Source organism: Amblyomma mixtum, chromosome 2, assembly GCF_055824585.1.
Source record: "Amblyomma mixtum isolate Tamu chromosome 2, ASM5582458v1, whole genome shotgun sequence".
NCBI lineage: Eukaryota > Metazoa > Arthropoda > Arachnida > Ixodida > Ixodidae > Amblyomma > Amblyomma mixtum.
Genome location: NC_143013.1, coordinates 18,570,574 through 18,703,658, shown reverse-complemented (window position 1 = coordinate 18,703,658; position 133,085 = coordinate 18,570,574). Strand labels below are relative to the sequence as shown.

Genomic DNA, 133,085 nt, shown 5'->3' with positions numbered 1-133,085 from the left:
CATTTTATGCCAGGAAGAACAATTGCGCACCTAGAGGGGAAACAGAGTACCTCATCTATGGCGACCAGTGGATTAGAAAATAGCTCTCATCATAGCCACTATGAGCTCGGGCACCTACGTTTTCACGGAAATGACGAGTTCGGCACAGCAGTTGAACATGCGCGTTCTCCAAAGGCTTGACAGTTAGGTGAATAAATTTAATCCAAACGGACCGTGAACACAGTGACGGGGGGTTAGATACTGCTCAGATCTCTTATCAGTAATTCTGAAGCTAATGCAGCGGTCAGGATAGCAACACGTACATACGACAGAAAGCTTACAGAACGGCAGTGAATACCAATCATCTCCAACGTGGTGCGTCTCAACGTGTTAGTTGGCACAGATCAAGGTTCTTCTCATTACCTGGCTATACCGCAATGTATAAGCTCCAGCTGTGCGTCATTCCACGAGTGGCTTTGTACTACATTCGACACAAAGCAATTACGCATTAAAATATGGCCACGAGCCCTGAAAGAGCACATCTTTGTACTGTTCTGGACTTCTTTTGCTTTATATAGCCTCTCTGTTCACACAGTGACGTCATGAATTGCTGCTACTTCTCCCAGTTCCCTCGTTGAACTGCTATGAAGTAGTCATCCACGCAGTTTTCATTAGCGCACCAATAAAAAAAAAAGTCTTACACTGCTCCGGAGACTAACAAAGAGGCACCATCAAAGATTTCTCGGTATGAAGTGTTTTGGCGAGCTGTGCGTGCCCGTGACATGTGCGTATCAGGTAAGGATGCCTGTGTTATAGTGTCTGAGGATCTTTCGTTTCCTTTAAACCCATAAGGTAAAGCTATTTCCTTTAAGATAAAGATGGATATTTATCATGTTTTAGGAGCTGTCACTTTAGCAGAATAACACACACGCCGCTCGTTAAGAAAAGAAATGATGTGCAAAGGACGGCAGCCAGCTCCAGGCACCGGGTGCTGTATCAACACTCATAGTGCACAGATCTACGCCGTTGGCGTCAATCCTCTAAACCGGCGGTCATTTATATCAAGCCGGCAGAAGGTGGCGCGCTCATTCGCGGATTCGTGTTCCACAGTGTACTGCACTGAATTGACTACTGTCAGTTCAGGGAAGGAGCACTTCGTCAGAGACAGTTTCCGGATCTCCCTCTTCTATCATTTGAGCTCCACGCTTCAACACACCCGCTGACGATTCCGCCAGCGGTGAAACGCTTTCCTGCACCGGTCGCCTAGAACCTCTTCACGTCGTTTGCATAATTGTTGGAGGGCTCCCGAGCTGATTACTTGGACGAAGCTTCGGCGAGTGAGTGTACATTTCCACATTTCTCCCTCTCTCGTCCCGTCAGGCAGAACACAGGCGCAAGGCCTGCTATGCACTTATGTTTGTTTTTTCTATCAGAGTGAAATACAAGACATTTCTCTACTGTCAACAGAGCTGCCGCTGGAAAGCCATAGGGGGATTCTGGAAAACGAAACCGATGAAAGCAGTGACTACGCGGTGAGGAGATGTTTGAGATCAGGGCGGTAATCTTCAAGCTTCAATGCGTGTAGGATCCGAATGTTGATGATAAAGTCGAAAGCTGCTTTTAAAAACATACTTTACTTCGTCGATGCTCACCGTTCTATCGTATAAGGGAATGAGTGCGGGACAAGATTTCTTCGGTATTCCATCATAGACTAGGTATTCCTGAAAATCATCAGAGTAGTAATTTGGGCCTGTTGGTAGTTCATGATGAGGAAGTTAGAGCGCAAAAAAAAAAAAAAAAAAAGACAAAGTGGAGACGTGGACGGGACAAGCGCGGGAAAAGAACTTAGCGGGGCCGCCGCGCATGCGCTAAACCTCTTGTCTCCCAAACTTGCTGTTGTTAAATCCTGAGGCGAGTGTGCAGAAGGTGGTGAAGGCATACATGGTTCAAAATAGCTAAGATTATACACATTAATATAATAGTAATATAATAGTTAAGATTATACACATGCTGAATAAGATTTTTGGGACATTTCTTCTGTGTTGTCTTCTGTGACAACTTTTTCAAGAACTATATAAAAAGTGTCCACCGAAGTAGAAAGAATAAAAGGCGCGAACTTTATTCAAGCAAGACGCGGAACATGAATAAGACTCTTCGAGCTGAAGTGAAGAAGCAGCAAAATGTAATAAAACAGGAGAAGAAACAGAAATTATTTTCAAAGGCTGGCTTTGCTATCACTTGCAGGAATAAGCAAACACCGCCACATTGGTCATCTTCCTATTTTTCGATCTTGGAACGGATTTGAGGTGGATGGGCTCGGTGGTCACGATTGGAGCTTCTTCATGACATAGAAAAGCATCCGGAATCACAGAGCTCTACCTAAGTCACGTTCACAAGTTGCGTCTTTTAAACGAGCGCAGGGTTTCTAGACGCCGTTTTGTGCTTTATTCTGGGTCTCTGAGGAAACAGATTGCAGGCAGCGCAGAGCGTCAAAAATTGATGCGCTAGTCTCCACGAGCTTCTGGGCTGCAAACGGCTGAGGCAATGCACTTATTGAAAACAGCGCTTTTATCAGTCAGAAGCATGTGCGCTTTTCTTTAGAAAGTACCAGACATTTTTACTGGGTTGAGGAGAGCGTGGAAAATTTCATGTGGCGTACCAAAAATGGGAAGGCACAGCTCGTACATCAGTCCGTTTTTTATAAAGAAAACAAACACGGTTAACATAAAGCACTCTAGGTTTTATTTTTTTCCTGTATGAAGCTTCAAGCAGCAAAGATAGCCTCCTTCTGTAAATTAAATAAAAGGGGCTGTAAGTGAACAGCCTTAGCATGAAATAGGCGACAAAATTTTGGAAAATTTAGCTTGGCGCATTTGCCGCAATAACTCATAGGGGCGTGGCGAAAACGGAAAAAAGTCGTCGACCATTGTGCCGCTCGGATCGCAGCCGCATCTCGTAACCCCAAGCTATCGAACTCTCCGCAGCTGAGTTTCTGCATCGCTGGTGCGCAGACGACAGCAGTCCACGCGAGCTGTGTGCTTTTTGCTTGTGCAACCCAGTCGAATGATAGGGTGTACATTAGGACAGATAATGGATGAGGTCCGATTGCTGATCGTGGCCGAAGCATCTGGTGCCCCCTCCCCATCGATACGACCGTTGTTCCAGCTCGCGGTTGCCCAATAGCTTTGTGGTGGACTGGCGGCGCAATAGTAGTACTATTTCTGGTTGCTACGGTGCACGATCTTGGCTGGGGGCGTGACGATAACGCGTGCACTGCAGTGTCGGATGGCAGTCGGAACGCTGCGTTCCAGCTCTCCTCAGCCAGCCTTCACAGACTTTCGGGTTCGCAGTCGAGAGCCATAACCACTGATGCACCATGGCGGCAAAGCGCCATGTGTACGGAAGTTATATTATTGTTACTGCACATGACATTAGTTGCAACGCAATTCTATTTTCCCGCTCTCAGGGCAAGAATACGCTGTCTAAATGTGCATCATGTCGTCTGTTGTTCAGTGTCTTAGATCTGTAGTAATTTTTAAAGCACACAGAGACTAAGTCATAGGAGCACTGATTCGCTCATAATGCAGCCACATCCCTCATGTCAGCTTTGTCGTCCTTCTTCTCTTTTTCGGGGGTCATTCTCTGGCTCAAAACGCGCTCGTAGTGCAGTGGAAGCTACCAGCACGAACTAACGTATCCCAGGCCTGCGGGCGATCCAAAGAGCCCACTTGTGGAAGCCGCAGGGTTGGACGCGATAAAACGTATGTCTATACTTGAGGACAACTTTTTTAGCAACGCAGCAGAGGCTAGGCAGGAAAGGGGAAGAGACGGGTCTTTGTCCCCACACCGTAGGGTGCGTGAGTTTCATTGTTCGGGCTAGGCATTGCGGAGGGGCGAAAAGGGGCAAGTTGAAGAGACGGTGCAGGGCCGCCATGATGGGCGACCCTGCACAACAGCCCGCCTCCTTCCGTTTCCTGCCTAACCTCTGCTGCATTGCCGCAAAGAGTTGTCCCCAACAATAGATTGCCATCTAAATGCAGAACAGTAAACAAACGTGACCGACCCCCACCTGCACCAGGCTAGGAAAGACACGGTACCTGCCCTACCCTGGATTGAGACCTGGACAGCGCTGAAGGGAGAAGAAATCGAAGGCATGAAGCAAGAGAATGACAGAGGGCAGGCATACGCTAAATTGATTTGATAGCCGTTTAGGGACTTCAGTATAGGTAGTGGGCAAACCGCCGTATGATGAGCGCTACACGGCGCTCCTCTATGGACGTGAAAAATGCGCTCATAGTGAACAGAAAAATAACGGGGTGTATTTTGTGATGCTTCATTTCCCGATTGGTTATTTTGCCTCTTTACCTTTCACGTCACGTAAAGTAGGAAATAAGTAATGTACTTCACTGGAATTGAAGTTAGAGGAGGGACTGAAAAACGAGACAAAGGATTAGAACGGAAAAGGAAATTTTACTTGATATGGGCGCCCCGGAAAGTTTAGGTTTCTGCTTTAAGTCCACTTTTCTTCGAAGGTATTGCTGCATTGTACGTCGGCAGGTGCTTCTTGGATCATAAACAAAGCAAATGCTGCAAGTGTCGAGCGGCAAAGCTACAAATTCTGTCCTATTTTCGCGCTGGAATGTTCACTGTGTGTGTTGGGCGCGAACAGATTCAGGTATGTGCACTCGATGCGCAGTGTTCTTTTGAGTTTCATTTTGCGATGAGTTGAATTCGCTCTTTCGGACAGCTGCCTTTCGAAGATGCAGTGGTTCAGGGAAAGACGTTGAGGGTGAGCTTCTTAAATGTCAGCTCTTGGCACCTGGCAAGGAACGCTCATGGAAACCAATAAACAGAATAATGAATAAATGGATATAGAAGGAAGAAAGCGACTGCGCTGTGTTCAGCGGAGCTCCCGAATGCTTCACCTTCTGCCTAAAAAATCTTGACAGCTTTCCATTCTTCATTTTAAACTTGGGCAGTTTCCTCGAAGCAGCGGGGGAAATGAAAGGTTCGCTTACTGCTTTTAATAATGCACGACAGGGCCATACTCAGGAGTGCGGCCACTGGAGCTCCGTCTACCTATTAAATACTGAATGAATGGGCTTTATCTTGCTGTGTACTAGTAATTACCGTTTATTTCTCTTTTCTCCAAAGTAGCGTATATCGCATTTCATGGGTTGAAATACTCTAAAAAATTGTTGCACTCACCAACATTTAAAAAAAAATTATTTCATGACATGAAAAAGAAATCTTCGTTCTTGAAAGTGTTTTACACTGATTACTTCATGCTTCCCTCGTGATAACCTCAGTATTCAAGGAAACATTTCATGAAATGGGCAGAAGCGTCAGTAAACGATATCAAGTCGACTGCTCTGTAAAAGTTTTTAGTTACTGTAAGAGGGAAACAGTTTAGCCAGTGAAATTTCAAGTCCTCGTTATAGTCACTGTAGGCAACACAACAATTGATTGATTGATTGATTGATTCAATTTTATTTGTCAACATTCATACAAGGCATGCTTGTGAGAACATCTGGATCCCTAGCTAAAAGCTAGTTGGGATCCATGCAATTCAGTTTCAAAGAAAATTGCAGGCATAACAAAAATTAATTACATACATATGAAATTAGAAATACATAAATGGGCACATAGAGCAACAATATTCAGAGCACCAAGCCTCTTTTACAAATACATACAAACACACAAAAATACATGAAAAGAAAAAACGCTGGCTTCACTCATTGTTTATAATATTTTTTCAATGACTCAGGAAAAGTTTTACAATATTTGAGTTCACTTGGAAGCTTGTTCCACAGCTTAGTACCAACATGGGCCATCCTTCTTTCTCCATAGACATTTTTCGTTTTCGTAAGAAGAAAATTTCTATGAGTGGCGTTGCGAGTGCATAGTGGTGGGATACAGAATAGCGATGAGTGTAACGGGTAATTGTCTTTAAGGCATGTGTGTATTATCAAGACAGTCCTGTATTCAAGTAATGATTGTAGTGGCAGTATATCCATCTGTTTAAAAAGAGGAGCAGTGTGGGCGTTGTATCCTGAATGTGAAATGAATCGAATTGCCCTTTTTTGCAAGACCCTAAGTGGTTCCAAATAAGATCGGTAGGTGTGGCCCCATGATTCAATGCAATATGATAACTGGCTTTGAAAAATTGAGAAATAAATAATTCTGAGTATGTCATTACCAAAATAATCTCGGCATTTGTACAGTGCAAAGCATGCTGCAGCTAACTTTTTACAAAGCGCCTGAATGTATGGCTTCCAGTGTAGGTTCTCATCTAGAATTATTCCAAGATAAGTGATGTTATTGACAAGTGCAATAGGTGTTCCCAGCCATTGCATGGAAGGCAGGTTTTCATGTATCATTTTTCTGGAGCCCCTAAATATTATGCATTTTGTCTTATTAACATTTACAACAAGTTTATTTGAAATAAACCAGCTACACAAAGTTTCCAATTCTCGGTTTGCGGTGCTAATAAGTTCCGTTCCAATCATGTAAGCTATTCTTTCAGTCCACTTTCTGGTAATGGCAGAAACTATCAGTGCGTGACATAATGTACGCACTGAAAACAGATCCTCGGTACCCGTGCTCTCAACATGCAATTAAGCTAACTTGGGCTTCCCGAACTTAGTGGTTTTATGGCACATGCTGCTTGAAGTACAGAGGTAACAAAGAAGTCTAACGACGACAAAACGAAAACTTTATTCTATAAATACCTAAAGCGGTGTACTCAGATTATGAGAGGCAACTATTGGAACCTACTCTCACTAATATAGAGCAAATAAACCTTGTTTAATCAGAAAATTAACCCATTCATTCATCGTGGCAGTGACTATGTCAATATCTTGTACCCATGACAAAAACTTAGTTGTTTACTCATTTTTACATTGCTTTCTTTATTTTACCTGCGGGTTATACACGGGCGAGTTGTTTTCGTGGGGATCGTACGAGCTCGTTCGTGGGTGAGCCTTGAGCGCGAGTCCCGAAAACTCCTGATGCGTTTGCATGCTAATCCTACTCGTACCGCCGGACAGGAAGTGGTCCCTTCAAACTTAACGTGAAACTGCTTGCTCCAGTTCGCAATGACAAACAGCGCATGTTGAGATGGCTTTGCAGGTGTAGAACGAGTAGCTTTGTCACTACCATCCCAGGCACGTGTTTGCTGGCAACACAAACAATGAGAGTGCCCGAAGCTTTGGCGCCGGCAACACGGAGTCAGAGAGAAGCACTCAACACGAAAGGGAAATGAGCCGAAGCACGCAAATACTCTCTCTGCTTCCCCGAGGATTCCGTCCCTTTTTCCAGTCGACACTGAACGCTTTTCCCGTATTGAGCGCTATGTGCATCCATGTGTCGCCTGCCGATGCGCCCCCAGTGACTGCGGCACGCGAGCCGAGAATAGGGAAGCTCTTATGCACGGTGGCCTCTGCTGCCTTCTCTGTCGTCTCGGCCGGCTTGGCAGAGATGAGACAGTCCACTTCTTGGCATAGCATCCACAGCAGCTTTCGCGGAAAGGTTACTTGACGATGCGTGGGAGCTAGATGAAAGGTTGTCAGCACTCTTCAGCAGGCAGTCCGACTCTCGAGGATCGTCAGTACGTGGACATAAAGGAGAGGTACGCTTTTCTACATGTTATCCTTGTTTTTTTGCTTGTGCGACACACTGTAATCCAGGCAAATAGGAAGAATGCAGGAAACCCCGCCCTCCCCTTTCTCTCGGTCTTTTCTTTCTTGAGTACAGGATCAGCTCTCAGGCACTATGCAGTTATTACGCGAGGGATAAAATTTATTAATTATGTGACCATGCTGCAGGCCAATGGTTTGATCCCAGCAAAAGAGGCATTACGACAAAAATAGAGAAGTGAGAAATAAGGAGGGTACGCAACAAAAAGGAAGAAAATTCAGACTAGAAATGCAGCTCATGAAACCTTCGCTTGACAAAAATAAAAAAAAAATGTTCTTCTAGGAAGTCATTGGACTCAAAATGCTTGATAGGAAATCATTGCATTATTTTATTGTTTTCGTGAAAAAAAAAAACGTTTTATATGAGCTAGTTTTTGAAAAAATCGGGTGTGTATGGTGCAATATCCCTTCTACTTGTAGTAGCTACCTGAAAGGAATTCCAGGGCTTTGTGTGTTCTTTCCTAAGAAAGATTTGTAAACAAGTACAAGGTAGAGAGAGAAAGGAATTTTAATGAGAGGGAAAGGTGGAGAGGTTGAAAATCGACTTCTCTGCCTGTGTATCTGAAAAGTTGCAATTTAAGATAAGAAGGAGAGCCCAGCCTTTTATATTTCCCGTGTGTAAACCAACTTTACATTCCAGTTTTTCCGCGACTTTTTTTTTTTTTTCAGAGGTCCCGCAGTACTGGCGCGTATTCCCACTTGAATTTTGCGCTTGCATCATAGGCTAAATGTAGTGTGCTCTCAGAGCGTTTTCGAATTTTCTTTTGAGAAAATATGTTTGAAAAACAGAGCCACAAGTATATAAAAATTCTACGTGCAATGAATGATTAATCGTAAGGGTTACTCCTAGGTACTTTTATTTACCAACATCAACTTTTATTTTCCAACGTCATGCTGCCTGTCAGGGGTGAATTTTCTACTCCTTGTTTCAAATAGGGATGCCATCTGTGCTCCATGCTCCGAAAATCGTACTAACTGGGTATCCAGGATGTTTACAATGTCATACGCCTGTCTGCAACGTGTACAAAGACCGTTTGCCCCTTTCTGATTCGCATTTGTCATCTAAGCTTCATAATGGTTTTCAACAAGATTGACTGGTGGGCGAGTAGTTACATGTTTTTTTTTTTTTTAATAATGGATAGGAACAGAACGCAACACGAATTGACGAAGACAAGGACTCGGTGCCACCAAGAACAGAAAGTTTTATAGCAACAGTTTCTGCTAAAATACAAAAGTAAAGTACAATAAGATATTAAAGTAAAGAGGCTGAAAACCTAAATTAAAATTGAGATATTTTAAAGACAGGAAAAAAGTGATAATTCTTTAAGCGGCCCCTCCGTGTTTCTGACGGGAAAAGAGGTGATGATTATTGGTCCCGCGCGCACCATTGTTCCGATTACGCACTTCTTAACGTCGCCTTTCTTTTGGCCTTGCTCCTTTTGTTTTCTTGTAGCACTTTGGTACGTAGATGAGCTGATATGCCTGCAATAAAACATTTAGTTAGTAGCTCCGTACCCTATGCTCTGTGTGTGAGTCTCTTGTGTTATTCATGCGCTTTCGTTCATAAAAACTGCATAACGGTTCGGTAATGGCAGTTACGAAACCTTCGAAGAAAAGGTATCATAAAGAGGCGAAAAATAAAAAAATAAAAGAAGCGGAGACAGCCCCTTGACGCCTATACTGAAAGAATCAAGTACTTTCACCTTTACGATAACGGCCGGATGAAAACTAGGGGCGGCCACACGGGACCACTGAGAGGACGAGTGCAGGACAGGAGGATGATCAGCACTGATTAAGGAGTTAAGGATTAAGGTGATTAAGGATCAGCTCCTAAATACAAAAATAACATCTATCACTCTATCTAAAAAAAGTTCCAGCCCTAGGGGCCAAATTTCCTGCTGTATTGTACGGTACTTTGTTGTAGCCGCCGCGGTGGCTCATTGGTTATGGTACTCGGCTGCTGATGCGAAAGGTGCGGGTTCGATCCCTGCTGCGGCGGTCGCACTTGGATGGAGGCAAATTGCTTGAGGCCCGTGTACTGTGCGATGTCAATGCACGTTAAAGAACACCAGGTGCTTGAAATTATTTGGAACCCGGCACTACCTCATGGCCTGAGTTGCTTTTTGACGGGAACTCTTATAAGCTAAGCAAAGCTAAGCAAAGCTATGCAAGGCTAAGCAAGGCTAAGCAAAACTAAGCAAAGCTAAGCAAAGCTAAGCAAAGCTACGGAAAGCTAAGCAAAGCTAAGCAAAGCAAAACTAAGCTAGATTAAACTAAGCTAAGCTAAGCTAAGATAAACTAAGCTAGCCTAAGCTAAGATAAACTAAGTTAGGCTACGCTAAGCTAAAGAGTAAACTAAACTAAACCGTTGTCAAGAAAGAAAGCGCGCATTAATAAACACCAGGCAGAATGCAGTGGGAAAACTTGTTCCCAATCAAGCATAGCAACTTTAGGGCACATTGAGTCAAAGCCGTTTCCTGTGTTTCACTAGGGCAACCCATACGGCTGGAGACATCTGCCTCCAATCCCTGATGATTGATCACGGAGCAATACCAGCACCTTCCTCGTCGCTGCCGTCCTCCGAAGGCCTTTTCAAGGCCCGCATCTGAGGCACAGCGGGAAAGAAATTGGGCGCGTCCGATGTTGCCGCCGTTGCCACTTCCGTGGATGGGGGAGTCGGTTAACACCGATGCCGCCGCCGGGCGAACGGGAGGAGGCCGTTATTCGCAGTCGGTGGCGGCAGATGACGAGCTTTTTGTGCACTGCGGGAGTGGCGAACCGCGAAGGCGAGGCCTCTGTCCTTTAGTATACTGGTAGCTGGCGTTAAATCGAATCTTGCGCCCAGAGAACGCTGCATCCAGAGGCCAGTGCTTGATACTGTTTATTCCGGAAGTGAACGTTGGACCACAAAGATCTCTAGTTGTATAAGATTCCTCTGAATGCGCTTGTGCTTGATCACATCACGTGCTAAACAACATAAAGAAGAAAAAAAGAGAAACAAAAGTAATCGGGTGGAGTAAGAATGCTAAACGACGGATGTTAATGCCAGAGAAAGGAGATGGAAATACGTGCACGTTATACAAGGAAAGCAGTGGGTATTGTATTGCTCGTAGTGTTTGCACATGCGTATATGATATTGTTTTTTCTTAGGAATAATGCTCCGAAAGTGAGTGGTCTCCAGCTTTCAGCAAATGGTCATCATTACTTATCTGTTCCATGGAGCAGCTATCTTAACCACGGTCCCAGAAGGTGTTCGGCAGGCAGCTGCGTTTATTATTTTTGTCGCCTTCCTTTCCCCAAATAAGGCTCCGCATTTTTTTCTACTGACTACTGCGTGGCCCCAAAATCCTGAGTACAGAGTGTACCGGGCGAGTGTCTCCGCCTGATGCCGTGGCGTCGCCACGGTCGTAGAGTTTTTAAATATGGTGTAGAAGGAAAGTTGGCGCCACCGTCGATGCTAGTTTCTTAAAGAGCCCTTCATCCGTCTTGTGAATGCCGTGAAGATGAGGCTTCTTATATGTCTTGACTGGCGCTTTCCTGAAAACGTGGACTCTGCCTCTGAATCGACGGTTGCGCCACTATGCTCCCGTCTGTGCGCAGATTAAGTTATTCAAGTAGTGCGTTTTTCACTTCAGTAATTAAGTGAATGGAAACTTTTACAACATTTCTTTGAGGTTTGAGAGTCGTATTGTTATGGCTCAATCAACGTTTTATATCCAAAACAATAGCCAGTCCAAGTAGAAAACCTCATCTTCCCAGCAATCCCGCGCCTCTCCATGGTCGTCGTGTTTTCCTCTAGGTAAAAATTGCGAGGACACTTTGGTAACTAAAGTGTTGAGAGGCGAAAGCCGAGGACACTATGCCGTGACGACTTCCAGTGGATGTGTTAAGTGTTAATTACGCTTAATTGCACATTTTTTCATCTAATTTGACACGAATCCGACGTTTTTCCGACTGTTCGTTGACAATTTTCACTATGCCGTGACGACTTCCGGTGGATGTGACGTCACACCGTTCCCGTGGCTATATCGACGTCCGCGCTATTTCGACGCAATTTCGACATTTCTGACTAAGTTTAATTTTTCCTTCTCTATCTGAAGCAACCATTGGTTTTCTTCTATCTTTTTAGTTCCCGAGTTACACGCGTGTGACGCGCTTTGTTAACGGACGACAGTATGAGCAATTAAAGGCTTTCAACTTAATATTGAGTAAGTCTATGGCCATGATAGCGGCCGGCTTTGAAGAGTTTTCGATCGCAGCGCCACCAATACTCACACAACTTTCGAGCCCCTTTCAGCAAGCAGACATATTTTTTTTTTTTATTCACCATAGGCCCACTGGTGTAGCAACCAGAAAGAAATATTGCGTCTTTTTATGCATAGGCAGGCGGCGCAAAAGCAGCTACCAATTCCAGTCGCAGACGAAGCAGACGAATTCGGCAATGCGTACAAGAGTGGAGGACTTCAGCGCTGCTGCTTCGTTCGCCAGTGGATAGGGCAGACGCCAAAACATTAAGTAAATTTTTGCAGCGTGCTGCACTTCCCCAAAGTTCGCCCTTTCCATGTTTGCCAAGTTTGCAATCCCCGATGAATTACCGCCACTAAATGCCTTCACTGAGAGGCTGGTTTGTCCTGGGATCCGCTCCATGCAGATCGCTGCTTGCTGGACTTAAGTAGAAAGTATGAAGAAGGTCCTCCGTAAAGTCGACTGTGTGACTTTAGTGACACACTGCAGCTATCATAATCCTAATAGGTGTGTTTTGCAGTAATAATTTTCGAATAATGTTGGAGGATGTTTTCTGGATATGTGGCTGTGTACAATTTTTGTGCAGAAGATTTTTCTCAGCCCATCGGCTATAGTCGCTGTTCCTCTGTAGGCACCAGCCAGGAAATTTGTTTTTTTTTGTTTCTGCTCTTCAAGACACCGTGTTAGCACCAGTGTCTTGTCTTGTTACGTTCTCATGCGCGTTGAGTTTCCAGAATTATGGTTCTGATTTAGTGGATTTACGTTTGAACCTGCAAGAATACAGGCACGCATATCTGGCGTGAATCATTCCGCAACCGAAAGCGTTGTGCTCTGACGGAAAAATAATATCAGTACTTACAAAAAATACCAGTGCTTTCACAGCTAGTGAAAGGTTCGTGTGCGTTTGACTACGGCAAAAAGAAGGAAGACAAATTTCCTCCTACTGAGCAGCGCCCATTGGATCAGTTGCTAAAAGGTAGTGCTAAAGGCTCCTAGGGTGCACTGGAGCCTAATCACGAAATGCACTCAATGGGAAGACAGTCTGAAAACACTATCAAAGACTCGTTCCTGCTGGTCGGCCCTGACCTCGCCCTGACTATAGTCAGTGCCGACCAATGGGAGCGGGTCTTTGAGACTGCTTTGAGGGTGTCTTCAGAGCGTTCCGTAATTCGGCCCCTGATCTGAAGCATCAACTGGGTTCAACGAAGAAGTAGGCTGCACTTGTACTCTTAAGGGTAGGTTAAGCGTTACGTGATGATGAATGAAAGATAAGTGTCCATGTTTCCGTAGTGATACGCGAAGCGGACCCATTAACTCTGTCACGTCCAACCTTTAAGGCGGAGTTTAAGTGAACGCTTAAGTTTTTTTAAATTTATTTTTTGATCCTCTTATGATTGATAGTTGCTCTATGAGTCGTTGAGACAGAACTAGCAATCAAGGTCACTCGGCGCCATTGGTATAAAAGGCGCGTCTGGCTGTTGGTAGAAGGGCGGAAGAACGAATGAGAAAAAATTCACTTCGACGCGCAACGCTTTAGGTTTTAGTTATGTTACATGTAGTGCGAAACGACAACGCCGCTGAGTGCGGAGGAAATCTTCTGTTCAGCTAGGCGTATTTAAGTAGCCAGGCCCAACATTTTCTGTTATAGATGTACAGAAAAAAAAAAATAAATTATTGGCCATATTAGTAAAGCTGCTCCCCAGTAACAACTAATCTCGGTATACGAGTGGCAATGTTCTCCAGTCCCTCAACAAGAGTCAGTTATTCCTTGACCCCGCGGCTAGCAATAACCAATGGCCTCTTAGTGTAACGAATGGATCCAAGAGAAGGCAAACGTACCAGGGCCTGGCAGATAGTCAGGGGGCTGATGAGATTAGGAAGTTTCCGGGGTTAAGACGGCCGCAGCTGGCACAGGAAAGGGTTAACATAATTGGAGGCTTGTGGGGAAGACCTGCGTCTTGTAGTGAACGCTGTTAGGCCGATGATGAAGATTATGACTTAGGGAGAAGAAAAGCGCGTCGAAGGTACTCGCACCACAAGGAATTGCTCGATACGAGGCAGTAGCTCTGAAATATTATTCATACCAATTTAAGGTTATCATTCAGCTCACTTTGAAGTTACGCGCACGAGCCGGTCGCAGAGCAGCAGCTACGTGCTAGCAGTGCTAAAGACCTGGGCTCCTAATTGGTTGACTCCAGCTGCGGTTTCCATCGGGCTTCAGGGTTTCTCTGAGAGAGGGGGCCTCCCTGAGGAGAGGGAAGAAGAAGGCAAAGTGGTTTGACAGTATGTTTTACCAAAGACTAGTGCCAAAAGAGCTTCACAAATATATATTACTGTGGACGACTGCTGACTGTGTACACGGGCGGCAGGCCCCAGCAAAAAGTGACGGACACAACCGCGCAGATAAAGCGACGCGTTGAGACTTATGGTTGTTGTTTTCTTTCATCCTTGTGTTTATTCAGCTCTTTCCAAAATACGAATAAGAAGCGAATACGAATAAGAATTCGAACTGCCAGCGTTTACGCGGGTGATCATGCTTGCCTCATAACATCCTTTATGCTTTTGAGCTTACGTCTATAATTCGGACGGACCTATATAGCTCAGTCGTCCATTCTGCTTATACCGCGATTTGAAGCAACTCGGCTGCGTTGCATCTAGTTCCGTGCAACATAAACCAATACTTACACAAAGGCATGGCTTACGCTCCTGTCTGTCCCCTCTAGTCACGGATGGTAAGTCTTTTGGAAGACATGTTCCAAAATTTCAGATCTTTTTTTTTTCGGGAACATGACAAGATAGCATACAAAAAAACTATGGAGGCATTTTGGCAGCCTAAAGTGCGCTAGGCGAAAGCCTTTATTGTGCTACTTCGACTGCCAATGACTGACTGTGTTTGTTACGGCTGCACCGCTTGGCAGCCATCCTCCACCGCTAGGTGCCGCACACCGACTGGCGACGGAGCACCGCTCGACGCTGCTGCGCCGACAGCTCCATCTGTCGACGAAGATGACGTCACCTTTTGGCAGTCGGGCTCGTCGATGAGTCACCCCAGGCGCTGGATGTAACGCCGGACGGACGGACTGGATAATAGCCCAATAAAGGCTTTCGCCTTAAAAATTTTGGCCCTACCTGATAATAATCTGCCTTTTTCATACAGCCGCTCTGACTGTGACCGCTTCTCCTCCTCCAGACCACTGCCACTGGTTGACAACCACCAGCTCGTACTGTGCATGCGCAGTTCATTTTAGCGACAGGAGTAAGCGACATATGACGGCAGCTGTCAGCCGCACACTTTCAGCTTCGTAGGCGCAGTATGTACCTCATATAGCCGGATCACTCTCGCGTCTCCGGCGTGCGTTTGTTTTCAACCACTTTTCGCTCAATTCCCAGAGGGCGCCACATCTTGTGAAAAAGGCTGATTATGAAAATTCTGTCGAGTCCTGATATCTCCACGTCGTGACTCTGCACTGTTTTAACGAACGTAAACTGTACGTATTCTGACTCATTTCTGTAAGTGGAAGCCATTATGCAAACAATTTAGTTAAATTTAGGGCTTCTGAAAAGAATCAGTTGGAAAAAAGTAAACATGCACACCTTCCGTACACACCGGCGCTTGAGTGAAACGCGGGGGTGTAGATCTTGATAGCAGTTTTCTGCGTTGATTACACATGGCTGGCTTCAAAACATTCTGCGTGGCGTAGCGCAAATGGTTCAAAACATAAGTTCCAGCAATTTAGCGTGCCTTATATCCTGCCGTAACTGGACCCACGCAACACAAGTTGCGTACAAATTTCTGTTTGCCTGGCTAAAGGGGATATGCTACCTACTGTTAAGACTTACGAGACGATAGAGCATTTCGGTACTCCGATGTTACCCGAATTCTGTGTCGGTAGACAGTCACAATGCTATTCGGTGGGGTGTCTTGATCTGCGTCAGCAAACGGCGGCGATAATAGACGAACTTGCGGCCACAGCGATCGTTAGCTCTGAACGCTTGCTAGAAACTGTTCCACTTCTTGACAGCCACAAAGAAAAGCTGTATTTTTCGGGAGTGCTCATTACCTTTGAACGCTTGCTAGAAACTGTTCCACTTCCTGACAGACAGCCACACAGAAAAGCTTTATTTTTCGGGAGTTCATTCGTCTCCTTTCGCAAAGTTAGAAATTTCGCATCTTTTACGCTTCCCAATAAACATCCTCAAAGCCCATATTCCGTGTGTCTGAGTTTATTGATAACCACCGAGGCGAACTTGCTGCCTCTTCCATAATTATTCCACACAAACAAAAAAGACAAAAGCCACACTGCAGTTTATACGCTGAAAATTGAGCAGCCCGATTACACAGGCTTCATTGTTGTTGAGCGCAGCACGGCTGCTTAATAAAGGGTGATTGATAATGTAATGGTCACAGCTACAGCTCTGTGATTACATGACATTTTAGGGATAAATTACCCCAGCCGGAAAACAGAAGAAAAACTGAAATATTAGGCTTTTTCCTATTTTCTAAAGTATTCTCCATCCACACTAAAGGAAAAGAAAAAAAGGCGTAAGGAGGATAATTTTGATTACCAAAAAAGCCAGCTTCGAAAATATGCGCCGAATTATTATATGTGTGTAAGCCTACAGCATTTATTTTTTATTCTGTATGCCTCATATTCCAAACTAAGACTGTTTTTCTAAGTTTTGGTTCCTGGGGAACGTTTACTCCTTTACGCCCATTTTGCTTGCTTCATGGTTTCCTCTGTTTATGTTCGGGAGCTTCAAGACTTCTTGAAATTAAAGCGTTAGAGACAGGGCCGAAAGCATGTATGTCTCAGTCTGAAAAAAAAAAGGACTGGTTTTTATTCCTTTCAGGCATTGACCCGATAAGTTTCGCTACTTTCGGCATGTTTTTCCATAAAAGCAGGCCCATCAGAGCTAACTGAACGCTGTTAAATCATGCATGCTTATATAAAATGACAGTAAAAATTAGAACCGCCTCATAGAAGGGGCAATGTATTAGACCGAATAACCGAGCACTTTAATCAAATGTTAACGGCACAAATTCATTCGCGAAGTTTTCGTTATAAGAATACGTGATCGACACGTTAAATATCTAAGCACATCCATCTTTGTGGCAGCAATTCGTTCTTTTTTACTGCTTTTTTAAAAAAATTTTGTATCATTATTTTCTTACACCAACGCCCCGTGCAACGCTGGCTTCAACTTACTACTTTGATCGACAGCTCGATGGTTCTTAGAACTAAATAATTCTATTCTGCGTGACTTTACTTCAAGTCTTCAGTATTTATTAAGCTTGCAAGTTCGGAGCGTTGCATACGCGTCAAAGTATAAAATCTTTCTGTTTTGTGTTTTTTTTTAAATATCAGACATTACCCAGGATTACAGAAAATGCAGTGCTCTAGTAGCAACGTACAATCATGTTCATTAAAATGAGTAAACTTAAAACGGAGTGGGGATCCAATGCAGAGGAGACGCCATGTTCAGTTCCAAGAGCTGTAGGATATTCGATGGTGATGATGGGTTTTCATGACGCAAGGCCGGCTAGACCAACGTTTTTAGATCCCTTTCAGTTTGAAAGCTGCGGTGCGCGGATTGTCGCCTTTCCGTTTCCTGCCGCGCGGTGGCGCTCGCCACGCTGTTTGCCCGACCAGAGTGGCCCTTCGCGTCTACGCCATCGTCGCCGCCGCCTGATTTAGAGCAGCCAGCAGATATCAGCATGGAAGATATCAGCTCCCCTGTTCCAGTTGTTGGCAGTGACGCTTATCTTACAGTATACAAAAGCTTCAAGCAAGGGTGCTTAAAGCATCCCACCAAAAAGATACTAGAGTTTACCAACATTGTAAACAAAGCAATCTCGATTTCTTTGAAAGAAGGTCCCGTTTCTGGGGACGTTTTTTGAGAGGTGTAGACGAGCTGGAATTGCAAAACGTTGCTCGGCTTGGATGTGCAGAGCATATGGCCACTTTTACGTGCCAAGTGCTGCATTTTGTCATAGTGACACGCATGCACTTCTATGCGAGAGACGTGAACCGTCGGCTGGAGAACAGCGAAAAGGTTGTCATTGCAAATAAAAAAGCTCGCCTTCTGTAGCCATTCCCTCCGTGCTTCCGACTTAGTGTGTCTGCATTTAATGCTTGTCTGTGTACAACGAAATTAACATTCTAAAAATGAAAGTGCAGGACGCTGCTCCCGTCTGTGCGATCATTGCAAATAAAAAGCTCTTCTATAGGTTATTCCCTTCCTGCTACCAGCTAAGTGTGTCTGCGTTTATACTTGTGTTCACTGAAATTAGCATTCTAAAGAACGTGCCAAATGCTGCTCGTTTCTGTGGTGTTTCGTTGATAATATAGCGCGGAATTTCGTGACTGATCTAGAAGCGGAACATCGCTAGTTTTAACCTTTCATTAATGTTTCGTGCATTCTCCCGAAGAAATATTGATAGCTTTACTCCAACAGACGCATATCATCAGCGCTAAACATCGCAAACGCGATGCGATAAAGCGCAATGCAAACAATTGTTTTTTTTGCGAACTGGCATCAGCCTGCTCTTTATCTCAGCCTTACTAGCCAGGCGAAACATTTCTTTAACCATGAGACTGAAGTTTCAATGTGACAGCTCTAAAAGTACAGCAAATTTGAGTTCGACGTGTTCGTTCCCAATGTTATCGCGGATGAGAACGGGCTGTCACAGCAACTGCCAAGCGCGAGCGCTCCGGCGGCTCCGGGCCGACAGCGACAGCAGCGCCGCGTGGTGAGAGGAAGCGGACGGGGGCCGCTTTCTCGGGCGCGGCCCGGGGGTGCTTGCAAACTGAAAGGGATCCAAAGACGTTGGGCTAGACCACAAAGGACAACGGCACAACGGTTTGCTCTTTTGCACACGGTCGGGTCGAAGACCCGTTGCCCAAGCATTTTCCCCCAAATAAGCCGAGCACCAGAATATAGCTTCATTACTGCTTTTAAGTTTCTCGCTTTAAAATAGTAACCTTTCATGCTGAAAAGGGCACTTTTTCAGTACCCTTTTTGGGCTTAGTCTTTTTTTATTCTCAAAGATTTTCGGTGGCAGTGAGCCAATTTTTAATCTTAAAATTGACCTAATTTCACCCTCTGCATTCTTGCAGGCTACAGCAGTCTTAAACAAGATGCAGACGCTATACGTCACCGACAAGCTCATAAATGTGTACAGAGCTCGGAAAACATGAGTTAACCATTAAGCTCTAAAAAAAGTGATATCAAGATTATCGATAGTAGTTCAGCTTTTAAAATTAACACCAAAATGCGTAATTGAAGGAGTACAAAGCAATTAATTTTTCTGTGGTTTTTCATTGATAAATAGCGTCTCCGCTTTTGAACTCCAGCTCACATCGTTATGATAAGCGCAGTGAAAAAGCCTTTCCAGAGCTGAGTCTTAGCATTGAGTTCGGCCAAACATCCAGTAGTAATAAATGGATCATGAATAAGACAAATGAAATATCGGAGGCAGAACTACGTATCGAGTTTGGCTTCCATAGAGTGCTAATAAATCTCATTGCACCCGTAGCCGTTGCGCCTGGTTTCAGATCGATAGCGAAGCGTTGCCAGAAGAGCTTCTTTTCGGCGCCTGTGCTTAGTTGCTCTAAGAGCACTCCCCGGCTTTGGCTTCGAAACACAGGTAGCAAAAGCCAGATAATGGACCATCCTGAGCCCGAAAAGCAAGAGCTTTTGTTGTCCCGTGTGTCATTCTGCTGCGAGCCTAGGCGTTCGTCTTAGCGTGGAATTCCCGCGCTGGAAAGTAAGCGTGTTATGAGTCTCTATAAAGCGTGATAAATAAGCACACTCTCACACTCTTTAAAAAAAAAAAAAAGGCGCTAAGCTTTATTTCTTTTTCCGCCTTTGTTTCTTTTATCTGGCGTTCGTGACAGCCAGAACCCTTTCACACTCGTTTTCACTGTTAGATGTCTCAAATTCGATGAGTAATTTTTCTTTACATAATAAGGCGGAACGTTTTCTCCATCGCCGGTTGACGGTGATCCGCACGTGGCGAAGAATTTTGTTGTACCATTAGTCGAATGAGATGGTGACACGAGAATGACATTCTCGGATATCTGTGCTTCCATCTGCCTGGACTCCATGCGCAAACCTGAAACAAGAAGCAAGAAGCGCGCGCTCACACGCGCTCTAACACTTGTCGCCGAACTCGTGCCCGTATCCCAGCCGGTAAATCGGAAGCAAATGTTTGCGTAGCCTTCTCCTCTCGAGGGTTCCCTCAGCGATGTTTTCTAGTTAGCTGACCCTGTCTGTGTATCAACTGTACGCGCAATAAATAACATCGAAGTTTACACGTGCGGTCTTCCCACTTAATTCCCTCGAGTATGGGAACTATCGAAGTTTGCTAGAAGAAGAGTGGAATGGAAGACCAGCCCAGCATCTCGACAAGCTCCCATGTCTATCGGTAGCTCGAACTGAGTAGCCTCCGTAAACTCGTGGTCATTTTGATGTCGATGTCACAGTCACGATGCTTATTTGCGTTTTAGGAGAAAGTTCCAACGACTTAGCATAGCCTCACCAGATGAAAAGGTGATCACATAAAGATTGTTGTCTTCGCGAATAATTTTGGTGCAGCCTCTTTGAGCTTTACGTATTCATCTGCTGCGTCCCTGAAACCATCAGTCAAAAACTTGCGAAAGAAAAGCAACGCACATTGTCTGTCACTACTTTGAACACTTGAAGCAAAAACAATGAAGGTGGCTGTGACGCCGCAACAAACATGGTGGTGCATGAGATCTACAGTACTTGACAGGATGTCTTATAGAGAATCACTGGCACAAGCATTCAGACACTCCGCGCCTCGAAAATCGTGCAGGACTGTTTTGCGGAGAGTGAGCTCGAAAAGCCCTTCACAGGCAAGACGGTGTCGTACTCGACGATCCCGACCAATCATGGCCAATAGCCATTGTGTCGGCCATTTGTGAAAAAATGTTAAGCCTGATAAATGTTGTCGAAATTTATTTTTCCATGAGTGACGTCAGCTATGTTTTCCGAAACACTGCCCGTTTTTCAGCGGGAATGCATGAAATGAAATGCAAGAAAGGTACGGAGTACCGCGGCCACAGGCTGACGCAAGTCGCAGAACGAGACATTGTAGAACGGAGCCCGCCTCTTGGTTCGTAAAAGTGCATTTTCCTAAAGAAACCAGCACTTGCCAGTACGACCAGTTGCATTACGATCGACTGCCCTTTCAGAGAAGTTACGTCAGCACTGACCTGGCTCATCACGTTTTGAAGCGACAGCTTCAATCTGCTAGGTAAAGCCGGGTATCGCCGTGTGTGCAACTTGTCTCTGGCAGGTGGCGCCCAGCAGGTGGCGCAGGTGGCCCAGCAGGTGGCCCAGCAGGTGGCGCCCAGCAGGTGGTCTCTGGCAGGTGGCGCCACCTAGGAGGAAGGTGGGCCACCCAGGTCACGTGACCTTGCGGCGTCATCATAACCTGCCCACCGGAGAGTGAACGAACTACCCACCGTGACAGGTGTCAGTTAAATTAATTATTGATCGCTCGGGAACAGCAACCTGAGCCGCATAAGGCCCACCGCTGGGGGCACCTGCCATCGCAGTGCAGGGGCGCATCGCCTAACCGCTGCACCACTCCGCCAGGAGGGGTATGGGTACTCCGAGGGATCTGTGAACGTAAAGTATAAAATGACATTCTGCATATATGGGAATTAACCCACTACGCTATCGCGTCATATTCTTAAGGCGGGGCTTAAGAGTCCCTTGTAATTTTTTTTCGTCCTAAATGTTTCCTTGGGGCATAACTGTATTATACCACCTTTTATGTTACGAAACATCTTTTCTTACTACAGTACTTACTCTGCTGCGGCAGGTGCTCTCCGAGGAAATAAATGTATGCACCAAGGCCCGCAAGACATACACTGTTGAAGCGTACTAAGTGCTGTAACATTACAAACATTTTGTTTGTTACGCAGATTAACATCGGTTTTATCAGTTGGCGTCGATCGTCTGTTCTTTCCAATTGCCAGGAGACCTTATTAACACGACAGCGTAAAAGGTCCCTCTCGGCGGAAAAGCCGGCGGTGGCGCGACTGAAAAATCATGATTGGCCGAGAGGGAAGTGACGTAGAAAAGCAATTCTAAACTAAAGAAAAGGTGCACAAGAAGAACTGAACCGCTTTCTTCTTGGTCGGGGAGTTGGGCACGCTACTTTTACACCACTGAGAAACGTTAGTTAAGCAGCGTCAAAAGTTATTATGAATGATGGCAAGCAATAATGTAGCATGTGACACAACAAACGTGTCGATGTTTGCACAAGTGTGCGCCGGGGATCCCCAGCTACCGTGGGGACCTTTTAATGCTATTCGCGGTACTGCCAAGGTGAACTTTTAAGTGTCTCGAGAGTTTTTCTTTCTCTTAAAAGAGGGCACGAGCAAGGCCGAGGCGGGGTACGGGCAATGTTTGCTTACAGAGATTGCTTCCCCCCCACCCCCCCCCTCCCGCTTTCTAACGCATGGAGAGCCAGTAGGCTAACCTTCGTAATGAAAATTGAGCCAGCTTCAATGCGCAAGATCCTGCTGTCAGCCGATTGCCTCATCAGGCTTCTGGGAAACGTCGGCGACTAAGCGCTTCCAGGCTCACGATAAGAACGTTTCAGTAATGAAGATAGTTTCGCTGATCAAGCTATTCGTCAGCGGCACGGAAAGCAGGGTGCGCAAAAGAGCCGGCGTTCTAAGCAAATGATATAGTTTTTTAAAATACCGCGTTGGAACGCTTCTATTGCCATTTTATGGTATTCATGAGTAATCCCCTTCTGACAGTGAAGAAGGTTAATGTTCCAGTATCTTCCAGTGGGTTTATCATAAGGATTATGCTAATCCAACCAACTAATCCACCTTTACTGCTCACTAATCCAACTGAATCCATTTGTTGTCGCAGGTCTACTTCCAATGTCTTTGGGGTCCTTTAGAATTTTTGCACGTGGGCCAACTTGCGAATTTTGGAGGTTTTCACATTTTCAAAATTTGCCGGCGCCTTATGGTTGGTTCACTGGCAGTGACGTCGGGTTGATGACGTAACGACCCTCCAAATTGCATCCATAGATCGTGTGGGGTCCTCGTACCACTACTGGCGCAGTAGTGCAGCGGTTCAGCGATGCGCCACCGCCCGCCAGTTGGCGGTTTTAAACCCAGGTTGCTTTTACCACGCTCCGGTAAACTTCATGCGCAGCTCCACGGTTGGCAGGTGTGGACTGCATTGAATTGGGCAACTAGGACAGTTTGCTCACCATCCGGTAGGCAGGCTGACTCCTGCTACGGAGGGCAGGTTGTGATGACGTCACAAGGTCACATGGCCTCTCTCGACCAATGAGTGTAGTTCGTGAGATTGGAGAGAGAAAGTTTCTATGGTACGACTACCTACATATTGTAGCATTTAAAGAAATGCTGACCATGGTGGCACTCGTCACGACCTTGTTACAAAGGGGATGCTCCTAACATCGATCCATCTACTACTGATTCATTCGTACGAGCTATATATGGCAAGCAAGTGGACGCAACGTCTTTTTTACGCTGGTCGGGGCACACTACACCTTCCAGAGGAAGAACGTGACGCTTCATTCAAAAGGTCAGAACTTACGGTCAACCCTGCAAGAACATTTTCAGTGCGAGGGGTGCATGGAGGTTTCGATCTGATCATGACTACTTTCTAAACACTGGTCTTCGATTGCGCTATGTTGACATAAAATATGATTACTGATAGTGACCTAAGGCCGCTTTCGTAAGGACGATAGAAGCAAGCAAATGCCACTGCCCAATCGATCCCGGCAGCTGGTGGAGGCAGAGTTTCTTTATTCTCTGTCCTTGTTGCAGATGCAAACACGCGGAAATGTTTGCCCCGGTACTTTTCAATCTGGGGAGTACCGAGCTCAACGACACGTGTGCGCTGGAGACATCAAAGGATGTGCCGAACCATACAGTGTGGCCAATTACGGGTTCCCTTCGGCAGCGAAACCAATGAAATGGAGGGCTGTTTCCCGCGAGTTGTGTGGCGGTACAGTGAATAGTGAAAGGCAACATCACAAAGCACAGCCAGGTATCTAGCGCGTTGAGCCTGCAGTTCGAAGCACTGTACGGGACTGGCTTGGTGATCACAACACGACGCCCCAAGGCGCTCCCAGCACGATATTCAAAGGAACTGCCGTGCTCTGGCTGAAATTTTTATAATGATGTGATTACTCGAAATTAGACTTCAGAGAGGTGATAAGTATTTGTTAGTGAATGCGTATTTTCTCGTTAGGTAATGCCCAAGAGCGACCACTTACTGTTGTCACTTAATCGCTAGTGTGTCAACCAACTGGCACGATTTCTTCATCTTGTTGTCATTATTGTTATAATTAGTAGCAGCATTGGTAAATAACAAATAATAGAGGTTATTTAGCTGTAGTAGAAGTGCGCAGAGTATTACAACAACAACACGAAACAAGACTGAACGAAGCGCAACTATCATTTGAATTTTATTACATAAAACGGAACATATAAGGGAAACGGAAACCATCCAGGAGCATGCTTAAGATCTTTATCTTGTGTAAACGGCATGAGCTGTTTTCGAAGAAAACCCATCTCTCTGGCCGATGGCCGTATTGAAGGCGTGCTGACGCACCCTTCGCTACAATTAGCTATGAGGAAAGCCTCAGTGATCTTTCTGCTGATTCTGTCTGAGCGCTTGGCTAGCACACGTGTTTTTTCTAAACATAGCTTTCTGGAAAAAACCACGTCTGCATCGCTAACTGGCACATAGTTGAACTCTTAAATTTGAAAGGCTTTTTTTACACTATTTTGCGATTTAGTCAGTAATGCCACACTAGGGTACCCTAAATACTAACCTCTGCAAGTAATTGATTATGTCGTTCCTGCGTATGTCGAGGAAGTATGAATGCCGATTCGTGTAGGGATACTCTGTGGCACGGTAGTCATGTACGCTATAGCTTTTTACAGTAGAGTTAATGATGACGAGAAAAAAAAACACATTACATCTCAAGTTCCGTACAACTTTCCGCACACGTTATCATACACGAAGACATAGAGAATAGTCACCATCCTATACACTTGAGTCCGCCACTGTGCACAACGCGGGTGCGTTGTTCCCTCTGCGGGACCTCATACGTTTAGTTTGCATACGTCTAGTTGCATAACGTTCATCACTTGCGTTTTTCCTTGGTTTCGCTTATACTCTGTCGCTGAGTGCCAACTTAAGCAATCAAGATTCCCTATTTTCGCAACGGCCTCAGCACTTGCTCCGTCATTAAAAACTCTGTATACGTCTCTCACGCTACAAAGGATACAGCTCTCTTGCGAGAGCATTAGTTTCGCCAACACAAAGCGCAAGCAATCTCCAAATCCAACGGAGAGAATAGCCAAGCACATAGAGCTTGCTAGTAGTCTATGGAACGCGACGCCAGAAGACACACAATTCATTTCGCAATGCCCCTAATGCAGCGAACATAGAACGCGATGTGCGACCGCGGGAAAAGCAGGCTCCCCGTCATTCCATTCGTCGACTCGGGTCTCTCATCTCTTGTAACGAGAGCGAGAGGGCAACTGCACTGCTCGCGTCGGCGGGGACTGTGACTCCATAGTGACGATGCCGGAGATGCTTGCTCGGCCAGCACTGGCTCCGCCGCATCGTTTGCATAATTGTTGGAGTGCCCGAGAGCTGATTACCCCAGAAAAAGCTCCAAGGAGCGAAAAGCACGTTCCTCGCGTATATTTCTTTCTTTTTTTTCTTGCCAGACCAAGCGTGCAACAGCGTTCCGCTCTGAGGTCGACGTAGGATTAGGCCCGAGCACGGCTCGGCGACGACTCGTGTTGGTGGGAAGCGCACTATTGTCTGCGCCTCTGGGTCTTCAGTTCCGCAACGCTATTTCCCAGGATCTCAGACTCAGCTTATTTTTATGGCGGGCCTTTCGTGAAAGGGTGTTAATTTTTGATGATGCTCTCTGCACTCCCACTTTCTCTATTTCCCCAAAGAGGAGGTTGAGCCCGAAGAAACTATCTTCGCTGTCGACTGATACTCACTTTTCTCCAGCAACTTTTTTTTTCGATAATTTCATAATGTCGCCATTGCGTCTCTTTCTGTTCTATTTTTCCAAGGAGTAATATTCAGGCCATGTTTGAAACAAGAGAACTGTTCTGCGTCACAGCAGACGTTGTTCCAGCTTCTCCACGGAACTTAGATAAGTACTAAGACGACGTCCGCCATTACTCACTTCAGCAGAAAATGAGAAAAAAAACAAAGATAGAGAAACAACGCGTTGCTTAAATCACCCTGATCTCATTTGTCTTCCCTATCTTTGGATCCTAGAAAGCAATTCAAGTTTTCGTAATATTGAGAAGAACTTTGCACTTGTGATCTAAAACATCAAAAAGAAAAAAAAATACGGTGCAGTGCTCGTCAGGAAGATGAAAGGAGTCAACAAATAGTACGCGTGCTCAGCCACTTCGAAAGTTGCGACATACGCATTTAAACAAATGGCGCCTTCATACTGCACTCTCAGCAATTCATACGACACGGGATAATAACAAAATTTATTTTTGATGCCCTGCTGTTCTTCGGACATATAACCGAAGATGATGTCTTGCGAGCTGCATTGCTTTGGAGGCACTAAAAAGTGGATCTCTCTTGCTAGTTCCCTTCGTGACGTCATCAGAGTTGGTCGGAGCAATGGGGCGGAACGCGACGTTGCGCACGAAAGTGTCGGAAAGATTACAAGCATAACCGAATGAAGAAAACCAAAACATAGGAGTCAAAACTGGAAAAGTGCGGTGAAATACGCCCCACTATAAGGTGTCATTGCAATCGGAATTCTGTAGAGATATACGGTGCTGTTTATGTTTAAAGCTCTGGAGATATGGTGCACCGTATTAAATGTAGGGCCGTGAAAGCTTGCGAAAGCTTTGAGCTCAGAACTTTCTAACAGCTGCAGTGTTGCCTGCCCTGTCAAATTTCTCATGCATGCCCGGTCTAATGATTCTTAGTTGAACTCTTCCTTGTTGCAACATACCTGATTGAAGAACTTCCTAATAACCAAGACCCTGCGAATGTAAAGACAGGACCTATCGACATGCGTTTATTGCTGTTGTAGCGGTCGTTGTATATGCTTCAGGCTACGCTGGTTCTTCGAATATTTGAAGCGCGAACTTTATGAAAGGAACCTGATTCAAAATTTTATGCGAAGTTTTATTTTTTTAACTCGCGTCGCAATTGGAAATGTAGCGAATTGAAAAAAAACTTCAGAAATCCTAAACGTCACTTGGGAGAATTGTTTGCATTACAAAAACAAAAATATTCAGATATAGTTCCTTAGCATTTATTTTAATACAACGAATATGCATGTCCTGCTAGTACAACCTTGAGCAGCAACAAACATGCATGGGGCTGGACCGCAGTTCCACGCGCTATCCTAATATCTCATGTTTATCGCGTCTTTACATTCGATAGGAGCGAGTGGTCTATATACCTCTTGCAGGAGCCGACTACATCGTATGCTCCTGAAATAATTTCTACGCCCTAGTAGTATTAAGGCTCGTTATGCAAACGGATCTACTGTGGCAACGGAAAGAATGAAGAACAGGTTCTCTTACCCCCAGTACTCTTGTGTAAGTACGTTTCTGCAGCAAACTTCTCATTTCTTTCGCCGAGTTTGAACGCATTCGCGTGAGTGGCTCCGTGCAAGGTTTATTGAAATAGAAGCTTTTGTTCTGTAAAGGTCCGGCTAGGCTGGCGATACTGCCACAGATTTACTCGCTCAGTTCGTATTTTTGTTTCAGACAATACTGGGTTTTTCATGACGCTTCGAGAGCAGTTTCACTTATGATATTTTACTGATTCACGTCAGTGCACGTTAAAGAACCCCAGGTGGTCGAAATTTCCGGAGCCCTCCACTACGGCATCTCTCATGGCCTTATAGTCGATTTGGGACGTTAAACCGCATAAACCAAACCAAACCAAACCAAACCAAACTACCTTTCTCAAGGAAAACACGCATATGCTCGAGACTCAGAGGGGGAAAAAATAAAAACACTTAAGTGTTCTTAGAGCCCGTTCATATTTTAAAATAACGGGTGAAGTTTTAAATGCACGAGAAGCTCCAAAAGTACGCTCCACAGCAGAACGATGTGCCTAAAAAAAATTTCTCTTAAGAATTAGGTGTACCGAATTTTTCGCCATCATAACAATAAATCAGAGGAACACACCAGCAAGAAAACTGTACTTTAATAGGAATCAGAACAACAAGTACATTCCCGAAGAAGGAGAATGAATGAGAATGCCTGTAAGAAATATTATTCTCTTTTGCTGCAACCCAAGATTGCTTCCACTCCTCCACTGCTGTTTTAAATAGCTTCTTTTCATATTTATAAGAAAGGACTATGCTTCAGATAATGTCTTTTCATCTCTGAATCCATCGCCATTCTTGCAACAATTTTTCGCAAAAAGGTTAGTTACGTGAATTGTTCGTGTTAATCTTGGTGCGATAGGTTCGGGCAAAAGAGAAAGCCAACCAGAATTTCCACATTCCTCGGGCAAAAAGGAATGCGAGAAGGACTATACCTTTATGGAACTATTGTTGTAGACAATATTAGTACGCAACAACATGCATATTACAGCTCTGCTATTTCATCATCATCATCATCAACCTGACTATGCCCACTGCTGGGCAAACTCTCCCATGTCTCTCCGATTAACCCTGTCCTTTGCCAGTTGCGGCAACCGCGTATCCCTGCAAACTTCTTAATCTCATCCGCCCACCTAACTTCCTGGCGCCCCCTGCTAAACTTGCCTTCCCCTGGAATCCACTCCGTTACCCTTAAGGTCATCTAGCTTTCGCGTTACATGTCCTGCCCATGCCCATTCCTTCCTCTCGATTTCGACTAGGGTGTCATTAACCCGCGTTCGTTCCCTCACCCACTCCACCCGTTTCTGAACTTAACGTAGCACCTATCATTTTTCTTTCCATAGCTCGCTGCGCTGTCCTTAACTTAATCTGAACCCTCTTTGTTAGCTTCCAAGTTTCCACCCCATGGGTGAGTACCGGTAAGATACAACGAGAAATGACTACACCGGTTAATGGAGAAATTCTTGACTGGTATATTTTGGCCGTAAAAGATAACAAATGGAAACTTAATTTTCTGGGCACTCACGTGCAGCTTTCTTCTACTTTTCTTGCCAAATCGTTACATTTTACTGGAATAGGCTGAGTGCAGCCGGCTGACATAGTGAGAAAGTTGTGCCTAAGTTTACTTTGTGTCGTGAAAAGTGCGTGCTGAGTCAGTAAAGAGGAATGAGCCAACTTAAACATCGGTACACTTTGCATAAGCGTTAGAAGTCTCTAACTAAAATTGTTTTTGTTACTGCGCTGGGCTCGGATCAGTGTGATGAGCGGTAGTGCTGTCGGTTAAAAACATTGTTTCCCAGGGCAGTTCTTTGCACAACGCCACAAACGGTTCTTGTATTTGAGCGGTGACTGCTTGAATAGGAGTTTACGTAATAAAGCAAGACTGAGCAGTCTCGCTCATCTAACTATTTGCAGAAGTGCACGAACTGTAATGTATGTCTACGTTGGCAAGATTAATGCTGGGATATTTTTAATTTGGGGTATGGAATGTGGGGTGTCCTGTCTCGCAGCTGTTAGTATGGTTTTATAGAAGCCATAGTGGTGGACTCTCGATTAACCTAGATCCAAAAGATTGTTAACATGCATTGACATATCACAGCCCACTAACGGTTTAACCTTTTCGCGCCATCGAAATGTGGCCAACACATTCGGGGTTCTATCCAGCGACCTTCGGCTATTTTCCTTTTCCTTTTTGTTTTTCTTATTTGGGATCTGGGTTGCAAAATCATAAATTCTGATCTTCTTTTTACTCTCTTTCTCAGTCGACTACCAAAACAAAACGATCACAAAAAAAAAACTGATTGAACGTGTAAAACACATACTTAATATAAAGTGCACCTATGCCAGGTCTTTTCTACTCTTGTTTCTTTTAATTTCGGCTGCGTTATTGAGTTTTATTGCAAAAGGAGATAACGCCAGCCTATCGAATCGAGAATCATGTTGTTATAAGCACTCCGAACGATACCGAAAGTTGCAAAAGGAAGCGACTTTATTTCATGAATTCTTCAGGACCCCAAGTAGTTCCTCTTTATAATTTTTCTGCTCTATCATAATATCTGCTCTTCGCGACTATGAGATTACAAGTAGTATACCAAACAGCTTCCTCGTTATATTGAAAAAGCGTTCTTATATTTTCATAAACTGACTTATGTTTCTGACTTGTATTCTCAGGCTGAGTACAATGCGTTTTTTGTAACGATCGCTTCCATCAAGGGACATTTTTCCTAAGATGTAGTGCATAGTATAACTAGGAGACGAATACGATGCATACATGACAGGATAACATAATACAAATAAGGAAAGCTTTATTTCACAACTTACTGCAATGCGCGGCTCCCTGATGCGTTACCGTCCATGTTATTGAAAGTGGCGCTGAAAACACTTGAAGCTGGATTTGCCAGCAGTCTTGCGATGCAAATTTCCCCTTCAGACAGCGATGCGTACTGCAGGCTTCCAGCCGGCTGAATCGGCTGCGGGATTTAAAAACCTTTTCTGAGATTCAATCAGTAGCCTTTCCTTGATGGAAGTAAATAAAAATTCTCTACATTTAATCTTGAATGATAAAAAACAACAGAAGAAAGAACGTAAGCTAAAAGTACAAAACTCATTTTGTGAACCCGTCGACCACACTTTCAGTTGTGAAACGCGGACTAAACAGTGGGATCTGGAGCAGGAACACAATTCCCCCAGATTACGCCTATTTTGAGACAGCTATCTTCCTTTGAAGGCGCCATCCGGGGGAAGGACCTTTTGTTACGCCTTGTAGGCACAATTTTTGTAGACCTTACAGATGACATGGTGCTGTTTGGGAAATTAAGAAAAGTTTGTGTTTGTATATTTACAAAAAGTTGTTTTCTTCGGCTTACTTGAAAGCAAAACAGTGCATAAAAGAGATTTGGTTTCGTTGCTTTTTTTTTAACAACATGGGCATCAGCAGGTGCAAATGTGATACATTTTCGAAAGCGAAGAAACAAGCAAAAGAATGCGCCTTCTTCCCGTTTTAACAGCACCAAAGTCAACAAGGTGAAAATTCTAGACATACTCAGCAATGATAGACGATTGGTTTTATCCTGCGCCTTCTTCGCATGTTACCTGAGCTCGAACTCCCTTGCATTCCTCTGCGCCTTGTGCAGCGAAGACACTTTGATTGAACGCCGGTTCTGTACATGGAATCATTATGATACAATTACTGCTTACTAGGAAAAGAAAAATCTGCTAACATTTATGACCGAATAAATCTTTAAAACGTTTCGCTCACGCTAGACACCCGAATCGGGACCGCGTGAAATGCCATGAAACACGCATTGGGCGGCAGCAAATGCCAGCAGGAGCTGTTTGCGAGCAAGCTGCGCCGACGCCTGCACAGCTCTAGAACCGAAGGCTTTGTGAACAGGTGCTCTGGTAAACAGTAGACAACGCACTCTGCACTGCAGCGTCAGCATTGGCTCTGTGCTTTGTGCAGTAATAGCGTTTGGAGAGACACTTAGTTGCTCATCTTTTTGGATGCTGCTTTTCCTTTAACGACGTTTTATACTTTAATTTATCTTTTCTTAGCGTAAACGTTTCTTTCGGGGTGACTACTGGCTTTCTCTTGAAGGGAAAGACTAGATGCATGTTGCAAATATTGATCTTTTTGCAAAAATCGAGGTTCTTGTGGCATTCGAGGAAGTCCTAACTTTCGGACGCGTTATGAAGAAAGTTCTCACCTTCACAAGAAATGGAACGCTGGCGATCTACAGAAGCTGAACATGTGGTGCAAAATGAATCGCCTTGAGTTGTTTAGTGTTGACAAAGTGTGTACGTAAAGCCTGAATGATCATCATTGCCAAAAAGTATATACTTTAAAGAAATTTTTTTTAAATTCATTCCGACAGTATAAGTTAAGCAGTCAATTATAAAATCCAAAATCAGTCGAGATTTTTTTGTTTTGTTTTCGACTAAAAATCATATTTTGAACAAAAAAAACGCAGGTTTGTTTGAAATATATGTTGTACGAAAAGATTCACTCAGTAACAGCACTACAATGCCTAGAAAATTTAGGTATGTTTTAAAACGCCTTAATGAAGCAAACTTGTTCGAGACAATAAGAGATTTTTCTAGCAGCATATCATTTTGCATATAAAAGTATAAACTCAATCACAAAGAGCTGCGCTCAGTGGCGATATTACACGCGCTAAATATAACGATAGAAAAGTCAGTGCCTTTAAAACATTGTACAAAAGGTGAAATGGAACACTAAGAGACGCGGACCAGCACAATTATCGTGCTGCAGTTTTAATGAGGGAATACAATGCTTTTCTCCCCTAAGAAAAAAAACTGCCTAATATTTTTTTTTCCCCGGCAACGTAACACCCTTATATTTAAGAGAATGTTTGCCGGCTCCCTATTCTTGAGCAAGGTCCGTAACGCCGTGCATATTTATATTACCTTAAATCCGGTCAAGCATGAGGCGGCTACAATACACGAACAGTTCCACTGTTTGGTTATTATTTTAACAGACTTTCAAAGATTCCTATTGTTCTCTAAAAAAAATGTCGTACTAAGTTTGACCCGCTTCACGAAACGCGGCAAGAAAATTTCTTGACGCATATTTCTTTTTGTAATGCAGCAAGGCCCTATTCAACGTACCTGAGTTTTAATTCTGTCTTTAAATAAGTCGATACACACGTGAAAAGAAATAAAAAATTATATTATCTCGAGTGAAGTACCACGCATGACGCTGAAAACGGTAGGAGATTACGTCATGAACTCACTAACAATAATGTTTCTATGCATTGTACCACTCGCTGCTATCCTGAACTGTAGACACCCAGCACTGAGCAGCAATGGCAGAACAGTGAAATAGATGAAAAACTGAAAAGGTACATGCAATGTGATAAAATTACTTCAGTATGCACGTACTAAGCATTGTTCGCTCTGGCCAGCTTCGGTAGCCTACATGAGACATGCTATAATCATAAAATTCTCCTTCGGTTAGATTTGAATAAAAGGTTGATTAGTTGGTTGATAGGTTGATAGCGCTAAGCTGGGCGTCGATATGGTGACCCCTGGGGAACCCGGGGGTGGCCAGGTCGCCTAAGGAGGAGCGAACCGGCCCAGGTTGTTGTTGTTGTGACTGGGAGAAAGTTTTAGTGGGGACACGATATTCTCGTCAGAGTGGGTCCTTTTCAAGATGATGGATACTGATTCTGAATCCTCTCACATTTTTGCCGCATGTCTTCTTTAAAAAAAACCTGCTGGAAACTAGCATTTAATTCATTTTTGTTCTGCATTCAACAGCACGGAAACAATTTATTTACTTGAAATTTGAGCTCTCATAGCAAATAATACTAATATCAGTTGTTATTGCATTTAAAATTTTTTATTCACCCCTAAATCATTCCGATGACACGATCACTCACCGGGGGCCCAATAAGTAAATTAACGTAGGTAACATGCAACGCGTAAAGCCTCCACGAAGAGTTTCGAGCTTAGTTTTGCGCGAAAAAAAAGTGTAGTACAGGAGCGGCCACTGCCTTTGGTCGTCAGAAAAATTTGTCATCACAAGGCTGCCCTGCACAAGAAGTCCCAACCTCGTTAAGGATCTTTCAGTTGCCTGTAAAAAATATGCATATACGCCAATTAACTGGGACATTTTAACGTTTCTTCATCGAAACTCATAGAGGGCTAAGTGGGTTTGTTTGTGCCTTGATGTGCCTATAATCGAATTATTTTAGAATGCCTCCCCAAAAATATGTGAGAAATGTTTTCATCTGCTGTACTGCTGAGCTGAATAGGTGACCACGATTGGCAATGACCGGTGGCCGCTGATGAAAATATCACGGTTCGCTCTAAGCTGTTCTGGTTTTAATCTATCTTCCTAACTCTTGGGGAAAGGCGTACAAGAACAACAGGTTGTTCTTTCACGCTTCTATCAGCGAGAGCTAGCCGATCATAAAAATGTGACAACGATCAATGAGGATCATGCGGCAGAGTATGCGTTAGCATTAGTGTTCCTTCCAGACGATAGCGGGTGGCGTGATCCAGTCTGGGTTGCAGCCATCGGGCTACGGCCGCTTATCTGTTTTTTCAGCCATCGTCAGCTCCGGCGGACGCGGTTGTTGCGACGCGCGTCTTTACTCTCTCTTTTACTCCGTCCTCTTATCTTTCAACTCTCTTCTATCTGCACGTGGCAGCGGTGGTGGCTCGGCTTGAGGCAGTCGGCAGGCCCGTGCACTTTTCCTTTTCATCCTTCTCTCAGTCGCAACCAACCAACCAACCAACCCACCAATCGCCGTGTGACCCCCTCTCTGCTCGCCCGATGCAATCCACCAACCACAATGTGCCTCGCCATACTCCTTGTCCACTCTGCCCACTTTGGAAGAGTCGGAAAGCTTTTCCTTCTTTTAATGCAAAGAAAATACTTGTACTACACGAGCGCAATTAGCACTTTTTTTTAAATCTCCAGTGGTTCAGGTAACCCTCATCATCAGCGTCTGTAGCACATTACGGCAAACTAACAGTCAGTATTTGCGACTGCGAAAAAGCAGAAAGAAAACCAAACTAGGGCGAGCACATCGGAAACTAGAGGGCTAGCAAGCTACTCCACGACGGCGATGTCGTGAGAAGCGATACGTCCAAATCACCGGCGCACAAAACACAGACACACAAAACACACATCCTCATATATTGACAGCATATGAATGAGGACCCAGCGCTACGGCGTGGAGCTTTCATATGTTAACGTTAGACTGAGAATATCGCAATGCCATTTCAACGGCTTGATCTACTTGCTTTAGGTCCCGAAGTCACTGCGTGTGCAAATTATATATGGTCAAGGTCCTTTCGCATACTAGTTGGCGAGCCTGCAGCAGAATTCATCCACTTTTTGGTATCCAGTAAAAAAGAAGTAGCGTCAACTTATTAGGACATTGACAACCTTTTCTTGGGGCACACTGGATCGCCAAAATTATCACTTTCGTGTTTCGCATGCGTCAGTGAAAAATTTCTGTGCATTTCACAGCAATAAGTGTTACACCCTTCATTGCATGAAGCACAGCAAGAGCATCGACATTCCAGTTGGATAAAATTATTTTCTTGCAAACGTTTTTAGAAATCGAGTTTAAATATCTGAGGAAAGAAGCTTGCCGACCTTCGAATTCCCACTGTCGAGAAATCGAGTGTTTGTCGACCACGCACACGCTTGCCTACCGAGAGAAAGTAAAGTAGAAATAAACATGAAAAAATGAAGCAGCATGTATTATACAAGAGAGTTTCGCTTCACTGACCTGCAACAATGCCTGCCATGAGACTGATTCTACCCCATCGCTGACGCTATCGGAATCGCAAGAGGCTCGACGACCGCGAAGCCGACTGGTTTCCCCGGAAACGTCGCGAGATGCGCGGCGATGACTCTGCCTGATCCGATATTCTGTTTTGGTCCCCGAATCTATTATTCTTAGTTGGTATCGATTGTTTTTCTGTTTGCCTCCTTTCCATTCCATTCGCCCGATATCGTGAAAGCCGAGCGAGGCGGTGCTGAAGCGCAGCCGATTTTCTTTGCTGCAGTCGATAAACAAGGGTGAGATGGTGGCAGGCATCCAGAACTTTTGCTGACAGTGAAGAGGAAAGTGTGCTTTTCAGCTCTTTTCAACAACAAGAAAAACGAAAGGCAGTGGAAGAAATACCAGGCTATTGAATCAAGCAAAGTGATGTCCGGGACACAACTCTGCCATCGCCACCTGAGAATACAAATGGAGGGAGCGGAATACCAAACTACCAAAGACTCATAATGGAAAGCGAATTGAGCCACGAAAGGTGAGAAGCAAAACAATTCACCACTTTCGATACAACTACTTGCAAAGCGATCTCGTTTCTAAGCAAGAACTCATTCTGCTTCTTTTTCCGTGGAAGCTGGCTGGAGTCAGCCAACCAGCGTTGTTCAGAGAAGGAAAATGAAAATACTGCTGCCTGATGCAGTGCAATTAGAGTAGGGCTCGTAACAAAAAAGTCTGAACGAGTTCCACCTACCACCCTTCTGGCTGTAAGTGCTAAGCACCTACAAGTGATAGTGAAGACCATTGATTACGAAACGAAAAATAAAGATTCCGAATTCAGAATTGCTCACTAGAAACCACATTGGTAAGCTAATGCTATAACAACCGCCTCGGACGGAAAAGCTTCTGGTTTCCGATCCACGTGCCAGGAGAATTCTGCCCCTTCTAGCAGGTTGAGAGAAGGAGTCAGTCAACTGTGGCCTCCCATTAAATGACGTCACGGTTATTTTGCCCCTCACGTACCGGCACTTCGCACTCTCATCAGTGCTGGTAGACTGTGGTTTGGTGTACCGTGGGCTGGCTTCAAAGCACTGTTCAATATCCGTAGACCGAGCACAACTGTTGAGCACCGAGGACGACAGTGTCAATTTATTGTTCTCGGAAAAAATGGATCTCTGGCTCTCTCTGAGTACGTCAAAGTCTGTCCGGGAACAAAAGACACCTTTATTGCTGAGTAAACTGGATTAAAAAAATTCCCTCTGCACTCGAATCAAACTCGTGACATATTCGCAGGAAAGGACTGGTTGCCGCCGTTTTGAAAGTAGCGCTGTAGCACACTCAATGACAAAAAAGCTGTCGCGGAGTATAGGTCAGTTGAGCTTGATATATTTGTCGATGCTAGAAGCGTGTCCCACCAGGCATCGGATCCAGGATCACCGCCGCATTGCCGAAGGAGGAAGGAAACGTGGGCCGGAGACGGGGAGTAGGGGAAGTGAAGGAAAAACTGTATTTACATTATTTACATAGAGCGGGACTGAGAATGGCTCTCAGTGGAAGGGGAACGTCTTCGTCAACCGTAGTCGACTGGAGCTAGCAGGCTTCTCTCGGCCACACTCACGGCCGAGTTAAATATCGTTCGGTTTCCCCAGATCCCTGGCTGGGGAATAATGGTCGACGAGCACTGTCCAATCCGATGGACCGAAGGGGACGTTCTTGTCACCCCCCACGGCTGGGCAGGTGCGAGCTTTTCCACTCTCCCACAGCTGGGCCGATGAGAGGGGGAGAATGCTGACTCATCCAGCACTGCGGGAAAGGAATCTCCCGAAGTCCTCCAGCAGGGGAATGAACTTGCCTCCCCGCCGATTGCCCAGAACGCGAGTCGGGGACACAGAATTCTTCAATTATCCGCCAGCGTGACCGGCGCCGCCAGGTCGCCTCCGCATTCACGGTGGTTGCTCGGACAATAGCTCCTGGGCCTCGCCTGCCTTCGTCGCCGCTGCACTCTGCTCAAGGAATTTCGCTGGGATTACTGCTGACAATGGCCTTTGACATTCCTGCTACACTAATCCGCTGAGGCTCGGAGGGGCATTCCAAGCATCCAACTTCCCATGGTCGTCGCGAGGTTGTCGACCTCGATGAATGTTCACGGTAGCTGCATGATCGGGCCCACGTGGTCCGAGTGGACACAGGTGTGACGGGAACACACAAAGAGAGTTAAAGGGGGGGGGGGGGGGTAGAAACATAACAGCACGTCCGCCGCCCGAAGAGGTCTCGTAGTGGTTGCAGCCAACGCTGCTGCGCGCAGAGACCTGGAGTTGTGTCCGTTCGGCCTTTGGTCACAGCTGGGCCCAAAGGTTCTTCTTGCTTCGTTGACAGCTGTAACGAGCTCAACCAGCAAAGTCCAAAGCCCAACAAGCAGAAAGCGCCAAACTGACTTCAAGAACCGCCAAGCTGTTTTCGGTCAACAAAATCTCTTTAGAGAAAATGAGCTGTAGCGTGAAATTTACGTCCTCCTCCGAAAGTTGACATGTTTGACCAAACCAGAATACACAGAGCTTGTTTAGCCAAAAGGGAGGAAAATTTTCTAAAATTTTGGGGGGGTGCCGTAGCACGGTGTATGTCACAGAAAGCCACCGCCCGTGAGAGCACAAAGGGAAGGTGGAGCTGCTGAACATACATACAAAACAGACAAAAATGATTCCCGCTAAAGCAAAAAACAAAATACAAATTTGCATAGCGGAATAACGTCTGGGGAGTCAGGAAAGGGCATTACACGGGAGAGCTTCGGCTGAGGCCATCAGCGTTGTCATTACCTCGCAATTTTCTGAAACGCATGTAAACTGAGTCCCGCAATGCCAAGCTCCAAAATTTCGCTCTCATTTTTGTATCAGAGTTAAATGAACAAAAAAAAAACAAAAAACAAGCATTAAACTCAATATGAGATTATGCGTCATATCCGCCCCTTGCGCAGCCGCGGTCCGACAGCTGCTTTAGCAGATGAGACATTGCATAATGCTAGGAATTTCAGCTTGCATTTCTGTACAGGAGAGTTAAATGAACAAAAGAGACAAGCATTCAACTCAAGATCGGGTTATTCCTCGAACCCGCCCGCAAACAGCGGTGCGACTCAGGGAATTTACTGGTTCCTATTTTTCAGCCGCCCCCTGCGCGGCCGCGGTCCGATAGCTACTCTAGCAGGTGCAAAATTACACAAGGCTAGGAACTTCAGCTTGGGACCCTGCACTGTTCTTCGTCCAAGTCTCGCGGTTCTGAAGTTTAGCTGACGCTCAGAAAGCAGAATGCGAGAAGGGAACGAACGAGTGCGAATGCCGTGCCAGCGAATCCGCCTCTCCCGGATTGGGTTCGCGCGTTGCGTCCCCTTAGCCTGTGTTCCCTTCATGCGGTGCGTGCGATCTCTTGAGCGCTGAGGTGCCAAATTGGGGCGGTTACACGGCTGTTCGGTTTTTCGTGCAGTAGTCAACATGAGCCGCACTTTCCCCTTCATTAACATTCCCCGTTTGGCCACCTCTATACGCTGCCGCTCTGTGGAAAACCTGGCTGTTGGTTTGCGTGGCGCGTCACTAGGAATCGCGAAACCGTCACAGGCAAAGTCGCTGGCGTTCGCCTCATCGTCAGTTTGTAATCCAGCCTGCTCTGGCTCACTACCGTCAGAGTTTATAAGGCTTACAGGGCCACGTTTGCCCTCTTCACCCGCGTGCTCTGCTGGCTCTGCGAATTCTGGAGCCTTCGAACTGGTAAGGACCTGCGCAGCATTATCTCCAGCATTTTCTTTGGGCAGCATATCCAAGCGATTTGATAAAATCGAGGGATACTGCATAGGCAGGTTTTGGGAGACGGCTGCCTTGGTCAGACGCAGCTCGAGCGGGCTCTCGTTCGCGACGCGGGCAGTAAGTTGGTCGTATTGGATACCTTTCCTATCCTTATACTGGCGGTACAGCAGGCCAGAACGGAGCTGGAAAGGTATGTTCTTCCGTGACACACCTATGTCACTTTGGTGACTCAAGTTGCGTAGAGATTGGTCTTTCTCTTGCTCAGCGGTGAACGTTTCCCTGTCTACACGAAGGAGTTCGAGAAAGCCATCCGAGTGGGGTAACACCAGATTGGTATTCAATTCCTCACCTAGCTCCAGCTCATCACTTGCGCCTGATTCGGAAGACTCACTGTAGCTTGCACTACTATCGGTGCTCTTAACCCCTGTGCTAAAAGTGAGTAAGTCCTGGGCTGGCTCGTCATTGGGTAGCGCGGAGCCGTCACGGGTTAAGTCGCCTGCGTTCGTCTCGTAGACAGTTTGCAATAAAGCCTGCTCTAGCTCATCACTGTGAGAATTTACAGGCTTCGGGCTTACAGGTTGAGGTTTGCCCTCTTCAACCACGTGCTCTGCTGGCGCCGCGACCTCACGAGCCTTCGAAATGGTGAGGACCTGCGCAGCGTTATCTCCAAAACAAAGGCCTTTTTCTTGGGGCAGCTTATCCAAGCGATTCGAGAAAATCGAGGGATGCTGCTTAGGCAGGTTTTGGGAGACGGCTGCCCCGGTCAGACGCACCTCGAGCGGGCTCTCGATCGCGACGCGGGCAATGGGCAAAGACACGCTGGTTTCAGTAGAGCATAACTCATTTTCGGGTGTTTGGTCGCGAGCGGCTGTTGTTCCCTGATCGTTGAACTGATCATTGTTTCGAGGCAGCGCTGAGGCGCATTCCTCGCTTACAATAGAACTTGCAGTTGCCACTTTCAGCGCGCGACTGCTTTCTGGAGGACTACCTTTTTGCGCTGCGCCTACGCCTATCTGGGTTGCAAGGAAAATCTGCGCGGCATCGCGCTTTTCATCTAACGCCGCGCTCTGGCTTGGAGCGCCACAGTCGCTGTCAGGTGGCAGACAACGACGCTCTGTGCCGCAGATTATCACATCAATTTCCCGACTGTCACTGTTCTTCTGAGCAACTACAATGTGCGTAGCTGACCAAGCGGGGCTCTTTGGCTGGTCGCTGACGCACTGATGGGGGCGCTGCTCGCTGCTATCACTTCGGATTTTAGACTCGGTCTGTACACGAATTCTGAAGTGTCGGAAGAGGGCACTTTTCGCTTTGTCGTAGTTTCTGGCATCCTCATCGGACAGTCGCGCTAATACGGCGCTGACATCGCAAGGAAGGATGGCCAGCAACATCATTGACCATTCGCCCTGATCTAGTTCCTCTTCCGCACATATCTGTTCAAAACTCGCGAGGAACGTTCTGAAGCTCTCGCCTCTCTGAAAAGTCCGCAACCGATCTCGGGCCCTTTTCCGTCTGAGAAATTGAGTCGTACGTATGAGCTCCTGCTGCTCTCGTTTACGTAGTTCCTCGAGCTCAGCGCGTCTCTTACGGCATTGCTCCTGCCATTCTATTTCAACCCTGTCGGCCTTCTCCTTGCGCTCTTTTTCAATCCTGTCAGCCTCCTTCTTAGCGGCTTCCTTGCGGTAAAGGCGTTCTTTTTCAACCCTGTCGGACTCCTCCTTGCGTTCCTTTTTAACCCTGTCGGCCTCCTTCTTAGCGGCTTCCTTGCGGTAAAGGCGTTCTTTTTCAACCCTGTCGGACTCCTCCTTGCGCTCTTTTTCAACCCTGTCGGCCTCCTCCTTAGCGTTCCTGATTCCCTCCTGAATGACTTCCCAGGTCTCCAAAATTTTGTCTCCCTCCTTAGCACCACATTCCTTAATAGCCTCAATCAGCTGCGGCTTTCTGTGACTCTTCCTGGCCTCAATACCCAGCTTTTCACACAGCAACATCAACTCTGGCTTCTTTAGTTTGCTCAAATCCATGGCAACTTCCGAACGAGGACTTTCAATACAAGCTGCTACGTGAAATGCTTAAGCGAGCACGTGCAGAAAAACAATCTACAGGTTGATATATTTGTCGATGCTAGAAGCGTGTCCCACCAGGCATCGGATCCAGGAGTACCGCCGCAGTGCCGAAGGAGGAAGGAAACGTGGGCCGGAGACGGGGAGTAGGGGAAGTGAAGGAAAAAACTGTATTCACATATTTACATTATTTACAAGAGCGGGACTGAGAATGGCTCTCAGTGGAAGGGCAACGTCTTCGTCAACCGTAGTCGACTGGAGCTAGCAGGCTTCCCTCGGCCACACTCACGGCCGAGCTAAATATCGTCCGGTTTCCCCAGATCCCTGGCTGGGGAATAATGGTCGACGAGCACTGTCCAATCCGATGGACCGAAGGGGACGTTCTTGTCACCACCCACGGCTGGGCAGGTGCGAGCTTTTCCACTCTCCCACAGCTGGGCCGATGAGAGGGGGAGAATGCTGACTCATCCAGCACTGCGGGAAAGGAATCTCCCGAAGTCCTCCAGCAGGGGAATGAACTTGCCTCCCCGCCGATTGCCCAGAACGCGAGTCGGGGACACAGAATTCTTCAATTATCCGCCAGCGTGACCGGCGCCGCCAGGTCGCCTCCGCATTCACGGTGGTTGCTCGGACAATAGCTCCTGGGCCTCGCCTGCCTTCGTCGCCGCTGCACTCTGCTCAAGGAATTTCGCTGGGATTACTGCTGACAATGGCCTTTGACATTCCTGCTACACTAATCCGCTGAGGCTCGGAGGGGCATTCCAAGCATCCAACTTCCCATGGTCGTCGCGAGGTTGTCGACCTCGATGAATGTTCACGGTAGCTGCATGATCGGGCCCACGTGGTCCGAGTGGACACAGGTGTGACGGGAACACACAAAGAGAGTTAAAGGGGGGGGGGGGGGGGGGGGTAGAAACATAACACACGGTACAGGAAAAAGTGCCCTTCAGAAATTCCCGTTTTTTTTACCCCTTTCTCGTGCCGCAAGCCTCAAACTGGTGTTGGTTGTCTTTGTTTGAAAAAAAAAAGTTATCTTTAGCCTTGAACTTAGCTGCTGTTGATTACCGGCTGGGCGTGTCTGAAAAATTCAGATAATTTACCTTGTAGGTTTAAAAGTTAGGGAGCGCTGTGCCAGCGCTCTGCCCACATGGTTAGAGTGGCGCCTCAAGCGCCAAAAAAATAGGTTTATCCAAGCTCCTAGGCCCGTAGGGTGGCATGTACACTGAACAGAGAAATTTACCTGCCTTTAAGAATCTTTGTTTGAACCAGAAGTATTCGTGGTCGTAAGTGAGCGCGACCTGCTCTTTGCAATAAGGAAGATGCTCACTATGGACTAAGTTTGCAACGAAAATTCTGCATAACAAGTGTTTGTATTTTTGTTGCATTGTACCCTCCAGATAACCGAAGCGCAGCCATACGGCTACAAAGGAAAGCTCTACAGCTTTCTCAGAAACTTCGCAGTTAAAGAAAAGAAAGATTTGTCTTGGTCCAGGGTTCAAACCCAAGGCCACCACTTCACCAGATAAGTCCCTCCGGTGTCGGGAGCAGTCAAACATTTGACCAACACTGTTCCCACTTCGAGTTGCTGAACAATTTATTCTCGCTCTACCATGTGCTTGCCGTCTCGGTTAGCTCAGTTCGTAGAACGACTGTTCCTTTGAAACGGTGGTCCCGGGTTCGAACTCCGAAACGGGACGAATTTTCCTTTAACTGCGAAGCTTCTGAGAAAGCTCTATAGCTTTCCTCTGTAGCCGTATGGCTGCGCTTAGGTGGATGCCAATGAGTAATTACTCCCTTATTACAAGACATTTGACCATAAATACTGGAAACATTGAGTCTCGAGAGAGAGCTTTGTATAAATCATTCCTTGTGAGTTTCAGGGCGAGAAGGCGTTATTGAAAATCTAGTCCGAACAAGGTTTAAGCGTAGGACCTGGGCAAGCCACAGCTAGGACTCAGCACCTGCGGTCCTCACGCTCCCGTGCCCGCTTCGCCTTCTTAGCGGCTCAGAGCGGAAAGCGCGCGAGACATGCGTCTCCTTCGCCATAGGAGACACGGGACTGTCGGATCAGCCGCAGTCAGCAGCCGAGATTTGGCGTTCTCGTGAGCGGGAGGAACGTTGGCAACGCCAAGATCTAGACGTACATCAGCCGAAACGCGAAAGTACTATGCTTCGTTGTCAAACCGAACATCGTCGCCAGACGAACACAGCATACGTTCTGAAGTATCGCTAGCTTAAGAGAAAAGCTGCCTCCTTGGCTGCGCCTGGACTTTCGACGGAGCCGCTGCCTGCTAAACGTGTGCTAACGGATGAACAGCGTGCTTTCAACGCCAAACTGCAGCGGGAACACCGTCGAGGGGACAGTCTTTCGGTAAATTATTCTTTTTCAAGGAGTGCGTTAGGTATTTAGTTTTTATTTCGTCTTCTTTTGCTGACATCTATCTTTAGGTTATGAACCCTTTTCAATAAGTAGTGACTTTCTATACATTTTTGTGTTCACGCACGCACGCGCGCACGCACGCTCGCACGCACGCACGTCCCCACACACCACCGTCTCGTGCTTTGTGCATGTCAGTTGCGCTTCCTTCCGTCCCGGTGCAGTTTACACGACATCACGCTAAATTTGTCTAAGATAGAGCGAGAACATTATTTCCTTGAAAAGGTTTTCATAGTCAATCACCAAGAAACTTTGGTTTAATGCCGCTTGAAGAAACTCGCACATTCAAGTTATATACTGTGCCCGGGCAACTACAGGCTCTAAAACCAGGTACCAAACATTAGGTTTACACATGTCCGGTTTGTTGCGTCATTCCTTTGGATAATATCTTTTCCCTTCATCTAATAAGTGGCGGAAGTTTATCATATTTGTGTCATGAATCGTCAGGAGCGGAAAAAGAAAACGCGCAGTTAGGGCGGCCAAGTCGATTCGGCCCAAGCAGCGTTGCATATCTTCATTAGTACCTGCCGAATGGCGAGTAACACGATGCTGAAACCTTCGCTGAATTCTGCGGGTTGGCGGCACCGGATCCGTAGCATGTAAATGGACGGGAAAAAAGTTTATTCGCATTAGGCTCGGCGGACGAAATTTGCGGTAGTGAATTCCTCGTACGGCCTTCGGGGATTGAACAGTACGCGGAAAATTTTCGCCACGCACTTTTTACGGCGTTAATGTGTTCTGTCTTCGTAACTGAAGAAGCAGGTTTTTCATGCGGGGGACGAATTCCGCGAGGCGCATCGCGTTCCCGTCATCCCGAGCACGGTTTAGCCATCAAAACATTTCTGATTAATGCGTTTCAGCCTTAGTCTCCTATTTTTTATTTAGTTATGTTTGGTTACATTAATAGATAGGTCGACGAGCAAATAAAAAAAAATAATTGCTGGAGAACATTCGTGAACCGGCGTCCATTAACATCCCAGGTATACCGCAACATTAATAGAGCCCCTTTCAGAGTGCCTTTAACGCTTATTCTGTGTGCTCCGTAAGTAATTAAAACGCAGTTTAATAAAGAAATATTTAATGTATATAGGAAATAGATTATCAGGCTCTAATTAAACGAGCAGCCTGAAATACAGACGCCGCGCTTAAATGGCCAGGGCATCTCCTGCGCTGTAGATGCTACAATCGGAGGTTTATCAGAATAAGCACAGTTTAGGTAAACAGGGGCGACATTCTAGCACCCAGATCAGTCGCTGAACAGGTCACGAAAACCTACACCATGTTTTAAGTGGCGCCGATACTGCCGTCGGTGTAGAGCGCCTATACCTCCTTTGGTTAACCTTCAAAGTAGAATTATATGCTGACCATTACCTGTACACGTCCGGTGAACATCTGCCTTTACTAAAACACCATTCTTGATAGCAGACTCCTCCATTTTATATGATACGCTTAGACGGGCTCGGCTACACACTTTTCCTACAAAACTGAATTGTGTCCGGGCTAAGAAGTGATGAGAAAATGGCACGACGGTCCTTGTTGCACAAGTGTATAATAATTTATCGATAAAGCACACGGAAGAACCCTGTTCAAATATGGGGCTTCAAAAAATTAAGAGAGTTCCACAGCTGTGAGCCATGACGTTGCATACGTTCTTCATGTCGCACGCACTAAACAATTTCATGTTTTATCTACGCTTAATTTTTCTCCAGACAATAGCCGGTAGCTGTGAGGATACTTGTAGCCAAGTAAGGACTCTTTTGTCCTAGGAGCGGAAGGTTGGGACTCAGGGGGAATCGGAACTCTTTGTATCGCCTCTCTGGCGTTTATCTCTGCACTTCAGTACTTGAGTACTGGGTATTCACCATATGTCTCAAGACACAATGAAATAAATATGAGTGGATCCGACCGAAACAGTGAATGAAGGATTAGAATAATGCGCTTTATAATGATCTTGATCGTGGCTTTCTTGCACTCTTTTTTTGCGCGCTGAAATTTTTTCGGGCACATGCCTTAGGGCAAATCATCGTTGCCTGCTCTCTTGCGACTGTTCGCAATCGCTTCTAGAGTGTACGAATTTGCGGCAGCATGGAAAATGACAAAATGACAAACAGTGTAGGCGTCGCTGTGAGCTTGACATTTATTTATTTATTTATTTATTTATTATACCCTCAGGGTACAAGTGTACATTATAGAGGGGAGGGGCGGATGCAGAGGCATACACAATTCACACAAAAAAGTCATTAGTAAAAAATATACACAAACTCTGTAAAACCAGTACAAAAACGAAAGTAAGCATACAAAAAGAATGAAAAAGAACAAAGGTACAAAGAGTAAACTACGACATCAGTAACGGTGGTAATAAATACAGAAAAATATGGCAAGGAAAACAAATAATAAACAAGGAATGCAGTTCCTAATAAACAAACAGTCGTATTGGGAATATGAACACCATCTATGAACGCCATGATGATGATATGAGCACTAGCTATGAAAAGAAACTGTGTAATGCTGATTTAAAGTTCTCAATTTCAGATATACTTGTTAGTGATGCTGGTAGGTTATTCCAGTCATTGCTTGTCCGAGGAATAAACGAGTATGAATATGCAAGCGTATTTGAGTGTGGAATATGTACCTTTTTGCTGTGGTCACGGCGAGTTGAAATGTATGACGGTGGTTGAACCCAAAGATAGCGCAAGGTTGTGTTATGATGGTATATTTTATGAAAGAGAGACAGGCGAGATAGCTTTCTTCGTGTCGATAAAAGTGGTAGTTGTAAGTAGGTTTTCATATTAGTAACACTAGCGGTCCTTTGGTAGTTGTTTAAGATAAACCGGGCTGAGCGATTTTGTATTGCCTCAAGAGAATGTATGAGTGTTACGTGACCGGGATCCCAGACAGATGACGCGTATTCAAGTTGTGGACGAATGTAAGTTGTGTACAATAGTAATTTTAATGATGATGGTGCAAGGCGGAAATTACGGCGTATATATCCAAGGGTGCTACTGGCTTTAGAGGTGATATAACTGACATGCGATTTCCAAGAAAGATTATTGGTAATGAGAACTCCCAGATACCGGTATGATGTCACCGATTCTAATGAGACGTTATTAAGCATATAAGTGGGACTTATGTGGTTAGTGCGAGATACCCTCATTGATTTGCATTTGTTAATATTTAATTCCATGCACCATGTATTACACCATTCCACAATATTATTGAGGTCATTCTGAATTAATAAAGCATCTGAAGCATCAGTTAGTTTACGGTATAACACACAGTCGTCTGCAAAAAGACAAATTTTGGAAGAAACGTGAGAAGGTAAGTCATTTATATAAATCAGGAATAAGAGAGGACCTAGAACCGACCCTTGCGGAACGCCGGATTGAACTGGGACCGAGGGTGAGTTCACTTCATTAGTGGTTACAAACTGAACGCGGGATGCGAGGAAAGCATTAATCCAGTCAATTATTGCAGGGTCTATGTTTAGGAAGCTTAGTTTATGAAGAAGTAGTGTATGGTTAACTTTGTCAAACGCTTTGGAGAAATCGAGGAATATGCAATCAATTGAAAAACCACAATCTAGATAGGCATGCAAATCATTAGTGAAAGAGACTAGCTGAGTTTCACAGGAGAAATTTTTACGGAATCCATGCTGCACACTGGAAAAAAAGTTGTTATCTTCAAGAAAGTTAACTAGATGCGTGTATATAATGTGTTCCATAATTTTACATGGCACGGATGTAAGGGAAATGGGCCTGTAGTTGAGCGGATTATGTGTTGGACCTGACTTGTGGATGGGGATTACTTTTCCAGTTTTCCAATCATGAGGCATACTGCCAGAGTTATACGACTGAGAAAAAATGCACTGTAGTATGATTGAACAGTATTCCACGGTATGTTGCAAAAATTTAACATTGATCTCGTCGACTCCACAAGATAATTTGGGTTTTAATTTGTTTATTATGGCTTTGATGCCAGTTGCTTCAAATATTATGGGTTCCATGAGGTGATAATTGGTAGTATTTATAGCTGGCATCTGATTGGTAAGCACAGGGGATGAAAATGACTGAACGAATGTGTCGTTAAGTGCTTTGGAACAAAGGTGAGGCGGTACTGATTCCCCGGAACTTGTGAGTAGTGATAAGCCGTCCTTATTAGTACTTCCTCGTATAACATTCCAAAAACGTTTTGGATTAGTCTTTAATAATTGTGGAAGAGTAGTGTTCAAAAATGAAAATTTAGCTGACCTTAAGGAAGTATTATAAGACTTTGCCGCTTTTTTGTACGCTAGCCAAGCTGTCGGTTTTGAAGACTGTTTAGCTGAACGGAATAAGCGCTTTTTTTTGTTGGATAACCTGTTTAAGTATGTGTTATACCAAGGGGCTTTACTGTTGGTGTAGGCGGTTCGAAGGGGGACGTGTCGGCTGATTAATTCTGAAATTTTTTCTTTGAACATGCGCCAGTTAGTTTCTATGGGCCGATCCTGATAGAGCGGCAAAAAAACATCTAAAAATGAGCAGAGTTCACTGTTGATGGTGGTGTAATCAGCTTTGTTATAATCACGAAATTTTCTTTTCTGTCGGCTAATTTTTGTTTGAGTCACAGTTAGCGTGAAGTGTAATATATCATGATCGCTCAGCCCAGGCAGGTGTGAAACCGCGGATAAGTTATCCGTTGATGACGTAAGAATAAGGTCAAGCAGTGATGATGTGTTTTGCGTTACACGTGTGGGATGACTAACAATCTGTGATAGGCTGAAGTCTGAACAAATGGAAAGAAACAAGTTGCATTCAGCGGACGAAGGGGTAGAAAAGGGATTGTTATGTGACCAGACAATATTCGGAAAATTGAAGTCGCCTAAGAGCAAGATTTCAGCTGCAGGGAAACGGGTGATAATCTGATTTAAGGAATCGTGTAGGTTATCGTAAAATGATGTGTCCGTCGAGGGGGATCGGTAACATGCACCTAGGATTACTTTTTTAAAATTAAGATTTATGCAGCACCAGATTAGCTCTAAATTCGTAGCAATAGGTACTAGAAAGCAGTCAATACACTCATTAATAGCAATTAGGACACCGCCACCAACTCTGCCTGTTCGGTCACTCCGGAAGACAACATACCGCTTTTCACATTTAAACAATTCATTATTCGTTATTTTGCTATTTAGCCAAGTTTCTGTTAATACAATGATATCAGCGTTGGAGTCATCGATCATAGCGCATAGCTCATCCTTTTTGGGATAAAGACTACGAATGTTCGAGTACAGGAGAGAGTAGTCGAAGTTTTTCGAAGCGCCTCCCCTCTCGTGGTCCTATCTTTTCGATCGCGCGCGACCAGACCGGAGAGGTCGGTCATGAGCCTCGCTTGAGCTTTCAGTAGTGTTTTCAACTGTGTCTTCAGTTGTGCCTTCAGAGGAATTACCGATTTCGCGGATAGTACCCCGATTCTCGTCATATGTGTAGCATTTTCCACCCAGAAAAAGTTTTTTATACCCAAGTTTGAAAGATGTGCTGCCCTTGGATTTACCATACTCTATTAATTTTTTTCTGATATTGCGCGTGGCTTGGCAGAAGTCTCCACTCATTCCTATTCCTGTATTCTTCAACAGATCACGTTTTGAAAAGACTAGCTCTTTTGTTTTGTAGTTTTGAAAACTTGCTACAAGCGGACGGGTTTTCCCGGTTACGAAACGCCCAATTCTATGCGCGCGCGAAATGTCTGACTGACTGATATCAGTGTTCATGGTATTGTTTATTAAATCTAGAAGTTGTTCCTCCGACTCAGACCACGTTTCTTCTGCGCTGTCAGATATACCATAGAAAACCAGATTGTTTCGCCGAGATCGGTCTTCTCCGTCATCAAGACGGGATCGAAGTGCGATATTTTCATTCTCGAGGCGCTCTACTGTGGCACGCAAAGCGTTCATGTCCTGCTGCCAGTGCTCTAAAACTGATGTCTGATTTTCCACTTTTTGCAATCTTTCTTTTATATCTGACATCGCTTCTGAAACGGATTGCTGCTGTAGCTTGAGCTCCGACATACTTTCCAACATAGTGTTTTGCGCTACTTCCACTCTTTTGGAACGTTCGTTCATTTCCTTCATGATTCGTAAAATCTGCGCAAGATCATCAGGACCAGGATTACTCTCGACGTCCCCACTGAGAAGGAGTAACAATGAGCACAAGGGCAAGAACACTGCTTCTGGGCACGGAAGCACGATGACAAAGCGGTCGTCTGACTTCAAGCAGGGAAATGGTAATTTGGAAAGATAACTAACCTGCACGACGAAGAAAGGTGTCTTCCAATATACGCGTCAAAACACCTTGTGTCTTACCTTGTGTCTTCCAATATACGCGTCAAAACAAGTCAAAAGCGCTTCTCAAAAAAGAACAAAATTGCGGATAATGAACAGAGTAAAAGCTCTCGAATCTTTTGTCCCTGCCTTCCGACTCCGAATGGCAATAAAGCCTGCCCTTTTTTTTTATTGTTCTACACTGATTCGATCTCGCAAAGAAGAGATATTTCATTCTCTTTGCCCCAGTGAATGGGTACCTTTCAATATAGGACTTGCTTTTGATCTCAGGTAAAAGAGAAGCCGGTCAATTTGCATCCGGCCTGTGCAAATACATACAACGGAAAAGCCAATGTCAATGAAATGCCTTCATTGCTGATTCCACGAGCTCTGTTCGCTCCGCTGCATCGCCCAACGTCGGGTCCCTTTTTTTGACGAAGCCTCACGATGTCAGCCTATTTCTTCCTGTCTGCCGGGCAGCACAAGAAAGAAGGTGGATGAGCACTCGTTTTTTTTTTTACTTTATTTCCATCTATCACCGTTTTTTTGCGAGGCTAAACGAGGGTCCTGTATCGATGTCAAGTGTGCTTCAGAGCATTTCAGAGATGTGGGTTACACAACTGTTTTTCAGATACGTATCGCGGAAGCCATATACGCTGCCTGTCGTTATTACGACATGGTTCCAAAGCTGCCTTTGTTCTGCTTGGTTCGGCGCCCCTTATCCGCAAGGTAGCATGAACGCAGTGAGTCCTGTCTTGTGCAAGCACTAATGATAGTGTTCGTCGGCAGGGTAAAGACGGGCTATTAGTGTCAAAGAGACGAGCATGGAAGCCGCTCATGCGTAAGAGATCGGCGCCCAGATGGTTACCGAATCCAATCGAGAAGGAGCTTTGATGCTTAGAAAACGATGCCTAATCACACTCGGGCAGAGCAAATATGCTACATGAAAATATAACAAACAGGGTCAAGCTTTCGACTAATCATTGAAACATGTGGGAAGCACATAGAGAGCGAGCAACCATAATCACGTGCACTCATTACGACTCACTAATAAAAATGCAGTGTGTTGTAGAACAAGGCTGTTAGCTCTCTCTTTCACACAGTGAAAGTGCCCATGCGAACAGCTCAACACACCGAATAAGAAAGTTGTTTTTACACCAGCCCAGTGTTCTTTTGCATACAAACGGAAGGCAGCCAAGGGCTCTGGTAGTGCTAATCGCTTTGTGTTTTCGTTGAAAGTCCTAATGAGCAGCGCCTCACCTACGGAGTATTATAACCCGGTTACAATGGTCCCTGATGGAGAAGATGGCAGTCATTTAGTTGCATTGATGCCTAGGTTGTACTGTTGGTAGACAAGACGCGAACAGTCCTTGCCTAAAGGTTAGTTTCTTTTTTTTCGGCAACCGGTGGCGCAAATATTAGTACCTTCTTTTTTATGAAATTATTTCCGATGTCGCTGAACCACTTGATTGCTTTAGGTATAGATTAGAAAAAAAAATTGTACTATTAACGTTATGTCGTCCACGAGCATAACCTTCTCAAATTGTGCATGATATCCGCTGAGACAAAGCCCTTTTGAAGATATCTAGTAAAACCCCTTACTTCTTTGATACTTACGCAGTAAAAATCTGAATGTCTGAGCAAAACGATTCGCATGTATGCAAGCGACTGTTTCGAAACCAGGCGAAATAAGTCGGTGCCTTGTACGACTGCAATAACCACAGGTCCTGTGGGACAAGGAACGAATGTTACTGCACCGATGGGCTATATATTACACACGATGACGCTCCGGCCGTTTCAAGTATGGAATTGAACGATCGAATACGACTTGCTTGCAAGTTCATATTATATTTTGCTTCATTTATGGCCATACATCTAATAAAGACGGTGCAATGTCAGAAATGGCATTTCAAATCCAAAGCTGCAGTATATACGCGACTGTAGAGTTCTCGTTTTTCCCATCATTGACTATACGACAATGCACAAGCTGTAAAACGAAACGTTGGCATTATCTCTTTGCACGAAGTTCACAGAGAGCATATCAAAATATCTGTCACATGACACTGCAACGAGTGAAATAAGGCGAGTTTCCAGCGCGCTTCAAGCATTTTGCATAAGGAGACATCGACATGCTCCAGTAATAGCAAGCTCTTGGAGTCTATCTGGAGCTGACGAAAAATTTGCTCCAACTCCTGAAGAAAACGAGTGAAAAGACCTCATGTATTCGCAATAGCGCTGCTTAATTTTGCAGCTACAGTAGAAATTGAATTGCCTGACGTGGAATAGCGCTTCGTGTGCCTTCATGAAGATAATAAGTAGTTACTAAAATAACAGCTATAACAATTAGCCTATTGAACACACATAAAACGGTAATATTGATCGGCACAGAAATGTAAACGGCCCCCATACACTTGTCTACAGCGTGTAAACGGTACCCTGTGATGTAAATGTCATTTACGAGCACCCTGGAGCGCGCAGAAGCATTATATTGTCCATTCGTGGTTGTATGGACTGTGGCTTACTGTTAGTGCTTGAAAACGTACCCAGAAATTGTAGACAAGCGTGTATTTCAACATAGTATGTTTTATTAACACAATTTTCTCCCATATAGTGAGATTTCATTTTAACGGTCAATATATCCGCAAGTCGACCCTCGGCAGGCTTGCATTTTTCTGCTAATAGCGTCTGTTCTATCGTCATAAACGTTCCCGAGGGTTTTATGGCAGTCTTAACTACCCGATACGAGCGATGGACAAAGTGTAAAAGAAATGGCTTGCTGCGAATCGGGACAAGGGACTATCAGCTTCGATATTTCAATTACAGTACCTTGTAATATTCTACAAGTGCCACAAAATTAAAATTGTCCAGGATTCCTGGACGCTAAACTTTTTCCAACCTAACAGGTATCGGCAAATAGAAACTCCCACCTAAGTGAGCCGCTTGAAAGCTGTAGACAAGCGCGTTGAGCAGTGTGCAAGTAATTATAGGCATTTCACATTCGTGGGGACAGCAGAACGAGAAAATTATTTTATGTGTGGCAAATTGGTAAATTTCTGGCCCTTTGTAATTGATGATAATGATGGAGATGACGTCTTCAGCGGACTGGCATGATTAATAACCAATTTATTCTGGTCTAATAAAAACGTAAGATAAAAGTTATGAATTCCCAGGACTTCATCACTAATAGCGCCTTGACCGCAAATATGTAAAAAGCTTTGAGACTCGTTAGGAAAACATTAATTACACACTAGTTGATTTGAGATAATTTTCATAATATCTCAGTGCTTAAGGTCACAAAATTATGTGCTAACACCCAGGCGCAAGCAGGAATTCAAGGGAGAAAATTCAAAACTGCTCTATTGTCTGAGATTGCAACCTGTACGAGCACATAAATTTTAGGCTGTTTTGCGTTAGGGCTAGCTTCTGCAGGAATTTATCTTTTCGCGGGCTCCGTGTAACTCTGGCAGCTTTTACTTTGGCCTTGCGTTGAAAATTACGTTGGAGAAGAGGGTTACTTGAAATATGTTAGCAGTTCGAATATATACGCGGGCAGAAGTTAAAATTATTCCCTTTTTTGCGCTGTGCATTACATTTGCAACGTAGGACATTAATGGGTTAAACAATTCACAGAGAGAATGTATCGTGTTTTGGCTCTCTGATGCACGGTATTTTTCCCACTTCAAATGAAAACTCATAGCATGAAAAGTTCATGAGCTGTTTAATATATACAGGAGTAGAGCTACTTCCAAAAGCGCATTTCAATGCGCGTCCTTTTTCTAGCTAAAACCGGTCTACGTGCTTAGTCCTCCCTTGGCTACCCATATAACCACAGCTGCGCACAAATATCCTCAAATGCGCTGAAATCACTGGCTTCCGCTGAGCAGTGGAAACGAGAGAAAGGTGACTGTCATGTCGAAATGATGACGTACCACGCTTAGCTAGTGACGTCATCGCTCGTCGGTGCATGACGTGTGACGCCCCATCCACCGACTGCCAACTTATTTGTCGGAAGTGAATACTTCTGAATTCAAAGGCGGCGAAATTTCAAAACTTCTCCCCAGATCATTTTCCAGCTTGCAGTAAAGAATAACTTAAAAGCGTCAGCAATAAGCGCGAGAATAAACAGCAAAAATCCGCACAGTCACAGTTTTCCTAGACTCGGCTCCCAGCTCCTATCTATTGCAGTGTTGTAGTTTGCCCTAGAGAAGCTGTTTACGAGAGTCTCCAAGCGTTGGGTGTCGGCAGCTGTCAGTAGATGGGTTCGGAGATATATATTCCTCCTCCTCTTGAAGCACAACATGTCTTTACCAACGTCTCGTATTCAAGTACACCAAAATAAGTTATCACGGTCGCCAACCTTTCTTACTCAGCACGTGTAAGCACGATTAGCGTCAAGTTGATTTGATAGTCGCGCGAGAAAACAAAATAACAGAAAGTTTTCTTTGAAATCGTTCAACTTTGTTTCTTTGATTTCTGGGCATACTTTAGATTTTGCCTTTCCTTAAAAATGAAGTATAAGAGGCGACCGAATGAAACCTGGGTTTTGTTTGCGCCACCGAATTTTAGCATGGGCAAGACATCTGCAAATACGTACGATATTAAAAAAAAAATAAGCCTTATGCCTGCAGGCGCGGAACAAACGAGCAGAAGACAGCGCAAACAAGAATAATACTTAGGGACTTGATTACAATCAATGGAGTGGTCAATTTATTGTAATGTGAAATATCGGTTTATATTTCTGTTGATTTGTTCCCAACGAGGAATAAATCAAAGCTTTGTTAGCGCCTATGTGTTTTAAGGCACTACGTTCGATGCGGCCGCGAATCACCGCCTCCTCTTTCATGAGCATCGTAATGTGAAAAGTGCTCGCGTTTACCTGACGCTACATCCATCTTCTTCCGCACAGATGCTTAAAATTTATTGACTTGGAGCGTTGTTCCTCATATGCAGCTGCGATTTAAGGAATTTCCTCGCCGTACTCTCAGACAGCCGTGAATTCAGGATTAATAAAAAAAAATGGATTTCTTTCCTTACCAAAGCTTAGTCCGCAAGCTGTTCATGTTCGAATTACCAATACTTTTCCGTGCCATTTCTCTCTCTGGCTCTGTCGGTTCACCGCAGACAAAAACCACCGATATAACGCAGAACAAGGCAGTGTTCAGTTGTTCGCCAGAGAAGCTTTTTTCTGTTGTCCGCGCGTTTCACTCCTTCCGGCCTGCTTGACAGGCATTGGGGGAGAAGCCTTTTTTCTATTGTTTGCTCGTTTCGCTCTTTCCGGCTTGCTTGAGAGGCATTGCGCTGCATCGGACTTGTGCTGTTTATCACGCTGTCACGGAAAGTAGCTGTTTTTTGTTCGTTTCTGCTTTTATTTTCCCTCTCACTTCGGGATTATCTTCTTTTAAGGACGGCAAATAAAGCCCGGCGAGGCTTCTTCCAACAGAGAAAAAAAGTTTAGGTCCTATTATTGTCGCACTTCCTTTCCTCTATCTTAGAGCGTGAAACATTGCTTCATTGTATTTTGGTACTAGCGTTATTGGTATTCTGTGTTTCTTTCTTTTTCTGTGCCCCAATTTCGTTACTCTTGGGTCGAACTGTTCTAAAGTTCCTCAAACTGTTCTCGCCAGATACTTAAGAGCAGAAAGCGTAACAAGGACTTAATTTTCAATTCACGTCTGTCAACAGATTTGAAATTATTTCACAGTTGGCTTCTACAGCTGCGTTACGAGTGCAAGAGCTGGAACAAATAGAATAGGCTCCCTGTTCATCACAACACCAACCGAAATAAAGGAAACCGCAGGGTTCAAGTGACGTGTTCAGTTCTCAATGACACAATCGCCAAAAAACTCGCTTGGCCCGAATGAATGAATGCAGTCTGAAGCCGTATAAACAAAAATATAAGAGGAAGCGCTTCCTCGAAGAAAATACTCATTTACCAGAGCGTTGCTATTCTTCTTTCAAGCCTTTTGTTCTCCTCAAAGACTATCACTTTATGTTATCTTTTCTTTTTTTAGTTTCTTCTTGGGAATGGTGGTAATATATAATGTCTGCGTTATCCGTTCTAGCGCCGACATGAAGAGATTCGCGGAACCTGCAATCCCGCAGTGGAATTTCGGGTGTGCGAGAAGGGCTCATAACAATAGCTCAACGAATAAATACAAGACGGAAAATAGGAGACGGTGCTGGTCGCTACGGGCTCCGATATGGTGCAAGCCGGTTGTCGCATACGACCTCTTCAATTTTTTTCTCCACACCAAGACCGGAGAAAATCAAGAAAAAGAACTCTGTCTCGTACGTACTCTCGTGGTTTATCTGTCGCCGTTGGGTTGGGCGGGCCTTCCATTTCGGTCGGCGATTTAGTTTCGCGTCGTACGCAATGTACGTATCATATGGAAGCTTCACGTGCGTATATCACACGATGCCAGCACGCCTTCTCGCTAGCTGCGAGATTGGGGCCGCATGGGCTAGTCTGGACGCAATCTCATAAATACTGTGCATGCAGTGTGGTTGACACCACACCTGGCATGCGCCGCATCAACGAAGATGGTCGCAAATAAAACGCGGTTATGCTTGGTCAGCAAATTCAGCAGTCATAATGTTGGCTGACGTGAATGGCTAGCGTACGCGCCAGTCGGAAGTTATTAGTTCGTGCTAGCAATTGGGCCACTGATCGGCTAACGCCAGATGTAGCGTCCCCAGTACTGCACTGTTTTAGCGACGGCAGGGCATGTCGTCTATGTTTGATGCAAGTTTTTGATAACAGGGTACGCCTACTGCTCAAAAAGGACGTCCCATTTGAAACAGCAGCGACGCCCTTCTTTGAAACAGCAAAATGCCATGGTAAAGAGCGTAAAAGTTGTCTGAGGAGTTCGGGTATCTAAGAACTTTTGGGGTTTTTGGTGCGCAAAGGCTAAAGGTTGTAAAAAAAGCGAAACAGGAGAAACAAGACGCTTATACATTTATCGCCGAAAAGCACCCGAGACGCAGTATACTTATAGTCTTGATACTCTTGAGAGTGGTAACGTGATTGAAACCACGGCGAAACAAACGGGGCCTCTTTTTGCTGTGTCCCTCTCATGATCCGGATCACAGGTCACTACCTGCCCTAAGTAGACATCCACTCTTACTGCTTCCAGCATCTCGCTACCAATTGCGAACTGCTGTTCCCAGCTTCAGCCAAAAGGAGGAAGCTTGGGCAAGCTCGGAGCAGCATCGCGTCAGTTGCAGCAAATGGGAGGAGGGTGAATGATGCGATGAAGAAGGAGCCGAAGGACAAGAAGAATAAAAGGAGAAGAAGACGGAGTAGGAGAAGAAGAAGAAGAAGAAGAAGGAGAAGAAGAAGAAGAAGGAGGAGGAGGAGAAGAAGAAGAAGAAGAAGAAGAAGAAGAAGAAAAAGAAGAAAAAGAAGAAAAAGAAGAAAAAGAAGAAAAATAAGAAGAAGAAGAAGAAGAAGAAGAAGAAGAAGAAGAAGAAGAAGAAGAAGAAGAAGAAGAAGAAGAAGGACAAGAAGAAGAATAAAAGGAGAAGAAGAAGAAGGAGAAGAAGAAGAAGAAGAAGAAGAAGAAGAAGAAGAAGAAGAAGAAGAAGAAGAAGAAGAAGAAGAAGAAGAAGAAGAAGAAGAAGAAGAAGAAGAAGAAGAAGAAGAAGAAGAAGAAGAAGAAGAAGAAGAAGAAGAAGAAGGAGAAGAAGAAGAAGAAGAAGAAGGAGGAGGAGGAGGAGGAGGAGGAGGAGGAGAAGAAGAAGAAGAAGATGAAGAAGAAGAAGAAGAAGAAGAAGAAGAAGAAGAAGAAGAAGAAGAAGAAGAAGAAGAAGGATGAACTTTCAAAATTCACGTTTAATCCTATGAAAATTTTCTTATGTATACCATTACACCTTGGCCAATCCCCCCACGTGGGTATGTGCCATTATAAAGAGGTGAAGAAGAAGAAGAAGAACTCGCTAGAGGAACGCACAGTGCAGCAAACGGTAAATCATGGAAGACGCCAGTCCTACGTCAGATTCCGAAGCCGAACGACGCGCTCGATGAGTTGAGCAGCAATGCAAAAAAAAGGCCGCACCGTCTGGAAGACGTTGAAGTAACGAGCGTTAGCTGTTTGGTTTACTAGAAATGATATGGTTGTTTCTACAATGCTATTGTAGATGGAGCTGCAAGTCTCAATGCGAGACGTGCTGTTTTCTAGTGGCTGCCACAGATGACGCTGGGATCTCAGGGTGGTAGCAGACCCCACGAAATCTCGAAACATGAGGAGTAAGAGCTAACGCTCTTAAATAAGAGAGCGCCAACATGAGTCAACTGATCCAGAGTGTATAGCGAGGTGGTAAGAGGAATTTGAAAGACGAACATTGGTGTTTCTTAAAACTAAGTGTAATTTAGGAAGTTTGTGACAGGTACCTGGCCTCGCTAGTGTCTCGTTGTTAACGAATTAAATATTTTGCGAGCCCAGTCCTTCTTAAAATATTCACCAGGAGGCAGAAGACACCGCTTCCTGTAATAACCACGAAACACTTTTAGGTCGGCCAAACGCTGTCTCCATACGGGATTGGAAGCAAGCGGCTAAGCTAGGAAAAGCCCTGGACTTCCGTGTGGCCGGCTGTTAAATATGCAGTGCGCTGCAATACACGAGCGCCGGAGGCATTAAGAGCCCAGAGTGACCCAGAACGGCGGCGTTTTCACAGAGGCTTTGCCACGTGGAAGGTCTGCCGCTTCGGTCCCCACCGTCTGACGGAGAGAAACTCACGGACTGTTGTGCTCAACATACAAAGCCCTGTTAGTATTCCTGAGAGGGTAGAGCTGGTGCGAAAGGTAATGACTTGAAGTATGCACGTCCTCACCTGATGACCTTGGCCCTCACCCAATCCTTACCTTCCCTGTTTTCGTCTTAAATTTCCTCTTTCCTTTCCATCAGTGCAGTGCACACTAATCAGAACGGAGCAAAAGGGAGTTAGCTTTCCTCTAGCGCATTCTTTTTCATAAAAGGGAGTGCGCATAATGACAGCTTACTATCTTTATACTCCCGTATTGGCACATTTATGTTTAAACTTTATAACCAATCGAAACACCCAACATGTTAACCTCCTGCCATCCCTTTTCCTCTTTCTCTCTTTAGTATGGTCATAGAAGGCTTGGTTCTTGGCCGGATTGCCAAAACGGCCGCGTTTACCGGAAAACCTAGAAAGTCGAGAGCAGCGCATTTCTATTTTCATTGCGTGATTACTTTAATAGGATATCACAAATTGACAGAGGCGATTACTAAATAAGCTTTAAGCGCTAAGAAAGAACTTCATTGTGAAAAAGACACCTTTTTATACTGCTCTGATTTTTTGGTAAAGTATTAAGTCTGATCTCTGTGGACCGCAGGAAACCAGCCCACGGCGTGCTTTTGGGCTAATTTTCATACCACGATTTTACTATGGCGCCCATCCTTGACCATTGCCGCATGGTCTGATCGCAGAGGCACTACAAAATCCGTGACAAACATGTAAAAAAGTATTTGCTCACACTAGGGTCCACTTCTGTTATGTTGGTGAGCACCTCTGCAAACTTCATTTCGCGAGTCAGTAAAACACACCAGAAACTGAAGTACAGCCAAAATAAATATGCATCTTGGCCTTATTTTAGAACATTGTAACCGACGGAAGCGCGATCCATGCTCCGTTGCACAAAGTAAAGTTTGCATAACGGAGGAAGCAGCTGAGGTCGGTCAGATTCGTTTCCTGGGTCTTGGGCAACGAAGTGAAGCAATGAGCGCCGACAACGGTGGGTAAGGTGTTGGCACAATAGAAACGGAAAAAAACAGCGCGGGACCATCTATTTAGCACTAATAGCTGTGGCGCTGTTCTCGGCGCTTGCATAAGAAATTCGGCTCGAATTACGCGCGAGATTTACATAACGTCAGCAAGGTTGGTTGTCGTTTATTTTTGCGCATGCTTGCACGCCTGCAGCAACTGGACACGGACAACGCGGTCATAATTGATGCTTCCTGGGACAAAGAGAACAAAGGAAGCTCGAAACCGAAGGTGTGTGCGGGTATAGTGCTGACGCGCTCCCTTGATGCTTGCGACAGTCTCTTCTTCTGAGAGGGAATAAGCAAGTCTCCGCATGAAACAAAGTTGCTCGGCTTTCCCGTAGTTCATTGAGGGTTTATTGGTATGCTCATGAGACGGTGCTTGTTAATTTTGGTGCGTTCATTGAGGAGATGGTAGCCGTCAGTTACCAGACCTGGGTCGTTCACTCGTGGGCATGTGAGAACTAGTGTACTCGTAGAAGCCTTCGACTGCTTTCGAAGTTCATTCGGGAACTTCAGTTCCACAGTCGCCGGCGATCGAACATGCTTGTGCTGGGCTTCGCGAGGCACTTTTTATTTTTATTTTATTTACAAAATACTGCGGACACTGAGTCCAAGCAGGGTGGGCGAACAAGTCAATCAAACGGCAAAAGACGCAACAGTTCAAAAAAAAAAAAAGAACAACACAATACAGCAATAATTGGTTAAAACTCATGAGACAATGATTTAACTATCTGATTCCAATCTGTTATTGTGCGTGGAAAGAACGAAAACTTGTAAGTGTCTGTTCTAGCGAATATAGGGGTTAGAGAAGTGGGATGGTGTTGACGAGTTTGTCTGGTTGGTGCCGGCGTTAAGTATGATGAGGGATCCAAACCAAGTTTGTTATGTAATAAGAGAGAAATAAATTCTAACCTAAGCTTTCTTCTCCGATGTTAAAGTAGTTCAATTTTATTAATCTCCATTAAAGTGGTTGGGGAGTCAGTCCTTGCATATTTATTAAAAATAAACCTGACGGCTCTTCTCTGTATTCTTTCCAGATTTTTTACGGATGCACTACGTGATTACTGTGAATATTACTTCATTGAGAGGAAATTTTAAATCCTTGTCTCATATGATATCACATGCCGTGTCTAATCTTCTTTAGAACGACACCGGTAAGCAGGCTACTGTCACTGAAGCTGCTAGTTTCCGAGGAACCAATTTACGGTGGGCTTTCCATTCATTTACAAAAGTTTCCAAGCCACAGTGCTCTCATCAGGCCTTGCAATGCACCTCCTGCATAAGTCCCAGCGCTCGTAAACGCTGGAAAGTGAAGAGAAATCCGTTTTTCACCCCTACACAGGCCGCTAGAGCTCTTCTACACGGCCAAGAATTAAGCCAAGCGGCCCCAAAGCCTCCTAAGAACTCACTGTTGTTTACAAAAAATTGTGCTAAAACAGCCGGGGATGGATGAGGACACGTACTGGGGAATAATAAGCGCTTTAGGTGTGAACATCAGCCGCTTGCTGACCCTCTTCGTCATCTCCCTTCATTTTTGCTAGTGGAAAACTGTACCAAAACAAGGACGGACATGACAAGAAAGCAAGCAAGCGCATAAGTCGTGAAAATACAGTGGCTGCGACTTTGTTATGTTCATTAAGACTTTATAACAACCTGACACCTTCTTTGCCTCCACTCCTTCATCCGAAGCACTCAGCAGTGAAACATACCAAGCAGTGAGCAATGACTAAATTATGTTTTTAATGAACGGCTTACAGAAGGAACACTATTCGAAAATGTCACTAAGTAAACTGCGGTAATTCTGCGCACGTAAGAACATTCCGTCGGGAAAAAAAAGAATTTGCGTCTTAATCTATACGTGTAAACTGAAAGAAGAAAACCTAATTATCGTGCAATTTTTTATTACACAAAACAAAAAACCGCCAACGCGATAAAACTTAAGGATTTTACATAGACAAGCGCGTAATAAAACTATTAATAAACTATTAATAAAACTGCCTCTGATTGGTACCGCCACTACACGCCTATTCAATTTCGCGCGTATTTACTTTAAAAAAAATTCAGTCGTCAGAAAGCGCTTATCCATCTCGCTTTCTTGCGTTTGTTAGTGTTGGCGCTTCTACTTTCTATAACATGCACCAGCTAAAAGTGGCGGGCAGATAAACAAAGGGTATAAGACCTGCGCGCACTAAGAAGAGCAAAAGTAACGAGTCTGCTGTTGGGCATCCATAACTTAATCTAAAGGCATTAGCGTTGCAGTCTGTGTCCAAGAAGGCACCGCCGGGACTCCGAGTACGGAGTCCCGTACTCGGAGTCCCGTACTTATGCTCCGGACGGGAGCAAAAGCTGTTTGCGTGGATCCTGCGCGCACTTACTACTTCCACGCCAGTCGACATGAGACGATTGAGACGACAGTTAGTCTGCATTCATTAGGGACTGGGGAAACTGGATTGAGCATCAGTAAGTCAATGAGCAAGCCAAATAAGAAAGAATGTATGCCTCTGTATAGGCTGATGCCTGTATCGCTGTCTCGAAGACTATGACAAAAGCAGATCAACAAAAAGGCGGAGTAGCAAAAAGAAATCTTTGACTGACACAAGATAAGCACATACACCGCCAAGCATTCTCACCTTCTGCACTTCTTCAGAAAGTGGCGAAATTACAAATCTTGAATCGGATCGAACCATTTTCTTCCCGCTCTGGTGAAGAAAATCAGCGGTGCCACTTTGTGGCGTTCATTGCTGTGAAGCTCGCTTACGGCTCTCTCAATGCACATTTCCAATCGCACCGCCCGTAGAATGGACCAAATTGTTCAAGCACCGCTCCTCATCTAATCAGCGTCGGCCTCGAAGGAAAATCAATTTCTTCCTACCAGTGGTCTCTTAGGTACAGGTTGCGACCCCGCTCGGCTATCTTAGCGTATCACTTGTGATTTCAGGAAGCAATGCACTTTGTCAGTGGCGGATTTATAGTAGAGGAGGTGGCGGGGGCAGCGCCTCCTCCCTAAGGAAGAAATCTTATATGGAAAAACCATGGGAAGCGCCATTATTTTGGGCGTCGTATTTCCGGCCTTCGCAGACGCCATCCTTGCTGTGTTTTTTATGTGTGCGCGAGAGAACCCTCGTGAGTTAAGATAATGGCGTGGCCTACTTTTTATCCCGCCAGGTGGCTGCAACAGCGCAGAAACTACACACGGAACATTGACAAGCGTGACAAAAATGAAAAATATGTCAACGCATGGTAAGTGCGCCCTCTATGCGTGTTTATTTTAGTTAAAAATGAGAGGGGGGGGGGGGGGCAGAAGTGACAGGCGAAGTTATGAAAGAAAGATTTACTGGCAGCAGTTCAGACTCAGTTAGTACGTACTGTTAAATGGATATAGCCGTCCGCATATATTTACAACCAATTCAAGACTGGCCTGCGTGACAAGATAATACATTCTTATTTCGCCTTCCACATCCAAGGTGGCAAGGGTCGTTCCTGATATAGTTGCACTTGCTTCCTGCACACAATATAATTTATACCGAGGTATTGGTGCCGTAAATGGCTTCTTCAGGCTTAAATAACGCAGAGAAGGGACAGGAGTTGAACTGCGGTTGTGTGCCTGCTATCACGCTTAGCAACAAGCGCTAGATTGAAAGGCCGACTACAGATGTCAGTTACATTGTTAACATTGATATTTTGTTGCAACAAGTAAAATGTCAGACACAGGAGTTGAAAACAAGGTCAGATTTTGCTGTAAATTTTTACGAGCAAAAATTCTCACAGTTTAAATCTGCATCCTTCACCTTGTACCCTCTTCTCCACCGGCCTTCGCAAACGAAAACGGGTAACGTATCCTCCAGGCTCCCACGATATAAACTGATTCAACCGTGTGCTTATTTGGCCCATGAAAAAAGATTGCTACCTTCTGAGTTAAATCTCGCTGGAATAGGTGTATCATTGAAATCATTTGGGTTAAAAAAGAACAAAGGTTCTATGGAACAAGCTTTAACATTTATGAATAAAGATATATCACTGCTGTTCCACATTGAGACTTGAGAAAAAGAGATGAAGCTAGCTGCTGCCAACCAACTAAACATTTTTGTTTGCAACTTGGCTTTTTAGGTATAGTATATGTCATACTTAGGTGGACCACGAGAAATGGTTAAACCGGCACTCAAAGAGGAAAAACGTAGGTTTCGCCTCTAAGCAGGAACGTGACTTCAGGCTACTTCTCCCGTGCTCTCTGGGCCTGCGCCGGCTTCTTGGTGTTCTCCGCATTAAGAATCGGTTTAACCATTCCTCGTGTTCTCTCTAAATAAAGCACAAACTGTACACAGAGGCCCACTCTGCAGTTCCTGCCGCGTAAGTAACTGTATTAAGACTCACAATACTACTTTTTTTGTGCTGCGGTTTAAGATTCGTTGCACCTTTATTTGACCCTCAAGCCTGGACCAGTGTCCCTATGGCAGTTCTTATTCGTCGGCGCAGGTGAGCAGCCATTCAGGCTGCATACTTTAGTACTAGAAGAAAGTTAGTGGAACGTTTCGGTATGAAGAGACAGGTCTGATGGCAGCATTCCTGCCTGCGTCAAACTCCTTAGTTTTCTCCGTGTGGAAACCAGATACACTCAGATGGGACGCGGGCGCTGTCAGCCTCACTTAAGCAGTAGTTGCAGCTTCCGGTTAAAAATAAAAATAACAAACTGGAGACACAACGCTGATATCAAAGTTCCGAAAGTGTCGTGTAGACAACGCTAACCAGACAAGGCTTGTAAACCGGAATGGCTGACTAAATGAGAAGTGACACAACCGGTTGGTAATAGTGGCTCTCATAAGCCTGCGCTAAGTGAGGAATGATTAAACGTCATGCAAACTGGAACACGAGCCCCGACTTGAATGTAATACTTGCTTTCATGGTTTCGTTCGTAACAATAAGAAAGAAAGATTGCATTTGCCCACTTTAATAACCATAGTTTATTTCCGAACGTCAGACCCAAAACAGTTACGCCACTCTGTTTTTTTGAAATGGGAAATCTGTAACCTACAAGGAGCGACGTGCTAATGGCAGTTAGGCTCCCTGAAAAGCCCTTGTCTGGATATGCAGAACGTCTGCACGCAGCATAAACAAACATTAATCTAAATCCTTACGCCTCTGCATATTATAAGCATTGGTTGTAAGCAAGCAGTTAGGCCACCACCGTTTGGAAGTAACGCAGGCATTTTTGCAAACCGTAGTCATTTTTTTGCGACTTCCTTGACGTAGTTTTCACACATGTCACGAAGTTGCAGCGTCGGTACTTTACATTGGAACCCCTCGGCGAGCGTCATATTGCGTGCTTCTGCGTAGCTCTCATGGGCACTGCCCAACGATGCATGTATGTACGGGCAACTACCTTTTAGCGCCTAGTGTGCAGCCAATCAATCAATCAATCAATCAATCAATCAATCAATCAATCAATCAATCAATCAATCAATCAATCAATCAGTAAGTCAGTCAATTAACCAATCAACGATCAAAAATTTATTCAGCACAAGTGTTTAAACACAGTTGACTAAGGTATGTATTAAGCAACTTAGCGCCAAAAATAAAATTAAATAACGATTTGAATTAATTATTTCTTTTGATCGGGCAGTTTCAAGTAATATGCTCACCGTTTACAATATCAGTCCTCATCTGCCTGCCACTACCAGGCTTAGTTGCAACTTTCGGTGTGAATATCCCTAGTAAGTTGCTTGTAATCACATAACAGTGCACATCTCGGGCTACATACTACTGCGTGATATTTGTGCTTTGACAATGCACGGCGCGTACAATAGGGGTTCCACGTGAGAATGACTGTCTTCCTTACAGACGCTCTCCGCACGTACGATCACCACGATCTAGAGATCGCAGGCGAGCAGCCACCACTCGCTATGTGCGCGAGGTTTTCGACATCGGCAATAAAATTTACGATTACGCGGCACCCGACACCATGCAGTATAAGAGAAGATCCTGGTCGGGTAATACGTGCGCCATAAAAGGAAGCGAGCTCTAGCGCAACCTCCACGATCTGCCTCTTCCCGTAGTTAGCTGTCGCCATCGCTTGTTGTGTTCCTTGGTTCGTGCACCTTTTACATTTGCCTTGACATTCAATGCCTTGTAAAAGAAAAAAATCCCAGCACGAACCAGCATGAAAGCAAAACCTGCTGCTACTATGGCTTAAGTGAAGCCTCCCTTGCGGGATACTGCCTGTTGTGTTCTTCGCAACCCACGGATAGGGGGGTAACTTCACACGTGTGTCGTAGTCAGGCTACACCGAGAGGCCGCTTATCGGTTTTACCTACAGAGGAGCAGCACTGTTTTCACTGTGGAGTAAAAAACAAACGCTTCCCGAGGCGTAGTATAAAGAGGATAGAGAGCAGTGGCGGCATTCCTGTTTGAACCTGTTGGTTTAGTGCCGGGACTGCAAACCGGGTTTACAGCTCAGCAGGGACTGCCTTTTTTATTGAAAGAAGGCAGAACCTGCACGGGCTCACATACAAGGTGTGCCATTTTCTTTGCTTGTGTGCGTATGCCTATGCTGAAGGGATATAAAGGTTATCACGATCAGTTTGGTGGCTATCGATCCGCACAAGTTCTTCCTGTCTTTCTCCTCTATTTTCACCACCCTCGCTTTCTTCCCGAAACAAGCCAATGAACTGCATACAGTATAATCCCCCCTGCTACCGGTGGACCATTTTCTTTTTTGTGGATCGGGTGAAAAAAAAAAGTTTATGTTCTATATACGCACCTTTCCAGAGGGGTAACTATCAATCACTTCTTTGAGCGGTTGTAGAACAGTCCCGCGTTTCTTGTCGCATGACCGCGTATGTTATCTGTAGAAATTGCTTATATAAGAGCCGAAGTGCGAACTCTATAATGAACAAAAAATCGTACTTCACGTAGTCACCACAGTCTCGCGCACCTTGAAATGAACTGCATACAGACTAGAAGCAATGCGGCATCGGTCTTGCCCTCGGAGGCCTTCGATACAGTTTTACAAAATCATTCAATGAACAACAAAAAGTCAAGTAATAAACTCTAAAACTTTAAAGAAGGAGCAGTGAGATGCAAAACTGCCCTCCACTCTTTCCCTTCCCTTTTTTGTTTGCCTGCGAATTCTCTATGGATAAGGAACCAAGTACCAACCTGTAAGTCGGTGCACTGTAACCTACCTGTTAAGCTATTTGGCGTCTGGGTTTAAGACATATTCAGCTTCGATGAAAAATTGCATCAATTAGATCTGAAAGATATTCGCTCTCACACCTGAAGCCTCGTTCAAAGGTGTACAGGTCATGTGGTTTGCTTATATGCCTTGTGGCGAGGTACTTGTGGATACCCTTCGAACTCTAAACGTGCGTAAAACGAGAACAACCTTCGTCATAGCCTTTCAAATCTTTTTGGCCTTCAGGGGTGCCTCAGGAATGCACTGTACGTTTCAAAAGCAAATCACAGGGTTTGAAGGCTTTTGACCGAGGCTTTAACTGCATACAATGTGCATGCCCTGCGAATGTGCAGTCGTTGGTCTTTCTGCGGCTTCTTCACGTATCGTATAACATTTCTCCAGCCACACACCCTAAGGCTGTGGCACGTACAGATATAGAACTGAAAAAATGAAGAAACAATACGAAGCAGCCATGGTAGCTGCGCGAAACACACACACACACACACGACAGGGTACGGGACGAGCGCAATCCCGTACCCTGTGCGTGTGCGGGTGTGTGCGTGTGCGCGCGTGCGTGTGTGTGCGTGTGCGCGCGTGCGTGTGTGTGTATGTGTGCGTGCATGCGTGCGTGTGTGCGTGTGTGCGCGTGTGTGTGTGTTTCGCGCAACTACCATGTCTGAAGTATTGAACCAACAAGCCCGACAACATGTTCTACTTAGTAATACGAAGCAGTTATGCTTTATTGCTTTTTTTTGGTACCTTTCTTGCGTTTTGGATTCGTTTATTCAACTTGATGGTCTTCACTGCTTCTCGAACGCTTTACTCAACTGTGTTAGTCACCTGTAGTGTTGAACCAGTGCAGTTAGTTTTTTTCATTTTTTTTTATTTTATATCTTGCCTTTTTTTTCGCAGACTAATTTTGTTCTTCCTGCGAACAACCATGGGGCGCCACTGCGGACCTTATAGCAGTCATGCCCAGTTCGGCCGCAGACGATACTCTTACGCGAAAGTACGTAAGTAGAAGACAGCTTCGGAATTGTGACACGTGGTGCAGCGTATATTAATTTCGAAGTCATATTATATTTTTACGTTTAGTTTCCTTTCCGATACATAAGATGCACGGCGGATGGCGCAACTCGGTAGCTTACACAGCTACAGCGCGTCCGAGACAATGGATAGCATAAAAGGAATCAAGTATTACAAGGCATCAATATATCAGGTAGTTTCTCCCCGAAAGGGCTTTTGCGTTTTTAGTCCTTGTCGTGTATGGCTTTATATCAGCGCAAATCATAACCATCGGATCGCGAAGATTAAAAGTCTGTACATTCAACTGTACATTCAACTATACATTCAACAATAGTCAAAATTCTAATATGGAATGACAAACCCATCTAATCCTCTCTGCGCAGTAGAATTGCTGTAGCGTTTACTTCGTGCTTGACATCGTGAAGAAGGGACAACCTATCAGACTGACCGAGAAGTACCCACGGTACGTAAGGTAGGCCATTTCAAGAGGTCATACAGAACTGCGCAAAATATAGCGTGCGAAAAATAAAGAAACAAACACTTCTATTTCTACTTTTAGTTTAAGCAGGAAGTACATTTCTTACCCAAGAGGTCGCTGAACAGCTTACAAAGGTCCAGATTCCCAATGGCTTAGGAAGATGGAGCTTAGGCCTCCACAGCACTGGCGTGCCTCTTGCCAGAGAGAGCAGAATGAATGAGGGAAGTCGAAGCCCTGGGATGAAGACGGAGAGAACTGGCGATGAAGGCCTCGGAGAAAGAATAGCGACTACAAGGAAGCAAAACCCAGAAGTGGTTTCGATGATCGTCCGCTTTTGCTTGGCTCTGCCAGACAGGGCTCTGTTGTGTACGACCCTTTTAGCAGACGAAATCCCTCGCGACGTGGGCCGCGTTGATGAAACGGAACTAAACAAGAAAACGCTTCCTTGAACGCCGGCGGCCTGACTGTGTGCCTCTGTCCTCGGTTAGATGAGGAGAACGGAGGTTCCTATAGAAAACAAAAAAAAAGGTAAGAATCAAGGCACCGGCGGACGGAGCTGACGGGATCAGTTGTGTGGACACCATTATGAGCAGACAGCACAGCACTAATGGCGTTTACGTGATGAAAGACGTCTGGGCTGCGTTCGCGCCTGTATTTATTTATTTATTTATTTATTTATTTATTTATTTATTTATTTATTTATTTATTTATTTATTTATTTATTTATTTATTTATTTATTTATTTATTTATTTATTTATTTATTTATTTATTTATTTATTTATTTATTTATTTATTTATTTATTTATTTATTTATTTATTTATTTATTTATTTATTTATTTATTTATTTATTTATTTATTTATTTATTTATTTATTTATTTATTTATTTATTAAAACTGCCCAAGCATACGTTAAGGAGTAAGTACATTGAAACCAAATGCATGGCTCAGATTAAACTAAAACCTCCTAGCCTTTTAGTTACGAATGTTACGAAGAAGACGACGCTGGCAGTGGCGCGGGACGGAGCGCCCGCGCTAGGCCAGCGGCCATTAAATCATCTCTTATCCATCGTTCACCACGCCTCATTCTTCGGCTGGCCGCCACGTTACATTTGGTGTGAGGGGCTGGGGTCATTTCATCGCCATCCTGGTCCCGGAGCTTCGGTGTCCTGCGCCTGCCGTTGACGTCGGCCGTGAGTGCCTGGTCCGCGAAGCCCGGCCTTGCCCGAGCCCGCCCGAGGGCCACTCGAACTTAACGCAAAAAATCTGTGGCGTTGGGAGTATGCAAAAATATTTCGTGTATGCAATCTCAATAAAATTTATGTTCGAGCTTTGAACGTTATCACAAAATGAATAACATTCGTGCTCTTATTTAAAATAACCGTCAGCGACATTTCTTTTTCCCCACTGTCGCGTCAGGTTAAACGGGGAGTACGAACCCTCATATGACCGCGTAACAGAGAAGCGTCTGATACGAAAATGCTGATAACGTTCCGCATTGAGGCATCCTCTTTTTAAACAAATATTAATTCGGTCTTAATGCTTCTGGTAAATTTTTACAGGTTTTTAAAATAAGGGCAACTTTATTCACGTTTTGCGTAACAAAAGCGTCCCCCGATATCAAGTGCACAAACAACCGCTGAAGTAAAGATTGAGGTCCTTAACTGCTAGACGGAGATGCACGTTTTGCCAGCAAAGAAAATATTTAAACACAATTATTTTACCCTCTCTGCTTTTTTAGGACAGATGTGTCCTCCAAATAACTCTATTCCTTTCCCACGAGGAAGCAGAAGAAATTTAGTGGTTGTGAGATGCAGACAGTCGAGGAAAGATACATTATATCAGCCGATTACTGTCATGGCCTCTTGGCAAATACGCAGCCAGCAATCAGTTCCAGATTATTTTTGTTTAGTGACGTAAAAGTAGCTTGTTTACCGAACTCTACAGTCAGATATTATCATCTACAGTCAGATATTAACAAGATTAATGACTGGTGCATGCAATGGCAAATGAAAATTAACACATCAAAAACAAAAGCAATCACATTTACCACATCCTCTAGCCCTTTACCATGCCATTACACCCTCAACAATGTGCCCATAGAATCAGTACCCACCATCAAGTACTTAGGGGTTCACTTAGCATCCGACCTATCGTGGAACCGTCACATAGATGCAATTATTAACAAGGCATCGAAAACACTTGGCTTCCTCCGACGAAACCTTCGTCTAGCAAACTCAAACACAAAGCTCTTGGCGTACAATTCCTTAGTGCGCTCGAAAGTGGAATACGCCTCCTTGATATGGAATCCAAATCAAACATACTTGGTAGCGAAACTAGAGTCCTTACAAAATAAAGCCGCCCGGTTTATATCCCAGAACTATTGGCGAGCTACGAGTGTAAGAGAAATAAAAAATGACATGCACTTGCCTTTGCTCGAAAGACGGAGATTGTTTTCACTTCTATCCTTTTTTCACAAGATATATCATAGTCATTCTTCCTTTGCTACGTGCCATATCACACCAGCCCGTCACATTTTTCCACGATTTGATCACGAAATGAAAGTAGAACCAATCTTTGCCCGAACCAATCTCTTTTTTCACTCGCCTCTCCTCCTCGCCATCCGTCAGTGGAATCAGCTCCCTCGCACCGTTGCATCTCTCAAAGATCACGACACATTTGAAGTCATTCTGACACGCTACCTCGAGTTGTAGTGTTGACCCTTCCATATTCTGTATGTATTGTGAAAAACCGCACTAAGATGAACATGTATGTTTACAATGGATTATGTGTATTTCGTGATGGTGTACGCAGCTGCTACCTTTGTAGTCATTGCAGTTTTTATACTGTTTCATTTTTTTCACTATTATTTCCCCCCCCCCCCCCCCTATGTAATGCCCACACGGGCCCTTAGGGTATTTGCATAAATAAATAAATAAATAAACTGGCGTGATCCACACACTGGCTAATGATTTGTTCTCAGAAAAACAGAATTTTGTTCTCAGAGTATAATCCGCACTTCAAAACGAATGTCCATGAGGGAAACGCAATAGAAATAGTAGCGACCATCCTGAGCAGCAGTCCTGTTCGATGTATTATTCAAGAAGTAATCGTTCCAGGATGCACTAAAAAAAAAAAATTTTGAAGGCACTGTTCGGGATACATTATTACGTCTAAAGTCGTTTCGAGGAAACAAAGCAAGAAAAGAAAGGCCGAATATTTATGAATGCGCAAACGCTCAAAGCGGTATCATATCTGTGTCCCCAGATAGCACAAACAAGTCAGGAAGGGCCCTCGGTCGCAATGTGCTCGCTATAACCTATGAATAACCTCAAAAGAAAACATTAAAGAAAAAGTAGAGCAAAGGAAAGCTTTTCACAAGGACCTACATTAAAAAGGCTATTTGTATGGCTTGATGAATTACGTACAAGGTAGAAATATTCTTCACGTAATAATTAGTAGACACTCTATCACACCGCCTGAAGTACATCCTTTTGGCTCGCTATAAGTATCTCTCCATGTTTTGATCTTACATCAGCGGAACGTCGAAGCATCCGTTTTCTACAGTGGCCAACAGATCATGATTATAAAATAGGCCCTATAAACTTTTCCTAAAATTATACGAGCTCAATTTTCTGCTGCACAGCCACAATTCATCGCTGCCAGCACCACTTCATTGCCCTTTACTCCGGTAGCGTCTCTGTCGGCAACTTGTGTGGGGAAAAAAAAAAGGAGCCCTTTGGTAGTGGTGCTACATTGAGCAAATAATTTTAAGCAACCCTGCATCCCATTTCTTGGCGGAGAGTGTTAAGAAAGACGCAATCTCAAATGTTGTCCTTGAATGCAGCCTTCGTTCACTATAATATCCCGTACATGGGCTTACAGTTCGAACACAACCAATGTTTTGTAGCCCTCAGGCAGGGCAGCTGCGGGCAACTTAAGTTAGGAACCTTCTTTTAAAGTAAAGCAGCACGAAAGAAAAGATCTTACTAAGATGCGTCATTTCTTGGGGCGCGAAACCTATTTGCGCGTCACTGGAAAGTAATCAGAACCCTATTTCGCCCAGAAAAAAATAGTCCTCTACACTCGCCTCGTTTGTAACACGTCGGATTTTTGCGTTTTGACTTGACGAAATGACGCCTTTTGAACCAATTTATCACCCGTGATAGGGAAAAAAAATAGAAAATTAATCGCATCTAAAGCTGCCAGAGAGCGAAATGACTTTTAACAACATCGATCAATCGTTCAGAATCCAAAGATGCCAAAAATGCAACACTTCAACCTCCAATGTGTGGTGTATGCTTTCGGCTGCTCTTGATCCTCACTTTCTGTGCGAAAACATTTTTACCTCGCGCTTTCAAGCCTGCCTTTCTCGGTCTTGCTATCGCAGCATCACAGTTGAAACGCAGCAGCGCAGTCCGCATTGATGGCATTAAGAAATATTCCAACAAAAAAGAAGTCCACCTGAAATTGTTACGTAGGAGAAGCTTTCCTCGTTGGTCATAAAAACAGAAGAGCCTTTGCGACTTAAGTTCTTTTTCGGACTGAAGCAATTTTCCTCATCGTACGCAAGTTATGGCATATTCTTCCACTTCTTTCTTAGAGGCTCTGTGCATGAGTGAATGTGTTCGTGTTTATGCCTTATTCTTTTTTTTTTCGGGGAAATAGTTTTAGTCTCGTGTCCTTTAAAGGGGGTTGTGCGGAAGGGCACAACGATGCTAGGTGCATTAAATTCGTCCTTCGACCTCACATACCTCTTAGTAGAGCCCCTATATTTACCACATCCCGTGCCTTCGCATTTCGGACGCGCTTGGGAGTTAACCCTAAGAATTCGATTTCTTTCTCTGCTTTTTCGCTCTGGCAAATTACACATGCTTCAACCATCTGCTCAACAATTTATTCTATTCCAGCGAAAGTAACGAAGCGTATTGTGCGCAGTAAAACTGCATGCATAGTGAACTATTGGGAGGCAGCGAAATTCACCTTTCTCGAAGTAGTTTTACGTCCGTTGAAGACAAGACAGCTCGGCTGCATCCACTGATGGAGCATCTTTGTCTTCCAACTACATTGTTCCAAGAACCATCAATGTATGCGCTGTCTTCGTTGTAACCAATGCGAGCAGACCAGCAAGAGGGCGCAGTACTACACAGTTCGGGAACCTTTCTCCCCATCCTGCTAGGATTATCTTTGAGGAGGTAATGCAAATAGCTCGTGGATCTCGGGCGTGCGCCCTAACTTACGCAAGCACACAGACCAGAATCAAGATTCTCCGTGGTAAATATTAGACTATCCCTTCCTTTTATCTTTTTTTCTTTTTCGTATACTCGATGTTCTTCGCATGCTCGATGAAAGTTGCTTCATCGCATCTATTACGCGAGATACGCAAAATGAGTAAGTGATTGATCTCGGCTGGGTGCTCCTTTGCATCGACAGAGGCTTTTTCTTGTTGCCAAAGGACATGTGTAGCCTTTAGTTCGACAACAATGGCCACAAAAAAAGTTCATAAGTGTGTTTCCTCAATGCACGACTTGCCGTATAAGGCATTCCATATTGAGCATTTTTGTGATGTTCTTCGTGGATTCAATGCTGCGCGTCAATGCAGACCTCTTCTCTTGTTTTTTATACATTTTGTCTGCCTTCTGTTTTTTAAAGTAGCAGGGTCATGCCTATTCTGACCGCATTTGACAGTCTATTTCTTATATTTAGTATATTTAGTAGACCAGTATCGCCAAAGTCACAATATTCCAGCAGGCAGGTAATAATAGAGCTTTTGGCTTCCATTACGGAGCACGTGGTCCAGGGACTTATACTCTCGTCTGTACTGGACTGCCTTCTCCAGCATCATTACAAGATGCAAGGTGAATCATTACGAGATGCAAAACTCCTACGCACATTCCTACTAATTTGCACCCTGGAAATGGACAAACAATTTTCTATTAAACTGTAGCCAAATTGACGATTCATTTCAACGTTGTCATAAGAAAATACTGCGCACCGGTGCAGGGAGAACTTTTTAAATATGCGCAGTGACAAACACGCAACAAAAGTTTGTCAAAGTCGGAGGATAAGGTAGAGCTGAGGATTTGTTTGGCGCACGTCACGTAGCAAAAGCGTACTTCTCTGTCATAATTAGTTCTTCGAAGGCCTGAGTGAGATATAGATTAGAAAAAGCTTCTTTACGGCCCATTCACTCTCATCTATCTTAGTTCGTGCCACCTTAGGGGCCACAATAAGCACGCGTATAACGGGACGTGACCCGCAGCGTTTCTATTCAGCTGTTCCCCTTTATTGCCCGAGTGAGGGACCTAATCACCGCAACGTCCTTCGACGAGTCTGTCGTGAACCGAAGAGAACACGTTTCTGCTTGTACGAGGCTTCCCCCCTCCCGACTTAGCGAACTTGAGCTGCCTTTTGTCGTGGAACAGAACGCGGCGGCTTAACGGCCTTCCTCGACGCCACAGAAAACAACGCAAGTAAATGGGTAGCGCCGCCGACGTGACAACAGCTCTACACTTGTACTGCCATCCTTTAATTGATATAGGTTTTCAGGCAGAAGGAAAGGATTGCATGTAATGGTACGGGAAGAGAGGAAACGTCTAATTAATGCGGCCACCGAGGAAAACGAAGTTGCCCTGCCTTTCAGGATGACGACTATGTTCGCTCTGCTGATAGCCAGTTCATTAAAGCCCCCACGAGCAGTCGACGTGGTTTGGCCTCGGAGAAGCGGATGTGGCTGAAGACGGTTTTGCGAACTTAGCTGCATAGGATATTCTATCTAGCGAGAATTGTGTCGCCTTTGTCGCAGAATAATACCGCAGCATGCTATCCAGGTTGAAGCTGAATTACGGGAAAGTGGGTAGATAAATGAGTGCTCTAAAGAAAGTGCCATTTGCGGTCATGTGATCTAGGTGGGCTTGTGACTCGGTGCTTTCTAGGAAGGTGCATTTGATGCTACTTCTTTTGCCAGACTGATATTTAAAATTCTTAAAACTATTGTTATCGCTTTAATAATTCATTCAACTGAAGCGTTTCTTTTGTTTTAATCATGACATAAGAACTTCTCAGCCTGATGCCGCCTAATACTACCGAAACCTCGCCAAGAAACCTCATATTACTGCGATGGCATTAAAAGAATCGTCGAGGGAAAAAACTGGCGTCAGGCGACGTTCACAACAAATTTCACTATTTGGTCGATGGGGTACGTGCGACGTCACACGTCATCATCTGAAAAAAAAAAAAGGCTGCAAAACAACTTAACAGGTAGAAACAAAAGGCTGGAAAACATAAAAGTCGGGAAAATTTGGTTAGAACCCGAAATGGGCGGGGAAATATCGTCGAAACTACAGGCTATGGTGCATGAAAAGTTTCTAATGTCATCTACCGCGTTCTCAACCTGTAATAAATATTAGTGTCACGTTTTCTTCCCTGGAAAGGTACTTTCTCTGCGGAGCAACCGCTTATGAGGGTAGTATTAAAGCATTCACCCTGCCCCACCGAGAATGCGTCGACGCTACCCCACACTCCTACCTGCAAGACTGCTGGTGCAGCAGAAGTATTTCCTTTATTACTATTACATAATAACATAAGTTCGCCACCTGATGCCAGGTAGCTACCCCACGCTCCTACCTGCAAGACTGCTGGTGCAACAGAAGTATTTCGTTTATTACTATTACATAATAACATAAGTTCGCCACCTGATGCCAGGTAGCGCTATCAAAAGACCATCAAACCCTATTATGCAGCCCGAAAAGGCAGTTTTCTAGCATTGCTACGCGAAGTGCGGCGAAGACCACGTTGTACAAAATGCGCTACCGCGACGCCTTCGATGGGCTGAGAAAAGAATTGGAAAGCGTATCTAAGCGAGTTCTGTCCACGCATTAATGCGTCGAATTGAGCGTAACAGTAATGGTAACCCTGCAAAACACTTCTGATTCCGCGCCCGATTCATGTATCCGAGGAATAACATCATTTTTCGCGAGATACTTCCAATATCCTACTAACTGTCCCGTTTGTAAAGATATAAGGTACTATATTCCTTTTCTTTGTGATACTTTTCTTCGCGGCTTTTCTTGTTCAAGGGAGAAAGAGCAATCCTACGAAACAGGAATCCTGACGGGTGCGCTACGCCATAATTAAAGCTGCTGGTTTAGCCCTTTCACGTGAGGTCTGGTATACTGGTTCTTTGAGTGATAGCACTAAAACTATGACTCACCGGTTTCGAGTGGTGTCTCTCATTCGGAAGCCTGCTTGTGGCAAGTGTTCCACCCCACCTGCCAGGATGTGCGGATGGCAACCTGCACAGGTGTGTATACAAGGTGTTTCAGGGGAGAATTTACGTAATTTTCGAAAATAGGTTTTGGGAGGTAAAAATATGTCATTTGCGACAAGGCATAACGAATGTTGGCGGACATCAAAAAACAGTTTAAGCGTCTTAAAGAAAGCTGGTGAACTAATTTTAATGATTTGTTTTTTAACTTTTAAGGTTAGGTGCCTAGAGGCAATTAGAGATTTGTAGACGGTCGTTAGTGATAGCCGCATCAGTTTATAGAATTTCAGAAACGTGATTACCTTTGGCCCTGTGGCTCAAAAAATTTGGCTTTTTTTATTTGTTACTTGCACTGAAGAGATTTCTTTGCCTGAAAGCTTTTTGAAAGTACTTGTATTTTGGCATGGTGTAGTTTTGTAGCTGATGCTGATGCAGCTGTAGTATTTGCTACCATTTTTTCTCGTTCGGGTTTGGTTTGATTTGTAGGTGTTTACGTCCGAAAGTCAGTCAGGCTATGAGGGACGCCGTAGTGAAGGGCTCCGGAAATATCGACCACCTGGGGTTTTTTAACGTGTGCCGACATCGCACAGTACACGGGCCTCTAAATTTCGCTCTCATCGAAATTGGACTGCCGCGGCCGGGGTCCAACCCGCGTCTTTGGAGTCAGCATCCGAGCGCCATAACCACTTCGGTTTTGTACACAGCAATGTCGTCTAATGGATCATTTCAGTGGTGTTTCGCTGTTGATGTGATTTTGGCAGTGGGGTTGACCATGCCTGTGTATTTTCTTACACGTGTTGTGCACCGGTAGCTCTTCGCCGGCGCTATTTAGTTCCTCGGATAGATTCAGTTCTCCTTCAATTCAGGTGCAAGTTTGCGCTCGTCTCTCTTCTCCTCTTGTGTCGTGTTGTTTGCGCAAATTTATTCTTTAAACCAATTTATTTGCTTCGCGAGAGAAACCCCCGCAGCGCAGACTCCCCCTCTTCATCCTGGTTACTCGGCAAACAAATAACCCTAAATTATTATCTAAGGAATAACGTCGGCGACCATCTTCCGTGTAGTGAGCGTAAAAGCGTAAGTATGCAAGCTCCTTTAAATAAAAAACAAGACAAGCTCAGCACGTACACGATAGACCAATTTTTACGACGAACAGAAAAGTGGGCGAATTGGTGCTCACTCTTGTTAACATAGCGTAACACAGGCAGGGAAACTATACGGTATAAGCTCCGATTACTAACTTCAAATTTTATTTCGAGAGAAAAAAAGTAAAAGTGCTTCTGAAAGAGCCAATATACAAATCTAAGCCAAACTTTGGTTGTGCCGACGAGGGGAAGCATTTAGGCCCCGCATCTCAAAACACCCTTATATTGATAGCAGACATCCGGTTCTCTTCTCACGCTGACATTTCTCAAGCCTAAATCACAAATATCTCTTGGGTACCTTTTAGGCGCCTGGAAAGCCTTTCGGATAGTTTAGGGCCTATTTCATGTACATATTAAATCACGTTTTATAGCTTAGGATTTTAGTCATTGATCTTTAGCAGGCAATATTACGTGCAGTCCTGTAGTCATTTTTTTATATAATTCCCTTCGAGATTTCAGGTAATCAAAATAAATCGCACTGTGCTAGTGATTGAGTTTATATTTATGTAGCACTAAATGAAAACAAACGTGTATGCATCGAAACACCTCTGGCTACTACTACTGCGTCGTTTTCTTCATAATAATCATTCGAACTTTAACGCAAAACTTGAGCACTAGTGGAAACCCGCGCTTCTTTGAAAATCGCTACGCTGATCGCAATTCTGGGCCGTTTTTTCTGAAGCATTAGCATTACTGCTCTTTCCAAGCGACTCGCTCCTTCGCACCGCGCGCGTACCCTATCATCGGAGACGGGCCTCACTCGAAGCAGCCACGCATTATCTTACCGTGCAGTGTTGTGGAAGCTACATCTCACGTTTCCGGGTCGTGTACATAATCGAAAATCTCCGAGCATGTACGAGAGCCTCGTGATTGAGCAGCGCACATGCGTTGGCGTATAATGATGGTCTATACCATGACGGCAAAGATGTCGGCTATAGTTCAAGCAATTCTCCCGAGCGACCAGCTTCGTCATTTCGATCCCTGATTTGCTTACACCGCACCTGGAAACTCGAAAGACTGCACAGTTTTAGCGAGAATAAGTGTATAGGCTGGGGCGTGCATCTTTCGAACCGCGCCGCAGAAATGGCAAGGCGTGCCCGCGCCACCGGATACGCGCGTACAATTTCGTTGCGAAACCTGAATTGCGTGTGTCTTGAGACGAAATCGACGGGCAAAATGGGGCTCCCACCCAGCATTGTGCGAAAGGAAAGAATCATCCAGGTAATCGTGAGATTGATTGCTTCTTTTCCGTACTTCTTCTTGTGGGCCGGGACAGGAGAAATAATAAAGGAAAAGCAACTGCACTCTCTAGCTTACAAAAGATGAGACGCTTTGTCCAAGCTCTTTACTCGCATTGACTCACTTTATATGGCTTCCAAAAGTGGCGTATTTTCTTCCGCATTTATATGCTGCAAGTATTCCCTGATTGCTTTTCTTCTTCAATTGAAAAATGCAGGGGAAAGCCTCAGGGGGCTTGCCATCGTCTGAGATAAAGATTCGCATAAAAGCTGAGAGCACCGACTTAGATTAGAGGGAGAAAATATCAAAATTACAATCACGACATCGATATGCACATGGAGTGCAATTGGCCCTTTTCCTTGTTTTTTAGGTTTTCTTTTTCACGGAATGAAAGAGATAGGAGGATTTTGTTCCATATCTTGCACCTGGTTTCACTCTTCCTACACCTTCCGCTCGGAATATTGATCATGCTTTAAAAAGCAGTGATCGCTAGATGTAACTCTTGGGTAGACCTTTTTAGTTTCTGTCTGTGCTAGTGGCTTCTACGTTATGTATGGAGCACTAGAGCTTAATTTTCGAAAATTGGCTTTGAAGACCGTTTTCTTTGACTGAACAAACAAAATTTTCACGCAACATTCAACATGAAGTTCTAAAACCAGTGCAGAACATTTTCCTTGTTTTTCACTTTCGATAGGCTTGCAGGTTTCTGAGAAAATGTTCTAAAATCTCCAGCATTATACGTGATTGTCGAAAATTGAGCCCCAGTGTACCGCTATGTCAACTGCTGCGAGTTGATGATGGTGATAATAAATTTTTATGACTCTAGGGCATCTGTGGCCAACGAGCGCCATGACACAATGTTTTTTCCTGTACTCAAGGTGGGGTCAAAGACCAGTTTCCGAAGCATTTCACCCTAAAGAAGCCGAACATCAGGCAGGAAAAGGCTTGTACTTACTGCATCGTCGGTGAGTACCCGGCGACACTGGGGATCGAACCTCGCACATCCCGCATATGAGGCGGATGCTCAGACCACTAGGCCGCCGTTGCGTTTCAATTGCTGCGAATTACTATTCTCACTGCGATTTTCGCAATTTTTTTAACGCACGGATCCGAGTACCGGACAAATTATTGTAATGTTGTTGGAAAAATCGATCATGACAATGCAGGCGCAAAAAGAGGAACTTCTCCAAGGCATGTAAAGAAGAAAATAGAGTGCGATAATAATGGCACCCGAACTCTTCTTGTGTTCGAAGCAGCCGGGGCGCCGCGTACTTGCCGCCCTTCAGCCAGCAAAAGCAAAGACAAAGAAGAAAGCGTGAACGAAGATAACGCAGCTTTCATACCCGGCAGCGTGATAAACAACCCAAGTCGGATGCACTCCGGCGCCTTTCGAGCGAACCACTAAGGGGGAAAGATGAGAGTGAGAAAGAGGGTTTTTCTGCCAGAACTCAGGCGGCCCCGGCCGATGCTTATCTTTTATATTAGATTCGTCGTTTCTTTATATTCGACGAACTGAAAGAGAAGCGCTCGCAAGGCTGAGTGAGAAATGGTTTGTAAAACTATGGGGAATTTGAGGATGAACAATTTGCCGGCTAAGCTTTCTTCGGAAAGAGATCGACTTTTCCATTAATCCCGGTTTGCGTAGTTCCCTGGTGGCATGGGAAAAGAACTTCTGAAGTAGCAGCTGTGTGTGCCTGGCTGCAGTTTGTGTGACTAAAAGCGGGCGGCGTTGCGGAGAAAGAAGCAGGCGTAACAAAATGCGAGCGCAATACGCAGTTCTGCCGCCCATCCTTAAGGACGGGTGGGGATTTGTTGAACATCGACCGTAGTGAGTGGATAGCACGCGAGCGCCAAAAAAACTTTTCTAGTTGGTCTAGAGCTCACACCTAAAGTATAAAGGAAATTCTCGCAATGCCGGAAATAAAAAAGAGCGTTTTTAAAAGTTTTACGCCCAGAAATTCTCGACAAGCACATTTATAAAACATAAATTGTTCATGAACGCATTGTTTTCGCAAACAGTAAGATAGCACTACAATAACCAATGAATCAATGTATCCCTCCTGAGAGCACTTGTCTTTTTCTGTTATTTTTTATTAAAAACACACCCCTTTGGTTTTCTTCGGCAGGTGTGGGCGCAGGACGAACTTTAAAAGGAAGATTTTGCTACGCACCGGAAAGAGTAGATCATTTCCATTAATATGTTCACTACAATATCTTACAATGTTCCACAGTTGCCTTCCAGTTATATGGTGTCGAAAAAAACTGGACTTGACAAAATGTGCGGTATAAGCCATACTTTGAGGTAACGGGAGAAGTGGTTAAAGGGCTTTTAGCGCGGAGAAAAGCAGCTTTCACTGCAAAGCAGGGGAGGCTTCAGTCTCTAGCCTCCTTTCGAGCTCTTCGTGCTGCTATCACTTGGCGTGTCTTCAGCTTTCTTTGAAAGCCGATAACGATGAGGCTTTACACGCTAAAGATTGGAGACTGCTGCAAACCCTAGTGTGCACCCCATTTTTAGACGCAACATCAAGGGCGTGAACGATTGTTTTCTACACAATACTGGGACGCACGCAATCCTGTTGCTTCTATACGCCTTAAACAGTTCTTTGAAGAGAAGGGATTCGCTGAAGGGGAACCTATCCTCAGGTATAAGAGGTGTAGTGGGCTCTCGTGAAAGCATTTCCCTGCCTTGTTCTTCGCGTTTTCTGTTTCTAACTCTGCGTTGCTCTGTGCCGCATTTACAAACTGCGGTGCTTCAACCAGAAGACGAGGTACTGCTCACCTCCGAAGAGAATACGATTTTGTGGCCCGAGCCCCAGGAAAGAGGCCGAACTCTCTTTGCGAGGCCTTTCGCGCGGATGCTATGCGCTGTAGCGCGAGAGCCTGCATTACCTCTGCATTTTCACTAGGTCGCACATCTGCGCACTTATCTCCCAGTGGAGTGATCCGCTTACCTTTAGTTTCGCTTGCGCAGCTCGTAGCATGTTTGTCCGGAGCTCGCGAATAACGAACGCTGGAGTGCGTTGGCGGCGTGTCGCATTTGACCTATGTTCCCGACAAAGCTTACTGGAATAGCTGACGCAAACGGTAGTCCATATGACGTTGCATGCTCAGTAAGAAGCTTGTTTCAGTGCATGAGAGATTCACAAATGCAGTAAAGCACTGTCCTGGCACAAATTCTGCCTGAGCGACGACTGCACCATCTTTATGCTTGACAAGCGTTGGGATTAGGAATTTCATCAGGCCTCTTTCTTTTTAATACCTACACGCTAACTGCGGCTTTAGTGCGTACCGTGTTCCTCCTGCGGCGCCGTACATTTACAAAGGACGATAAAGCCTGTTATATACGCTGTAGTGGCGCCGTGACTCACTGACAAGTGCTATGCGAAGCTTCCATTTGAGAACGAACGGATCCAGGTGTGATTTATAGTGGCAGCGCTAATAAACAGCGCTTTCTAAGAACTCCTGTGTTAGACCACTTAATGTCCCTTGTTCGTGCAGATACCCACAGCAGCAGTCAATAATTGCACTCGAAGCTTTCAGAACTGCAATTGTGTCGCAGTGCTCAGCGACCACAACTGTCACAAAGCACTATTTTCATCATCATCATCAGCCTGACTACGCCCACTGCAGGGCAAATGCCTTTCCCATGTCCCTCCATTTAACCCTGTCCTTTGCCAGTTGCGGCCACCCTATCCCTGCAAAATTCTTAATCTCATGCAATGCAATGTTTAATACATTTCTAAAGGTTAAGGCTTAAGGAGGCTAAAGCACCATAAACCATACGGCTTCGCACGAGCAGGTCCGCACTTTTTGCGCACACTCTTCCTGCAATGGGAAAGTGCGGACTATATCGGGCCGGCTGGTCTTCCAAAAGACAGTTTATTTCTGGCACGTTTTGCTAAGAGCACGAGATAAGCAGCGTGCGGATATTAAAAACAAAATTCCTTCGGAAATATAAACGACACTATCCTACGACATTTAGGTAAACGGGCATTGAGCTGTCGCACGCTCACTGTTTTTGTTTAAAGCTTTCACAGCGCATTAGTATACTTCGACGGGGCCTTAGTTCGGAAAGCTGCATTCCTACGTGATCGTTCAACGTGCCCAGGCAACGTTTCTAAAAACGCCATCAGTTCATGTGCTCCCTTTACGAAGTGCCGCGAGTTAGTTTCACGTCTCGAACATTGCACAAAAATTAAGCTATAAGATGAAATGTTTTCTTAGGCCCAAATAGCATGGTTGAACAACACACGCAACCTAAAACTAAAGAACGAATTGCACTCTTCTTCAGGAGACCAAAGCTGCGTTAATAAAAGAGCCCACAGAAACAGAATAATGTTATCGCGTATTTAACAGGGAAATGTAATGTCACCATGACAAACCACAAGTTTTTGAAGACAATAAATGCAGTAGTTTTGATGCATCGTCAAAGACGATCTCGCCTACAAGTTGATTCAACTTAAATAAAAGGCAGTTGGCAGCAGCAGGCCATGGCGCAAAGAGTGCTCTATTGCTGCGCCAACCAATCACAGCAGTACATGAAATCACTGCCTTAATGTTTCACCCACTGCTGTGTCGAAGTGGTTACATCGTTCGGCTTTTGAGCGTCAATGAGACGGGATTAAATTTTGGCAGTGGCGGCTGTGTTTCGAATGAAGCGAGACGCAGAATGAAGCCTTGTGCTGTTCGATGCCAGTACAGGTTGACGAACCCCGTGGTCGAAATTCTTCCGGAACCCTTTACTATGACGTCTCTTTCTCTCTCCGTCCTTTCAGTGCCGCATTCGTTCCTCCCCTCACACATGATAGATTTGTTTTGAGGAAATGAAAGGAGCAACAGCTCCTTTTGATCTCCCCCAGCGCCCCTTGTGGGAAGAGGGGAAGGTTGGGAAGTAAAGAAAGAGAGAAAGCGATGCTGCAATGGTTTGGTATCCACCGAGATTGAGATAGTTACTGCATCTTCCCTTTCGTCGTGACCAATTATTATCAATTTAATTGTTTTACTTTATGAAAGAAATTAGAGACATCAAAATTATTGCTCTACTAATACTATCGCAGCATTAACCTTTTGTGTAGGTAGAAAAAATCTTTAAAAATGCTATATTTTCTTGTCGCGGAGACAGTGTGTGGTGGCCCAGAAGTTTTACTATCAGCGTAAAATAAAACGCGAACAAAAAAAACTGGAATTCGAGCACAAAAAATCAAGCATATTAGAGGCTGGAGATGAAATACAGGCGTGGGCTATTAACATTTCAGAAGAGCGGTCTTTCCGGCATCGATGGGGAAATGAACTGCTCATGTATTTTGCCTCCCTAGAATAATATCTGCGAGTTGTGCTGTTCGCGTTTCAATTGGCTTGTTCGCGTTTCAGTTGACGCTGATAGTACATATCCAAGTATAATTTTATGAAGTGCCCGACACTCAGCGGCACTAGATGTCGACAGTGAGCAAACGTACAACACCACTCATTAAAAATTCCGATGAAAGTAGCTCGCAAGCTCTCCACCCCGCGACTCTCACCATGACTGTTGCGGAGGACAGGCGCACGCAACGATATCTGTTAACTGCTTTCATTCGGTGGACAAACACGTGACTCACGTCCTTGGTTGATACGAAATGCTTCATGTTTATGGTAGAAACAGCTTCGTTGCCGTGAACTTGCAGTAAAAAAAAATTTTATTATCAGCCTTTTTGAAATGCTTTGTATAGAGCTACGAGAGCATAGACTGTAAAATGTAGATATATACGAAAATCTGTACTCATATTTAAGGGTATTTTCTGAACGCGTCCAATATATCATTTCATATAGAATCCAATTTTCATACAATACATATGATTTCATATCAAGTTATTATAAATTTTGATATTGATGCATACGTTTTTCATGCAGAAATTGGCTCTGTATTATTCAATGCAGTTCTCGTATGAGCCCCTCGAACGAGCCACCCGTAGTTCCTGTATGAGGGACGCCCGCTTTTTTTTCTTCTAAATTAAAGGGGTTAGCGTGCAGAAAACATCACAACATAAAAGTAAATCATAGCCTGGGAGAGTATCCATAACTTTGTCTTACGCAACAGCTAATCATGCTGCATGACGATGTAGTGAACAGGCGTGCTTGCATCGGCTGAAAAATGACTCACGCTGTTGAAGACTCAATGCAGTGTTATGTAACTGAACCTTGAACGAAGCAGCGCTAACATCAGGACAGTTTCTCGCTCCATCACCACCTAAAGTCTCGTTAGCGAACTGGTTAAAGATGATTCCTCGCACTATTGCGTCCGCTGCAACAAAAATGTGTAGGACGATTTATGAGGGTATCAAAAGCGCGAGTGGATATAAGACAACAATAACTGGAGTTCACTGACCTGCACAACAGATATATGTTCCGACGCATGGCCCAATATGCTGAGTTGTCAAGTTAAAATTTTGTGTTATATTTTTAAGGAGTTTCTAAGGCAAGGGTGATACACGCCCGTAATAGTGTCAAAACGTCTGAAGGTCGTAAAGTTTTCGATATGAAGGGCTGTTAAAGCTCCCGGCGAACAGCTTAGAGAACAGTATAAGCGAAAGCCTCTCCAGTTAGTTTTTCTTTTTATTGAAAGCGCCCAAGCTATAAAATCGAAGTTTTAAGGGCATCATCCCTTGAATCCATAACGTTTACGCCAGCCTTGGAACTTTCTCATTTATGGCAGCCATTTGGAACGTGAGTGTACGAAGTGAATAAAATTTGACAATGGGTTGTTGACGGCATGAACCTGCGTGCATAATACATCAAGAAATTCTGGACGAGCGCATTTTTCAAGGGGGAATTGTTTATGAACATAATTTTGTCATATATAGTATGATTCCACTAAAACAATCAATATATCCGCAGATTTTTCCTTGGCAGCCTTACATTTGTTTGCTATTAACGTTTTTGCTGTGGTCAAAAACATTCGCCATTGGTTTTCTATGGCAGTCCTAACTACCTGATGCGAGCGATGGATAGAAAACTTTTACGGAAGAATTGATCATTACCTTCAATAATTTCATAGCACTGCCTTACAATATTCCATGGTTACCTCACCACTAGAAATGATGTCCAAGAATCCTGGACTTGCTTTGAGAAAAGCCCGCCTCTTAAGTGTCAAAGGCCCTGAAGAAAAAAAAAAAAGAGCTCCGTCGTTAGGTGAAAAAAATTATGCACCTCACTAGGGCACCTTCACGTTTTGGGCTTTTATTTCAAAACAGCGGCCTTCCGAGGAATAAGACTTCGCAGAAACGGCCGATTCTACAGCTCAAGGGAAACGCTTGCGATAAATCAGCGTGAAAACTTGCGAGTCGCCGCGAAACAGCCCTGCAAATACTTTATGCCGCCGTGCTAGTACGATCTCAGATCTCGACGTGAGAGTAAGTGAAGCTTCTCTTGCTTTTTTGCTGAAGTGAAATATGTGAGAGGACGCCAGTGGTCAGTTGTCTTATCCCTTCCTCCATGATGTTCACGAAGCGGGAACTTTCACCATTCCTTACTCCATGAAACTGCTTCCGAGCGAAAGTTTTGTTGCAACGCGCAGCTTTTGTCTGTCTTGTTTGATCGTCTGGTGAGCTGTGCCGCAGTGATTTGTAAATTTAGGCTGATATGTCTGGCCACTTCGATCACTGAATTTCGGAAACTACGGAGAAAGCAACCGCAAGATTCAAAGTGAAGCATGTGTAACCGCTTCACCGGTGGCCGAGGGGTATTTTACCCGGCTCTCAGCCAACAAGTTCCTAAGTTCCGTGGTTAGATTTCTCGCTCAGCCATGGTTTCTTTCTAAATGCTTCGTAGCACACAGACCACACCTATTCCTGCAACGGGTGTGGCTGCTTTCTGGCTTAATAGAAGTGTGGCGATGAGCGGAATATGGGAACAGAGGAGTTTTTAGTATTCTTTCACTTCTAAGAATGTAGAAAAAATGACGCAGGAAAGTGCGATCCAGATTTCTTCACCAGCTGACGGGCCATGAGTTCGCGCGCAGAAATTCCTTCCCGCTTGTCGCTCGTTCTCTAACAGGGCATCAGGAAGATCTCGCGTTCTTCATTTCCTACAATCTTTGGCCGATAGAGTCACTCTGTCAAGTAGAAAAGGCCGCAAGCATCAGAAACCGTGGCAGAGGGAGGAGTTAATCGAATTTCAGGAACTGCGTCTGGGGAGAAACTTCCCCTTCGTCTTCCCAGTCTATCTTTGCCTTTTATCAAGCGTTCTATTCAACCGGGAGAACCACCCGTCTTTCCGCTTCTATTCACTGTTTCAGCGAAAAAGAAGCGTGAAAGCGCCTGGCGCACGCCGAGCGGATGATTGGATTAGGATCGTGAACAAATAACTTCGTGGAGAAACCAACAGCTACGATGCCCTTCCTGCGGCACAGACACTTGCCAGTCACCAATCAATGTAAGCTGCCTTTTTCGTCGAATATTATCTTGACTCACCCTTGAACGTAGCAAACATTAGCCGCCGCTGTGGCTCAGTGGTTATGGCGCTCGGTTGCTGACCCAAAAGACGCGGGTTCGATCCCGGCCGTGGCAGTCGAACTTCAGTGGAGGCGAAATTCTAGAGGTCCATGTACTGTGTGATGTCAGTGCACGCTAAAGAACCCCAGGTGGCCGAAATTTCCGGCGCCCTTCGCTACGGCGTCTCTCATAGCCTGAGTCGCGTTGGGACGTAAAACCGCCTTAAATCAAATCAAATCAGAAAACGTTCGCAAAAAACATATAGAAATATAATCACGTGGCTAACAATGACAAAGTGAATTTCCGCGTTACCTGGTCGTTTAACCCCGCTTTCTTATGATGCTATTTATAAGTGATGCGGTTAATCATGCAGCTACCGCTAGGGTTCGCTGCAACTTTGAAAATATGTTGCTCCCTGAATGCACAGAATCGAACAGATTGGTTTTTAAAGCGCGCTGAAACTCCCGACTAGCACCACCGTGGTCCACCTGTCTGTCCCGTCCGGTGACTTCCGCTTCATTAGCGCCCACTGCCTGATGCTGGAAGCGTTGCCTCATCCTCTATACGCATCCCGAGCTCGTGACTCATGGCCCTCTGGCCTTTGTCGCTTTCGGTCAGTTTCCCGGGCGTTCAACTCTGGATCGTAGTCGCTTGCGCTGGAGTTCGGGGCGGCATTTTCGAAGTTTTTCCAAGTAATATTGCCTCAAGAGATCCATCTTGTCTACCACGTTAGCGAAGAACGTGAGACGTTTTCTTGAGACCGTCACATTAGAGAACTGCGATACAATTGCGGCAATTCGTTTTCTTTAGCAAAGCATTTGAGAGAGGTGTTTAGGCACGTTCCCATCCTTTGATCAACGTTAAGAGAAAGCCGGGTGCTTTCATATCTTGTTCCTTTTGCCTTTCTTCGTTGTGCGTGTTAATGGATAATCCAGCCAGATCTTGCATGATACGGGGGGTGTGGCACGATCCATCAACGATTGCGTGAACGCTACTCTGAACGCCGCTGTATCCAAGGCCCAGAAGCTTTACATCTTTCTTGAAATCTAGCTTGACAATCGGTCATGTGCCGTCCGTTCTCTCACTGCAGATCACCTCGGCGCATCAGTCTTTATTGTATGCGCATACACAACGTAGAGAGCGCTGCGCCTTGCAGTCCCCTGGTCAGGGGCGCTATGCCGGAAGGCCCGAGTTTGGCGCTCGCCCGAGTTTCATCCGAGTTTGCGATGACGGCAGTCAGTGAATGAAGATAGCGCGGAACGTGCGCAGGCAGCGGACAATAAAATGTAGAGATAAAGCCACGTAAATGCGATACAAGCGCACCCTGCGCGCCTGTTTCACACTTCAAACCCAATACACTGCGCAATACCAGGCCGCAGCGCTACCTGAAGTTATCAGCGCCATATCAGCAATCGCGAAATCGTGACTTCTCTGCTATCTATCTGCACACTCACCGCTAGCTGTTTGACACGCCTTTTCGGGCGCGTCAAAGGCGTGCATAAGGCGTGTCTTCTCTTTCAGGCTCTATCTGTCTCTCCATTTCCGAAGACGAACAGTGCGCACTAGGTGCACTCTTGTATCAACCCTTTCTCTTCTCTCGAATACGTTAAAAAGCAACAGATAATATTATGAACATTTTGTTCATTTCCAAATGTATTTTAAAATCTGAATCCACTGAAGCTTTGTTGAAAAGCATAGCTTTAGGAAATTGACAAAGATTTGACGCTTTCTACCGCTAGAGGCGATACTGAGGCCATTGCTTGCAGCGTGGCTTGCAAACGAACTAGAGCGGCAGCTCACCGTGTCGAAAACGAGAGAGCTCCTGCGCTGACACGCCGCCGGTAGCGCTGCCTTCGACTGGAAAGACTGGGCAACTACTACACCCTGAATCTGTCTTATTTTTCGGCCATTGCGATAATATATTTTATTGTGTCGCATATCAAAATATAACAGTCATGCATCTTCTGGCTTGCATAATAAACAAAAGCAAAAAGCTGAACTTCACTGCACCCCTGCGTCACTGCTGCTTTCTGCAGCGACCTCAGGTGGAGCTCTCCGCTGCTACGGCCGCTGCCGCACCCCGCTATGGCCAACCATTGCTTTTACTACGCTCTTGGCGAATCTCAGCGGTAGAAATTGGCCGTGCGAGCGGCTGTGATGCGGTGTGAGAAAAAAAAAATTGCTGTTTGGCTTTATTCAATGATTCATTACGTATGCCTGTTGTGTATGACGCCTCTTTAGTGCACTGCGGATGCGAAGAGCGTGCTACCCAGCGACACAACTCATCCTATGTCATCAGACGCTGACTAAAAGCTTTGAAGGGGGTGGGGCGCGTATCTGCGTAGTATTTCTTAACGTCGCGCACTTCAAGGTTTTGCGGACTGGTTTGGTCACTAGCGTCGATAGCCGTTTTATACCGCATTAATACATTCGCGCAGGTGAGGGATCCTGTTTGTAATAATGGAATCTGACTTATAACAGAGAAAGGTGTTACGGTTGTGAAGTACGCAGTGCTTGCGTGCTGGAAATTACAAACACTTTATTGCACTGGGTCTGGAGCAGCGATCGTTTGTCGATCCCAGATGTGTTTGACACATTGATGCTGAGCTTTATCACCGATGAAAGGACGGCCAAGCCAAACACCTGTGGTTCGATGTTGTTGGAGTAGGACGCGCTCCAAGCACCGGTTCGTCGTCGTGCTCCATGTTTGACGCCTTGCAAGCAGGTGTGACGCGCGTTCAGCGTTGTGCTGTGTCTTACGTGGTTGCAACAGGCTATAGTGTTGTGCAATCTTGGTATGCGAGCGAAGAAATCGACGGCTTTCGCCACATTGCGTGTCCTTCGCAGAGGTGCTTAGATTTATCAGCGATGACGTCCGTTTTGCCTGTTATATTTCGATGGTCAACATCGTCGATGTCTGTCAGCAATCAGCACAGCCGCGCAGCACACCTGTAGCCGGCAGGGATGTTGGGAGTGGCCCACCCATAGCGCGTACGCCTATAATTTATGTACGGCACGCCGGGGGCGTGACCAATGGTTTTGATTGACAGGTGAACTCGGAGCTAAACTCGTGAACGGTGAAGTGCCCCGAATTCATCTCGGGACTGTCATGGCGTCAGCAGCAGCAGCCTGGGTAATCGCTTCCTCTGACGGCAAATGTCAGTACGGCCGGCTGGACCCGTTTACTGCCTTGGCCGACGACGAATTCCAGCGACATTTTCGCCTCTCCAAAAAATCGGTACGATGGTTGTGTAAATAGTTAGGCGACGACCCACGCCTGCGGAGAGTGCGTTCCGGCTTCATTCGCTTTCGGTCGAAGAGCAAGTCCTCTGCGCCCTCCGGTTCTTCGCGACCGGGAGCTTCCAGGGGAGCGTCGGCGCAGACCGCTTTATTGGACGCCAATAAAGCACTGTGAGCCGCTGTGTGAGGGACGTCTCCGACGCGCTTATCGACGCGGCTGTGCAGAAGCGGTGGCTCGCTTTGCCCACGACTGCGGCCGAGCGTGCGTATGTTGAGGAGCGTTTCCTTCTGCGCGGCGGCATCACAGACGTCGTGGGATGCGTCCACAGGACCTACATTGGCGTAAAGGCCCCTTCGAAGTCCAGCCCTGACATGGTGAAGGCCAACTATTTCACGAGGGAGGTACATTATGCATTGAACATTGCAATCAGTAAAAAATAATTGTTCTCGCCAAGTCCTTTGGGCTACTCTACAGCACAGTGCCAAAGTCGGTCCCTAACCGGTTCCACAGAACAATTCATAACATGCCAGGTACCTCAAGAAAGGCCCACAAAAAAAAAGTGGGCTCCTCGGCAACGGCGAAATCGAAAGTTGCAGATGGCCACTTGTTAATCGGGTCACTGCAGAGCACTCACCACTGTGCTAATTAATTAAATCCGACGAATGAATGTCATCTTTCGCACAAACCTCTCACTTGCATCTAAAAAGTATAGTCACAATGCTGCAGAATCGGGAAGATAACCGCCACTAGTCACCAAAAGCCGGTTCGAGCTCATTGACAACGAATTTCGGACAGCTCACATTAAAGGCCCCCTGCCCACCCGCGGCCAGCAGACACTCTCTACCTCACTTTGAGCGAGCCTCCTCTCCTTCCATTCCCTCCTCGAAATTTTTCTCTCCCGCTCCTCGTCGAGTAGGCTCGGCAAGGCAAAATCACCCCTTCCTTCTCCGGTGTAAGCCGGAGGCGTGGTGTCTGTGGAGTGCGTCACAGGGCGACGTCATGGCCCCGCCTTCAATAGAATTCTTTTCTTGGTTTTTGCATTTTCTCCGCACACTGAACGATCGAGAGGCGCGATCGGCTCGACCACCTAGACTTGTTAGCGAGCGCATCCTTTCATACATCTGTTTGTCATTCCCAGTTAACGAGCCACCTTTTCATTTTCTTTTAGGCCTCCCCACCGTTTCACGAGCGGAGCGGAGCCAACTCCCTCAGTTTTACTGTTTTTTTACTTTTTATGGCTAGGGTTCAAGGCTGTCGCCGCACGCTCCCTCCGCAGTTTTTTTTTTTTTTGTTCCTTCATGCGGGTTTGTAGGCATGAGCCAGAACAGAAGGCGCTGCGGAAAGCGTTGTGCAGACGACGCGACGCCAAGGCTACGCCCAACCTTCTCCCGTCAGTCAGAACGATGCACCAATGGAGTGCCTTTAGCGAAAGTAGCCCCCCTTGACGTCAGCGGGGTGCAGAGTAGTGGGCCGGGCCCGTTTTTGAAGGAAGGAAAGAACGAACGGTCTTTGATTTGAATTTTCGCAGCTTTTCGGGGCGCGCATGGCTCTAGTATTTTGCAGAGGTTATCTTCGATGCCTCATCTATGCAGTGGGCTTGTTTTTCAAAAATGTCCGGACCCTGGTCAGTGGCCCTTTAACGGGGTATGCATGAAATGAACAGATGCATGCAGTTCATTTCAGAACACGGCATAATATTCAAGCGATTCTGAACAAAACGAGTTTTCTCATTCAAGTCACGCGAAATTCAACTTGCGATGAAAAAAAAAATGTGAGATAAAAAAGTTTCACCATGCGGGATTTGAACCCACGCGCTCCCATTGCCTGTCGACTCTCCGGAGCGACGCGTTAGACCACACGGCCACAGAACAGCGCGGAGTGATACACCGCTCTTTATTATCTTTTTGCGGACTACTTCCGTAGCCTTCACAGCGTTGCACATGTACCTTGTCGCCATTGGCGGTCAGCTGATGGCGGGCGTTGGTAGCGTTCCCTCGCGGTACAAAGCAAAATTTAATAACGCATAAATCACTCCAAAGCGCTTTAAATCCATATCTTGCACACTATAAAATGCTTATAAAGGTGTATTAAGTGCATTATAAAATTCAACAAGCCTCGTTTGTCTATTTGCACACGCAATGCTCTTGGTGGAGCGACACACAAATGAAAAGTGCACCGGCGGTTGGCTCACGTGACCCGTTCTTTGTAGACCGCCCAAGAAGCCGATGAGGTGGCGCCGATGTGATGATAAATCACGGAATATATCCAGATAACCCAATGAAGTTTGAGGCGTGACGAGGGTGGGATTTTGTCTTGCTACCATTAGTTCCCTCATCTGAAGGCGTCGCCAGAGCTCGGGAAGATTCCGAGTTTCAGCAAACTCGGGCCTTCCAGCATAGCGCCCCAGGTCTTTGAGCAAGACAAACGATGGCCGTCTAAAGTATGCGAAAAAAAAAGGAAAAAGCAAACTTCTACCGTTTGTTTTAGTTACTGTGTTTCTTACTCTCCGCTTCTTTTTTTCTGCTCGTTTCACATCTATTCAGTAGTTTTGCATACATTAAGGCATGCGCAACCATTCATTCAGGGACTGATGCAACCTCGAGCACGTGTCTTACATTCGGTGCCACTCGCTGAGAGAGAATAGCCTTCCTTGCCCCGCCGCCAGGAGTATAAGGTAGCGGCCATTGGCCGGTTGCCCATTCAAAGGCTCAGCTCTGGACGCCTCAATCTCGCCGTTAGTAATGGGCTTACATTAGGCACCACCGAGAAGCGTTGATTTTGAAAGCAAATCCAGCGAAGGGAAATCTTCACAGGCGAATGTCGCGTAATGCCGCTCTTTTACTTTAGGAAACTCACTTGGACATCGCCATGCAACCATGTCAGGTTTCAGCCACACTGAACTAGACTACTTCGCTGAAGCATTTTATTTGATAACATGGGACGACAGCCTGAGAATATGCAGCATGGTGGCACTTGCATGAAAATTCTGAGCGCCCTTGTCTATTTGGATGTAACAGTTTCTTTTTCTTTCTCACGCAGCAACTCAGATAAATGTTTACAGTGATCACCTACCTCGTCCAACAAGAAGTTCTGTCAAGATATGTTGCTTCAGTGGGGATGTATCGCTCATGGACCACGACACCGGCTTTTTTTTGCGTCACGGGGTCCTTATCGCTGTTGCCTTAAAGGAAAAGAAGACAAGAAAAAAAAAGGAAATTATAGGAAGGAAGGAGAGATAAAGTGAAGGAAGGAAGGAAGGAAGGAAGGAAGGAAGGAAGGAAGGAAGGAAGGAAGGAAGGAAGGAAGGAAGGAAGGAAGGAAGGAAGGAAGGAAGGAAGGAAGGAAGGAAGGAAGGAAGGAAGGAAGGAAGGAAGGAAGGAAGGAAGGAAGGAAGGAAGGAAGGAAGGAAGGAAGGAAGGAAGGAAGGAAGGAAGGAAGGAAGGAAGGAAGGAAGGAAGGAAGGAAGGAAGGAAGGAAGGAAGGAAGGAAGGAAGGAAGGAAGGAAGGAAGGAAGGAAGGAAGGAAGGAAGGAAGGAAGGAAGGAAGGAAGGAAGGAAGGAAGGAAGGAAGGAAGGAAGGAAGGAAGGAAGGAAGGAAGGAAGGAAGGAAGGAAGGAAGGAAGGAAGGAAGGAAGGAAGGAAGGAAGGAAGGAAGGAAGGAAGGAAGGAAGGAAGGAAGGAAGGAAGGAAGGAAGGAAGGAAGGAAGGAAGGAAGGAAGGAAGGAAGGAAGGAAGGAAGGAAGGAAGGAAGGAAGGAAGGAAGGAAGGAAGGAAGGAAGGAAGGAAGGAACCCGATGTCCTGCATTGCTAGCATTAGTGAAATACTCCATGGACGAGCTCATACAAATATACACTTGCGCTACCTCCGAGCCTGATATGAACAGAAAGAAATCGGAAAAGAGCGGAAAGAAGTGCAGTTTCTCATTTCGCGATACACGACGGGGATGCGGAGGCCTTTGGGGACACGATTTGGAACTCTTGCCGATCACTCAGATCCCGAGACCAAACTTTTTTCACGCCGATTTGGCGAGCAATTTCGTTACGCGGTAAATGTTTGTTACCCTTTTTCAATCGATTGCCCAAAATTGCTGATCTTTCGTGTGTTTTCGCAACAACAGCTCAGTAAACGCCTTTCATTTCTGCTTGCAGTACTCACGTTTTCAACGAGTCTCAATGATTCTTAGATCTTTGTAACTTCCGCTTTTGTTCTATATGCGTGTTTACGCCGCTTGAGCAAGGCCGCAGGGAGCGTAGAAATTGCGGGAACATGGCACTCGGAAGTGCAGAGGGCAAAACACATGCCTAAAACGACCGAATTGTGTGTTCCTCAGCTCACAAAGACGCTGCGACCAGGAAGGCAAAAAATGGCGATGAAATCTTATGAGTTTCACTGCACATGCTTACATCCAGACCATTTTTAACAAAATGTATCGCTAGATCCTGAACATGCAGCGCTGACAGAAGAGGGACGAAGGAGAGACAAGACACTAAACATGACAAGACCGCTAGGTATCACGTGTCCAGCCCAAAACGCGCCGATAATATGTACTAGAAAAGCGTTTTGCCCTCTGTACACCCGGGCAATAATAGCACAAGCGCTCCTGCCCACTTCACTGCCCGCTTCGTCTTCTCCTAGCCCGGGACAGTATTATGAGCAGAAAGATATTCAGAAGGCTAGCCCCCAACATCTGACGGTAGACTATAGGGTAATGCATTACTCCTTATTTCGAGGTGTTCCGGCATATATAGTTCATTCTCTTCGTTTTACATGCTCTTTTACACTCTGCCACTGCCTGAAAATTTCACTCGAACGCATTACACGCTTTGGAGACCATAGTTCTAGACATGCACTGAGGAAACCGAGCGGCGACGCATGAGACGGAAAAGAGCGAGCTTCCGTGCGCTGACGAAACCAAAAGTATGGGAAGTGTGCGGGTCACTGCGCGCTGCATGAGCTACATCAGAGAGGCAGTGCTGTTCTCCTGCGGTCGGCTGAAATAATCGCAGACTGAATTAATTATCGTTTATTGTAACCTGCCTGACTATAGGATAAGCCGCCGACCATTCACATGCGGTGATAATTCCTGAATATTTTTCCAGCACGCTGACCAGTAGACCACTGAAACGCCTCGGTGGCTCAAGTGGTTACGGTGGTCGGCTGCTGACACGAAAGATACGGGTTCGATTCCGGCCGCGGGGTTCGCATTTCGATGGAGACCAAATGATTGAGGCCCGTGTACTGTGCGATGTCAGGGCATGTTAAAGAAGCCCAGGTGGTGGAAATTGCCGGAGCCCTTCACTGCGGCATCCCTCATAGCCTGAGTCGATTTGGGACGTTAAGCTCCGATAAACCTCAACCTACATACTTAGCTACCAATAACTTGGCTGGAAGACAGTACTCAGCCGACTGCATGGAGCAGGTCGTCGTCAGAGAACGCATAATTATAATCAACCACACACTCGTATAACTCGCATAACCCGACTAGAAGCTTGGGCGAGTTGGTGATAGTTCACTTGCCACATAGCGCTAAAAAGACACGGACACAAGGGAGACACAGGACGGGCGCCCGTCCTGTGTGTCTCCCTTGTGTCCGTGTCTTTTTAGCGCTATGTGGCTCGAATAACCGCTCCCTTACACACCCTAAATGCATGTTAACGTTTTTTTTTCTTTCATTCTTTTATAGTTATACTATTTCCCTGTCGTACACAAGTGCCTGATTAGTTGTTTGCACACGTGCTACCATCGTCGTCAGAATACCGTTTCTTTCCGTAGCCTACTTGACTTTAGGTGGCGTTGTTTAACAGCTCTAGCCCCGTTCCCCTGCTGTTTAATCAATCAGTACATTTGTTTTTTCTCTTCCAATGAACACTGCTGACGCCCTTGACTTCTGCTACCTTTGATAGGAAAAAAAGGGCCAAAACAATTCCTGCGCATGCAAGAAGTTTTCTTTCAAGACGTTGCAGTAGAAAGCGGCGCATTTTCTTCGCTACTTGGTTCTATCACCTGTCTTGCTATATTTGTTTGTTCTTGCTTTTTTTCTCGTCATCCGTATACACTCCACTTCATTTGTATTCTCAGGTGTAAACAACTGAGCTTCTTTGTCGGCTGGCTTCTCCCGGTGTTCGCCACTTCGCTCAAGCTGATCGACTGGTGCCCTTTTTTTTCTGTTCTTCTTTATTTATGTATTTTTGTTCATTCTTGTTGTTGACCCGCAGCGAAAAGCAAACTCTGCTCTTCGTTTTCAGTAAAACCATAGAAAGGCCTCCCGAAGCTCACCCGGGTTTCTCGGTTCCAGCCGCGAAAAACGGCAGCGCATCGGCATCGACTCGCTCTGTTTTGCGATTGTTCCCATACGAGCCAAATGGAAGGGCAACGAAGGAAACGGACGAATAACCAAGAACAAGAGGAAATGGATTCCGCGACCAAAACAAAAGCAGCGAATCGTGCAGACTCATCGCTGCACATCTCTGTCGGCATTTCCGGTGAAACTAGTTGGGTTCCCTGTCGTCGGGAAGCCTGCAATTCCGATGGCGTCAGCGACTGCGTGGAATCGATCTGACGCTGGGCAGTATTGTTGGCGGCCAGTAGCAGAGAGTGTGCGTGTGTTTTGGCTGCTGCAGTGCCTGTTCTGTTCTCCTAGTCTCGTATTGCATTCGCCCCCTGCGCGTGCATGTGTGTGTTTATGAGACTTGCAGCTAGAACCAAGCGCAATCGAACGCGCTCACCGCATAGGCCAGTTCTCAGAATAGAAAAGGCGCCTAGTAATAGTTAAAATGAACAATGTCAAGGCAAAAGAAAGCGTGCTTTCATGTGGCCACAAATTTAAAGAAACAAATTACGCTATAAGAGAAGACTTCGCATTCGCCACTCGACTCGCTCGCTCCAAATTAATTGAATTCATTCGACCCAAAAAATGCAGCTTCAAGCTTCACTTCGACGAACTTATCGTAGGCGAAAGGAGGTACAGCTATGATCCCGCTTCCGATATCGTAAAAGAAATAGTGACGGCCGCCAAGCAGGCATAATAAATCTATAATAAATAAATCGCACAAGAACTCTACAGATAAACGCGAATGACACACAAAGACAGTGCCTTTGCCGATCCCACCGCGCAGCCGCAATTTGAGCAGGGGGTAGAGTAATGTTTTCACCCGTACAAAAGCCTGTAGGTCTCCTTTGGTACCAGCAACCGAACCCTGTACGCCCCGCCGCGGTGGCTCAGTGGTTACGGCGCTCGGCTGCTGAATCGAAAGACGCGGGTTCGATCCCGGCCGCAGCGGCTGAATTTCGATGAAAGCGAAATTCCAGAGGCCCGTGTGCTCTGCGATGTCAGTGCACGTTAATGATCCCCAGGTGGTCGAAATTTCCGGAGCCCTTCACTACGGCGTCCCTCATAGCCTGAGTTGGTTTGGAACGTTAAACCCCAGTAAACCGATTCCTGTACCTTCGTGCCGCATGTCTGTCCCTTTGCTCCTCATTTGTTTTTTTTTTTCGTTTTTGAACAGTTAAAATGACCTGAGGTTATCTTTTATTTCTTACATTTTTGCCGAAGTACGATATAACGAAGTCCCTCATACGGCTGATTCAAAAAGTTTTCCCAGCAGATATCTTGGGCAATGTTTTCTTACAAAAGTTTCCTTGCACACTCTACAGACTGCCCATAGACTGTGTCAACAAAATCCATAGAATTTATGGTAAAACAGCGCGGAAAAAACACGAGGACGGAACAAACACGACAACCCGAGCGCTGACTTTCAACTGACGATTTATTACGCATGGATAGTAATAACCAACTTGCCCACCTTTCTGTACTTCCATAGAATTTCTGTGGACAAACTATGCCTAGTCTATAGACAATACACATTTTAAAGACAGTCTACAGACAGTATAGAGAGATCTTTAGGATTTTGACCGTATCCTTTCAGTGGACTTTTGTTTATAGACAGTGTATTGACTATGTATAAAGAAAAGAAAATACCTATATGAAGGCATTAAAATCTATAAGAAATCTGAAAAATCTACAGGACATTTATATAAGAGCTGGTTGAACCAAACAATAAATGGCTGAGATCGTGCACAAACAGCACTACTGAATCGTTTGTATAAGTTAGAAAAGTGGTGCGTGTACGAATTGCAACAAAGGGTCTGTTACGCCGCATTGAACCTTCATGGCAGGTTGGCTTTGAAAAAGTAGTGCTTCTGCTGCAGATCGCTCTTTTGAAGAAGCATTTCTCAACCCATTCGACAACCTCGCCGAAGAAATTTCTAAAGGAGTCGTTGCAGTTTACTTTGCATGCGCTATTTTTGCGCCACTGTCTTATTCTGAAAGACACTTGTGTATCTGTGCAAATTAAATGCGCCTGACTGATCCTGAAAAAGCATTTCTGAAATGGTGCATCCGCTTTAGCCTGCTCGCTGCCTCCCTGCGGGCACAGCTGTCTGAAATGAGAACTGGTGATGCGAGACTGCGGACGAGAGGAAACCAATTTCAGGCTCTTTCAAACACGCTCGCAATACGAAAGTACTAAGATACTGATACAGCGAACACACAATCGACAAAAAAGAAAAAGTACTTCATGATTCTTTTTACGGGCTATTTCTATTTGACATCGTAGCTGAGATGAGTTGCTCGCATTTTTATCTGTAAAAGAGTGCATATCTGGAGGCGCTTTAGAACTAACGTTACTAAGGAAAAAAAGAAGTATCAGCAGATGAAAATCACTGTGCTATACAGAAGAGAGGCTTTCTTTGAAGAAAGGAACTGAAGCCGCTTAACATTAACTGCATGGGTGTACAAAGTGAAGAAAATGCATCTAGAAATAAACAAGAAAAAATTTCGGTACAATCCGTGCTAGAATGGACGCGTGCTGTGCACTATTCTCTTCGTTCTGTCTTTCACTTCCTTCTACATTTCTTCCTTCACGCCGTGTTTCAGATGTCCATCTCTAATGAATCGGTTACTATGCCTTCCCTTTCCTCATAACTAATTATTTATTTTGTATACAATATTATAAGCTCCGATACGTTCACACCGAGCGCTGCAACGAACGCTCCTTCATGGGCTCGTTTCTTTTCCTTGTCTTGCGTGCCGTCACCCAGGACGGTGAAGAAGGGATGGATGTCGACTTCGAGCGAAACGCTGTGCACATATCAGACTTAGCAGTGCTCTGGAGAATCGACGGGACCACAGAGCCCTGGCAGCAAGGAAACGCAGCGGGGGAAAAAGAACAGGCACGCGTGAAATACAAGGCGCAGACCATGAGTAGGCTTTGCCTTGCATATCTTTATGAAATATTGGAATCGCTCATCTAAAAAAACCTGAAAAAGCAAGGCTCAGTACTTTGAAATGTACATTTACGGAGTGCTTCGGCTATTCGATAATTTATCCTAGAATTACACCCTCCCTCACACTGGCCGGGACGCGTCGTGCTCCGGACCCGATGCGCAGAGGTAACCAATTGAGCAGCAAATCTGAATATAACACACCTAGGCACATCTCACGCCAGCAATCCGGGAACAGCAGAAAACAGTGAAGGTGCGAAGAGAACAAAGGGGGCGGGGGGAGGGGGGGAGTGTTCTTATTCGTCATTCCAACAGCTGCAACGACCAAGGAAGGAAAAGGCATACCGGCATTATGTGCTGTCCACAAACGACCAGCAAGATTCCATTTCTTTCGCGAGCATCCAATAAGCGCCTCGTAAGGGCTCCTGGCAGGTCGGTGCCCTAGCTCTGAAGCTTCTATTAGAGAATTTGTCTCTGTCTTTTTTTTTTGTCTGTGCACGCATTCCTGTCGCTATACAAGAACTACGTGACCAACGGGCGGCTGCAAACGAAGCCACTCGCCGACAAGCCAAGCTCGGTGTAGTGTCCTCTCATCGATGTCCCCATTAGGCGAGGTATGAGGGCTGCCCCTTCCGCTCCACCGCCCTCCTGCTCTCTCTCGTTGAAGAGCCAATAGTTCGACAATTCTTGTATTTTGTTTTCTTGTAATGTATTTGCGCAGCGTAATGTACTGCTCGTCCACGAGCACTGCAACGAAATCAGACGACATAAGGGTCATCCCGTCAATATCTGAAACTATTTACTCGTACTTCTTTGCGAAGCTTATCGTGCTTGATAAGCGTATTACGGAATCATTAACATGTAATCGCGAGGTGCAGGTAAAGACCGAAGAAGAATACTGTTAGATGTAAGATGTGACCACATAGTCGCGATAGACAATGCGTTTGCTGATTTGCTCGCCACTTACTGCCGTAAGGCACCACGCTTATGATGGCAAGAAAGTTTCTGCTAATTTCACACAGCGAAGAGCGACACTTGAAGACCATATGTAGTAAGGCGGCAAGAGCGTTGAATCTGTAAGAAGATTCAGCGGTGAGATTAATGCACGCGGCTCTTATACGCCGAGTACAAGCAAGTTTAGATTAAAAATATAATTTCTCTTACATCGCCTTGAAAGTTTTGTTTTTATTGCTTATCTAAGAGAGCAGACAATCTCTCAGTTTACTTCTACATGTGGCATAGAAAGAAAGACTTAAGCGAGCGCTTAAGGCTTAAGCGAGGATAAAATGGGAGATACATCTTGTCACCGCCCTCGGTTTTCTGTACCAACGATCACCCCACGAGCAACAGCAAGAAGCAACAGAACAAGCAACGGTCGAGCGAGCGGGCGTGGGCGGCATTAATTTGATCTCCATGCAGCCACCCCGACAAGGAATGAAAGCTCTGGTAAAGCAAAAATTTGCTTTTTCAAAAACAACTTAATACGAACTCGGCAAACAGAATCAGGCACGAAGAGAGAAAATTTCAGTTTACAGCCCACTTGAAGCTTGCTTCTATTTTGCAATTCTTTACACGGGCGATCACTTTCAGCCCTTAACAGCCTAGTTGTTGCTTATTGATAAATACACCTGAGTGTTCGAAGGCTTTCAGCGTAAATGCGTTCCAGGACACGCGCCCCAAAGAAGGATACTTCGTAAGATATAAGTTCCGATATTCAGGCCTCAGTCACTTAATTTTGTATTTTTATATCAAAGTTTATATGTAATTATTGCTTTCCTTTCTGAAATGACAGCAGCGATTAACAGCTTTCTTCGTGATATAATAATTTTGCCGGCTGTTCATGCTTTCTGTGGTTGAGCTGAAAGCAGCTTCTGCACCTACCCAGAGAGTTTTGATTCAGAATTAAGTTTAGAGACGGCGCGAGAAAGCTGCGACACAATAAACCTGAGCATGAGTTCGCCGCACCCACACATGCACCCAGTATATTACGCGTGATACACATTAGCGCTCGTTTTGCTCCTCATACTGCGCACTGCGTCAGTTGGTCGATATCGTCTCCAAAAGCCAGATGGTGACACGTTTACTAAACGTTGCATTTCGCGTTGTTTTAATTCTTTCGTCTTGCTTCTCTTGCTTTCATTCGTTCTTACATGCTCGTTACTTAGTTGCCTCGGCTCCGCATTGTAACGCGCTCCGTTCCATTCCTCTTAAGTAGAGAGCTTTAGCACAGCCTGATCCGCTGCCACCATGCGCTTCTGCGGGTAGATCCCCCCCGTAGATGACCCCGAGGCGCCCACACCTACCACTGCACAGGCTCAACTGGATCCCCGCGTAAGCGGATCAAGTTAGCGGAGCGCGGATCGCGCTACGTTAAGCCCGCTAATAACTCTACCAGCATTGCGAAAATATGCGAGAGAAAAAGCCCTTTCTATGTGGTGTGTAACCGACACCTCACTATCCAGCTCGGGGAAGTTACTCCGGTAGAGCAACTCAAAAAATGGAGATGAAAGAAAGTGGTAGGGTTTTAACGTAGTTAAACCGAGTAGGCGTGCGGAACAACCTCTTGTTTGAAAAATGTAAAAGAAAGGGACCTTGTGGGTGCAAAGGTTACCCTCACGGTCACCCTCCCATTGGCTGCAGGGGGCGCGACGCTTCTCCGAACTGAACCCGAGCATACCCGAGTTACTCCGAGGCTTCACACACGATTTTTGGTTGGAACCGTGGTAAGAAGTTCTTCAGAAACTAGCAATAATTTTATTTCATTCTTGACCTGTGTGCATGCCCTCTAGAGACACTTATTCAAACTTATACGCCGCAAATAGCTAACCGTTCTGAGTACACGACAAGCTTTTCAGAAAACATAAGCTCCTGACTTTCAATTTCGTAGTGTAAAAACCTTTATGTGATAAAGTCTCTGACTGCTTTCTCAATGCTAGAAATAGGGAAAAGAAACAGGGTGAGACAGATTTAGAGAAGCCGTTTTTTTATATCCGCGCTTATTTGCTCAATATTTTCTGCTGAGGCAAAATATAGCCCATTCTTCGAGAATTTTGCGTATTTGAGCCAAGCAATTGAACTCATAGCTGTCGTCAAGCGAAACAGTGCCCAGACGAATATGCGCCGTTCGGTTGGTAGACACATTATGGTTGGCACTAACCTGCCGCAAATTTCACCATATACAAAAAAAAAATCAAATGTAAGGAGTCAGCACGGTTGAAACTGAGATGCTGACGAGAATGGAGAATACTCCAGAAAAGCGAGAATCTTTGGATGTTAAAGAGCTACTTGGAATTCAACTTAATTTTTTTAGAGAAATGGGCAACGAGCAAGCGCAAAGAGCGTTGTTTCAAATGCGCCTTTGTCACGGGGCCGCTCTAATGATGCCCGCCTCTCTTCATCATGTCCTGCTCCGCTGGTCAGCAACAAACCGACAGCTCGTACTGAGCATGCGCCGTTTATCTTCACGACAGGTGGCGGCAGGTGCCAAGCACACACTGGCCACTTCACAGGCCTAGTGCGCGCCTCGTGGAACCAATCTGTGCCTGCGTCTCCCAAGCGAGAGGGCACTTAAACTCCGCTATAAGGGAACGGCAAGATATAGCATTAATGGGTTAACGCCCATGTATGCGAAACTGGTCATTCTGTCCACTCAGAGAACCCTGGGAGTCCGCAGTGCTGCCGCGGTTAAGAGAAGCGCCACCGATAAGGCTTGTGAGACCCAGGGGTTGCTCTTCCCGAGCAACCTGTCGCGACCACAATCATTAATTGAACTGGCACCAGCGAGTGTGGGCAGTTTTCTCAGAATCCGGCCGAGAGTTTGTGATGACGTCACAAGGTTACGTGATCTGCGTGGGCAACTTGCCACCTAGGTGCACCATTTAGGTTGCTTCTGTGGGGATTTTTTTCGTCAATTTTCGCTCACGGTCAACCGCGCCGACGCCAGCTTTTCTGTACAACGGATTTCTTAACGCTGTAGCGTTAATAGCCGATTAACACCCTTCGACCAAGGGCGCCGCATAGACGGAGTCGCAGACTAGGGCGCGCTGGACCGGGAAGCAGGTCGAGCCGAGACGTATGACTGGTGAGACGCGCGTGCTTTCTCATTCCTGCCTTCTCGCCCGACCCGCTCCGTCGAGTCGCGGTGGGGCCACATCTTACGTTTTCCGGCGTGCGCACCGCTATTACGCGCTTCGCGAGGCGACAGAACAGGTCGCTAAGAACGAGCTCCGTCGAAGTAATCGCCTCTTGGGAACTAGAATAATCATGCAAACGAAGCGGCACAGGAGCCATAGTTGGGAAAGCGTCTCTAGCTTGGCTTCCGCCAAAGCGAAGTGCTCGCTCTCTCTTCATGCTTCTTTCACTCTCTCTCTGGGAGGTGAAAGACCCGAGACGAACACTGCAATGACGGCTACGCTGCTCTGCGCGTAGCCACAGAACATGCGTCGTTTTCTGTTCGCGACATTAAGGACGTTGCGACACGAATGTATATGTGATACAGTTTTGCTTCTTCCAGACCGCCTGCATGCATGGAGGCTTAGTGCACTCGGCTACTGTTCATACCCGACTTTGAGACTTCTTGCTTTTCGAGTTCGCAATATTAAGGCTTGCGTGGCTGGTTCGTGGTCTCTCGTTATTGCTTGAAACACGCGCCGAGAGATTTTAATGATGAAGCTACGGGCAGGTATTCCTCAGAAGAGAGAATCCTCCCCCTTATGCTTTATAGTGGTCTTCAGAACATCAATGGGAGCAAGAAAAGACACGTAATTTTTCTATTGGATTAATGAAGATGGAATGCATGTGGTCTCAGTTGAGGGTGATACGCAAATGGTATGTGTGCGAGAAATGGCAAGCAGGTCAATTAAAATGTTGCAGTGCACTAGGTTTGCACAAGTAGTGAGGCGGAAAACAGCTGTAAAGGGTGTATGCTGACAACTGTCTGATTGCGGATCTCCGAAGATATTAAGCCTACAGTACGAAGGTATGCCCTATACCACATTTAACTAGCTGCACACAGTACGCGTACGGAATAAAGCGCGTGAAAAGCCAGCTCTACACTCCCCAGTACTTTTCTTTGTACCACTGTAGATTCGGGCAAACCGACATGAATACCGCGCTCGGATATCGTTACTGCAGGCTTTCTAACCCGACTTAGAATTGAACTTTCCATCTCCACAATAAAATTGCCGACTTGGTACACTCTAAACCCAAATACGCCTATGTGGGAGCCAAAAAAGGAGTAAGCTGTCCTCTAGCGCAGTCTCTTTTTATAGATGAGAGCGCGCTAGAGGACAGCTCACTCGCTTTTTACTATTATTTGTTTAGAATGTAATGCACCTGCTGCATCTGGCACTGTAGATGGAGGACGAAAGAAAAATTCAGGGGGCACTTTGACTGTCTAAAGTGCGTAGAGGCGAAAGCGTTTTCCGCACCACTTTCGCTGCTTCTGTGGCACTGGTGACGTCACATATAATTGAGTACTAATTACTAAGTGATGGCAAATCGCTAATTAATGTTGCCGCCGCGGTGGCGCAGTGGTTATGGTGCTCGCCTGCTGACCCGAAATATGCGGGTTCGGTCCCGGCTGCGGCGGTTGAATTTCTTTGGAGCAGAAATTTAGAGGCCCGTGTGCTGTGCGATGTCAGTGCACGTTAAAGAACCCCAGGTGGCCGAAATTTCCGGAGCCCTCCACTACGGCGTCTCTCATAGCCTTAGTCGCTTTGGGACGTTAAACCCCATAAAACCAAACCAAACTAATTAATGCTTAATTATTGATTAATGCCTGAATCCTAATTAACTGCTAATTAATAACGCTTAAGTTTCGCCTTAAGGAGTGGAACGCGACAGCGTGTTGTAGCGCTGCCAGGGAGTCCACGGAACGCCACCACCCGTTCTGCGCGATGCCTTGCGCTTTGAACGCAACGCGTTTTGAAGAAAGGAAATGGCGCAGTAATTCTCTGTGATCTCGGTGGACACCTGAACCACACCGTAGAGGAAGGGAGGAAGTGGGAGTGAAAGAAGACAAAGAGGGCCGGTAATGAAGAAAGTGAAAATTGTATTTGAGGAAAGGAAATTACGCAGTAACTGTCGCGCATATCTCGATGGACAGCCGTCAAAATTTAGGGGGGCACTTTTTTACCTAAAGTGTGGTCACCGATGTGTGGTTAAGATGTTAAGCTTGGCCTCTAGAGTGGAACGCGTCAGCGTCTTGCAACACTGACAGGGAGTCCATAGAACGCCATCGCCCATTTGGTTCTAGCCTCGCTCGTCGGTAAATTGTTTTTTGAGGAAAGGAAATGTATCTGTCTCTCATACCTCGGTGGACACCTAAACCTCGCCGGGAGGAAAGGGAGGAGGATGGGTGTGAGGGAGGACATCGTATTCACTAGACGCGCCTTTGTTCATTCCAAATCATCGAGCTGGCATGGCGGAGTGGATAGCATGTTCGTCTCGCACGCCGAAGACCGGGGTTCGATTCGCGAGCTCGACCAATGTCCTACTCGGTTTTATTTATTTATGTGGCCTGATTAGAAAGGTTAATTAGGCTAATTGGGTAATTAAGCAATTAAATAAGCTGAGTCCCACTTGGAGCTTCACTATGGTTGCATGGTTACTAGCCAAAGTACAATTGGCCCCGTTTGAAATTCGCGCACTGGGACGTTACGACCGTTTTGACCAATTGAAAAGCGTGACATTTCTGACGAGAACTGCTGCTTACAACGATGAGACATTAAAGGCTTTCGCCTTAAAAGCAGCAACGAATTGCTTGACTGGTTTGTTTTCTTTTCGCTTAATACACATTCTTCTGTGTTGCCACGTGGCTATAGAGTTTTCTATTCATTATAGAGTGACAGTCATCTGATTAATTTTTTTCTAGTTTTCTTCCTCCGATGACGAGCACCGAACTTCAGAAACCTTTATTTAAAACGCAAGGCCAGGCATTTTTCAGGAATGCAGTTAATACCGGAAAGGCATGCCAGCGGTACATCTTACGGAAGGCGCATGCAGTGCACATGCGTGATTTTAGGCAGCACATGCGAGAATGGCACGGCTCCTGACAGCCGTATTCAGCATTAGCAGAAGCATTAGCAGAAGCATTAGCAGAAGCATTAGCAGAAGCATTAGCAGAAGCATTAGCAGAAGCAGAATGCAAAGCGCACAGCGCTCCTATCATCATCATCATCATCAGCCTGACTACACCCACTGCAGGGCAAAGGCCTCTCCCATGTCTCTCCAATTAACCCTGTCCTTTGTCAGTTGCCGCCACTGTATCCCCGCAAACTTCTTTATCTCATCCGCCCACCTAACTTTCTGTCGTCTCCTGCTACGTTTCCTTTGTCTTGGAATACACTCCGTTACCCTTGAGGACCAGCGGTTATCTTGCCTTCGCATTACATGCCCTGCCCAAACCCATTTATTCCTCTTGATTTCGACTAAGATGTCATTAACCCGCGTTTGTTCTCTCACCCACTCCGCCCTCTTCCGATCTCTTAGCGTTACACCTATCATTTTCCTTTCCATAGCTCGCTGCGTTGTTCTTAACTTAAGCTGAACCCTCTTTGTTAGCCTCCACGTTTCTGCCCCATAGGTGAGTACCGGCAGGATACAGCTGTTGTATACTTTTCTCTTCAGGGATATTGGTAAGCTACCATTCACGATCTGAGAGAACCTGCCATATGCGCGTCACCCCATTCTTATTCTTCTCGCTCCAATAGTCTAGAAAAATGACCAACGTGGTTGCATTACCGCTGTGCAGTGAGGTTCTGATCGCCGTCGAGGACGACCTCCGTCACCAACCAAGGTTACACTGAATGCTATCAGATATACCTGCACAAAATAACGGCATATTTCGTCTAACCGTGGCACCACGCTCCGCCAGCTGTGCGCATGCGCGGAGCGACATCAGAGCACGCAGTTGGTGTGCGCTCCGCGCGCCTCGCCGCGTTGGTAGAGGTCAGTTTCGAGGCTGTCTTCTCCCTCTACTACGATGGGTTCCATGCCACCGTCGAGGCGCCGACACGCCGGTGGTCCGAGCGCGAAGCTGCGTCTCTAGCGGCGTTCGGTATCGGTGGCTGCTATTTTGTTCTAGTAACGTTGGTGTCGGCAGCCGTGTCGACAGATGTGTCCGGGTTTTGACGAGTGTCCACCGAGATATGTGAGACAGTTTCTGGGTAATTTCCTTTCCTCAAATAGAATTTTCAGTTTCTTCATCACCGCCCCTCTTTCTTCTTTCACTGCCACTTCCTCCCTTCCTGTACGGTGCGGTTAAGGTGCCCTCCGAGATGACTGAGAATTACAGCTCCATTTCCTTTCCTCAAAAAGCGTTGCGTTCAAAGGGCAAGTTATCGCGCCGAACGGGTGGTGGCGTTGCGTGGACTGCCTGGCAGCGCTACAACACGATGTCGCGTTCTACTCCTAAAGGCGAAGCTTAAGCGCCATTAATTAGCAGACAATTAGTGCTGAGTGATTAATCAGTAATATGTCATTACTTCGTCATCAATTATGCGTGACGTCATCCAGTGATGACGTCACCAGTGTCACATAGTCAAAGTGGTGCGGAAAACGGTTTCGCCTCTACGCACTTTAGACAAATTTCCCCCTGAATTTTGGGGTCTGGCCTATGGGGCTGCGATTCACAGCTTACCGCTTACCGCTGATTTGCTGGTGATGGCAGGGGCGGGGGATGCCTCGGACTTGGGTAGAGGCGGGAAGGAGACGTAGCGGTGGCGGCTGGCAGACTGGGCACCACGGGAGGCAGAGCGTTGGCAGGGGCGGGAAGGCCGGGAGCTCTTGAGGATGGGCCCGATTGGAGTGCACGTTAAAGATCCCCAGCTGATCGAAATTATCCCAGACACCTCCACTACGGCACCTATTTCTCTCTTTCTTCTTTCACTCCTACCTTCCTCCCTTCCCTTACGGCGCGGTTCATGTGTCCACCGAGATATGTGACACAGATACTGATTTCCTTTCTTCAAAAACCAAAAGGCGAAAGCCTTTAATGCCTGATACTGTCGTTAGCAGACGCGTCGGCAGCCGTGTCGACAGACGCGTCGGCAGATTCGTCCGCCTTTCGGCGTAACTGCTTAAAAGGCTCAAGGTTCCAGTATGAATAAAGGCGCATCTAGTGAATGCATGGGCTTCATAAATAAAATGAAAGGAGTAAAGTCAAGAAAAAAAATAAGAAAATAAACAAAAATAAAAACAAAATAAAGTAAGATGAAAAAATAAAAATAAAAACAATAAAATTAAGAAAATGAGCAAAAATAAATAAAAAACAAAATATGAAAAATAAATCGGTAAATAAAAACAAACAGTGGCCAGGAAACGCTTTCGCCTTGCAGCACTTTAGAGAGCCAAAGTGCCCCCTGAATTTTTTTATTAAACTGTCCCCTCAAGCGGAGGGGGTGATTAAAATTTATCTTTGCTTTCATAATATAAGCCTCAACCAACAACCAGCCTAAGTTTAAGCTTCTGTGCAATTTACCGGGCGTTTTCGGTCTCTAACACCTCGAAGACGGGCTATGAATATTCCAAGGCTGATGGTTTGGACATCAACGCCATTTCTGACCGTTAATTGCAGCACAGAAAACAGTTACCAGGAGAGGTACCTACCGAAACCTGCCTTTTTTTCGCAATTTGTTGAATGACTGCTTTTGCTTAGAAAGCAAATATCGGAAGCGTTGACCACATTGCTCCAGTGTATGTCAGTCTGGCAGCAACAAGTCAGTGCACGTTAAAGAACCCAGGCGGTCGAAACGGCGCAATAATTCTGTCATCTCGGTGGACACCTGAACCGCACCGTACACGAATGAAGCAAGTGGGAGTGAAAGGAGAAAGAGCGGCTGTAATGGAGAAAATGAAAATTGTATTAAGCATGAAATGCTTTTAGCTCCCGTTGTCGGCAGTGTGGTGACGTCACGCCGAGACCGAGAGCCAACATCCGGGCACTGAATTCCACTTACCCGGGCACTGAAACGAGAACATCCGGGCACCGTACGATATTTAGCGAGGCTCTCTAAGACCTCCTACGGGACCGGCATACAAGCGCCGGTAGCTTCGCGCCGAACGGGTGGTGGCGTTCGTTCTTTCTTGTACGGTGCGGTTGTGCGTCCACCGAGATGACAGGAATTTCTGCACCATTTCTTTGCCTGAAAAAGCGTCGCGTTCAAAGGGCAACGCATCGCGCCGAACGGGTGGTGGCGTTCCTCCCTTCCTTTACGGTGCGGTTCGGGTGTCCACCGAGATGACAGAGAATTACTGCACCATTTCTTTGCCTCAAAAAGCATCGCGTTCAAAGGGCAACGCATCGCGCCGAACGGGTGGTGGCGTTCCTCCCTTCCTTTACGGTGCGGTTCGGGTGTCCACCGAGATGACAGAGAATTGCTGCGTTATTTCCTTTAAAAAGCGTTGCGTTCAAAAGGCGAGAGATCATGCCGAACGGGTGGTGGCGTTTCTCCCTTCCTGTACGGTGCGGTTCGGGTGTCCACCAAGATGACAGAGAATTACTGCGCCGTTTCCTTTCCTCAAAAATTCAGGGTGCACTTTGACTGTCTAAAGTGCGTAGAGGCGAAAGTGTTTTCCGCACCACTTTCAGTGCTTCTGTGGCACTGGTGGCGCCACATGTAATTGAGTACTAATTACTAAGTGATGACAAATCACTAATTAATGGCTAATTACTGATTAATGTCTGAATACTAATTAACTGCTAATTAAGCTTAAGCTTAAGCTTCGCCTTTAGGAGTGGAACGCGACAGCGTGTTGTAGCGCTGCCAGGGAGTCCACGGAACGCCACCACCCGTTCGGCGCGATGCCTTGCCGTTTCAACACAACGGTTTTTGAGGAAAGGAAATGGCGCAGTAAATCTCTGTCATCTCGGTGGACACCTGAACCGCACCGTAGAGGAACGGAGGAAGTGGGAGTGAAAGAAGAAAGACAAAGATGGCCCGTAATGAAGAAAATGAAAATTGAATTTGAGGAAAGAAAATTACGCAGTAACTGTCTCACATATCTCGGTGGACACCCGTCAAAATTCAGGGGGGGGGGGGGGGGGTGCACTTTTTTGACCTAAAGTGTGGTCACTGATGTGTGGTTAAGATGTTAAGCTTCGCCTCTAAGAGTGGAACGCGAGAGCGTCTTGCAACGCTGCCAGGGAGTCCATAGAACGCCATCGCCCATTCGGTTCTACGCCTCGCTCGTCGGTAAATTGGTTTTTGAGGAAAGAAAATGTATTGCTCTCTCATATCTCGGTGGACACCTAAACCTCGCCGGAAGGGAAGGGAGGAGGATGGCAGTGAGCGAAGACACCGTATTCACTAGACGTGCCTTTGTTCATTCCAAACCATCGAGCTGGCATGGCGGAGTGGATAACATGCTCGTCTCGCACTCCGAAGACCGGGGTTCGATTCCCGAGCTCGACCAATTTCTTACTAGGTTTTATTTATTTATATGGCCTGACTAGAGAAGTTAATTAGGCTAATTGGGCAATTAAGCAACTAACTAAGCTCAGTCCCACTTACTTGGAGCATCACTATATGGTCCCTTCAATTGGTTGCATGGTTACTAGCCAAAGTACAATTGGCCCCGTTTGAAATTGGCGCACTGTGACGTCACGACCGTTTCGACCAACTGAAAAGCGTGACATTCTCTGTCGACAACTGCTGCTTACAACGATGAGACATTAAAGGCTTTCGCCTTAAAAAGCGTTGCGTTCAAAGGGCAAGGCATCGCGCCGAATGGGTTGTGGCGTTCCTCCCTTCCTTCACGGTGCGGTTCGGGTGTACACCGAGATGACAGAGAATTACTGCGCCATTTCCTTTCCTCAAAAAGCGTTGCGTTCAAAGGGCAAGGAATCGCGCAAAACGGGTGGTGGCGTTCCGTGGACTGCCTGGCAGCGCTACAACACGCTGTCGCGTTCCACTCCTAAAGGCGAAGCTTAAGCGTCATTAATTAGCAGTTAATTAGTATTTAGTCACTAATCAGCAATTCGTCACTAAATAGTAATTTGTCATTACTTCGTCATCAATTATGTGTGACGTAATACTGTGGTGACGTCACCAGTACCACATAGGCAAAGTGGTGCGGAAAACGCTTTCGCCTCTACGCACTTTAGACAGTTTCGAACGCGCTGCATATACATTCTTGTTAGGCCTGCGTCGCGTCGTGTCCGCGTACGCTTCGTGTTATGCCCGTAAACATTTCATGCTTGCTCTACTCTCGGTTACGGGAGAGGCAGAGATTTTTTTAGAAAAAGAAATTACGCAGTAACTGTCTCACATATCATGGTGAACACCCGTCAACCGTTTGTAGAGGAAGAGAGGAAGTGGGATTGAAAGAATAAAGAAGGGCAGTAATGAAGGAAATGAAATTGTATTTGAAGGAACGAAATTACGCAGTAACTGTCTCGCATATCTCGGTGGACACCCGTCAAAAGAGTGACACATCTGCTGACAAGCTTCTACTAACAGTCTTATGTCGACAGCGATGAGGCATTAAAGGCTTTCGCCTTAAAACACTCCACTAACAGTTCTAGATTGTCATGAAAGCTTTCCGCGTTTCTGGCGCAACGTTGTCAATGCCTGCAGCCCACATCTCTCATCACCCCAAGTACCTATAAGCGCGATTCAGGTCCACTGACCCAGGAAGCTAGTTGTGCGCACTCCGTTTCCTTAAAATGATCGGATTGTAAAAAATGGCTGAGGCTTAGCTAAGGTTAAGCCTAGTCAGATGCGAAGCATATTGATGGCTAGGCTTGGTAATAAATACATGGCTTTCCTTGGTTGACGTTCATCCCGCTCTTCATCGGTCTCTGTGGCACGCGGAAGCTTTCGCTTCTCGTTCAAATCAGCCCTGCTTCTAGGCGGCATCCCAACACCTGGCCGCCTCGTAAGTGCCCGGAGAGTTGTTGTTGTTGTGACTGAGAGAAGGATGAAAAGGAAATTGCACGGGCCTGCTACTGGCTCGAGCCAAGCCACCACCGCTGCCACGTGCAGATAGAGGAGAGTTAGATGGTGGTGGTGAAAAACATTTATAACGCAATAAATATTTACAGAGAGGTGATTGGGGTAGGCCCTATTGGCCCTTTCCCCTAACAATACTAGGTGGAGCCCCTATTCCGGGGCCCCATTGGCAAGCAACGCCGCCCGCGTCCGGTGAACCAAGGCCTTTTGGGTCTTTAGGTCCTGACAGCCGAGCAGGGCCGCCTCCCAGTCCTCTCTGGTGGGGTTGGGGTTGGGGGGGATAGATGGGTTTGACTGACACGCCCAAACCATGTGGAAGGTGTCAGCCACCTCCCCACAGAACTGGCACGCGCCATCAAAGGATGTATTGAAATGTTTAAGCACCGCCGGGCACAGTACAGTGTTAGTAAGAATTTTGATGAGGAGGCGCTCGTCAGCGCGATCCAGACCCTTACAAGGGGCCGGGTAGCGCCGGTGCTCCTCCTTGTAGTAATTGGTGATTTGTTTGAATGTAATGGCCAGATTGTCTGATTGGGAGTACCCTTCCAAGGACAGGGAGATAGCCCGGGGAGAGAGTGCGCGGGCGGCCTGATCGGCCTGTTCGTTTCCCTGGAGTCCCTGGTGACCGGGGGCCCAAATCAGGTTGCGTGGAGTTGGATCTTCAGATCGACAGCTATATTCCAGTATGCGCCAGGCAAGCGGGGGAGCCCAACCCAACTCGTAGTTCCGACAGGCCCCTCGCGAGTCGGTGATGATGTGTTTCGACTTGGGAGTAGTGAGAGCAAGAGCAATGGCAATCTCCTCCGCGTGTGTTGCGCTGTAGGCTTTGAAAGTGAGCCCGTTGACTGTGTTTGTGTTGTGTACGACTGCGGCCGTGTACCACACCCCGTGGTGTGGGCCGGCAACGTCCACGTAATACACATGTTGTTGGTTACCATAGTATCGCGCCAACGCTTCCGCGCGCGCCTGGCGACGACCGCTATGGTCTTCTCTGGACATGTTGCGGGGAAGGGGTCGGACCCGGAGGGCGCGTCTCCAGGGTGCTGGCACTCTCTCCCTTTCCTTAATATGGTAGTCATGTTTGATGTGTAGCCGGTCCAAGAGGCGGCGACCGGACGTGGTCTGTGCAAGACGCGTGTATTGGTTGACTAAGTGGGCCTCTCGAAGCTCCCGAAATGTGTTCACCACGCCCAAGGCCAGAAGTCGCTGGTTGGACGTGGTGACCGGGAGGTCGAGAGCCCGCTTGATGACTTTCCGGTGGATGACCTCCAGTTGGTCATCATCATGTTTGCGCAGGTGCAAGTAGGGGGTTGAGTAGAGGATTCTACTCGTTACGAAAGCATGGGCAAGCCGCAGTGCATCCTTGCTTCGTAATCCGCCCCGCTTGTTGGAGACCCGGCGGACCATGCTGCCCACCTGGTCTCCCACTGTGCGAAGTTTGGCTAGGGTGGTGTCGACTCTGCGTTGGTGGTGTATGAAGAGACCAAGGACGCGGATCTCCTTGGACTCCCGGATCGGTCCCGAGGGGAGACTGATGCAAAGCGGAGTTGTGTCCCGAGGGGAGGGACGTATGTGCACAAATTCTGATTTAGACGGGGCGCACTGGAGTCCGCAGTAGGCCGCGTAGTCGTCGACTAGGGTCGCCGCTGCTTGCAGGCAGGATTCCATGTGGCCCAGGTTACCTTGCGTGGCCCAGATTGTAATGTCATCCGCATAAAGAGCATGATGTATCCCGGGCAAAGAGGACAATTTGGAGGGAAGATGAAGCATTGCCAAATTGAAGAGGAGGGGAGACAGGACCGCGCCTTGAGGTGTTCCCCTCGAGCCGATGGTGTATGGCCCGTGTTCCGCATCTTGTATGCGTATGTAGGCTTGCCGGTCTGTAAGAAATTGTTTTATGTAGTTGAATGTTTTGTGGCCACAGTTGGTGTTACTGAGGTGGTCCAGGATTACTTCGTGTTTGACGTTGTCGAATGCGCCTTTAAGATCCAAGGCCAGGACCACCTTGTCGTTGTGGGGACATTCGACAGGATCTAAGATGTCGTGGTGAAGCTGCAGAAGTATATCCTGTGCAGACTTGTGAGGGCGAAAACCGAACATGGTGTCCGCGAAAGTGTGCTGTGTTTCTAGAAAATCGGAGAGTCTGTCGCGCACCATCGTCTCCATCAGCTTGCCGACACAAGACGTGAGGGAGATGGGGCGAAGGTTCTCCACATCAATAGGTTTGCCGGCTTTCGGAATAAAGGTCACGAGAGCCGATTTCCAATCGAGAGGGAGAGGATTCTCTCCGTCCCAAATGCTATTGATGTATTTGAGGAGCGCGGCGTAGGCTGCGTCGGGAAGGTTGGCCAAGAGCTTGACCGTAACCTTGTCGCGCCCGGGTGCAGTGCCCCGCTTCATTTTGCTCAAGGCCGCCCGGAGGTCGTGGAGCTGGAACGGCTTGTCCAGCTCCGTGTTCTCTTCGCCTGCATACGAGTACGCCGCCTGCCGGGGGTCCTTAGTGGTGCACAGGTAGCGATCCCTGAGCGTGTGCGCTAGTTGTTTTGTCGTTCCTGTAAAGTTGTGCAAGGCCCTATGTAATTGGCGTTGGGTTTCCGTGCGTGTTTGTATTGGATCGATGAGAAGAGCAGAGGAAAGAAAAGACGCGGGTCGCAGCAACAACTGCGTCCGCCGGAGCGGACGCTGCTCAAAAAACAGATAAGCGGCCGAAGCCGCGCTAGCCGAAGCGAGGACAGATACTCATTTGTGATACCCGTGCCCGGAGAGTTGTTGTTGTTGTTGTGACTGAGAGAAGGATGAAAAGGCAAGCTCAGCTTTATACCGCTGCTGTAGCGTCACGTGGTCAGCTGCAGCGCTTCTGATGTGGAGCCTCCACCGCCGCGGCCGACCGCGCGAGCCGGCAGCCCATCTCCCCTCTGCTGTGACGTCATGTTGTCACGTGGTCAGCCGCCGCGCCTCTGATGTGGAGCCTCCACCGCCGCGGCCGACCGCGCGAGCCGGCAGCACATCTCTCCTCTGCTGTGACGTCATGTTGTCACGTGGTGTCACGTGGTCACGCTAAACATCAATGGTAGCTCCACCGCCGCGCTCGACGGGCTGTAGTGTAGCTCTAGTAATATGCTTCGCATAAAACGTTGTGCACGCAAACGCCAATGAACACAACGAACGTCGACGGCCTATGGCTTCAGCGCAGCGTTTCTGGCACAACGTTGTCAATTCCAACACATGCAGCGCACATCTGTTGTTGTTGTTGCGACTGAGAAGGAGGAAAAGGAAAGTGCACGCACCTGCCAACTGGCTCGAGCCGAGCCACCACCACTGCCACGCGCAGATAGAGGAGAGTTAAAACATAAGAGGAAAGAGTGAAAGAAGAGACGCGCGTCGCAACAATCGCGTCCGCCGAAGCGAAGGCGCTGGCTGAAACAGATACCCTAAGATCTCCGCCGCTTGGCACACTACCACCACGTAGCTTAAAGCACGATTGAGGTGTCTACTGTTCCAAGAGAGCAGTTATATATGCGCCTGTAAATCGTTGTCAACGCCAACGCAACCCAATGAACGCCGACAGCCTATGGCTGCAGCGCTGCCAACGCATGCAGCGCACGTGTCACTACCGCCACGTCGCTTGAAGCCCGATTGGTGTGTCCACTGTTCATAGAGGGCAGTTGTGCGCCTTCCCTCTGGTTCAGGTGTCCACCGAGATGTGTGACACAGCTACTGCGCGTTTACCTTTCCTCAAAAATCAATTTACCAATTTTACCCTCTCCTTTCCAAGCTCCCGCTCCATTGCTTTCGCAGCTTAAAGCGCGACTAGGCTGTCCACTGCTGGTTACAACAGGCAACGGCGACGGTGCTGGTGGAGAACAGCATTTGCTTAGTATTTTACAGAGAGGAGCTCGGGGAGAGGCCCCTAGTGGTTCTCACCCCTTACAGTACTAGGTGGAGTCCCTCATTCCGGGATCCCGTTGGTCATGACCGCTACACAAGTCCGCCGAACCCAAGGCCTGTTGGGCCGATAGTTCCTGACAGCTGAGCAGGGCCGCCTCCCAGTCCTCTCGGGTAGGGAAGGGGTGATGGGAGGGGGGGGGGGGGGGGGGGGGGGGAAGGATTTTTTCTGCATGCCCAAACCATGTGGAAGGTGTCGGCCACCTCCCCACTGAATGAGCAGCGGCCATCAAAACAAGGATTAAAGTGCTTGAGAACCGCCGGGCACAGCAGGATGTTTGTAAAGAGCCTGAGAACTTTCACCAGCTTTACCCCGTCCTTTCATAGGAACTGGGTATCGCCGATATTCGGCACGATAGTTCTCAGTAATGTCTTTAAAAGAAAGAAGAGGGCTGTGATCTGGGTTAAGCTCCTCCCAAGGGACGCCTGGTGCCCGGTGAGTGAGTGCGCGGGTTGCCTAATGGGCGGCTTCGTTACCTGGCATGCCTTGGCGGCCGGGGACCCATATGATTGAGTGATGAGTTGGATCGCCGTCGCGAGTACTGTGGTGTAAAATTTGGTGAGCGAGTGGAATGATCCAACCGAACTCAAAGTTACGACAGGCTCCGCGAGAGTCTGTGAGGATGAATTTAGAGTCGGGATGGGAGGCTGCGTGGGTGATTGAGAGCGACGCCGCGAAACGCAGAAACGGGCCCCAAAGAGCTGCGCTCTAAAACTATGGGGGCACTTTGGCAGCCTGCAGTGCGCTAGGTGAAAGCCTTTATCGCGCTACTTCGACTGCCAAAGTCTGCCTAGGTTTGTAACAACTGAGACCACACCATTGTGTTTCTAAATGCTTTGTTAACGCGTTCGTTCAGCCTCCCTGGCTTTGCTGCCCGGCGACGCGGTCAGCTGCCGCTGACGCATGCGTTAGTTGATATTTCGCCGTTTCGTGTTCGGAGAGTCGCCCTTCCTCTGCTAAGCCGACTCAGCTGGCGCGGAATCGCTGCACCGCTTGGGAGCCATCTTCCTCCACTAGCTGCCGCACACCGACTCACGACGGAGCAGCGCTCGACGCCGCCTCACCGACAGCTCCACCTGTGGACGAAGATGACGCCACCTTTTGGCGGCTGCTCTCTCCGATGAGTCACTCCAGGCGCTGGATGTAACGCCGGACGGACGGACGGACGGACGGAGGGACGGACGGGAGAATGAGCCATTAGAAGCGTTCGCCTTAAAATTTCTTGCACATATCCGGTGCAGTCGCATATCTGGTTTCCTTCAATGGAGACAGTTACAGCACTGTGCACCCCTCTCTTCATCATCCCCAACCAATCCCATCCCCTCCCATAATAATTACTACACACACAAATCGTGCAGTCATATGTCTGGGTGTTTTTAAGACGAAGTGTACAGTGCGTATGGTATTTTTCTCTAGACCCAAAGAACGGGCGACGGTAATGAAACGGACACTGAGGCACAGATTTGGTAGTGTCACTGCAACCTGAGAGGAGAAATCTTGAATCTTAGTCTCGCTATTCTTACCCTGTTCGTTCGGCTTCTTGTTAACTAAGTATACATGTTCACTTACGGTTCACTCCCTATAGGCGTCTAAGATAGATGTGAACACATACTTCATGCCACGTGCGCGTCCATCTGTCTGTGCTTGTGCTGCCAACTCTGTAATATTTGTAGTGCCAAGCAGCATGTCAAGCTTGTCGCTAGATGCACATTTCCGAATTTATTCTCGCTTCTGTTACCAGTTGTAATCACGACTGAAAAAAAAACATCATGCCGATACATATCACTGTCTAATTCTTAAAAATTATATGAGGCATGAAGGAAGGAAGGACAAACTTTATTGTACTCTAGTGCTTTTTTCTGCGGTTTTGGATCATATTCAGAGATGTTCTTTCCTTTCTTGCATCGCCAGGAGGCTTCTCTGCCGACATCGTCCACCTCTATTCTATGGTCGGTTGCCCTCAGTCCAGGGCTCCGTGGCCACTGCCGCCCGCTGAGCTCGCTGTAGCAGGCCTTGTTGGTCTTCACAACGGTCGCTGGACAGCAGAGTCTCCCATAGCTCCGCACTCGAGTTTTGTATTTTGGGGACAACTTCTATGTTTTTGCAGGCCCATGTGATGTGATATAGAGTGGATTTTTCGTCGCACCAGGGACATTTTTCCACGTATATCGTAGGGTTCTTTTTGCTTAGTGTGAAGCTATCACATGGAGACAATTACAGACAGGCTCTAACCCAAAAATTGCATGACAAAAAAATTCTCCGCCAACACCGCCTCAGTGTTCGAATTAAGAGCGTTAGGTACGGAAACTTCAAGTGTTTACATCGGTGTGCTGAGCAAACGAGGAGAAGACCAAATCCTAACATCCGCAGATCGTTCGAAGATACAAGCAGCGCCAACTACTTCTTGGATTTTGCACTGCTATTGCGATTTAAAGCAACCTTCGCTGTATTCGGTACATTTACTCGCTATATCAGTTAGTAAATTTTATAAATGCGTGCATCACAACACGACGAATCGTTTGACACTATCCAGAACCCCCTGCGAGAAACGGTTCGGCTGTAATGGCCGTCTGAAGGTCCTCGGAATGCACGGTTTGTGGGCTGTAAGATCGTCGTTGCGAATCCCACGCATATTTTGGGCTTAATAGCAATTAGTAATTTTATTGGCAGGAACATGCCAAGTCATTTATTACCACTTCTAACATTCTGCGTCAAACGGGTGGCCCCCAAATTTTATGAGAATGGTGGTCCTGGGGGGGGGCACTTCGATTTCCGCTATACTGACACATATACTATAACGGATCGAAAGTATGTGTGCCAATTCAGGCGCAACGCGCCCGCTGTTGCTACGTGGTGTAGTGCTGTTTCAGTTCTGGTAAATTTAATGTTCATTGCAGACAGACGCGTCCATGGCAAACGTAAGTAGTAAGAGCTCACGCTCTTAAAAATGAGCCACTTCGTTTTGAACATCTGGAGCTAAAAGTCAGAGCAAACGCATCCTATTTTCTGCTGCGAACGCAAGAGAGAAACAAAGGAGGAAAAATAAATCCGACACATCTGTCTGTTAGAGGTGGGACTTCATTTATCACCGTGTTCCAGGGACGAAGATGGTCTGTCGCGTTGTCGTGTGTGTCATATGCGTTAGGAGTGCGCCCAGTCTGGTAGCTGTATGGCGCAACGCGAACGAAGAAAAGCTCTTTAGTCCTGGTTCTCCAACTGGGGCCATTAGCCGGGTATTGTTTCCTGCTTGAGACGCCCAAGCCGCGGAGTGTGCTTCGAGAAACTAAGCAAAGAAGCTCGTCCGGTAACGTTCCGCAATCGATCTGAGAGCGTGCGCCACGGTTCCGCGAGCAATGAGATTTATTAGCACTCGAGAGAAGCCGAACTGGATACGTACTTGTGTCTCGGATATTTCATTTGCCTTATCCGCGATGCGCTTATTACTACGGGACACTTGTTGAACTTACGGGTTGAAATTGTGTACGTCCTTTTCTCCTGTATATTGCCACCGTACTAACCATTCAGTGGAGCCGTACCGCGGCCGAACTGTTGAAGCTGCAACTTGCCATGCCTTGTGCATTCGAGAGGCTCGAAGGTCGTCTTCTTCCTCGCTCGAGCTCCCTGCTGTCTGGAACGCCGATCTTGTCTTATAAAAGATGGTCTGCGCTCTTCAACTGTTTGTGGGTGACAATATAAGCCGAGGGCCCGAGTTAGATTTCGCAAACGAAGACTACATTTATTATAATTTAGACGAGCTAGAAGACTTATATGTAGTCCGTTTTCTATCATAATTTCGGCTGTCGATTTTCGAAGCTCAGCTACTGCGGACAATCCTGTTGTCGCTTCGGACTTCCGGCTTATCTGTTTTCCTTCGTGCTCTGGACCGCATCACGTTCGCGCTATATTACCCAGCAACGTCTTCAGAGAGCGCTATTGCACATTGCTATTATACGTTACCGTTTTCAGTAAAAAAAAAAAGAGGGCAAAAGCAGTGCCAAGTTCAAACTAACCGCTCTGAAGCAAAAAGACTGCACACATTACTGGAGTGCAATGGTTCGAACCCTTCTTTCTCAAGCAAGCGCCTTATAGCGCGGAAGAGAGCAATTTGCATATATTTTACATGCTGTCCTTAATAAGGAAGAGAACTTAGTAAAATTAAGTGTCGTTTAATGAAGTAGCGAGAAAAACAACGCCATGACTTATTATTTCCTGGCACAAGCCGCAAAGGCAAATACGATAACATGTGATGGAGAGCTTATCATCGGGGTCCTCGATCCTTCGCAGTCGCAAATGATTTTTTCGATGTAACAATTTTACTGTGTGCCATCTCAACAGATAAAGGCGTCAAGGGCATTTTGCGGCGCCCAGCAAAAGGTTTTTTTTTTTTTATGCTAGCAAGGGGCTGCCTGTCGAAAAACACCTGTATTTCTAACCGTCTAATATGAGTCTTTTCGGTTTTAGTTTACTTTAAATGAAGTTAATGCAAAATAATTATTCCACACACAGTTTACTTTAAATGAAGTTAATGCAAAATAATTGTTCCACACACAACTCATTTATACAGCAACACATAAATATTTTCTTTTTTTTTCGATGTAGGTCACCGTAGCATGAAGTAAAAATCAAGTGCGAAGTAATGACAAGACTCCTTGTCACTTTAGTTTCGTGTCGAGGCAGTTTTTTTCCTTGTATCCCGAGATGAAAGCAGCATTATCAAAGTCATAATCCCGAAGAGAACTTTTGACCGCAACTACCATTACTGCTGCATAGCTATGCACTAACGGCACAGAAAAATAATCAAACAACTTACCAGCTTTTCATCCTCCTCAATGGGCCAAGTAGTGGAAAAAACAGCTGTGCCTTCAATCTGCTTCCCTTCTATCTTTCCGAATTAATATGCCTCCACTCCGAGGCCCCTGCGACACCCCAATGACGCCAACATGCTTACACCACACACTCACGGATGGCAGCGAAATCTCACACATGGAGAACATTAGTGTTGGCCATCCAGAGCCCATAGCATTCTTCGCTCACTACATACTACGACAGTCTGTGCAAAGCGATCAACCATCCCTCTGAAAGCGAAAAAACTGTCTGGGTAAGCGCTATGCTTCAGGGCACTGATATTCCAGCACTAAGGTTCAAACTCATCCCATAGAAAGTTGCGATGAACCCATTTGAAGTGTGTACAGTGTGTTTCACCTAAGATTTTACGCAATTGTCAGCGGTGTAGTACATCAGAATACAGCTAACACGGGCTAACCAGCAGCCTGGTTGAGTAGTTAACTATTGAATAGTAAAGTTTTTAACTATTACTGTTAGGCTCCTTAATCAATAAGATGCATGTTGCCAACGGTAATTAGTATCCACATCAGTTTTTAGAATTTCGAAAACACCGTTTCCTTCGGCGCTGTAGCCCAACAAATATTGGCTACATCGCGCCAAAATGCTTGCGCTTTCGAGAAGCTTGCAGGCAACGCTACCTCTCCAGGGCAAGCAACTCGCCGAAATAGCCAAAATTTGGTGTGCCACAGCGCCGAGGGTGACCGCATTTTCGAAATCCTAAAAGCTGATAGATATGATACTTACGGTGAGCTACACGCCTCTGAATGTTTAAGGAGCCTAACTGTAATAGTTAAAAAGTTAACTATGCAATTTTAGTTAACCAGCCTGATAGCACGCCTTAGCTGTAATTTGATGTACTACATCGGTGACAATGCTACGCCGAAAAGAGCGCTCATCTAACCCAAAAGGCCAATTTTTAAAAACTGCGTAAAGTCTTAGGTGAAGCACCCTTTGTACATTTATTTTTAATCCAGCTCCATGTTTAGCTCTTCTTGCGCGTTCTTGCGTTCTGACTGCGGGCCGTGTCTTTCTGTTCATTTTGGCCGCTATAGTACGAAACATCAATAACGATAAGATAATGAATGGCTGACTAAAACGTTCATTCGCCACAAAATGGATAATGCTTTTTTGCGTCTTAGTGCACGGCGTACCTAACTTGCTGCTCACAGTCAATCTTAACGACATGAGTTAATGCGGTGTGTAGAAGCAGTCGCTTGTTACAGGTTCTTAACCAGAAACCACTTAATCATTGTGGTCTTTGCGGCGGAGAATTAGTGAGCAGACCTTGCAATGATGGCTGTGTGATGAAATTAAGTCATTACCGCAGGTATTTCTGCGCTGTGTGATGAAGGAGCTAGGTGTGCAAAGGTCTTGCCGTGATCAAATCAGGCAATTTTAGCTAATCGCCTTCCGTTAATTGAGTTCCGAGTACAAGGGATCAAAAGACTATCAAAAGACAAGCTATCGAGAAACCAACTGATGCAAGGCTTCATTTACTGAGGAAAGAAAGCTGGCGTTGGCGGTTGCAAATGTCATTAAGAGATTAACTAATGAAGGGAAAAGACCATGTCCTTACCATCAGTGTCTCACCTAGGTTTTCAGTGTACCCTAATCTAAGCACTGAGATATACAGGATGTCCCAGCTAACTTATACGAAGGTTTGAAAGACGACATTGCCATGCGTAAATCCGAGTATTGCAGGATTGTATGCCGTCGGCTTGTCCAAGTCAGCACATTTTTCAAGCCCGTGATTTGCTAATTAACAAAGATAAATAAGCGAAATTCTTACTGTTAACTTCACCGCAAAATTTTAAAGCCAAAAAAGCAGGGCATCTTTAGAAATGTACAGCATCTTCTGCAAAGTACAGCATAGTGTCGTTCCTTGTTTTTATCTAAACATTGTTCTTGTCATGATGGTGCAGCACGAGCGAGAAGAAGCTGTCTTCGCTTTACGACATAGCACAAAAGATTTCTTGCTATCCCACGTGTTCGCGCGTCATCAGGATCGTGACCCAGCTGATACGCGCATCTTTTCTGTAAGAAATAAGCTCATACGATGCTTAGAATGTAACACTCTAAGCACCTCACAGTTTCTTGCAATGCTCAAAGAGGCAGAGTTTCGCTCCAGTAAATCAGTTGACAGTAAACGTGTTTCGTGTCTTTTTGTTTGTGGCCGTGTTTGCGGTGCTCATCTGGTGTTTAAAAATTCACCAAACTGCTCAGCATTACATCTCGTTAAATTCAGATAGAGGAAATGGGGGGGGGGGGGGGGGGGCTGAAGGTCGTATGGTTAGACTGGGTGCTGTTATATCGCGTGCAAGTGGGTGTTGCGGCTTAACGGGCTGTGCAGGTTGCATGCTATAGGAGGCATGAGTGTGTGCCGTACGGCGTCCGTACGACGCCGACGACGACACCATTTCGCCGCCGTACGACGCCCATACAGCTGCCGGTGTAAAACGGCGGTGTACTGAGATGCAGGTGCATGTTAAATAGCATTTAACCCACTCACTGCGTTCACCCGACTTGCAAATTTGATTTTGAGGAAAAGAAATGCTCGGTGTACAGCTTCACCGCATCGTGAAAGAAGGGGTGAAGGAGAGAGTGAAAGAAAAAAAAAAAGAGAAAGATGTGCCGTAGTGAAGGGCGCCAGAATAATTTCCACCAATCACGATTTTTTAACTTCCACTTACATGCAGAAAAAAGGTGTGGGCAAGGAGGAATGAGCAGGAGCGGGAAAAAGCAACGAGAAGAAAGGGTGAATGCAAGAGAGTAAGGACTATTCCTTCCATTCTTGCCCTTGCCCTTTTGTGGGAGTTTAAGATACCTGGAACAGGTAACCAAATATCGCAATTAAGAGCCCTGGCCCATACTCATTTTCTGCTCACAGTCTTACGCACCTGCGCGTAGTTTTTTCGGCAAACTTCTTAAACCTGAGCAAAAATTGCGAGGACACTTCGGCAACTAAAGTGTTGAGAGGCGAAAGCCGAGGACGCTATGCCGCGAGAACTTCCGGTGGATGTGACGTCATACAGTTCCAGTGGCTATATCGATACCCAAATTATACATCTTTCGGGAATCTGAAGTGTTAATTACGCGTAATTACACATTTTTCTATCTAATGTGTCACAAATCCGATGTTTTTCCGACCACTCTGCGACAGTTTTCACTATGACGTGACGACTTCCGGTGGATGTGACGTCACGCCGTTCCCGTGGCTATATCGATGTCCGCGCTTTTTCGACACAATTTTGACACTTTTGCTTGTAATTAATTAAGCAATTAATATACAGTCATCAAACTTGGCTTCGGCTTCTGTTTTCCTCCTCTATCTGAAGCAACCATTGGTTCTCTTCTATCTGTTTTAGTTCCCGAGTTCAACACGTGTGAGAAGCTTTGTTAACAGACGACAGTGTGAGCCATTAAAGACTGTCGCCTTAAAATTGTCAGTCATCCGTCCAACGTGAAGCTCTTAGGCAAGGTCGATCAGCGGACGTTTTTATCAGAAGCGCAGGAGGTCACTGCCGCGGACACACAGCTGATCCCATCCATTATCGACCGTAACAGACCCTCTGTCATCTGATTTTGGCCGCACAAGCAAGAAATACTAGTTCGCGTGCCCCGCCGTCATATGTCTGCTACCGTAGCAATTATAAGGGAGGTGAGCGATAGACGTTTCGACAGCCTCTTGTTACGCGATGCGAACGTTGTCAGCGCTATACAGAGGTCAATGCATGCTGCCGTTTTTGTGTCATGATCTTACGACAAAACCACGGGGTGTCATGGCTGCGGTAGTCTGGTATGCCGGTGACCTCAACGATAGGGATGCATGGCAGACTCTTTAGGACACTGGCACAGTGATATTGACCATCACTGCCGACTGTCTGGCGCTGACCGTCTGTTCCATAATGAGAAAAAAAGGCTCTGATCGTGACCGCCTGCCCTTCTATTCCAGTGGTTATTAGGGTTCTGAGTAACGTAGTAAGTTCATTCCGCACTAAATAAAAGTGAAAGTCGCCGATGCGGCTACGTAAGCTTATTATTGCAGAAATTTTACAGCGGTTTATCTATCTGTGACAATGATTTGTCAACAGTGAGCCTTCTTGTATTCCTGTTTCTGAACACCATGCCTCTTCTTTGTGTCGGCACATCAGCTCACTTCTATTCGAATTTAAGAAAGGCTCACATTGTTGTTAATATGAATAGGATTTTCTTGCCCTACTCAAGCCTTTAATGCAATGATATATGAGCTGTGCAAGAATGGTAGGAGTTGTGATATGGAGCGCAATTTTTTGAGGTTGTAGTTCAGTTGTAGTTCGTCACTTGCAGTTGGTGCAGTTGTAATTATTACTGCTCATTTGATTGTAAAACATTTTATTCGCCGGAAAGAGCTTGGTAAGAGGTCGCGTTAAGTGGTCGAGAGTACGCAGCCCTCGACGACTTTGTCAGCCCACTCCACCGCCAAAACTTGCGTTCTGGGGTTAGAGCTAGCCAGTACGGTCTCCCACCGCTCGAGAGAAGGAGCGGTAACTAGATCACCCGGAGGTGGCTCTATTTTGGTGTCTCACAGGATAATTACTGGTGAACATTTTTTTTATTTTCCCCGCCTTTGATGACGTCACATACTTTGGACGAATCGCGAGTTATGTAACCTCTGTAACCCGCCGCCTCTTGGGCGATGGCAGGTTTTTGCGTTTATGAGCCATCCAATGATTTGGCGTTAAAAAGGGGTTCCTGCAGACCCAGGCCTGCTACAGGCAGAAATTTAAGAGTTAGGAACACGCTTAGGCAGGGTTCGGTTTGTCCCGCACCTCTGTGGGGTCCGCGACAGATAGCTCATAATAATTAAGTTTATGCTTTACGCACCGTAGCAAGAAATCTTGGGTAGATAGATACGTTAGCTAATGATTGGATACGTTCTCAACGTTTACGATAGTGATGCCGTGTTTTCTGTGCTTATCAGCCGCCCAGATTTATCTTTTTTAGAGCGAGTTAAAAGCGTCAGGTAGTGGGCCTTGCAGGAAACATGACGTAATCTATAAGTTTCTAACATGACAAGTGCCGCACACTGTCTGCTGGGCGAACGTAATACAAAGAGATGATCGTGGTTGCAGATATGTTGCCATTTGAGGTAAGAAAGAGAACTAGATGTTTCACACTGCCCTTTTTGGTTTTGAAGAACACATGTGGTTTAAAGCTGGAAAGCTGCCGATGGCTAAGAATGGACACAAAAGTGCTCCACAGAGAGGCTCCCGCACGCGTGCTGGATAACGCTAGTTGGTGCTTAAATTTATTTATTTATGATTTATTTATTATCAATACCTCAAATGCCCCAGGAATAGGGTATTACATGAGGGATGGGCTGAATGTTTCACTAATGAGAGGTTGGATGGCAGCCTTGAAGTGCAGTGGATCGGAGTGGTGCACGGAGTCGATTGGCAGGCTGTTCCAGTCTCGAGCAGTTTGCACGAAGAATGAGCGAAGATGAGCTGTAGTCTGTGCTGGGGGAGGGTAGACTGCTTTGGGATGGTTGGTACGGCTTGATAAGCGATGAGCTGGCAAGATAGCTGAAACATCAAGTTGGCTGTGATAAAATTTATGAAAGAGGCAGAGCCTAAAGATGCAACGTCTGGACTCGAGATTAGTAAGATTAGCCTCAAATTTAAGTGCAGTGACGCTGGTGTGATACGAGTAGTCCGAAAAATAAATCTAGCTGCGCGATTCTGAACTGATTCGAGGGTGTTCGAAAGGTTAGATTGATGAGGGTCCCAGACTGAGCATGCGTACTCCAACTTCGGCCGGACAAATGTGAGGTATGTTAATGTTTTAATTGAAGCAGAAGCGAGTCGCAAGTTCCTACGGAGGAAGCCAAGAGTGCGATTGGCTTCGTTTGTTATGTTTGTTATGTGCGCTGACCAATTAAGTGTGTTAGAAAATGTGATGCCGAGATATTTATACGATTAGTGGGCGATGAAATTTAGTGGGCGATAAAATTTTACACGCACATAGGAAGACAGACATTTCACTTTACGATCACGGCGATGGCCAGCCTACACTTCCTCCCCTGAGGCCAGCACATCAGAAGAAGAGCTAACGTCGGCAGGCACTTCCTCAGGGCACACTTCTTAGCTTGAACTTACCCCGCTGTTGTCTCTCTCTTCCTTTTTACTTGCCTTGGTGCCACTTTATTACGGTGCCTAAGGATAGGGAAGCCGTGGCGGGTCGCCTTAAAGCCCTTGTCGGAGCACCGGTGACCCTGTTTGAAGGCTGCCACGTGGCATTGCTTGCGTGCTCTTTTGGGAGCTGTACTAAACATGCGGGCCACGTGAGGTGTGTGCGCGCAGCCTCGTTCCCAGGAGGCCGACAGAACACCGCATCAACGCAGCCGTGAATTAACCAAAGCAGGTTCTAGATACTATGGTGGTCAAGAAAAGCCTCAGTCTGAGCCTAGGCGGGCGCAAAGTGAGGCAGCGACTGGCCCTTTTTACTGTTCTGCCGGGCTGGTTCGTTTATGGCCGAGTGGGAGCCTCCACAACTCTCGCCTTCCACCGCGATTGCGTTCTCTCGAGTTTTGTTTTTGTTTCTGTTTTTGTTTTTGTTTTTGTATTGCGCGCTTTTAATGCGATAGCATTTAGGCTGTCGTCTTGACAAAACAACCGGGTTTCTCTGTAAATAAATTCTTTGAATGGTTCGAGAGGCTCGTGACGTCGTCAGCAATGCCGAATTTAAAAATCTGAGTTCTACAGTGTTCGAGTGAATTCAACTGGAATATCAAATGGATTATACTAATCATATCCAGAAATCCTTACTATCCACCTTAATCTGTGCACCGATCGACACAAATCTACTCACTAATCCTCACTAATCTACCTTGCTCCATAATCGGTGGTGGACCAACTTCCCGAAATTTAGGGGTCGTTCGGGATATTTTGAAATGGGACAACTTCCAATTGCTATCGCATTTTCTTTAGTATTGTGGTTAAGGACTCCGGAAGTTTTTAATTAATTTATTACCTGTTACATGAAAAAAAATAGCCAGAGCAGGTTCAGAACGTATGTGCTGCCCGCGAATTTGCAGGCAACACTTTCATTGCCACTAGTGACGATGGAAAAAGAATAAAAGTAAACTAAAAAGCGAAAATAAATACACGAAGCTGTGATGGGACTAAAGGTGTTGGCTTAGCATTGACTGAATACCGCATTCTAACGACAAATATGGTTCTTTAAGTTGAAAAAGAGCTTTCATAGCTTGAAAATATAAAAAATAAAATAAGATGCGTGTTCCCATCACCAGCCAATTTCTCAAGTAAAGGGTGGTGTGTCGACACGTTTTTTTTTGTTTTTTTTTTGCTCGAATCCAAAACTCTTGGCTAAAACACCATAGACTTCAAATCTTTACTAAACTGCAGCCGGTTGCAGAAGCACAGCCGACTGCGAGTCAGTCGTTCAATTTTTATTTCACATTATTTACACTGCTCAGTTCTGAAAAACTGAAAGTTTAGAGCTCGTTTCTCACTGGTATACACTTCTTTTGGTTACATAGTTTTGCTTGAGTATTAGAATTTGAATGTGCCGGTCCTGAACGATGATTAAATGGCGTGAGTTGGTGGGCTTCAAACCCATGTGATTCGTTGCACTGGTCCAATCGCTGGCTAGCGCACACTACCACTCTCCCACCTGCGTCGCTGATTGTCTCACAGCTCCTGTGCGAGGGCTATAGGGAAACAAGTTTAATCGGACTGGAATTAACTCCAAATCCCGATCAAATGCGGATATAAACTGGTGTAGGGTGCAGAAGCACGGTCGACACTGCACGTCAGTAAATTGTAACCACAGAGGTTTTGGTTAGAGGAAATGCTTTACAGACAAAAGCATCGATGACAGCGTGCGCCACCTGATGTCCAAAATAATTATTTTAGAGCGCAGAAAATAAAATATAAAAGTTATTCGCCTTTCGCACCTCTCGATCCCGCAGACGACATTGCCTATTTTTGCTTTCCTATTCGCCACCCGAAGAAATGTGTCTGAGTAATATGTTCTCGGCTGTCTAGCTTCACGCTCAGTGGTCGGAGGAAGCGCCAACACGGCAGATCACAGAAGCGAGCAAGAGGGAGATTTTCTCCTACACGAAGTAAATAAAAATAACACTTTGTGGGGCAAGTGAGCCCAGCAGTAGCACGAAACGAGAGCACCAAACGACCAACCTGTTTGTCTTCCATTAGAAAAGGAACACATGTCTTCCTTAAGGGTGTCGGACGGATTGCGAAACCCGGCTGCCCAATGACGCAGAACTAAGGCTTCTAATGCTCAGTTCCGCTAACTGCGCAAAGAACACAAACGCAACCAATAGGTGAAAACAGCCATAAAGAAAATACACCTCATGAGGCTATGGCGACCAAGACTTATTGCAGAGGCTAGAACGGTACGAGTAGCTCCATTAGAGTGACAGTTTCGGCTGGTTGGTTCATTGAGTAACAAGAGGCAAAGCAGCGCAACGGTCAAAGACTGTGACAAACGAGAGTTAGCGCGTATGTGTTCTTCTTCCATAGTCTCATCGGGTACTGCCGCCTATTAAAAGTGCAACTTTACCGACATAAAACTTACGTCATGAGGTTGAAGTGCGCAGTTAAAGCTAGAAGACGAAGACTTCAGGGAAACTGGCATAGCGCTGGCTTGATTTATTGCCTATTGGTTCAAATACCCCTGTTATTTATTTTTTTTTTGCTGTCACCGCATCAAATTATTTTGATTCGTGAAAGTGGGGAAAAAATAGAAAAGACTAGTCAAAGGGACTTCGGCAACACGATAGTTAACACCAGACAAGGCAAGAAAAGGTAATAAACTCAGGTCAAAGAAGGATTACAACACAGTGCTGAACAGCGTCTTTTTATAGAACATGGAAGTACAAACGCATGCGACTGCATAGTTAATTCAATTGCATATCTTGAGAAAGCATGCAAAGCAATTCTGTAATGCTACTGCAAAACACGTAGCCGAGTCGGGGACAACAATCCAGAGTTTAGAGGATTTCGTACTCAGAGAGCGCGTCTTGCAGCGCTTAATTAGCACCGCTAATACGCGGTAGTTTTTGCATTGAGCGTGATTTTTTGTTAGGTTGGCAGAAAGACCTACTTAAATGTAACCTTGTTGTAAGCATGTCAGTGTACTTTTGTTCAACATGACGTACAACTTCCGAATTTACACTTTTTTTCCCGAAGCCAATATATAAAAAAATAGCTAATTAGTCTTTACTTATTAACAAACTTTACTGAACGACGTAAATTCTGCAGACTAGGCAACACTGCTTTCATCAGCATTTAGGGTTTTACTCGATTAGGGCACTCTGTTGTCCTTATAGACGCGGTTATATTTAGCTAGCACACCCGGTATCATTAAGGAGTCCCTCTTTTCCGTATTTTTATCTGCTGAACACAGCAAAAAAGGGCTAGGCAGCGAGAGACGCGGTGTACCGTACAGCCGTCGCTGTGACGTTCTTCCACCGGGACAGGACGCAAGCTTCTAGAGTTTTCTACACCAATTCCTATTCTTGAGACTGCCCATGCAGCTATTTTGTGCACTGCACTGCCACTCTAGCCCAAGATGCCAGTGACGAAACTACGCTCGGTAATGGAATGTCTTGTACATTGCTGGCACCTCTACGCAGCTTAGAAATTACGATGTGTTTCGGAAACATTGTAACAAAGTTTTATGACACCACTGTAATGGTGTTACGCGTTGGCTTTAAGTATAAGTTTCCCACATATCCTAAAAAACCCGACACGCGCCTGGAACAGACAAAATAACGTTGTAATTTCTCTACGAACCAGTTAAGTATTTTTCTAGACAGCAAGAACTGCGTACGCTTCCTTAAAAAAAAAAATTGTTTTTTATACTACATGTATATCTGTAACTAACTCCTGCTTGGGCTCTTAGCCTGCAGTATCCTGTAAGTAAACAAAGAAATAAAGTTGCCGACAAGCTTCTTGTCCCGAACCGCATGGTTGACTAAGATGGCGTTCACGCAGGCGTGAAAAATAGATGAGATGTTCTGTCTAAGCCAGCGAGAAAGTGACACCAACATGTAGCTTTTTATGCGGCCACGTATAAATAGAAGCAAAATCTCAGGGCTGTTGGCTGTTGCACAACTTTCCAGTTACATGGTCCCCGTACGACGACGTTTCATGTCGTTCTCTGTGAGCGGAATAAAAGAAGGCATGAAGAGGGGTTTATTGGCAAGTTCGAAGGACTGGCAGCGAAACGATGGCACAGGCTGTTCGAGTAGCGGCGGCACCAGAACAGAACCAAGAGCGAGCTCGAGCTCTCCACGCGCGCGGCCGCCGGAATCGGAGGACGCACAAATCGCTTCGTCGTCGTTGGTGCTGGCGCTCTGCCTTCTTCATTGCAACTGCCCCGGCGAAAACAAGGAGCCATCTTGGCGACTCAGGGCGAGCAGGTGACGATGGGGTCGTAGTAGGGTTTTAGCCGGCTCACGTGAACAATTTCGCGGCCGCGACGGCGGTGGTCCGAGGAAGGCGTGACCGGTTCGACTGTGTAGTTCACAGGTGAAGTGCGCTGCACGACACGGTAGGGACCGAGGTACTTAGCCGCAAACTTGGATGCAGCCGGTACAGACAGCCAGACGAGCGAGTCAGTTGGAAAGTCATGGGTGGGCTTGCCTTGGTCAGTCTCATATTTGCGGAGGCTTTGAGTGGCGGATGTCAACGAGCGAGCCAGCTGGCGGCACTGCTCGGCATGACGGGCAGCGTCGGAGAAAAAGAGGTGCATTCAGAACTGTCGGGGTTGTAAGGAAGGATAGTATCCAGAAGACAGGAAGGTTCACGGCCGTATAAAAGAAAGTAAGGGGAAAATCCGGTGGTGGCCTGGGAAGCAGTATTGTATGCATAAGTTACGAATGGTAGGACTTGATCCCAATTAGTGGCGTCAGAGGAAATATACATGGCGAGCATGTCACCAAGAGTCCGGTTGAATCTTTCAGTGAGGCCGTTCTTTTGGGGATGATAGGCGGTGGTCGTGCGATGAACGGTGTGGCACGCATCCAGAACCTCGTGAACGACTTCGGATAAGAAAACGCGGCCGCGATCGCTGAGTAGTTCCCGAGGGGCCCCGTGGCGTAGGACGAAGTGATGAAGGAAAAAGGATGCGACGTCGAGAGCAGTACCCGAGGGCAGGGCGGCCGTCTCCGCGTATCTTGTGAGGTGGTCCACAGCTACGATAATCCAGCGATTCCCGGCAGGCGTGCACGGGAGCGGACCATACAGGTCGATGCCCACGCGATCGAAGGGACGAGCTGGGCAATGCAATGGCTGTAACGGGCCGGCG

General features: G+C 45.9%; 1 protein-coding gene across 1 annotated transcript; it reads right to left on the bottom strand.

Moving 5' to 3' along the window:
• Window positions 1–14,053: 14,053 nt before the first annotated feature.
• Window positions 14,054–109,272, bottom strand: LOC149358578 (uncharacterized). Its single transcript, XM_089568864.1, has 6 exons — window positions 108,653–109,272; window positions 93,795–93,903; window positions 76,579–76,660; window positions 15,051–15,145; window positions 14,810–14,976; window positions 14,054–14,167 (listed from the first exon to the last, which is right to left on the bottom strand). The coding sequence occupies exons 2-6, from the start codon at window positions 93,850–93,852 to the stop codon at window positions 14,102–14,104; spliced, it is 468 nt and encodes a 155-aa protein (XP_089424990.1). The 5' UTR covers window positions 93,853–93,903; window positions 108,653–109,272; the 3' UTR covers window positions 14,054–14,101.
• Window positions 109,273–133,085: the final 23,813 nt, after the last annotated feature.

What these genes read in the sequence shown, in the direction of transcription:
- LOC149358578 (XM_089568864.1), bottom strand. Translation starts at nt 93,852, where the DNA reads ATGAGCGATACATCCCCACTGAAGCAACATATCTTGACAGAACTTCTT. An exon ending in AGAACTTCTTGTTGGACGAG is followed by an intron (nt 76,661 to 93,794) that starts GTAGGTGATCAC and finishes ACACCTGTGCAG; the next exon opens with GTTGCCATCCGCACATCCTG. An exon ending in GTGCAGCCGTAACAAACACA is followed by an intron (nt 14,168 to 14,809) that starts GTCAGTCATTGG and finishes CCCTCTCCTCAG; the next exon opens with GGAGGCCCCCTCTCTCAGAG.